The 141,311-nt window shown below is 45.4% G+C and overlaps 7 protein-coding genes across 16 annotated transcripts; 4 read left to right on the top strand and 3 right to left on the bottom strand.

The window, feature by feature from the left end:
• Positions 1–241: 241 nt before the first annotated feature.
• LOC128765589 (phospholipid-transporting ATPase IH-like) lies at positions 242–33,602 on the top strand. Of its 2 annotated transcripts, XM_053876366.1 has the most exons (31): positions 242–684; positions 10,796–10,918; positions 11,148–11,237; positions 12,700–12,780; positions 13,231–13,338; positions 14,877–15,005; positions 16,117–16,220; positions 16,303–16,353; positions 16,429–16,493; positions 16,591–16,672; positions 16,738–16,888; positions 16,960–17,157; positions 17,219–17,392; positions 17,468–17,634; positions 18,401–18,472; positions 19,130–19,203; positions 19,503–19,606; positions 19,948–20,129; positions 20,415–20,648; positions 20,779–20,956; positions 21,034–21,136; positions 22,551–22,696; positions 23,050–23,109; positions 24,409–24,536; positions 24,601–24,736; positions 25,120–25,143; positions 26,571–26,636; positions 26,759–26,862; positions 26,936–27,101; positions 28,123–28,237; positions 30,454–30,599. In XM_053876366.1, the coding sequence occupies exons 1-30, from the start codon at positions 646–648 to the stop codon at positions 28,198–28,200; spliced, it is 3,417 nt and encodes a 1,138-aa protein (XP_053732341.1). In that variant the 5' UTR covers positions 242–645; the 3' UTR covers positions 28,201–28,237; positions 30,454–30,599. The 2 variants fall into 2 exon arrangements, with proteins under 2 accessions (XP_053732341.1, XP_053732340.1); XM_053876365.1 differs by lacking the exon at positions 28,123–28,237 and having other exon boundaries at positions 30,454–33,602.
• A 2,867-nt stretch (positions 33,603–36,469) lies between these two features.
• mcf2lb (mcf.2 cell line derived transforming sequence-like b) lies at positions 36,470–60,176 on the top strand. 4 transcript variants are annotated; one of them, XM_053876361.1, is made up of 34 exons: positions 36,470–36,891; positions 46,282–46,365; positions 47,120–47,234; positions 49,985–50,075; positions 51,830–51,949; positions 52,037–52,153; positions 52,316–52,465; positions 52,533–52,657; positions 52,725–52,839; positions 52,912–53,031; positions 53,111–53,302; positions 53,368–53,559; positions 54,007–54,166; positions 54,425–54,483; positions 54,570–54,655; positions 54,758–54,824; positions 54,894–55,009; positions 55,110–55,179; positions 55,255–55,347; positions 55,420–55,512; positions 55,599–55,724; positions 55,898–56,119; positions 56,191–56,283; positions 56,367–56,445; positions 57,021–57,093; positions 57,159–57,262; positions 57,453–57,545; positions 57,675–57,734; positions 57,848–57,913; positions 58,008–58,085; positions 58,323–58,432; positions 59,327–59,439; positions 59,500–59,603; positions 59,694–60,176. In XM_053876361.1, the coding sequence occupies exons 1-34, from the start codon at positions 36,735–36,737 to the stop codon at positions 59,771–59,773; spliced, it is 3,723 nt and encodes a 1,240-aa protein (XP_053732336.1). In that variant the 5' UTR covers positions 36,470–36,734; the 3' UTR covers positions 59,774–60,176. The 4 variants fall into 4 exon arrangements, with proteins under 4 accessions (XP_053732336.1, XP_053732337.1, XP_053732338.1 ...); XM_053876362.1 differs by lacking the exon at positions 58,008–58,085 and having other exon boundaries at positions 36,472–36,891; XM_053876364.1 differs by lacking the exons at positions 36,470–36,891; positions 58,008–58,085 and adding an exon at positions 39,308–40,580.
• A 581-nt stretch (positions 60,177–60,757) lies between these two features.
• phf11 (PHD finger protein 11) lies at positions 60,758–71,056 on the top strand. Of its 3 annotated transcripts, none has more exons than XM_053877654.1 (23): positions 60,758–60,945; positions 61,268–61,345; positions 62,377–62,510; positions 63,036–63,070; positions 63,145–63,179; positions 63,894–63,961; positions 64,023–64,066; positions 64,138–64,190; positions 64,256–64,278; positions 64,342–64,394; positions 64,476–64,492; positions 64,567–64,583; positions 64,788–64,819; positions 64,888–64,946; positions 68,262–68,385; positions 68,456–68,499; positions 68,574–68,617; positions 69,008–69,036; positions 69,097–69,155; positions 69,218–69,317; positions 69,378–69,629; positions 69,706–69,777; positions 70,735–71,056. In XM_053877654.1, the coding sequence occupies exons 1-23, from the start codon at positions 60,844–60,846 to the stop codon at positions 70,809–70,811; spliced, it is 1,551 nt and encodes a 516-aa protein (XP_053733629.1). In that variant the 5' UTR covers positions 60,758–60,843; the 3' UTR covers positions 70,812–71,056. The 3 variants fall into 3 exon arrangements, with proteins under 3 accessions (XP_053733629.1, XP_053733627.1, XP_053733628.1); XM_053877652.1 differs by having other exon boundaries at positions 60,759–60,945; positions 61,241–61,345; positions 70,735–71,042; XM_053877653.1 differs by having other exon boundaries at positions 60,759–60,945; positions 61,241–61,345; positions 63,039–63,070; positions 70,735–71,040.
• Positions 71,057–71,599: 543 nt separating this feature from the next.
• On the bottom strand, positions 71,600–76,373 carry rcbtb1 (regulator of chromosome condensation (RCC1) and BTB (POZ) domain containing protein 1). 4 transcript variants are annotated; one of them, XM_053876811.1, is made up of 12 exons: positions 75,795–76,372; positions 74,548–74,726; positions 74,088–74,238; positions 73,866–74,032; positions 73,651–73,809; positions 73,478–73,585; positions 73,262–73,404; positions 73,012–73,202; positions 72,823–72,949; positions 72,597–72,748; positions 72,408–72,538; positions 71,602–72,332 (listed from the first exon to the last, which is right to left on the bottom strand). In XM_053876811.1, the coding sequence occupies exons 1-12, from the start codon at positions 75,823–75,825 to the stop codon at positions 72,192–72,194; spliced, it is 1,680 nt and encodes a 559-aa protein (XP_053732786.1). In that variant the 5' UTR covers positions 75,826–76,372; the 3' UTR covers positions 71,602–72,191. The 4 variants fall into 4 exon arrangements, with proteins under 4 accessions (XP_053732787.1, XP_053732785.1, XP_053732786.1 ...); XM_053876813.1 differs by having other exon boundaries at positions 71,603–72,332; positions 76,191–76,371; XM_053876812.1 differs by lacking the exon at positions 74,548–74,726 and having other exon boundaries at positions 71,600–72,332; positions 76,191–76,373.
• Positions 76,374–77,337: 964 nt separating this feature from the next.
• kpna3 (karyopherin alpha 3 (importin alpha 4)) lies at positions 77,338–94,896 on the bottom strand. Its single transcript, XM_053878131.1, has 17 exons — positions 94,762–94,896; positions 91,127–91,171; positions 87,419–87,508; positions 86,117–86,146; positions 85,987–86,039; positions 85,785–85,880; positions 83,834–83,919; positions 82,101–82,187; positions 81,858–82,027; positions 81,371–81,415; positions 81,168–81,299; positions 80,973–81,101; positions 80,803–80,907; positions 80,455–80,526; positions 79,342–79,504; positions 79,175–79,269; positions 77,338–79,114 (listed from the first exon to the last, which is right to left on the bottom strand). Exons 1-17 carry the CDS (start codon positions 94,828–94,830, stop codon positions 79,016–79,018), a joined length of 1,566 nt encoding a protein of 521 aa, XP_053734106.1. The 5' UTR covers positions 94,831–94,896; the 3' UTR covers positions 77,338–79,015.
• A 1,186-nt stretch (positions 94,897–96,082) lies between these two features.
• spryd7b (SPRY domain containing 7b) lies at positions 96,083–101,365 on the bottom strand. Its single transcript, XM_053878134.1, has 5 exons — positions 101,225–101,365; positions 100,219–100,335; positions 99,791–99,957; positions 98,263–98,365; positions 96,083–96,810 (listed from the first exon to the last, which is right to left on the bottom strand). Exons 1-5 carry the CDS (start codon positions 101,328–101,330, stop codon positions 96,713–96,715), a joined length of 591 nt encoding a protein of 196 aa, XP_053734109.1. The 5' UTR covers positions 101,331–101,365; the 3' UTR covers positions 96,083–96,712.
• Positions 101,366–102,623: 1,258 nt separating this feature from the next.
• On the top strand, positions 102,624–116,077 carry trim13 (tripartite motif containing 13). The gene is made up of 2 exons (XM_053878133.1): positions 102,624–102,767; positions 103,154–116,077. Exon 2 carries the CDS (start codon positions 103,161–103,163, stop codon positions 104,358–104,360), a length of 1,200 nt encoding a protein of 399 aa, XP_053734108.1. The 5' UTR covers positions 102,624–102,767; positions 103,154–103,160; the 3' UTR covers positions 104,361–116,077.
• Positions 116,078–141,311: the final 25,234 nt, after the last annotated feature.

Here is a 141,311-nt window from a genome sequence, read left to right on the forward strand (position 1 = left end):
AATAATAATGTAATAATAGGTTGGTGGCGCAGCTTCTTTCTGCATCAATATTTCAGCTGCTAATGTCAACATTTAAAGTTCTACATCAAAAGTGGATGTCACATAAGGGCGCACTGGCGTGAACCCCCAGACTTGAAAGCTATGAATATTTATTTCGCTGTGTTTATTTATTTATTTGCGTGGATGAGAGGGGGAGCTCAGCGCGCATGCGCAGCGTAGTCATCTGCTGGGTGCGCGCTGAGGCTTCATCGAGGGCCACTGCTGCTCCAACTGAGCGGGACTCGAGCCCACTTGTGTTTCAACCCTTTCCTGCTCCTCGCGGCGACTTGTGCAGCTAAAGGGACGCGCAGGTGCCGGCACGCACCGGCGGTGTTCCTGCTGGAGGTCTCTCCCGGGTCTTGTTTGGGCTAAAATGTAGCGGCGGCGCGGAGTGTTGTGGTGCTCGCTCGCTCGCTCGCATGGCGTGAAAATGAGCGCGGCCGGCTGACACAGACCCCCACACCGCGGCTCCTCGCTACTATCACCGGAGACACGGCGGCGGAGAGCGATGGACCCCGCCGGACACAGCCACGCCAGGTAGCGTCGAAGCCCAGCCGAAGGGAGCCCGAGTTGCAGCGGCGAAGCGCCGCCGGAGCTGACGGAAGGATGGACCTGAGCCAGATCCGGAACCTCATCAGCAGATATGTAAGAGCCCACGGTGCTTCTCGTTCATCTCACCCGCTTCATGTGTTTGTTGTGATGGTGGAAATGAATAGGGATGAACTTGGCTGACCTCGTTCACCTGTTTTGGTCCACCACAACATAACTGCATACTCAACATTGACAGAGCTGCCAGGAGAGCAGGGGACGTGGACCCCAGTCCCAGACCCATGACTCGAAGGGACTAGTACACATGACTCACCTGTATTCACATGGAGGAACTACTACTAAGTTGTTTTAGCCCAGATCTCCTGTCCTCCTGCTCTGCAGTGGTCAGTACCCTTGAGTGGAAAGAGCAGTCAGGTGCAGCCCAGGCTTCTGTCATACCTTCTCCACACCTCCCAGAGTTAGTCCTCCTGCTTTTACCCCTAAAGCGATTGTTGATTTGACTTTCCTGTGACTTAGAACAGAAGCGGCACAGTGCGGCCCAGGGGCCACATGCGGCCCGTTGCCTGTGTTTATTCGGCCCTCATGAGATCAGAGCTTAACTGAAGATCAGCTTTATTGTATTCATTGATCAGTTGAATCCTAAATATAACGCATAGATTTCCTTTTTCTTTTCCTCAATCTATGTGTCTGTTTTTCACCACTCTGCTAGTGATTGTTATATTGAAAACAGGGCGACAACTAACTAGTCTCAGACTTGCTTAACGATTAGTTGACTAGGCGCCATACGTTGTGTATAAAATGTTAAATATTGTCCACCCTTTTACAGTGTTGTATGTTGTTTTGAAACTTTTTGTTTCAGTTAGAATTGGTGTGAGAGGTATGTGCTCTCTGATCCGAAATTGTCCAATTTATTATGTCGCAATGGTCAACTAGTCGACTAATGAAGATGTCGGCGACTAATTTCATTGTCGACTATGTCGACTAGTTATTGAAGCCTTAAATGAAATGTTAAATTAAAAAAGGGTGTTTTAATTATAAAAATGAATGAAAGAAAATCTGTAGAGTGACTGAAAGAATACTTCCTTAATACTAAAATACCAAAATAATATCTAATTAAATATCAGATTTTACTCAGTAATGTAATGTGTGCACTTCTTTTCCAGATTATCTCCTTTTTTTTCTCAATTTTAAATAAATGAAAGACATTGTGTTCCTCTGTCTTCTGACTTGAGGGCCCTCCACAGGGGCCACGGTATACAATATGGAAAATTAATTATTTAGACGTTAAAGTGGTCCTGGTGGGTGTTTCATAGCTGCTGTAGCAACAATTCACTTTTCACCGTCTCAGTACTTTATGTTGTTTTCAATATAGGTAAAAGTTATACCACGAACATGTTTCAGTATCCAGGATCGTGATTGGCTCTGTGAATCTGACCACTGAACTATTTTGGCTCCGAGAATTCAGTCTTGGCAAAACGGTTGTTGCGGGGAGGGGAGACCTGACTTGGCCCTCAACCCTGGGCTTCTGAGGCGAAGCCTTGACTCTGAAGAGCTGGACTGTTACGATAGCAGTCGTTGCTTGTAGCCGACATTCATCATCAGTCATCACCATCCGTCCTCCGATACAGTTTGTCGGGTCGCATGAAGGTCGTCACAGACTTCCAACACAAAAGTGCTACCATCCTTGATGTCCACTGAGACAAGGCTTCCAAGTAAAAAAAGAAATCCAACATTAACCTTTTTGTTAAAGAACAACAGCAGCCACACGTGTTGCGTTTGTGGAGAGTCCAGATCTATATATTGCTGATGGCAAAATGACCGAGCGTCAGCATCATTGCTGGTTGACCTGACGTGAACTGCCGGTGCAGTTTGATTATCTGCCAGGTCTCATCCCAGCTGCCGGGCGCGTGTCCATATTAGTGGAAGTGTCCTCTTCAGTATCCAGGGACAAGAGTGTGACGGACAGGAAGACCCTGGAGTCTGACCTCGGGAGCGGGCTCAGGTGTGCTGGACCTAACTAGCTGTGTTGTCACGCTGCTTTGTGCTTTTTAACTAGAAGTTACGCGATCACCTTTGTCCAGAAACTGCACGTCTACGGTTCATTATTTCTGGTCGAGATGAAGTTATTCACTCTAGTTATTCACTCTATCTCTAGTTCAGAATCGGCTTTATTGCCAAGGTCAGTGAGGATCCCACCAACTAGGAAAGTGCTTTGGTACCATGTGCAATAATGAACAAACCAAACAAAAAAAATGATCATAATAATACATAAATAAACTGAAATATAATAAAAAATCAATCAATAGAAATAAACACTAATATTGTTGTGTTTGTCGCTAATAAGTGTGTTGCATTTGATAGAGCTCCACTGAACAAATGTTGAATTGCAGGTGTAGAACAATGAGTTAGTCTAACAGCTGTTAAACCCCTGCTGGCTGCAGGGAGAGAAGATGAAGCTAGACAACCCTTTCCTTTCAATAATGTGGTGCGAGGAGAGCTGGTGAGAGTCAAGAGAGAGTCAAGTCTTCTGCTTAGCTCTCCTTACTGAAGGTGCAGTGACCAACAAAAAGCAGAAACTCATTTTCTTCAGTATAGGTTGCTTATGGATATGGACCAAACGGAGCTGTACCAGTGTTGTTTGTTTTCCACTTTTTCTGTTGATGTGGAGAGGCTTGTCTACTGTTGGTTGAATGCTGAGGTGGAAGTGGTTCTCATTGTAGCGTTTTCACAGTGATGAAACCAGAAGCATCGTGGAAAGTTTGGACCACGGCTGTCACCGCTCCGTGTTCGATGTGGTGGTGACACGTCATCAACATCCCAGTCCGACAAAGTCAGGCTTCATCACCGTGAAAAATGGAAACGGTGCAGAGACCTTTATCGTTTCTTTGACCTGACAAGTGCAAGTCTGCCTCCTGGAAGGAGCTTGAACCATCAACCTGCTGAACAACGTGTAATAAGAGTCATCTAATCTCATTTCCATCCCGTGTCTTCAGCGATGACACCTAGTCAACATGCCTTGTGTTATCTTCATAATGCAGGTTGTGCTGGGTGACCTGACCTCAATGTTACCTGAAGGAAGTCTCTGCTCTGATGTGGACTGTCTGAGATGTCGCTGCACCTCTGTCCCCCGGCAGCTCATTTTGTCGGCTGATAATAATAGCCATGGCCTGATGCCTCAAACTGGTGGGAACTGTGACTCATGACGTTGATGTGAGGCGGCAGTTCCTTCATGTGGTCTCCTTAAAAATACAAATGCGCTCCTCTCTATTTGGCTGGTGAGCGTTGCCGTGCTCTTCGGTCTCATCAGCGTAAACAGGTCGGACGTTTCTGGCTCTGTTCAGAAAGGTTCCCAGCAGGTCCTGAGCGGCTTGTGAAAAGCTTTCTAGCAGCAACTCTTGCAGCCCCTTCAAGTCGCCTGGCTGGTGTTGAAAGGCAAAACAGCAGGAATACTATTTGTCACTTCAGCAATGGGGCTACAAATGTTAAAGACCGGTCTATTCCTGTCTGTTGTTCCTCTTGGAGAGGAGCCCGGGCCGAGACCCGGGAGGTGACAAAAACACACTGGATTTGTGTCAAACCCGGCTTCCGGAGACTTAATCAGAGAAAGCAGGCTGTGGTTGTAGCTCCAACATGAGCTCTGAGCTCACCTGCAAAGGTTCCCATCCAGTTGAACTGGGAGGAGATTACAATGCTGGGTTGCAAGAGAGAAGCCAGAGTGTGAGGCGAGACAAAAAAGTAGCGCAGCAGAATTAAAGACTTATGTAACAGTTGGATCATGGGATTAAAGCAAGCGAGGGGGCACAAGCAATAAAACCGCAGTCTTATTGTCGAGATTTTGCCTCGTCACATATTCATGTGCGGGTGGCTGGTATCAAAAATGAAAAAAGTTTTTTTCATTATTCTGAGAGGTTTTTCTAGTTTGTTTTTCAGTCTGGCCCTGGTGCTTTTGCTGTTCCTTCTCCCATCCCCAGTCGTCAGCGTGTGTTTCCTCCTGGCACTCTGGTTTCCTCCCCCTGTCCCAGAAATTCAGAGGTTAAATAATTGATCAGGGTGTCCCCTGCCTCTGGCCCTGTGTAGCTGGGAGAAGCCCCATGTCACCCCTAAAGCGAACCAGTGAGTGAACCTGTGTTTGCAAGTGTGGAATGACTTAAAAGTGGCTGTTCTAGTTGGAGCTGTTCAATATCATGTGATCGACTCTGCAGCTTATTCAGATGTGCTTTCTGTAAAGTATCCTAAAAGACTCTACTTCAAGCAGCTCAAATGTATTCACAGAGAAGAGCTTGAGAAGACCAGTGCACCAATCTGTGAAACATCACAGTCTCCTCTGACCATTAATTAACAAGGAGAACTAATGAAGGTCTTGGCATTGATCGTCATGTGAAGGAGGAGTTGTTATTTGTTGCTGGAAACTGTGTTGCCATGGCGATTAATGCCTAATAAGTAGCTGCAGAGTGGATGCTGAGCAGGTAGACTCCAGTTTCCGAAGATCAAGGTCCAGAGTTTCCTTTCATCAGCTCCCTGACAAACTTGACTGTGTCATTGGATTTTCTCATCCGGGCCTCTTTCGCCTGGAGTCTGATCTTCGCTTTCTTTCAAGATTGATGTCTTTAATGATGCAAGCTGGTGGATTAGTTCATGCCGCTTCCTCACCGTGCGACCTGACTTGCTTGTTGGAGCCTCAGTTGAGTTCACATGTTGGTCACACTTATGCTGTGGTGAGGTTTACGCACCGTTGTTTGTCGAGAGCAGAGCTAAAAAACCCCCCAGAAATTACTGTACAATGGAATCATTAAAACAAATTGATCTTCATGGTCACAAACGTTTGTGTTTCTTCAACATAGTTGGTTTTTAAGACTCGCTGCACGATGTTGTCTATGATCTTAATTTTCAACATTTACCAAAATTCTTAGTTGAAGTGTGCTTTATCAGTATTTAAGCAACAATATCAGTTTCCATAAAGTTCACATTGTAGGGATTTGGTTGGTGGGTTCGTAATGTCCGTTTAGACGATGTTAAACTGTGAGAATGAGAGAGTGCACTACAGTATTATTTGCATGAAAATTTGTTTATTGTTACGACGTCCATTCAATTAGACTTTTGGTTAAATGTCACCCTTTATAGGACTGAATCATAGGAATGAATCGCTCCCTTAATCAACAAAATAACTTGCAAAAAGAAAACGTATGAAACACGTCACAAATGCAGCAGCATGTCCTAGTATCTATGTATTCAGTATCGATACAGACAACTCAAAATATCACACTACCAAGTAGAGAGTGAGATATTTCAGCATAAACATTGGTACAAAATTGCCAAATCAAGTTTTGTGATATTTGACCCCTAATGTGAACCTTAGATTTTTTTCTGTATTTCAGCAATCTTGAAGTTTGATTATTATTTTTCTGATGCAGACCACAGACTTTATAGACACATTGGACAAAATTTGCATCAAAGTTTTGATCTCTTGCTCAAGGGTACTACTATAGTAAGTACTGTTAGTAACAATAAATTGTAGTTTTTAATGCTTTCAATGTAAGGACTCTGGTACTTCCTGTAGTTCCATTCTAGCGACACTCAATGATGGTCTTGACTTGCAGTATGTGATGTTCCGCTGTCCCCCGACTGGCTTACAAGAGCAGTCTATTAAGTAAGAGCTCAGTTGGTGAAATCCGAGCCGCCAGTTAATGAGGGATACACAGCATGAGGTGACAGTGGAGGCAGAATCAAACACCATTGTTTAATCAGGTCAGTCGATGGTGTGTGCACCATTGGAGGGTGCAACACCGAGACTCATCTGCAGGGAGTCACTTTCCCATGACTTTTTCCTGCACGTCATCCATTCTTTGCCGCTACAAAACTGAAGGAATGGTCACGGGGCTTTCTGTGTTATCGGGTCCCTCGGTCCGTTGTTCGTGATTGATGCTGATGTAAGAGCGGCCTGCCATGACATTGTGCGAGGCTTGTTAATAAAGACAAAGCTTCCATGTCCAGAGAGCAACCAGCCAGCCACTTTGTGTGATGGAGCGGCGGAGTGGAGAGGAAACGGTGGTTCGGTGGAGGAGGTGGTGGGGGGAGTTGGTGCGCATCATTGAGGATTAATGATCAGATAACTTGGTTTGAATCTATAAGAGCGTGCAAGTTTTTTGTCTTCATCCATCTCTGTGCGCTGAGCATGTCTGAGATGGAATAATCGCCTTCAAAATAGTTCGCCATTGTTCATGTAAACCAATTTCTGCTCCGACTGCTCTTTTCCTTTGAACAATTTCATACTCTGTGCTCTGTAATTTGATCGATGGTTGGAAGCAAAGCAATAGTCTTTCGTCTGGTGTTGTTTCCCTTCTTCCTCTGTACGTTCACCTTGAGCCTGTGTCTTAATGAAAATCTATACTGTGGTAGTGGGTCCAGGCGTACGGTTACTCACCACACTGCATGGGTTAAAATACAAGAGGCTATCAATCAGACAACTGTGGTGGTGTTTGCTGCAACCCTGCGTAAAGCACTTAATGGTTCCCTCAGTTGTATTTCGAAAAGTAATGTCTTTTTGCCACCTGCAGCAAGCTGTGCTGAGGGAAGAGTCGAAGGCAGACACTAGGGATCCTCCAATTGATCAGTCATCGATCAGTCATCGATCATGATCGGCCGATTTCAGTGTGGCCAAAGAATGCTGATCAATACCTGTAATTTCCGATCACAACAACTGATCACATGTGACAGCTGGCGCTCCGCTCCACCCTACTCGCTGCTCACTCTCCAGCAGCAGTCTGCAGTCAAGATTCTTTTAATATGTTATTTAAAGTTTGCATCCCGCAGCACGTACATGGAAAATATTGTGCAGGGAAGCGCATTAAAATTAAACATGCCATTTAAAGCACCAGCACTTGACGGAGCATGGAGTTTTCTGGGCTCATGAAAGTGAGGCTGCAGGTTCCTTAGCAGCAGGCTGTTAGCGCAGCTGACGCTTAGCAACGCTTAGCAACACCCCAGCCGGTCAGAGCGTGACATCCGGAACGCTACGCTGATTGCCCAAGAAATAATCATTAATTTCACAGAGCTAAATGAGGAGCCTTTTTCAGGTCCGTTTATGTGGACAATGCGGACACGGAAACGATTGGATTTTGTTGCTGTTTTGGAGACGGTGGCAACGTTTGTCAGCCGCCTGAATCTGAAACTTCAAAAAAAGTCCGGAGTGTCCTTTTGACAGAATAATTGCTGCATTCTGCAAGGTTTCTTTTCTATTCTTTGCCTTCTTGAAGAGGTGTATTATAACGTGTATGAATTAAAATGATTTAATGGTTCATGTTTTCGCATCATGTACACAGAAGGTCTCATTATTTTAATTACAAAATCATTATCAATCCATGTGATCTGTGGTTATCGGCACTCTGGCTGATCATTATCGGTGATCATCAGCAAAAACCCAGATCGGACCATCCCGAGCAGAAACCTTAAAATAACCAGACCTAGAGTGGGCTGCCTGAAGTGCTCTGGTTAGGCCCGCTAGTTTTAATGACCGAGGGCTGCGGGCTTCGTGACGCTCTATGTTCGATCTGATGTTCCTTAATATGATGTTTGAAGACCAGGAAGAGTGTACAACACCTCCCACTGAATATTGAGCCGAATCAACGTATCCAGCTCAAATGATGGTGAGGATTGATTAGCTGACAACCTGTTGCCAGGCTCTAATCCCTCTCACAGTCCGGCCAGGAGCAGATTTAATGATGGAATTGATCCACGCTGGATACTTCAATACAAAGCATGGAAAGCAGTAGTTCAGGTTCAGTGTCCTGTCCTGCTGAAGAGCAAAGTGTCCCCCTGAATCACCTATTTTTTGCCAATTTTCTGTCCATTATTCTGCGTCAGAATATTACAAAAATGAAGCTGCAATATTTGTTGCCTGGACGTGAGGGGTGGTCCTTGTGAACGACTCAGACTTTGAAGTGCAAGTTGATAATTATAAATGGGCCTCCGTCGACACTAGCAGCTCGGTCGCGGCACGTTTTAGCCCCCATGTATCTTTCTAGGTCATGCAGCCCCCTCCCTCGTGCTTCAGAGGAATCTCAAGTCAGCTGACACTGTTTGCTCTTTTCTATTTTTATTCTCCTTCAAAGTGCATGTTGATCTCTGCAGATAAGTTTAGATGGGAGGCTTGTCTCGCTGTAATTTCCATTACAAACTCATTGTGATTCTGGCTTAACTAGCAGATCAGCCTTTACGGCCGATTTTCCTGACTCATGCGAGAGTTTTACAGCATGCGGCGGCTCCTTGGTACAGCGATATTAAAAGTTCAGGTCAGTAGTGATGATGAGCTACATGACTGCCAAAATGCTGAGGGCACTGAAAAAGGTGAGGGGCAGTGTCCCCCAAAGTGCTTGCTCCAGAACTTTTCTCTTAATGGTCGATACTTCTCATTAAAGCTGTGTCAGGCCGGCCGCTGTGCCAAAGGGTGGCTCTCTTTTGGCTGGAAAAGACAATAAATGGTGTGTACTCTGTGTTTTCCTGCGAGACCTCCGGCCAGGATGCTTCTTTAACGCAGGGCGCTTTAGATGTACTTGAAACACCTGCAACACATAGTAGTTACGTTTGGCCATGTAAGGTGCATTGATCCATTTGGGATTTGAGCCAGAACGTGTCCTTGTTCACCACTTCCTTGAGGGGTCGTCTTCTTGTTCTGTTATCTCCAGTTTGATATGATCTGAACGATTGAAAACGTCCCTCCCAGATATCAGCTTTTAAGATGTGGTCCTTGACATTTTAAACCAGATGAGATGAAGAGCCACATTTGCCAACTGTGACTCTGTCCTTTAAGAAGTAGTGGAAAGTTAAATGGCAAGTCCACAAACATGCGTGAGTCAGTGATGAATCCACCTACGCACATCAACAAACATCCACTCATCCTTCAGTCATCCCGCTCATCTGCACGCTCTCTCGTTGGAAGAACTGACTAAAAGTCATGTGACGCACTGATGAAGTTGTCTGCGGGAGGGTGATCCAAAATTCTCCTTGGATGATGATGTTATTCCAGAGGTGACTTCTCATCTGGAACTGACTGGGCCATTTGTATAGTGATGGTGTCAGCAACGTATGTCTCAAACAGCTGCATCAAACCATGCCTCATTTTTCATCATTATCAATACAACTTTTGCTCGTAAAAAGACTTGTTTTCTGAGAGTCCTGGTGACCTCAGCATCTCAAGTTGTGGCCTTCATTTCTCACTTGACTGAGAAGCTTCTCAGTTCGATTGGGGTGTCTGGGTTAAGGTATCGAAGAGTAAAATTGAAGAACAGGACTTGAGATCATGAGCTTCTCACCAGCACGAGTGGCTAAAATTTCTCGGCCAGGGTGGGGACCTCAACAATTCTCCGGAGAGGAGCATCTTCACTGGGAGGAAACCTGGGGGCAGACCCAGGACATGCTGGAGAGACTGTCTTTCTCACTTGTCCTGGGAACACCTTGGTATTCCTTGGTAAGAGAGGTGTTTTCTGGGAAGTATTTGGACCTTGGACCTGACTGTGTTCTAGTGGAGACCACTTGAGATTGAGTCAAGACTTTGAGGGGGTGAGACCAATACTAAACTCAGTCCTGGACTCAAGAGCCCTAGTCTATTTGTCAAATTGACAATATTTATTTTTATTATTTATTTATTACTGTTAGTCAGAGCAACTCGCCTCCACCAGAATATATTTTTTCAAAGGGATTCACGGTGAAAAGATAATTGATCACCCTAATGTTTGAGCTCCTAAGGATTTTCCCCACTCCTCTGTGGCATAAATACGGTTATTATTAGGTTACTGTACATAAAGAGACCTCCAGAGCCCTGAGGTGGCAGTCTGTTTTTCAGAACAAAAAAAAGTGTCCTAATCCCTGTGGTGCTGACCGAAAATCCCGAGCCCATCTTGACCAAGGCCAGACCGAGTATTAACACATTCCTCCCCTGTACAACCTGGGAAATGTCTTGAGATCCACACCGACCTTGAGTTCTACATCACTGCTTGAAGATGTGTTAAACAATGGTGGATGAATTGAGAAAAAAGGAAGGAGAAATGAAGGATAACAAGGATAAATAATTAAGCAATAACCAGGAAATTTTCCCAATGTTATGACTATGCAAAACAACTGAGATTTTTTTTTTTTCACGTAGTTAAAACAGGAGTGGCGGTGAAGTGACACCGTATATAAAGCATACCTGCTTCCTATTTTTATCCCTCAGTGTGTGGGGGAGGACAACTGGGTGGACAGCCGGACGGTCTACATCGGGCATAAAGAACCCCCTCCGGGAGCTGAGGCCTACATCCCTCAGCGTTACCCTGACAACCGCATCGTCTCCTCAAAGGTACCGAGCTTCTGCTCGTGAGTCTCTGCCATGATATTGTTTATTATCGTCGGCGCGCTTTTGTTCTGGAGCCAGACGACCATGAAATCTCTGTCAGGGACATTTTACAGCACAACACATTGCATTGTTATTGAGCCGCGAGTCGCCATTTGTCCTGACAGAAAAATTGTTCAACTGTTCTGATGTGGCTTTTGTCCTCTAACTTGTGTGTGAAACCTCTCTCTGGCAGTACACCTTCTGGAACTTTGTGCCCAAGAATCTGTTTGAGCAGTTCAGAAGAATCGCCAACTTCTACTTCCTGGTCATATTTCTGGTCCAGGTTAGAGTTTCTCTTTGTATTGTTTGCTAAAATGCTGAAGTAACTTGAAACGACTTCCACTTCAAAGCTGAATTGTAGACTTTTTTGGCAACTGCCCATGAAAACCAAATCCATGAAAAGTCAAATGTTGATAAAAATGTTGATAAACTTGTGTGAATGTATTTCATTTTATTCAGGTACGGTTTTGCTCCAAACAATTTCATCTAAAGCTTATTTTATTTTAATATACACCTGATGAAGTTCTGTTGAGCCCAACTCCAAGAAAAGAAACATCTTGGCACGATTTCATCTCCAACATAAGATGTTACTAAAACGTTAAAGCTGGAATATACTCCATGCCCTGTCACCCAATTCAGGGGATAAGCAGAAGACAATGACTGAATAGATGTCATGTATGTATAAAGAGTATTTTGTTATTATCCTAAATCAATTATCCTAATAAGGTTGTGTGGCCAGTTGACAGATCTTGTGTGGATTGTACCACCACTCTGTGAAATACTACACCCTGTGGGGAGAAGAGAAGCAACAACGACTCTCTGAAAGACACACTTTAAGCCGCTACTTTATTCTCGCAGTCTGAACCCTGCAGCTTGTACAACAATGTGCCTAATATGTGGATATTTCCAGACTAAAGAGCCTCATACTGCCAAAATGTTGAGCCTCGTCTCAGCCAACCGATGATGTCACAAGCAATTTATTGACCTTGAAGCGCTCAAAATGCACTGTTTTCACCCGCGTTTCTGCAGACGAGAAGCAGCAGTTGAGACTGGCTGTGGTGTTGGAACTTTGGACACGTGAGTGAAAATGGCGCATTTTGAGCGCTTAAAATGTCAATAAAAGATGTGAGAAGTTCTTGATTCAAGTTCAGAACAATGCCCAGCTTGTTTCTTGAGTCAGTCATGCTAGACTAGACTCCATGCTCTAGTTTAAAAAAACTAGTTTAGATGCGATCCTCATGCGTTTTTAAGCTGGGTGCACCACTGACCTTTCTACAGCCCAGACAGCACCACTGCACCCGTGGCTTATGGACCATTGCGGCTTATCTATGAACAAGATCTATTTTCCTTCTTAAATGTAGTGAGTGTGGCTCATATTCTGGTGCACTCTATAGTCAGAAATTTACACTACCTAGTTTTTCCTGTAAACATTAAACCATAACAAATAATGCAGCTGCGCCTTTGACACATGAAAATATATTTTCATGTGTCAAAGTTAATATTTGAGATTTTGTCACATGTTTTCTTCCACGGTATTTGAAGAATTTCAAGTGTCTAGGTCTTACAATATTGTGGCCAGCAATGACCCACTCATTGTTGGCGCATAATGTCCAGATTAAAATCTAATATTCCCTTTCAAATTTACATTCACTGCTTCACTAAAGACAAAGTTTTGATGCTGCACTGCAGCTACTTTTCCCTCGCGCTAATGCTTCTGTTTCTCTTGGCCTCTATTAATGTCGCAGCTGATCATCGACACCCCCACCAGCCCGGTCACCAGCGGCCTGCCCCTCTTCTTTGTGATCACTGTCACTGCCATTAAACAGGTACAGCAAACACACACCCACACCACTGGAGATCTCTGGCCCACCAACTCTCAGCCACGCACTTTTCCGTCCTATCAGCGGCGGCGTTATCTGTACACACACATTCCTCTCCCAGCGAAAGGACACGCCATTGAATATGTCTGGTGATGTGAGAAATATGATAATGAATGGTCTCCTCTGTTAATTACTCCGCCGCTGGGAGTTGCATCCTCCACTGCATCCTGGTTTGTGTCGTGTGGGTGATAGATGGAGCTGTTGTGGCGAAAGAGAGCTGAATTTTACTGGGACATAAATCTCCAACATGACGTGTCGGCCAGAAATCCAGGAAACGGGTCGCCAAGCTCAGAGAGCGGCGTGCTAATGAATTACCGAGTGTGACTCTCACCGCTTCTATAAGATCTATACGGCCTCTCTGCAAATGCACTTTTTCTGTCCCTGCAACCCTCGCAGGGCTACGAGGACTGGCTCAGACACAAGGCTGACTGCTCCATAAACGAGTGCCCGGTGGACGTGGTGCAGCAGGGGAAGGTGGTGAGGACACAGAGTCACAAGCTCCGGGTAAGACTGTCCTCATTAGAGCAGAACAACACCTGAGGCCACAACTGTAATGCAGCACTTTGATCTACAAGCATCTCCCCTGCTCCTTTGTTCCCCCCCCCCCAACACACACACACACACACACTCCTGTTAATTACCCGCAAATGCTCGTGGATGGATGTGGAATCTTAAACCGTCCCTTAGAGACCGAGCAGGACGGATTTATTTCATCATTTGCAACGGCGCTGTCATCATCCCTCAAAGTTCACTTATGTCACCGTGATGTAACAGCAGATCAGGCAAGAGGCTGAGCCACTTTTGCAGACAAGCAACCTAAAATTCTGACTCGGAACAATGCCTGTGTTGCTGCTTTATTTCAGTCACTTTCCTGTGTTGCTAGTGTTTTTCTACATGAGAGCGAAGTGGAGTACCAATACACTTCTAATATTGATGCAGTTGATGACTCTAAATTGTCCTTATGTGCCCTCTGCTGGACGCCAGATCTGTCCCCTGCCTCTCACCCTAGGTAGCTGGGATATTCCCCAGTCCCAGTGACCCCATTAAGGGAAGAGAAAATATAATGATTTATGTTCACTAGCACGCTCGTCTTTATCTGGTAGTTGCTGAGAGGTTTCTTAAAATACAATATACTGTATTTTCTAGATATTTATTGCCACTCATTTAGAACAACCTTCCTTTTTATTTACTTTCCTTGCTCTTGCTTCTATTTTTGAAGATGTATTTTAAAAAAAAGTTGAATTCCTTGCTGCATTGTGATGAAGAAGAGACGTTTCTTGATGAATAACCTCATCATCAGAGGCGTGTTGGGGGTTCAACACTGGCAACACTGGGGTAGGGGGAGGGGCTTATTAGTGATGCAACCCTAATTCTGAGGCCCTGTTTATGAACACTGCTACTGCGAAACTCATGAGCAGGAGATCGTATTTGAACGGGTTAACTCCAGAGAGACGGCCGGTGTGTTTTTTTTTTTTCCAGTTTATTGACAATGTCCTGAATCAGCTTTTCTCTCATGGTAAATGTAAACAGGAGTCAGACTGCAAGATGTACATCTTACGTCTCCTATGGAAATGTATAGCTGCTGAGGTGCCTTCTGCTGGTATGAGTGAGCTTTCATTACACGGAAATAACGCCCTTCAGGAGAAATCCAAGCCGGGTTTCATCTGTCCTACTCTGCTCTTCCATTTTCCGGCCTTTATCTGCATTTAGCATTTTTGTTTCTCGCCGCTGTGGAGCAGGTCTAACGTGAGACTGGAGCGCAGAAATAATGGTGAATATATTAATCATGCAAAATCAGAGAGCGTGTGTCATGTGCATGGTCACCGTGGAGATGGGATTTATTAGAGCTTAAGCTGCTCCGCATAAGCATAATCCGTTATGCAACTTCTCAATCCTTTGGAAAAAAAAAAAGGGCGAGGGAGAGAGAGAGAGAAATCGGTAAAGGATGAGTAGATTACCCGCAGGTCTGTCTGTTCTCTTTTACTCTCTGTGTTTATTATTCATGTGAAAGCCATTAAGTGAGCGTGTGATGTGTGTGTCAGGTGGGGGACATCGTGGTCGTGAAGGAGGACGAGACTTTCCCCTGTGACCTCATCCTGCTCTCCTCCAGCCGCCAGGATGGGACCTGCTACGTCACCACCACCAGCTTGGATGGAGAGTCCAGCCACAAGGTGAAGGGGTTGTTGTGATTTAGAGCCACGTGGAGTTCTGGAAGCACGCAATAACAGCTCATGCTTATGGACCATCAAGCTTCAGGCTCGCTGCTTTGATGCTACCAGGAGACTTCATTGGCTCATCCTGGGCTGCACAGGGCGCTCTCTGGGGCCCACACGAAAACAAATCTCTTCCTATCCAACCTCTTACCCCTGGACTCACCAAAACCATGCAGCACACATGCCAGGCCTGTGAATGGTGTCATAAAGTGTGTCACATGCATAGAAAGTCTTGTTCTTAAAGTACAGAAAATACAAGCAAGGCGAAGAAAATGGAGGAACGGATGCACAAATCATGCATAGAAAACCGTCCGTTCCGGTCCAAGTACTATGACATCATTGCTTTCAACAGGTAGCGGTTTCAGTGCCAGAAAATGTTGACGAAAGTTACACCAACACATGCGCAGTTTGCTTTCGAGCCTTGGTTCCTATAACTTGAGTTATTGCGGTCCATTATGGGACCTATTGTATAGTGTAATGCAGGGGCCTAATGGGCACATCCCTGGTGTACCTGGTGGCAAAGCTTTTTATCTGTGGACCACTTATGATATTACATTATTAAAGTAGGCCATAGTTCACTCGTAATGCAGAACATTAAGTATTAATGAGCCATGGCATCTAGAATTTTCTATTTTAATATGAGACTGAAGCAGAGGATTTTTTTTCCAAGATGCTTTGTGAACATTAGAGGAGAGACTCTGTCTTCCGTGATGAGCAGATGTGCGGAGATGCTAACAAAGTAAAGGCACACACTGAAATGTTAAGGTGACACATCATCATTCTGGTGTCTCTGATGATTTTCATCGATGTCAGTCACATGACTGCATGCATGGCTGAAAGTGTAACCCCCCCTCCTTCCCACTGGGACCCCTCCGGTGAGCTCGCCATCACCGCCCCGCCCTCCGCAGACCCCTGTCAGGCCTCCGAGGCCGATCCTTCTGCAGCATTTAGTCAACTGCTGCTGGACGTCACACGGAGTTCAGACGAACCTTGTCTCATTAATGACCGAGGGTGACATTTGCTCCGTTGTCTTCCCCCTGCTTCCACCTCCCCCTCCTCTCTTCTTCAGACCTATTATGCTATACCAGATACCATGGCCTTTAGGATGGAGCAGGAGGTGGATTCCCTACATGCCACTATTGAATGTGAACAACCGCAGCCTGACCTCTACAAGTGAGTGCCGCAGACACTTGTTGACATTTATTAGCGCATAGCACAACTTCTCTGACCTACTTAAATCTCATTTGGACCTCAGATTTGTGGGACGCATCAACATTTACAAGGAGAGAGACGAGCCTGTGGCAAGGTGGGTCATCGTGCTCCTCTGTTGTTGTCGCTGAATTATCATCCGGAATATGAACAATGTGTCTCTGTCTTGCAGACCTCTTGGAGCAGAAAACTTGCTGCTGAGAGGAGCGACACTGAAGAACACACAACATATTTATGGTATTATCGCACATGTTCATAACTCACGTGGAATGCAGTTGATCATTTAAGCAGACTTCTTGTGTTTCAGACATTTAAATGAGTTTATTTGTTTCAGCTGTTGCAGTCTACACTGGCATGGAGACCAAGATGGCACTTAATTACCAGTCCAAGTCTCAGAAGCGTTCAGCTGTGGAAAAGTAGGATTCATTTTTTGTGTGTTTTTCGTTGTGCGTGGCTTACTAACCATCCTCTCCCCGTGCAGGTCGATGAATGCGTTTCTGATCGTGTACTTGTGCATCCTGATCAGCAAAGCCGTCATCAACACTGTTTTGAAATACGCGTGGCAGTGGTCCCCGGACAGAGACGAGCCCTGGTACAACAACAGGACGGAGAACGAGCGGCAGCGTCACTGGGTGAGCCCCGGAATCTTTAGTGCGGCTGGTGCGTCATGTGACCAGACTCAGGAAGTTGACCGTCTCCTCAGGTGATCCGAGCGTTCACGGACTTCCTGGCCTTCACCGTCTTGTTCAACTACATCATCCCTGTGTCCATGTACGTGACCGTGGAGATGCAGAAGTTCCTCGGCTCTTATTTCATCACCTGGGATGAGGAGATGTTTGATGAGGAGCTGGGAGAGGGAGCTCAGGTCAACACCTCTGACCTGAATGAGGAGTTGGGACAGGTACGCGCCAGTCATCTCGAGAGTTCTGCACACCTCAGGGTCCTCTCTTCCTCTCCCCCAGGTGGAGTACGTGTTCACTGATAAGACTGGAACACTCACTGAGAACAACATGGAGTTCATTGAATGCTGTGTCGATGGGAATGTTTACATCCCGCACGCCATCTGCAACGGCCAGATCCTCAGCGCCGCCTCCAGTATCGACATGATCGACTCCTCGCCTGGAGGATATCGAAGAGTGTGTGCTTTTAAAATCCTGTCCTACATTAAAAATCCTCCCATTATTAATCCTCACGTTGGTTTGTGTCTTCAGGAATACGAGGACCTGTTCTTCCGGGCGCTGTGTCTGTGTCACACTGTGCAGGTGAAGGAGGAGGAGACGGTGGACAGCATCAAGAGGGGCATCCACCAGGGGAGACCCACGTCCTTTTACATCTCATCCTCACCGGACGAGGTGGCGCTAGTGGAAGGGATGAAGAGGTAATGGCGACACAAAGGATAAGAAGGTTGACTGGTGTTTCAAATGTGGCTGCGGCGATCAATCCCCTTCAGCTCGTCCAGAGCGCATGTCGATCGCAAACTCGTAATTGATGTTACAGATAAGTCACGGAAGAGCCTCAGCCAAATCGTTCTTTGCGTCTAACCCCACATAAATCCAGCAGTTCCATGTGCTGCACATAACTTTTCAGAGCTTTTGTTTTATAAGCCTTTTTAGTTTCATATTTAACATTTAAATGAACATTTGGATGTTGCACTGCAAAGAAACCAATCTAACCCTAACCCTGAACACTTTTTTGACTTTTAGTTTGTCCTCCAATTATTTTTTTTAATTTACAACATTAAACCACACTTCCTTTATCTGTTTTTAATTAATATAGTTTTTCATTAAAACCAAGGTCAAATTGTGGTTGGTGCAGCCCTAGTTTCAAATATTATTTGCCTTAACCCCTTCTGTGAATACATTTTAATTTTTAATGTTTTAAGTGAACCTTGTGTGTTTTCATTTTTTTGTTGTTGAAAATTTCACCTGAGAAAATATGTTTGGCAATAGTTGACACTGGTCACCTCCAGTTACGTTTGCACACCCTGGATCAGAACTTATAGATAGATCCGACACTAAAACAGACAGGAACCACATCTGTTGGGACAACGGTAATCAGCAGCTGTTTCAGTCCAGCTGTCTTCACTTGCGTTTCTTTGCAGATCAGTGTTGTAATAATTGTCTTTCTCTGTCTCCCGTTTCCAGACTGGGTTACACGTACCTCAGGCTGAAAGACAACTACATGGAGATCCTCAACAAAGACGATGAGATCGAGAGGTTTGTCCGCTCCTGGCTGTGCATGAAAAGAAAATTGCAGTTATAACGAAAACATTACCATTCAACCAATTTCAATACCACGACTGCTGGTTTTGCCTTGCTGACGCTGCTCATGCGCCCAGCCTCACTAAATCAGAGCGGTCTGTCAATAGTGAGCTATTTTAGGAGGCAGGGGAGGTGAAGGAGAGGAAGCTGTATTCATCAGCTTCTGAAATGGAGCCGTCTAATCTCATGGAAAAAAAAACAACAACACAGGAGCTTGACCCAGTAGCAACATGCGACGTAAATATTGTAAAATGTGAAAAAAAACAATAGATAAGCTTTTTCATCTGACAAACAGATGAGAGCATAAAAACAGTGATTTGCAGGGGAATGGGAAGCTGCTTGTGGTACGTGGTTTCTGGTTTCAATGTTCTTGCTGCAGAAGTAACATGATCTTATGTAGCCTGCCCCCCTTCTGTTCAGTTTCAGTTGTGAACTACCAGACTTCAGTGGTGGTCGCTTTTGTCCACTTGTACTGGCTACTGCTTCCAGACAGGAATAAGAAAATTTTAGGAGATGTGGTGTAATACTGATGTGGAAGTCGTAGTTGTAGTAGTAGTGAGTGGAATGTGTATTTTAAAACTCTAACTAGAGCACTCACCACCTACTCTCCAGGTTTGAGCTGCTTCATGTACTGAACTTCGACTCTGTTCGGAGGAGAATGAGCGTCATTGTGAAGTCAAGCTCAGGTGAAACCACACACACACACACACACACACACACACACACACACACACACACACACACAAACCTGTTTGTATGTCTGTCTTTGTCTTATTGCCATAACCCTTTCCTCAGCCTCTCACCCTCAACCTAACCATCCAATACATAGGGCTAACCTTAACCGGGACTTTGAACCAAACTTATATTTATTAATTATAATGGCCCAGTTATGTTTACATTTTTACACTCAAATTGAGGCTTGGACTTGTGGGGGCAAAATGTAGTTTTCTTTCCTGCAGGTTCTTACTGTAGCTTCTCTTGACAGGAGACTACCTGCTCTTCTGTAAGGGGGCCGACTCCTCTATATTTCCCCTGGTGGTGTCAGGGAAGGTGGAGCAAGTGAAGGCTCGGGTGGAGCAGAACGCTGTAGTAAGTCTGCTTGCTTTAAATGGCAGTGAAAATTGTTCCTCTCCATCAGTTCCTGATGCTAGGACCCATATTGGATGCTTTCCATCTAAGATGTCAAATTTAACACAAAAAAACACAAGTGGATTAACTGTGTTTTCTGAAATGGTTTTATTTGGAAGCTATATTTAATTCAAGCAAGCTCCTCAGCACTTCATCTGTTGCTGTGCGCTATGGGACTCAGAGTGGATGGAGACAGTATGTAGTTGTGACGCAGGCTGTTTTTGACATCACAGGCCTGATGCGGCCCACCAGCCTGGTGTTTGTTTGTTTCTAAATGTTTCAAATGCTTTCATCTGCCTCAGGAGGGACTACGCACCCTTTGTGTCGCCTACAAAAGGCTTTCCCTGTCTGCATATGAGGAGGCGTGTCATCACCTGACTGAAGCCAAGCTGGCCCTGCAGGACAGGGAGCAGCGGCTGGCTCAGGCCTATGACATCATCGAGAGGGACTTGGTGCTCCTGGGCGCCACAGCTGTGGAGGACAGGTGATGATCTTTATATATATATAATAATAGCATTAGCATGCAAAGGTTTCATTCATTTCTGTGGTGGAGGAATCTTTATCAATCGACGAGCGAGCTGTCCGAGTGATTAATGACTTCTCCGACACATTGACGTTCCGGGTAGATAAACTGGTGATGGCGTGGGACAGTTGGTGTTGCTGCATTGATAAGCTATCAGCAGCCCGTAATTGATTGATCGGAGATTTTATGAATGTTTTAACCTACTCCCGTGGAGGTGGAAGCCGTCATTGATTTATTGACGCGCAGGCTCCAGGAGAAGGCGGCGGACACCATCGAGTCGCTGCACAAAGCCGGGATGAAAGTCTGGGTCCTGACGGGGGACAAGATGGAGACGGCGGCAGCCACGTGCTACGCCAGCAAGCTGTTCCGCCGCAGCACACAGATCCTGGAGCTGACCAAGAAACGCACAGAGGAGCAGAGTTTGCATGATGTTCTGTTTGAGCTGAACAGAACTGTCCTGAGACAACGCTCCATATCCGGGTATGTGCAACTGGACTGGACCAGAGTGGAACTGGTTTTCAGAAACGCGGAATTTAAGTCTAGAAAGCTACGGTTTTGTTCATGCCTTCAATTGGAATGAAACTGATCACACTTCCTGTGCCCCCGCCAGTCTGTCTGTAGACTGCCTGGACTTCGGCCTTATTATCGACGGAGCCACTCTCTCTGCGATACTAAAACCCAAGCAGGACGTTGCTGGCCACGGAAACTACAAAGAGATCTTCCTAGAAATCTGCCGCAACTGCAGCGCAGTGCTGTGCTGTCGAATGGCTCCGCTGCAGAAAGCTCAGGTAAGAACGTCGTCGCAGGTCTGTCGACCCTTCCGCAGGACTGTTACTGAAGAAAGCTGCTTTTTTTTTCTCTGCAGATTGTGAAGCTCATCAAAGCCTCGAAGGAGCATCCGATCACGCTAGCTGTGGGGGATGGTGCCAATGACGTCAGCATGATACTGGAGGCACATGTGGGGATAGGTGAGGTCTGGATGTAGAATGGGCCTGATTCAATGGTTTTGTGGGAGGCTTGGATGGAGGCAGCTTCTGGAAGCCATCGAAGAGAGGTGTGGGATGATTTTGGATGGTGAAGTAGAGGTGCTGATGTCTGATGGTGAAGCAGCGGGGAGGTGCACTAGTCCAGTGATGACAGCCTGGATAACTAGGGTTTCTGCCAGAATTCAAGAAGCGCTAGAGAAACATTGAAGCAGGGGGCAAAGTTTTGACATTTACCGAGTTGGTCACAATGAAAACGCTAGTTTTTAATCTTTTCTCTCCATCCTGCAGCCGCCCTCACGCGGTCCGTCTATTCGAATGTCCGACTGGAATGCGCAACTGCACTTCAGCGGGCAACGGACTTCAGTCATTTATGAGGTTTCTTATGGGATTTTTCTGTGAAAAACATGGCGAAAAACCACCATAATCGTCTCAACCTTCATGACGCGTTATTAGTTTGTTTTGGTGTTTCCTCTTTGTTTAAATATGTTTGATCAAGTGAGAAGAGATTTTTTTACGGCATGGCAGCTGTCATTTGTTCAGCGTCGGTGCGGCGCGATCGTTTACATGTAGTGAAAACCTTGCTTTTAATTGCCATCAGCACAAACTGAATAGGCTGCATTTCACTTCCAACTGAGCCAAAATGTAAATTCCAGTTATTATTAAAAAAGAATGAAATGTGGATTATTGTACCAGAGGTCAATATTGCAATATGGACATCCACCCACACATCTCTAATAAGTCATGGGTTAGTCCCCCGAAGGAGCAGCAGCGAAAATGCTGTAATCTGATTTGCCTCTCACACATGGTCAGGAACTCATCAGCGTTCTGAGTGGAGAGAATTGACACAACTGCGAAAACAGCTTTGCGTACAAACAGTGTTTCGAGCTCACTCGACTGTTGTGGTGGTAAAATCGATGCAGAGCTTTCATTACAACGCTGCACTGAACTTTAAAAATTCAAATTAAAGGAGTGCGTCCACTCATCAGGATCTCACGAAGAATGATGGGAATGCTTCTAGTGCTGCTATGAGATGTCATTGATCATCACCAACTTGTGTGACTGCAGTTTCATGTGTGGTGAATTTTCTGGCTTTCTGCCGTGTAAACGTAGCCTCTGTCTTGTGAGGGCTCAGTGCAGGAAAGTGCTCCAAAAGGTGTCAGCCATGTTGGGCGACATCACAGCCAGCGCTTCCTTTAAAGACTGAAACTATTTCTTACAGTAATGGGGTCAGAGTAGCCAGTTTACACACCAAGAGTTGCCAAAAATCGAGCGTTCACTTCAGTCTCTCCTCCCACATGGACTCTCTTAGTTATATAATGGAATTGATTACCTCAGCATTTCATACATTTCTCGCCTCTCTTTCTGACTTCTGAACAACCTCTGCACGTTTCCTTAGGCATTATGGGTAAAGAAGGCCGCCAGGCAGCGAGGAACAGCGACTACGCCATCCCGAAGTTTAAACATTTAAAGAAAATGCTGCTGGTTCACGGTCATTACTACTACATCCGGATCGCTGAGCTGGTTCAGTATTTCTTCTACAAGGTAAGGACGTCTCCTCACTGGCGCGGTTTAATCGCTTTATCGTGATTCTCACTGTAACACCGCGTTACAAAGGAGCAGGTTTCAGAGCTTCTCTCTGACAGATTAGCAGATTTGTGAATCCCCGGTGCAACATTCTCTCTGGGATTCATGGCAGCAGTGATGAGTGTGGGCGGCTTCCACGGCGAGGCAGCCAGCTGATTCATTTGTACATCCTGGCAGATTTTTACAGCCCACTCAGGCGGCTTATAGCGCAGTCGCCATATCCAGCCACAGCGCATCACAATGAAGCGTAGAACCGAGCATTTTTAGATCCTCACGTGTACCTGATGGCACCTTCTCTTGTTTCTCTCCAGAATGTGTGCTTCATCTTCCCTCAGTTCCTCTATCAGTTCTTCTGTGGCTTCTCTCAGCAGGTGAGTGACGTGGTGACGAAATGTGGCGCAGATTAGTGGAAACAAGGCAGGAGGTGGTTTGCTTATATCCCAGACGTGGAATTATTATGATCCTGTTATTTACATTTCCATTCGGAATGACTATCAGTGGACCAAACCGGAGCTTTAACTGAGGATGATTGCAGCAGGGCTCTGGCAGCGATTGCATCCACAATCGTCATCTTATGATATTAAGTCATAATTTGTTTTGTTTCTTTTTGTAATTTAGGATGCAATTTCTTCCTGTAATTTCCACCTTCTGGGAGGTTTCCGTGTTTGTATGTTTAATGATGACTGTTAAAAATTAGCTTCTATTATTAAAAGTGTCACAGAGTGCCGCTGCCACCTGCTGTCCCATTGAAGTCATTGCTATTGATATTTCAAATGCTAAAAATGGCACGTTGATGGATGAGTTACATTTTTTTAAATTGTAATATGGGTGTAGGGTTTCCGCTGAAAGACCCTCCAACCCCCAATTATCTCCCCACCCCCCCACCCAAAACAACTAATAAAATAATAATAATAATAAATAAAAACACAAAATCAAAAATCAGCATAGTAACAAGAAATCACATGAGGAATGTGCATGAGCAGCCTGGTGGAAGTCTGCACTTTCCTAGCGCTCTAAACTGAAGCACCAAACTACAGGCTCTATCAGACTTCTATCAGGCTCAGGCCTATGACATCATCACGAGGTACTTGATGCCCTTAGGTGCGACAGCTGTTCCAAAGATATTTCACCTTCAATCCAGACGTCTTCTTCACATTTTTCTGTGTCAGTTACACTGACCAGGTTCAGTTCCTCCTTTGATTCCTCTCACCATGATGAGCTGGAAGAACAGACATGAGCTTTGACCACTCACATGCTTAAGTGACCTGCTCATGACCAGTTTACTGACCTCTTACTTCAACTTATTAATGCGATGGGTACAGTCATGTTATGTCACCATTTTGACTCTTGGAAAGAGTGGACTTTGTTCCTCACTATTTCATGAGTAATGTCATCTTAGCAGTGAGTTGTTGGCGAGTTAATTAACAAAGCCCCGAGGACGTTCCTATCATCTGTACATTCTCCAGATGTTGCCATGAAGCAATCGTCGTGTGTACATTAATCACAGTTCGCTCCTTGGTCCTAATCACTCTGCAAATGAGAGTATTCATCTTAGTTATTTTGCTGCACTGTGACGAACTACTGCGGTGATTCTTGCCATAGCCTGTTCACATGGTGGCGCTCTGAAACGTGAGCTCATCGACTGTTGTGTGTGTGTCCTCCTCTGGCAGCCGCTCTACGACACAGCTTATTTGACGCTGTACAACATCAGCTTCACCTCGCTGCCCATCCTGCTCTACAGCCTGGTGGAGCAGCATGTTACCATGGAGACCCTCAAACGTGACCCCTCATTGTACAGGTAGTGTTTTAAGCATGCTGAACAGCCAGCACCTTTCTGAGCCTGTTTGCTCCGACGGCTCCAGGGACATTGCTAAAAACTCCCTGCTGCGCTGGCCCGTCTTCCTGTACTGGACCTGCCTGGGGGTGTTTGACGCCGTCATCTTCTTCTTCGGTGCCTACTTCCTGTTCGACAACACCACCTTCACCAGCAACGGCCAGGTGAGCGTCTGTGTGTATGTGTGTGTGCGTGCGTGTATGTGTCCGCTCACTTTGTCGTCACTGGAGGGACGTGAAGAGGATGATGAACACTATAACTTGTAAATGTTTTCAAGACGATCACTCATCTCCATTGAGCGACGCTAATGAGTAAAAGTTTGTGTCTCAGTCACGTCACTAGACTCATTCACATCGACGACACAGTATCTCTCTGTATGTTTATTTATATCATGTCAACTGTTTTGATTGCCTCTGGTCCTGTTTTTTCAGTTGAAGCATCACAAAATTCATTTGACCCTTTGTCCTGATTATTTTTCTCTTTTCTCTCCCCCCTCCCTCCTTCTTCTCTCCGCTTCCTCTCTCTTTATTTTGCTCTTTCTCCTCAGCTTATGACCACCAACACACAGATGGTAAGCCTGTCTCCCTCCCTGTCTGCTCTCGCTCTGTCTTTCACGCTCATTTTCCTTCCTGTCGTACCGTTTTTAAGATTTCAGTTCCTCCATCCTGTCTCACTGGTCCATACATGCGTAGCTTTATAGTGCTCCATCATTCCCCTTCTGAGTTGAATACTGACACGGTAGAAGCTCCAGATGCTTCCTTGTGTTTGGTGAACTAAAGTCTCGACATCCGTTTGATTTGGTTCTCTCTGTTGTGCTTCTGCATTTGTCCGTGTGTTTGTGTGTGCTGTCAGTGGCCTGTAGCGAGCCGGTTCAAAAAGATAATCCTCATTGTTTTGTCTCATTCTAATAACAAACAGGCATTTTAGCAACGATCCCAGCACAAGCTGTGGTTGTTACGTAAAGTCTGCCGTTTCCTTCTGTCTCTCTTCCATCTGTCCACCCTGATGTTTCTGGAAATGAAGAAGGGTTTTGAAATGTTGTATTGCATTCACTGGGAAAACTGCTGCTTCATCATGAGGTGCCTGGCTCGCTGTCATCAAAGAAGCGTGGCTGCTTTGTAGCAAGTCCAAACTTTGTTTTCACTTCCCACTTTGGTTGCAGGTTACTGAGACAGTGTACACATTAGAGAGGATGTTTTTCTTCCTTCCCCAAAGAGAAAGTGAGAGTCACTAGATCAATGTTATCTAGACAACTGTTCATTTGAGGCAGCATTTGTCACATCAAACCCTGTGATCTCATAGCAGCTGGTTAACCGATCAGACAGATTTTACAGTCACTATAGAGACAGGGATACCTCACAGACTTTCACAGTAAATAATTCTGCCCCGCCCCAACATCACTGTTATTTATCAACAGTGATGTTGATGGGCTGTGTATCGGCAGGCTGGATGACCAATACAATACATATCCCAATTCAGGAGAGGTGCTACGATACATTGCGATATATTGCGACTGTCCGATATAGAAATATATTGTCATAAGAACCATCATTTTAAGGGTAAAGTCAAATAATGCAGTACAATATTTACGCATGAAAAAAGTGTGTTGTTATGACGTCAGTCTCGTAAGATTTAAGTTCAGTTAAATTTCACACTCTAGCAGAAGAAATATCGATACAATATTGCGCAATCAAGTATGTCAAAATATTTTATCCATTCAATATTCTCAATATAAAACTCATTTTCAGGAATCTGAGAACTTGTTCTTCCAGTCCATGGCCAATTGTTTTTAGTTACTAGTTGTTTTTTTTAATACTTCAGGAGGCTTTGTTTTTGCCTGTAATTGTCATTGTAAAATTATTACTAAAAATATAATACAGGGTTGTCAAATTTTTTTTAAATGCATTTCCCATGAATGCAATACTCATTCATTTGCAATGATAATTCAATAATGTCTGTTATCATCTGACTTTAATATTTTTCTGTTTTTCACTCCAGATGTTTGGCAACTGGACATTTGGGACTCTTGTCTTCACTGTGTTGGTGTTCACCGTTACACTGAAGGTGTGTTCGAGGAAGTAGCTGCACTTGGTTGCCGCCATGTTGCCCACACGTCGCTGGAGTAAAAACCCTGAAGGCCTGAATCAATGCATGCCGTGATTGATCAGGACTTGTTTGTGTTGCAGCTTGCCTTGGACACACACTACTGGACGTGGATCAATCACTTTGTCATCTGGGGGTCTCTACTCTTCTACGTCATCTTCTCCCTCCTCTGGGGAGGCATCATCTGGTAAAATGAATGGCTTTGGTGATGTGGAGTGGAATTGAAGCCGTAGATTCTGACCACGTGCTCCTGCTGTCAGGCCTTTCCTCAACTACCAGCGGATGTACTACGTCTTCATGCAGATGCTGTCCAGCGGTCCGGCCTGGCTCAGCATCATCCTGCTCATCACGGTCAGTTTGCTCCCTGATGTCATCAAGAAGGTCCTCTGCAGAGCCGTGTGTCCGACAGCAACAGAACGTGCACAGGTACAGAGCACAAGAAGCTTCACTGCAAACCTTCCCTGATAACTTCCGTGTTTGTCCGTTAGCCACGAGGATAACTGACTAAACTCGCTCTTTGATTACAAGCATTAACTATTATTTGTTTGGTCAATAAAACATGCATTTTACATCTGTTATTGTTATGTTATTATAGAATATTTACTATTTCAGTATGCTAACTACATTGTTAGTTGCCCTGAAATTTAGATGAAATAAACTGAATAGTTATGACTCTCAATGTCAACCTTTTTATTTAGTGACGTTATTATTATTTTAGCTTTAATATGTATGATTCAGTTCCTGTTTCCCTCAATGAAGAACTATTAAATGGCAATATTAAAAAAAAAGCAATTATTCATCTCATGAAACAGTGATGTCACTAAATTGTTTACTATAATACTTAATTCACTAAAATTAATGTATTATATTCATGGTGAGTAGGGGAAAATAATTTGATCATGAAACAGTATGGAGACAAAAGTGTGAGTTAATTGTATTAAAAACAAGGATTGATATGAAGGCATGATGAGAATTATGACTGTCGGCCAGAGCCACCGAGGTTTATAATACCAGATAATCTACCAGAATTATCCGTATTAACTATGCATATATGCGTCTATATTTTTTCATGTGGAGCTAGAAACTCACCTCATCAAGTTTCATATTTAAGCTGGTGAAAAATGGCCTCTTGTGTGAAGAAGAAAATGAGGTTTTCAACTGCAGCGCTGTGATTAGTGACTTCCTGATCCCCGTGGTTGAGCCTCTCTCGGGAAGCCGACACCTTCAAACTGAATAGAAAGTCTAACCGATCTTTTTTCCTGCTGTGCTTCTTTTCTTTTCATCTCTAATGGACCTCTGTAATCAAACCCCTCACAACCCTCTCATTTGTCGTCTCTCGATGTCTCCCTGCCCTCTGACATCCCCCCTCCTCCTCCTCCTCCTCCTCCTCTTATCATCCCCGTGTCCACTCTTCACTGCACTGATCCCGTGTGACTGGTCACTGCAGTCCACTCGCCCGTGCCTTACTGTGGAGCCCTCCACCATCTTCATGCTTTCTCAGTCGTCCAGCAGAATGAGTTTCTGATTGGCCCAAACAGACGAGAGAGCAGCAAGAAGAGCAGGTGACTCTGACGCCCTTGTCTCTGTTCGTGAGGTGGCATGTCCTCATGAAAGCACCCGAGCGCCTTCACAAGTAAATGTTGTTGATGCACACGTTGGGATGGATTCTCCTGGTGCTAACATTCGTCCCGCCGGCATGGCTTCACCGTCCTGTTTGCATGATCCATGTAGCAATCGTGAAGTCGCTGTGGCTTTCATGATGAGTCTACATGCATCCTAGGCTCCTCATTTTCAAACATCAAGTGAGCAGATCGGCCGTGACGTCATCTGTAAACTACAATCTTAAACTGCCTGTGAAGTGGGAACAGGTCAAGCACGCGTGGTCTACTTAACGTCCCACTGAAGCTTACGTCCCTCTGTATCTTGAAATACGGATGGATAGAATTCAGATTACTTGCTCATTTTTAGCTGATGTTTACCACAAACTAGGTCTCCCTCAATGATGTCCTCCCACCACTAGTTGGCAGTCTTTCCTCTCTAGTGTCTAACATTCCCTAACAAGCAGAGATTTTATTTTGTGAAAGAAAAAAATGTTATTATTATCCTTGTTATCTTTATTCTTGTTCTTCGTATTATTATTATTATTATTATTATGTTGAAGTCAATATCTGACATGAAGATGCCATGCCCAGTTTTTCACATAAATGCAATAACATAAACCACGGGTAAGAAAATATAAAGATAGAAAATTGCCAAATGCCTGACCGCTGTCAGGGTGGAATGATGGCTGAGAAAATGGAATGTAGATGCAGAAATTGGAGGAAATATAACTCAGAATATACTTGTGACTTTCTAGTCTCCAGCTAGTTGTAACAAAGAGTGACACAGTTGACTTGTGATGTGAAAATGGTCGTTGTGACTGCTGTTTTCCCAAGTTGACTGGAGGCAGAGTAACTTTTCTGCAGCTACACAGACCTGAGAAATGTAAATGGCGGATGCAGTCTCTCCTCCAGGACAGACCCGCAGCACCCCACCAAAATTCAATCATCAAAAGGGGTGACCTGCACAGCAGTCATGGTGACTGATTTATTGTCATCATCTTTCCGACGGCCCCAATGTTTGCCGCGTCTTCTCTGATGAGCTGGATCCACACTGACACTCTAGCCCACGCAGCAGACCCCCGAGTGCCCCCCTGCATGTGGGCTTACGTTACCATGGTTACGACTCACATCGGTCAATCTCAGTGGGAAGTAGAACTGTTAATGTTGGTGCTCTGATGCCTCCTGCTGCTGCGCACTGCATGAGATCTGCTAGAACACACACACACACGCGCACGCTTCCTTCCGCCGAACCTCCGTGCTCAAGTCTTCAATTAAGTCTGGTGCTGCTTTCAGAGATCGCGTCTCACCACATGTGAGTTGGGAATTAACTTGATCCTGAAGGCAGCAACAGGAGAATATTTAATCCTCTTTATATGCTGGAGGTTGTGACTCCTTGAGTCGTTTCCCTGACTGTGATTTAGTAATGGACCACAGTGTGTGTGACAAAGAGGCGCTTCTATACTGACAAGTGTTGACATGGCCTTTGTGATATTAAATCATACCGAATCTATGTAATAAATAGAAGATATTGTTATACACAGACTTGTAAATCTAAAATAATCCGAAAGCTCTCACCTGCATGTGTAACAGTGGAGCCACCTGGTGTTTATCCAACGGCCCTAACACATTTTATGTATATTTAATTTTTTTTTATTCAGCGTCTGAAGAAAATCGAAAAACATAAATAAATAATATAAATAACATAAATAATAATTTTTTTTAAAAAAATTAAAAAAATGTTATTTTGAAAAGTTAATTTCTGCTTTTCCCGCTTGTCTATACCCCCAAATAAGATCAAATTGATAATAAATTTGCCTTCAAAATGCCCTTTTATCGACACATATTTAACTGAACTTCGGCTATTTAGAGCCGAATGATATATAAACACACCTGTGCATAATTACTCTAATAATGTGTATCATTGTCGTAATCATAATTACCAAGGTGGTGTACAGTGATGTGGCGACAAGTATTGAGACGGTCTGTGGTTAGGTGACAAACATAATGAGTCCTAAACGGATAAACAGTATATGCATATATACACAATTCTGAGACTCAAGAGCGGCGACGCCATCTGGTGTTAAGAAGCGATATTGCAAGTGATGAAGTAACGAGGTCTGTGATACACTGACACACCGAATCCATCTCATCTCGACGCCTTCACTGTCTCCCTGCAGGATCAGGAGAAGCTGGTTCGGGGCATCATGACCGAGATGACCCCCCTGTCCTCTCGGAGATCCTACAACGGCACCAGCGCCGACTCCTCCCACCTGCACCTGTCGGCGGTGGAAACGCTGTCGCTGCGCAGGTCCGAGCCACTTCCTCAAAAACTGCTGGCCCATTTGGCTGAAGGGGGAGGGGCCGACCTGCGCCCCCTCAGCCCCTATGTGCTGCGGCTGTCCGGGGCCGGGTTCGCCTACTACGCTCCGGGGCCGGAGACTTCGGTGTGAACAGGAACTGCGGTGTGTGTTTTGGACTTTTGCTCGAGGGTGAACCGGACGACCACACGCAGTTCACCTCATGCTTTTCCTGGACTCCTCTGAGCTGACAGCCCTTTAGTTTCTGTCCTCCTGACTTCACCTTTGTGTTTCGGTGGAGTCCTTGGCGAACAGGAGGGGCACCTGGGAACAGTTCGGCAGGTTCTTGCCTCTTTCTTGGTTCAGCGTGAGTGTGTCTCTGTCCAGAACACGGTCTAGCCGAGTTAAGGGGAGCTGCGGATGGTGCGTTCATGTGCGCCAGGATCTAAACTAACTGTAGCCTGAAACTCCAGCTCTGACTCTTCCCGGAAAGCACTTGAACGCACCATGAGTTTATCCCTTTAATGTGTGCGTGCGGATTGGTGGTGTGTGCGCCTGCATGTCTCTGCCTGTGCTCTTCGTCTGTCTGTCCCACACCTTTGCCTTACAGGTACCACACAGCAACCAAAGGTGTCCGAGCAGAAGTGGTGTATCACCAAGCCTTAGACTCACACCCCTCCCCTGAAAACCAGACCCAGGTCAGCGTTGAGAAGGAGGGACGGACCTCCGACCTGCCTTAATTCTAACAAGCCTGTTGGCAGCACTCCAACCTGTAGATGAGTCAGAGCCTGTTTTGGGGTTCAGCGTGTCCTTCGTCCGTCTTCGCTTCCCCCTCCCAGCGCAGTAGCATGTCCTGTTTGTTTGCATGTCAGTCTGTAGCCTCAGTCATCCTTCACTCCAGCTCTTTAGTACTGTGAGTCCAGAGCAGCAGCTGACCTCAGATCAGTGGTGGAGATCCCCAGGAAGCATGGATCAGTACTTATTTGCTTTATATTTCAAAGTTAGGTTCAACCGCATAAACAAGATAAGATATATACTTTATATTTTTAGGATAAAAAGATCCTACAGGACTACATGACAGATAAAGCCTGTTGTTGCTCATTATTTTCCATATATTTTTCTGTTAATTTCCTTTTTTATTTGCACTTCTCTCTTCATGAAGTTATTTGTCAAGGTTATGTGATTAATTCCTTTCTTTTTTTTTTTTTTTTTTTGGAGTTGAAAGACCCAACCTTTCATTATCATCCTATTTCACACTATGAAATGTTTTATTCAGAATATATTTTGATCATTTTTTGTTTTTATTATTTAGACCTTTTTTATTCAGCTGTGATTCCTCACGGAATCAGGAAGAGTGAGAGAAAAAGAAACATTTTTCCAACGGAGAAATACATTTCACTTCATTATATATTTTTTATATGTTTCACAATATTTTTGTCTTATAAAATAATAATTTTCTATTTAAAGAGCAACTCTCTCTGATGTCACCACAGAACTAGATTCACTATTTTTTTAGTTTTTCAAAATACAGTTCAACGCTAATTTCGCCTTAATATTTTAGTTTATTGATTAAACTACATCATTTACTCAATGGCGCTGTCCTAATTATGTATTTCATTTGGTTCATACTTAATAGAAAGCGCAGCCAGTAAATGATCCATGCATCGTGAAGCTTAGAGCTGATGTCTCTGCTGCTCTGCTCTGCTCTGTCTGCTCTGTGTTCTGCTGGATGAATGCTCAAATCTTTAGTCTGTGTTGCATTTATCAGAATATTTCGTCTTGTCCACGGCAGACACTGTTGATCTGAGGATGTCATTTGAAGCAGGATGTTGTCAGGAGGAGACTTGAATAGGCGACATCACAATCAAGCAATAGAATGTCCAAGTGATTTCTGTCCTCCAGCTGAAGATTGTAGCTCGTCTTTACTGCATCTTCTGAGAGTTTGTCCAAAGCATATCGGTCGCAGCGCATGGTAGGAGAAGTCTTGAATGTCAGATGTTTTGTATATTTGTACAGTTGAACTATACCACGGGCAGACGACGGCGTATTGGGGCCGTCTCAGATTCATCAGAGCGACTTTCGACAAATCTAAAATCGACTTCTCAGCAAAAACAAAAGGTGTCATTTTGAACTTTTCTGCTCTAGATTCTCACTTTTCAATGTTAAAAAAAAAAAAGTCTGTGTCATGAACTTTGACCCCCCGATGCGCCGTCGTGCCAAACCTTTCCTAATTTATTCACATGGATTTTGACTTTGGGGCTCAACCTTGTGACCTCCGATTCATCTGAAGAGACTCTGGTGCTTGTTATGCAGCGTCCCGCCTCACTGTGCTGTTGCCATTCTGCATCCAGACACTGAAAGTCACACTCAAATGAGGTTTTATTTTTCATGATGGCTATTTTTTCAGCGACAACAAATCCTCCACAGGCTCTATTTTCACTACAATTTCTGTTGATATCCATCTGTATTTTTGTGAATATTTCTTTTGATACTTTTGTATCCCAGAGAGAAGAATCTATTTTAACTCTTGTTAGAATGTGGGGTCAAAGTTTGTAACCAAAAGGAGAGACGGCGTATATCTATATCTGACATGACATAAAGAGGTCCTTAGAGATTTATAACAACACACACTGCACTTTGTTGGACGGCTCCGTTTACCCTGAAACAAGGTCTATTGTCTGATGTAGATGTTCACTCTTCCTCACAGTTATTTTTCTAAGATTGTAGTGGGTGAGACAAAAAGTGACCAAATAACATGGAACAATCTGTATCTGAAGAATCGCACCACCAGCCTTCCACTGCTGATCAGAATGTCAAACTGCTTTTCTACGTCCGCAGACGAGCTTGGCCAAGGCGTGAAGAGTCGACCTTCGGTGCAGCACTATTTGTACTACTAAACCAGTTTTGACGACTTTGTTTGGGTGAATATTTCAAGAGTTTCATTTGTTCTCTGCCAGCCTGTCTGTAGCAACCGAGGGTGGAAACACTGTATTGTTCATTCTGCTTGTAATAAAACGACTGAAAATATAGGAGTGATTTTTTTTTTTTTTTTATTCATCCCACAAAAAGAGCACCATCATCAGCAACAGGTGTCAGAAAAAACAACATTGATCGTAGGTTTGGATTGTGGGAACAAACCAGAGTCCTGAATTTGATCATGAATTGTTGGTTTACGTTTAAAAACAGAACAATGGGATTTATTGCAGACATCAAACATACCACCTTCACATATCTAAAGTTCACAACTTAAATATGGCTGATTTTCTCAATTTTTTTTATTGGCCTCTTAATGTTTGCCACCAGCTCAATTACCAGCTGATAAAATTAACCATGCCAGTCATAGTTAATGTTGAGGTGTTGGATTTATTGACCAACGATTCACAAAATGACTCAATGTTCTTCACACTTGTTCTTTATAAGAATGTGTATGGTGTAAGCGATTTTTAATGATAATTTTTCAATTGAAAATATATTTTAATCTCACTGCTATACTTTTTTTTCATAGAGTTAATTTTCCGTATTATCCGATGGTGCGTTTGGATAACAGAATGACAAAATGAACGCCGTCTGAAGCTTCAAATCCCCACTTTCCCAAGGGTGACGTGAACGCACCAACCGGTAGTTAGCTAGCTAGCACACGGAATAATTAGTGAGTCAAACGTCTGTTTTTATGATATAAAGAAAGTTTGCGTTGTTGCTGTTGTATTGCCGATACCTACAAAACAAGTTAAGTTGGTTATAGGTTGCATTTTTATTAGAATTGAAACGTGGCCGTCCCTGTTTGAAGAAAAGTCGAAGTCTTATTTTAGCCGAATGGTTCTGTGTCGTTTATATAATATCTGACGTTAAAAACTGAAAGGGTTATTTTAAAATTCCCCAGTGTCTTGCGGGGACAATCAATCGCTGGAGATTTTTTAAAGTATGTTTCAGAGAGATGGGAGGTTTGATCCAATTGTTTGAGTTCAGATGACGTCATTGCAGTGTTAATTCTTCATGTCAGTTCTGTTGTTTAAGGCACTTGCTGTTCCTCTCTCGACCACAAGATGTCGCCGTTGCCCCAACAATCCCCTAACCGTCTTCTTCTCCCCTCCCCCTCAGTGAGAACTGGGTTCACACAGGTTTGCAGCATCGCAGCATCATGTGTGTTGAAGCTGAGGCATCCATGTGCTGATGCTCGCTCCTCCTCATCTCACCCTGCATCCCTCCGTCGACAGCCTCTCGAACGGGTTCCATCCCCAGTCTCCCTCCGGCATCCATGTGATGTAGGCGGTGACCTCCCCGGTCCAGCTCCCCTCCATCACGGCACCACCTTCTTTCCGAAGCCTTGTTGAAGAAACCGCAGGCAAGCTGTCTCTTCTCCCGTCCAAAGTGTGTTTCGGCTGGGCAGCGGGTCTTCCACTGCCCCTCTGGAGGATGTTCCTGTGGATGAAGACGGAGGAGATGGCCCTGGGGGAGCTGATGGAGAGACTGAGGAGCGTCACTAGAAGCATAGGTGGGTGACCTCACATCCTGGTGGTTGACCTTGTTTACTGGGGACAGACTTGACTTAGATGCTCAGCAAATGAGCTGCGCTTCTAGTGGCTTTACCTTTCTTCCAGTATCATTTGAATTAATCTGAAATGGCCCCCGATTATAACATGTTTCAGATCTGTAGGACACAAACAGACATCCAACCATGGCTGAGACACACTGACCTATATATATAAAGAGTGTGTGAATCCGATGCTGAATAATTCTGTGCTTCGTTTCCTCCTAAATATTATCGGGGAAGTATGGAATAGTGGAGAGGACTGGGCTGTGGCATCACTTCATGAGGAGGCAGTGAGTGAGTGAGTGAGTGAGTGGGTGGTGTGTGGAGGGGCTCTGACTGAGGCCTGGCTCAGAAACGCAGCCCTAGCAGCAGATTTGGACATGACTCGCAGGGAAACACTAATGCGATCTGCTATTCTTTTCACCGTTCACTGGCTTTCAGAGTGTGTGAGAGAGCGAGGTTCGGCTGGCAGCTCTTGTCAGTGTGGAGAAGTGAGGGATGTGTTGAGAGGGCGGCAGATAAGAGTCTCATGGCACGAGATAGAGGAGTCAGAGATAGCAGGTCCTCCGCGAGCTTTGTTATGACCTCATCTTAAAATTTGGCCCAGCTTTGATCTTTCAATTGAACCCAAGATCGACCCCTGCAGTACCTTCGCAGCTCTGGGACGAGGATTAATCTGGTCTGATGATAAAAGATGTTTAGATAAAACAGAAATTGGACGGCAGGATTCGATCTTTGGGTTTGGAACTGCTCCATAATGCGACACCAGGATGTGAACGCTGAAAAGGAGCCTGCTAAATGTATTAAATACGTCAAAGGAGCAGTACATTTCAAATGTTCTTACCTTCTGATTCTGTGTGAGTTTCATGGATGATTTTAGATCATGGTAGGTGAAGAGGAGAGCGCAGACAGGGTGGAGAGGACTGTGATGTCAGAGCAGGAGTCAGAGTCAGAGATGAAGATCTGAGGTCATTGGCAGTGACTGGAATGGGCAAAGTTATGGAGGCCAGATGGTTCGGTGCTCCACCTCTGTAGCTACATGCTAACATGAGTTGGATCACTTGGAAGCCCAGGACAGCAGGCTAGAGTTGTCAATTTTCCGGTGAAAAATCCTCCAGACTTCATTTAAATGTTGACACCAGTGAGTGCACCTTTTCGTTGCCGCTGAAATTCCGATGTTTCGTGGGGTTTGTTTCCAGCGCCGGCTCCACGTGGGTGAGACAGAAAGAGGGAGAGAGAAGGCAGATTAGTCAAGACTGGGGGAATAAAATTAGCCGAAGCGGCAGAAGGGGATTTGTGCTCCACCGGCTGCCCTCTGCTTCCCTCCTCCCCGACCCACCGTTGCCACTCCAGTGTTTTTGTGCAGCGGAGAATCTCACCTTCAACTCGCTCTAACTGGAGGTTGTGCGGGTGGTGAGTCAGCACTTTTTCCTCAGTCCTGCACCAAGAGTCCCTCCGTGAATGTGGCTCTGCAGAGGGACTCTCAGGGTGAGACCAGGGTTGCTGGATGAGGAGGAGCAGCGAAGGATCTCCTCATGTCTCTGAGCCGTCCTCGGGAATCTGTTCCACGTGCCACCTGAGCGTGGATGATAGACTTCCTGTCGGTGTTTGAGACCTGACGCCTGCTCTCATGGCTCTGCATGAGATTCTGCGAGAAGGTGGCGAGGCGTCCTACCGGATGATAAACAGGCTAAGTCAGCTCATCCAAAACTTGGACTTATCTGGACTGGGCTCCACTTTTGCTTTCAGCCCGTCCAGCCGCAAGAATTCCTGGAGAGAATGGGATGGTGAGACCAACTGATGCAGCCTCATGTGTCTGTAGAGTTAGGAAAACAGGTTCAGTGTGTGGCTCTTATGTGGATTTAGAAGTCAGAGATATACAAATACGTGTGTATATATCACTAAAGTTTGGGTTTTTTTATGTCCAATCTTGAGATTTAAAACCTTTAGGGTTGATTTTTCCCACAATATTGTCCCTTAAATCATGTTTAAACATTCATTTTGTATGTGAATTAAATACAGCTCTTGAAGCTTACTTCAGTAGCATCGACCTCACTTCGCCCTTGATGACGTCTCCCACCAAAAAAAAACGTTTTTCTCTGTCGCAGTTTGTTTTGTGAAGATGGGTTTCCTCACTCCTTCACTTTGATTATATATAGAAAAGCCTGAGCTGGTTTGTTTTTCTCGCTGACTAACGCTTGCTTTTTGTCCGGCCGTCTTTCGTACAATACATTTCTTTAGCATGAAAATGCTTTTATATTGGAGTTGCTTGGCAGTGACTGCAAGTGCATGTGACCCCCTCCTGTGGGGTCCCCTTTTTATGTTGAGTCTGTGCTGCCTAAATAGTCACTTCACTTCCCGGCTGCTCAGATTTTGCAGCAGAAGCATGAGGGGAGGAAGAAGCAGCCGAGGAAAGGGACGACCGGATCGGTTTTAAGTTGCTCTGTCTGCAGTTTTCTACTTTCTTTTACATTTGGAAGTGGGACGTGTGACTCTTCTGTCTGTCATTGGCCTGCGGTACGATTCACCGTCACAACCTTTCGCACGCTTTCATCAGCTGCATCCTGGTGTAATTGCCGTCAGGGTCGGGTATTTATGGTGGGTCTATATTTGGAAACGCGCCTTCTCGCCTGCATGTATTCACGTATGTGATGCACGCAGCAGGCTCACGTTCAGTTTTGGAAGCCCTTCAAGAGAGCGCTCGTGCTGTTGTGAGATGTTGTGTGGATTTACCAGCTGCTGAGGAGACTATGTGGATGTGCAGGTAATGTTTTAGCATCGTCGACTCAGCTGAAAGATTGTCAGGTGTTTTGTTTACCATCTCAGTAACCCTCTCCTCCTCATGTCCTTCTTCATCTTGAACCTCTCTGGTGGTCTTCCTTTTCTTCATCTCCATCGTTCCTGGCCAAACAATGTCTCTCCTCTCCATCTCGCCTCCCTAACTTAGTCATGAACTTCTGGCCCCCTGAAAGACTCATTTCTGATCTTGTCTTTCCCAAAAACAAACTCAGTATCTTCATCTCTGACTCCCTCAACATCATGGCACCAGTGCAGATTTCTAATCTCAATTAATCGCACTAAAACTGAGTTAACTTGCGATTTAAGTGAAGTTGACCACACGTTGCTTCTGTTCTAAATGTAACTTGAAGGTAGCTGTTATCAGTGGCCAATAATGCTTACGATGTTCTGCTGTTAGCATGTTGCTGAGCCGATTCATTCAGATTAAAAATGTTATCTCTTCAAAGCCCTAATTTGAGGAAGATATTTTTGCATCTTGATCTCACCTACAGTCTTCCTCTCCCCCAGAATAAGAAGTTTCCACAGATTTTAACTCGAAAAGACTTTCATGAGACCTCAGGGCACGTCACAAACGGGACAAGGATCATGTGGTGTGATATCGTGGCTGATCTAGTGGGAGACGGTGCTCACTCTGACATTAGAGCTTCAACATCGATCAGTTCACCTGACATAGTTTGATTTGGATAATTGTGATGTTCATATCTGATGATGCAGAAGGTTTTAAATATGAATCCTGACATCAGACTGGGTGTTGATATTAGTCTCATGTGCTCTTAGGAGACCTGCTGGAGACTTGGCTCTATCTGTAGGTGGGATGTTGGGCCGGGGGAGTGACCCCTTTGGCTTGGCCTGCACTCTTCTCTAGATGTGGGTCTACAGTATCGCTCATGTGTGTAGTAGCTCAGGGTGAAAGGCCTTATTGAGTCACAATGATTGTTTTAAAACATTTCTTAACTTTTACAGTGTGCTTTCCGTTAATTTAAGAGTCTTGTAAATCAGTGGTCCCCGACCTTTTTATCACCGCAGACCGGTCTACGCTTGACCATTTGAACGTGGCCCGGGGCGTATGAAGTTGCCACTTTGATCCGTCAGATAAGGCGTCTGCATATTTGTGTGCTCGGCATGTGGGAATCACCGACCATGATAAATCCATACTTCAAGTACGACTCCTGCTATTGTCTGTTAAAAACTTTCTTCTTCATGGGAGTCGTGTTTCTTCACTGAGCCTTTTCCTCTTCGCAAAGAAACTTTCCAAAGACGTCTGTTTCTGACTCATTTTGCCACCTTGTGGGTTACATTTTGGCTCTCAACTGACTGAGGCTTAACCAGGAGAATCCGGTCATATTTCAAAATAAAAAATCATTCAAACTCAGATTACACATAAAACGAAAATAATTACTTATTTCTTGTGCAGCCCAGTAGTAATTGACCCACGGACTGGTACCGGTCCCCGGCCCGGGGGTTGGGGACCACTGTTGTAAATGACATGCACGATGTTTGGCACATCGCAGTATAATAATGGTTTAAAAACATGTTTCAGGTACCATCACTTGCCACCTTCCCAGCTCTGTAAGCTCATCTCAAAGTGAGTTCATCACCTTAACATTCCCGTCTAAGAGTTTACGACAGTGTTTCTATATGTTTAGTCTTTGGGCAAACACAGCCTATCACATCCCCAGCAATCATTGACTCTTGGCCGGTGACAGACATCCATCTCTGGGCTAGACTTGAATAGTGTCACTCTGTTGGGACTGAAATCTATCTGGAAGAATCTCAACTGAGAAACAGTGTTTGTCTTTGAGAAGTCTCATTAGAATTAAGTCTTTCATTGTGAGAATGGAGTCACTGAGAGACAAACAAGCAGCCTTGAATGGATGCTGTCTTTGAATGCTGAAATGTGGGTGCAGTCAGTGTTTAATGGGCCGGTCAGAATGGGGGCTTTGTACTTTTGGCCCACTTTGGAGGAGATAAGGACGTTAAAGATCCTTGCCTTGTTTGGAAAGCCAGGTGAAGCAAGAAATCACCGTGTTATTTTGTCATCATCTGAACTGCGGTCTCATGAATGTGTTGCACCTGCCGGCCAGGAATACATTTTTAAGGCTACAAAGGGAGAGGGGAGGGGGGTACAGTTGAGCTACAAGGAGGCTTTTGTCTAGTTGGTAACCTGAGGTGGCAGGAGGAAGTCCCCGCCATTACTGAGTGATATCCTGAAGGCTGAACTGACTGGACCTGGGAACAGGTGGAGTCAGGATGGATCTGTCTGCGTGGAGCTGGTGCTGCGCGGGAGGAGTGATCTGAAGCTCCAGGATGGGAGGAGAGGAGATGGCAAAGTCCAGTCTCGGTGACGTGGAGTTAGACTCTGGGTTTTGCACGGAAGCTGATTCAGAAGCAGCAGGACTCGACATCTGGTTCACCCTCGCCGGACACATCGGTTACCAGCCGGAGGAAAGCAGTGAGAGTGATGGAGAGAAACAATCTCAGCATGAGATGGGGATTGATTCGGAGCTGATGGAAAGTGCGGCCCAATATGTCAATGAAAGGAGGGAAGACACACAAACTGATGCAGGTTTTCATGTGAGCTTGAGGCCAGTGGCAGAGAGCGGAGCACATGTCAGGATTTCTCTGGGAGAAGTGGAACGATACTACAGATTTTCCCGCTGCTGCTGCTGGCTGTGTGGTACGTTCCAACCATTTACGATGTCATCAGACGTTTTTATGATTCATCTAATGGGTTTGGGGTTTCTACTACTTGCACTGTGTGTACTACTTTTCTCCGTACCGTGAGTGTCTCAGCAGCTTAGTAATAGAAAGCGTTTGTTTTTCTCAGTTGTTTGAAATACAATAGTCTCACAGTGACACTCTGAGGAGAGTTTCTCCTTCCCAAGACGGTCCTCCCACCTGAAACCAACACAAAACCAATACAGTTGACCTTGATGTGGACAACCATGATTTGTACAACAATACATTCTAGCTAATGCAGAACACAGCTGAACCAGGTTGGGATTCTGCATGCCAGAGTTTTTCAAACAGGGTGCCATGAGAGAGTGTCAGGTGTGCCGTGGGAAAATGGTCTAGTTTCACCTCATGTGTCCGGAGATAGAGGTGGGCGATATGATGACATTAAATCATGACAATGAGATGCGCTGATCTGTCCGTCAGTCAAAGCTGCGCTGCTGTGGTGCGTGACACTCCTCTTCTCACACACTTTAAAAGTTGGTGAAAAACTAAATGCAGAACAAAATAAATGCACTCCAAAATGTGTAGAGAGAAAGAATCATTGTTTTTATGAAGCAAGATTAGGCTTTGTCTGGAAACTCAAAACTACAATAAAATCGAAAAGTTATTTAAAGTCAGTAAATAAATAAATAAATCATAATATGCTTTGCCATATTGCTCACCCCTTTCCGGTCACATTTGAAACAAATACATTTTCTGCTATTTGTCTCTACAAATAGCCTGGCAAAATAACAACCGAGTGTCAGTAGCTTCAGTTTTCACAAATGAATAGGGATTTTCCATAGGAGCACACGTCTGCTTTGACCGAGGCTCCTTTGATGGTGTGCAGCGGGATTTTTTTCAATGGACCAAGGGTGCTTTCAGTGTTTACCTTGTCAGAACAGCCAAAATGAAGAACTATTTCTGAGTTAAATGACTTCCTTGACACGTAGTAGCATGTTGCTTTACATTTACCTTCACTATAAGGTGCTTGTTAAGACGTACAGTAACCCCATTCCCCCTATATTCTGTGCATGATCTAGTCATTGTGCACTATACGGCTGGTACAGTTGCCTCTCCTCAGACTGCACCTGTTCTCAGTGGAACTGCCAGTGGAAATCTCTCCATGTTACTATGAAACTACTTTTGTCTGCCCTCATGAACCGGACAGCGTGAAGCTTCTTTTCCAGTCCGCTGTAATCTGTGTCAGTAGTGGCAGCCTGTCCAGGTGTGTGACTGTGTGACCCACTAACGTTTGACTCGTCACCCACAAACGTGAGTAGACTAATCCTCTCGTTAAGCCTTCTAAAGAACATTAGCGCCTAAAGAAGCAGCAGGTGGTGGGTGTGTATGGAAGTTGTCTCCGGGTAGGAAGACCTGTGTTTTTAAGGGTGCTTTCTTCTGTGTTTCTGCTTGTTGTGTCCACAGTCCACCTCCTCTCCAGCGACTGGTGCATTATCTTCTGACTTCTTTTTAACTTCTGCTGTGATGTCAGTAAATGGAGGAATTGCCGTGGCATCCTGAGGAAACAAACACTTCTCTTTTTGTTATGTAACAGAGGTGTAGAATGAAGCCGTGCTCCAGATCCCGACAAAATGTTTCACCAGGAACTGAAACTGAGCTCTGACCTGGTGTAAAAGTAGAGGGGGGTTTTGTCTGTAAATCTAGATATCCCTGTGGAAACACAGTGGGTGTGGTTTGATGGTCAGCGTGAGAGCTGCTGGAGGCAAGGTGTGGCCGTCTGGCTGGGACAGCTGGGAGCTGGGTGTGATTGAGCCTCGCAGTTAGCAACTTCATTAGGTTACCGACGTTCGACTTGCAGCCATCGATCTGCTCTCGGCAGCGCTGCTCTTTGTCAACAGTTTCAGTGCGCACACCCTGGCTGGAGGAGACAGGGCTCGGGTGTCGTGTGTACATATCAGATGATGATTCCTTCCCAATCAATATTTGCCAACCACAGTTGTCACTTGTCGTACAGTTGGATGGATTGAGGCGGGCTCTTAAAGCTGTGGTGGCAACAGGGGCATCTGCCCCAAAACAAGCTGCTTTAACGGATGAGTGGCTCAAAAACACCACAGGTTTGTGCAACGCCCTGTATCAAGGCCAAACTGAAGCCCAGGGCAGCCGGCCTGTGAGAATACTGTTCTTCCTAAAGACAGTCTGCAGAGGCCTCTTAAAGTGCTGTGAATTTATACACAGAACTGTACAGGCTCTGATGACTTTGGAGACTCATGAGTTACAAGAGCTTATATTGTCCAAAACTTCAGCTCCGTCTTGGAGACGTCTCAAGACATGACGTCTTCACCTACAACAACATTCAGTTTTGCTCATGTGTGGGTTCCAGAATTGACTCTGTGTTTGTTTAAACTAATGAGAGGAGGGTTTGAGTCCCGGAGGGTGTGAGAGTGAAGGACTGCTGCGCTGAAGACGCAGACTGAGCAACTCATTCAGATCTCCGGGGATATTTGTGGTTGTTTCAAATGGACTGATGGTAGGTGGCACTCCAGCTTCATCTCACTTGTTTTCTGCTGACGCTGCTTTTGTGACTTGATCCATCGCCTCCTGTTTTATTTGATCAGAGGCTTTTATACTTGATGAAGTTTTGGTTTTATATGAAAAGCCTGTGTGCTCTCACTGCTCTCTGGAGAGATGGAGGGAGTAATAACTTCATGAGACGTCCGTTCGAGTGGTGAGCTACAGTCGATGTTGATCCACTGGAAGTTCACTGTATAAGCGTCTCATAATAACATTTCAGTTTGCTCTCGGTTTCCTCTAAATAAGTGAACTTTTTGAACCATAATTTTAAACTCATAGAAAATGTGGAAGGCAAAAGGGGAAGTGTGTTTGACTCAGTTATAAACCTGCAGCTCAGGGAACTCTCTAAATATATTTCGGTAAATATTTAAAATCAGCGACAGCTTTTAACGCAAGAAAATGAGCTACAAAATAAAGTGTGAATGATGAAGCTACAGGAAGTACTGTAATGAAGAATGATCATAACAATACTTCTTGTTGCAGCAACTGAAGCAACAGTATAAAAGCCCTGATGCCCCCCTGAAAAACTGTATCACAACATTAGCAAGCAGCGTCGTCATCCATCTTCGTAGTCGCTAACTGTGTCGGTTGACTGAGTTTCTGCTAATTATGATGAAGCCTGTTAGTAAGAACACCTTTGACAAAATGGTCTGCTAAACTTGTGTCTGGAAGGAAGTGAATCAGGATTTGCCCTAGTGTGCCGCCTGTTGGCGTCAGGATGAATTGGATGTGAAGACACTTTGCAGTGGAAATAGCATTGAGTGTAACTTGAGTGCTAAATGTTCTGTAATCGGTGAGGATCCATTGCATCACCAAGGTTATAGTTATACAATACAATACAAGACAAATATTCAGGAACTTTCTGATGGAAGTCATCAGATAATAATGATAATAATAATCACTCGGCAGCTAATGCTTCAGCAGAGGGTTGGTTTACATGAGGAAGGGAGGGACGTCCATCATAAGACCTGCCTTCTACGAGGAAAGTGAGTACATAGTGGGAAAGATACAAACGACTGTTGGTGTGTTCTTCCCGAGGAATAATTCCCGGGAAGTGAGATGAGTCACACGGCTGATTGCCTCGGGTCCGCTGAGCAAACAGAGTCAAGCAAGGCGAAAAGTCAACATGGTTCATAAAGTCATTTCGTCTGCTGTTGACTGAACCTTTAGACTCTTAAATAGTGTTTACCAGAGGCTGTGGGAAACGTCCTTCTTATCTGGAGCTGGGGACCTCTCAGGAGGGATTGAAGTGAGGGAAGAACCTGGTTGTGACAGCTGCTTTTCTGGATGAATCCACTGTTGTGGAATGAATCAAGACTTGTTTTCATGATGGTGCGTTCAGCTGCCCTTTCGTGACCGCGTGGAGTCCAGACACATGACATTGCTCCCTTTCGTGTTTACACAATGATAAATCCTGTAAAGTGAGATTAAAAATTAGAAAATCGGATTACTGATTTGAATGTGCTGATGAAGCTAATTTATTATTTTCCAGTCAACGCACTATTTCCCCTTTCTCACAAATTAAAAAACAAGATTAGTCTTTAAAAAGGACGATTAAAAAAACCTGCTGAACGACACGACTCCTTCATGAGATTTTCTCCGCTCCAATGATGGAGTTCTGCGGCTGGTGTCTTTGCTCTGGTTCTGTCTGTCGTGACCCTCAGTCGTGTGGAGTTTGGAATTGAAAACTGAGCCAGAAGAATTTGCTACAGAGAAGTTGCATCACTGATCTCTGAACTTGAAGCCCCAGAGGAGGAAACTATAACTGCGAGGTCGTATCAGATCATTGATCTCTTTGACCTGGAACCACAAACAACTCAGTGGAAGGGAAAAATGAATGCAGACTTTGTTTACATCCTAATCCTTACTCAGCGTTTCTCAGAAGTGAAAGAGTGGAGTGATAAAGTGGCTCGACTTCACTCATGCGTCATGGTTGTGTCAGTCAAATGATGTTCTGTGCTGATGTTTGACTTTCCACACCTTCTGACGGGGTTCAGAGTTCCTTTTCATTAGAAGCCGTGAAGTTTAAGAAACAGGAAGATGCCAACCTCATTGGGTTAATAAAGCAATGAAGGCGGCTTCATATGTTGAACTTGAAGGCCAACTTTATCAATAAAGGCGGTCCAAACTTGCCACTTATTCTAGTTTCTGATCCACTTCCTGTTTGAGTGCCTTTCTCCTGGCAATTATGTAACAAAGCTCATATGTTGAACACTATTTGTTCCTCCTCAATATTCTCAATCTTTGGTCCAGACAGTCTCTTGAGTTGTGACAGGCTGGTGGGATTTTTCCTGTTTTAATCCTGACTGTGGTCTAAACCGTTCCAGGGTCACGGAGGTCACACACGACTTGTTGCTCACGCTGCTGGTCCTTCACCTCCAAAACTGAAGTTTCCTCAAGTAAATCTGAGCCTCTGCAGTTGATGATAGTTCTGCTTGATGGCTCAGCTTCTGTCACACTATGATTTTAAATGTGTCCTCATGGACTTCTGCATTGTCATTGAGGAACACATATTTACCCAAATTTCCAGTTGTTTATAGGTTTGAATCTCTCAACTGATAAATTTCCCAGGTTATTTTAATCACAGTTACAGTGTTTTTCCTTTACTGGCGCTTGTTTTCATGTTTAAATTGCATTCACTTTATATAACTACGATGAGTTCTGCTGTGCAAGTGGTTGCTATTTTTTTTAACTTACTTTTCACACAGAGATATGATAACTAACTGCTATTATTTTTGCAGTGTAGCATCTGATTTTTAAAAAGGAAATAAATCTTTTTATAATATTATTGAGAAGTGTGAATGAAATCTTACATATCTGAGGGTGAGAATACAAACATCTGGCAGTGTCAAACGGAATAAAATATGATGTGAGATTAATAATTGATCTTGTCACTCTAAATAATTCACTGCAAATTAAATGTTTATTTCAACTGCCAAAATATTCATTTAGATTTACATGAGTCATATGAGCCAGTATTTTATTAATCTGAAGTGTGGAGTTGAACTGGTTTCCAAGGAGGGCTGATAAAGTTTCTCAGTACCTTCACTTTTATCATATAAATCATTTGTATATTATCGTTTTATCTTCATACTTGTTGACCAAGTGAAGGTTGTTATGTTTTGCAGATGACATCATGCAGCTGGACAGCAGCCCCCTCCGAGCTGCGGACATCACGCCGGAACTCAGGAAGCAGTTCGCCTTCTTATCAGGTCAGTTTCTGTGGATGTGTGTGTCCTGGTTGTACGATTCACAATCCTCGTGTGTGGCTTTCTTTCTCATTGTAACACACACCCTTATGTGGTCCTGGAACACGTCATGCACGCATGCTTCCGCCAGACTCCACTGAGCTGAGGGCTTGCAGCGCCTGCAGCAGAGTTGGGAACCATTTTGCTGAGAAAGATCTCCGCCAGCGTATGAACCATGACCATGCACTTGCTGTTGCTATGGCGATGGGAGAAGAAAAAGCAGGCAGCTAAATATTCCAGTCACATGCGCTGATGGAGCAGCTGTTGGAGGAAGAGTGTGAATGATGGCGTGTTTGACCTACTTTGTATCAAGTATGGGGCCGTAGTGGAGAGCGCCTCCATTAAACTGGGGTTACTAGTTCAGTCTGCAGGCGCTGGTCCTTCGGCTTCTGCCGCTGTGTCTCTTTTTATATTTCCCCCTCCCTCTTGAAATGATGCGCAAAATATCTCACCAAGATTTGATCCTCGTTGCTCAAGACTAAAATCAATAATCATTTTTAAGAATATCGCTCATCTACTCAACCGGGACAATAGCGCCATCTGGTGGCTAATACCTCTTATACATGCAAAAGCGTCATGAAAATGGTATTGGCCACAATTAACCAACGAAAACAGAGCCAGTTTAATTCATTACATACTTTTATTCTAATCCAATCTAATCTCTATTATAAAAAAAACCGAGTTAACTTGACATCTCTCGTTCTGTGCTGTTGGTCAGGTGGCAGAGGAGACAATGGCAGCCCCATCATTGTCTTCCCAGAGTTCCCCACATTTGGAGACATCACAGACCGGGAGTTCCACAACGTGCTCTCCTACCTGACCAGCGTTCCCAGGTAAGACCTGCCTTGTTTGGCAAGCAGAAGTTGGCTGCCAGAAGATGGCGCTAGAAGTCTATGGTTTTATTAAGTGCAAAAATGTGCCTCAAGTCGGATGTTTTCTTCATATTATTGACTCACTCCAGCCCTCCCCGTTCTGTTCTTACGCCGGCCCATCTCAGCTGCTCAGTTAAAATGTTTAAAGTTAGATACTTCAGCAAGATTATGGAGCTAAATAATGCAAACTGAAGACGAGCTGAATCGTGAGATGGAGACTCACCAGCACGCTCACAACTGCACCGACGTGTGCGAACTCACCTCAGTAGTCATGATGATTATTGCAGCGCTTTATACCTCATCTGCAGGAGCAAGTATTTAATCAGTATTTGGCTGTGAGTGGACTCACTGAAGGTGTCACCGCTAGCTGTATTGTTCATAGACTCTCATCCATATTTGTAACTTGATTTTTATTTATGAGATGCTCTCTTCTGTTTCACCAAAGATGTGGATTGATTATTTGAGTGTCTCAAGGTCAAAGTTCAGGGGTCAAGTTAGGGTGGGACACCCAGGGGTGCACTATAACATCAGGCTCAAGCTGTCATTAAATATAACAGATGGTGGGGTGGGGGTACCTGAGAGGACGGCAGGAAACACACGCAACAGATACTTCTATAACCTTTATACAGACTTCTTTAACATGTTTGCAACAAAGCTCAATGCTCTGCTGGATATTTAATCTGTTTTAATTTAGTAGAGGTCGTTCTTAAATCCAGACATTCAATTTCCTGCTCTGCACGGCTCGCAGACGTGTGCTTTATATGCATTCATGCAGCAAATCTGCCTCCAGTGCTGCAGCAGACGACCTCAGCAGAGAAGTCACCCTCTCACGCGACACTCACGCATGAGCCCACTCAATTTGTGTCAGTGGCTTGTGTGAAAGTTGGGTGATTTTGAGCACATCGGATTGTAAGTACTGAATATTAGATTATGGTTTGCATGCCCTACATCTCCAGTCTGGCAGCCACTGAAATTCTTCCAAGTACATCTATCCATCAGTCTTGGTTCAGACAACAGGCATTTATGAAGTAACCTGGACCTTTACAATAATAAACAAATAAAACAAGGACTTATTACTCCGCCAACTGTAGGCAGGAAAGATTTGGCTTATAATAACGTATTTCAATAAAACTTTAAGGGCTGTTTGGAAACAGACTATCTTACAGGTCATTTGATTTTGGTTGGATTCACAGACCTATAGTTTTTAAGGAGCACATCCGGTCTTGTGACCAGCTCCGATTAAAACGGGCACATACATTCGCAACATGCAGTCAAATCACTCACAATAGTTTCTAGACTGTAAGCCGTTACCTCTTTCTTGCGATCTGAACCCTGTGGCTTATACAACGACGTGGCTAATGTATGGATTTTTACAGGCTGAAAAGCTGCCTCCTCACATTGCACCGATGAATTCACAGGCAAATTTTTATTAACGCTCAAAATGCGCTGTTTTCACCTGCGTGTTGCAGTGTGCTATATAGTCGGGAATTTACGGTAAATTAATCAGCTTTAATGTTACAGTTGTGACAAAATGTCATGTTACGAGCGTTTTTTTTAAAGGTTTTGTTATGCCATCCTTTCTTCACGTCTCTCACGTGTCCGATCTGAATTTTGTCGTGCTACTGCCACCTGCTGTCTGTTATAGGTTGTTATAGTCAATATATTCAACATGAAATATAATGCTAAAATATGTGTTGGACAATGATTTTAGTTTGATAAATTCATTGTGGAAGCTATTGAGAGGTTTGGCATAGATCTGCACTCTCTGAGTGCTTTTGACTGTTCTTTCTTTGCACCGGTTTTGATATTGTCAGGAATATTACTGCCATGGAACAAAGCTACTGATGGACTCTTTGACTCTCGACCTGCTGTATGGGACATTGAACTATTTCGGTCAGCACAAAGCGCAGGTCTGTGGTAGCTGCTCCCCTCCCCCCCACATCTGGACGTCTCCACTGACTGGCTCGCAGAACTGTCCGTCTCCCCACTGCTTCCTTCTGATTGGCTTACCTGCCAGGGTTTCCTGGCAACCAATTGTGTGTTTGGGGAGAAGATGCTGGAGTCTGTGATGCTCAGAAACATTTCTTCTCTCCCTGCCGACTGGACTACACTTTTTTTCAGCTGAAGACTGTAGCCATAGCACAATGCAGGATTTGGACTGAGACACTTGAGGAGGACAATTATTTCATTTTATTTGGAATATTGACCACTGTCAGTGTCGCTGGGCTCCAGGTAGGCATGAATGGCTTCTCTTATGAGCTGCAGACTAGTACCAGTGTTAAGCACGTGCTGCCCCCCCTCCCCTCCTGGGACTATACAGAGGACAGGGGGGACTGGGGGTGATGGAACGATGGCCAAGAAATCTGGAAGTGCTCCACAATAACTGTCCGTGGAACGCACCAGCTGTCTGTGGAGATAAAGGAAATCAGCATAAAGACTTGGCTTACGAATGGTTTCACTCACCCTGCATGCTGCTTTGGTTTATTTCTGCTCGGAAGATATTTATAAATAAATAAAAAGGATAACATCTGTGTTAAAGTTCAGTTGATAAGATGCCAAAAGCTCCCTAAAGATCACGAAGCTGTGTTTGATTATTGATCTGCACTTTGTGTTTGTGTATGTCTCTGCTTCTGCAACATACACGGTTCCATGCCATGGGATGACTGGAGACTTTAGTCTATGATACTATTGTGTTTCTGTGTGTGTTGCAGTTTGTCGTCGACTGGCGTGGGCTTCATCCTCGTCATCGATCGCAGACAGGACCGATGGGCGGCAGTCAAAGGGACCCTGCTTCGCATTGCTGTATGTGTCTTGTGTTTCACTACATGTGACTTTCATTTGAAATGTCGGTTGGTTTCTTCTATATTGCCAAGCTGAGCCGCGTTAAACAAAATGAGCGGTGGGGGGGGTGGATATATGAGCTTACTAGGGGAGAAAATGAGAGATGAATATCACCACTGGGAGGCTCTAGAGGCACACTCGCTGGTTTCAAAATGCAGTCAAGCTTTATTAATCCCACAAGGGGGCTTTAGAGACTGGCAGCAAGCGAGCAGGGGGGTTGTTCTGTCATCCCCGTAATAATGTCCTGTCTGGAGTGAATCATGCTGCTGCTAAATAGATAAGCGAGGGTGATTAAAGCTGCCTGTGTTTGCCGGCGACAAGTTGGGGGGATAATTTATGCCAATCTAGAAAACACTTGAAAATAGGTCAGTGTGTTTCCACAAATGTGGTCAGTGTGTGGCGGGGTTGCTCTGGGATGAGTTGGTATTGGTTTTGGGGTGATGCTTTGGTTTTTCTCTGCCTGTGAAAGTGCACACGACTGTCTACAGTCGTAGTTAGTTATTGATTCAGTCCTGTTTCCCAGTGCAGCATGAACAGATATAAACACACAGCGAAACAGAGAACTTTATCCTCAACATTACGAAACATGCAGTGGCAGCTTATTATTAAATCCTGTCTATTATGTTTGAACAAAGCAATGATTTGGCTCCCGACAGCTATTGTTCCCATTGGAGGATGAGCGCTGATTTGATTTATTAATTCAATTATTTATATCCCATGTGACGTGTGTTGTCTGTCCACCGAGGGGGACGTTCAGGTCCTTAGCTAATTATAAAATATGCCATGTGAAGGACACTTGCAACGCATGTCTCTTTGTTGATCTACTCTTTGTTTTATGTATTTGCTTTTTTAACCATTTATATAACTAACAATTGGGAAAGATTTTAGAAACTGCTTCTGTGTGAGTTCTGCTAGACTGTGATGAGCTGGAGGGGAACCACACAGTTGCTGGTTTGTTGTATGTCTGCATGGCAGGGTTGTGTCTTAGCCCCAGTCATTGTCGAAGTTTATTGGTCTTTTGAACTCAAAAAACATATGAACAGATTTCAATGCATTTTTAGGACAGGTCGATAGAAGGTCTTCCTATTTGTTCTTCTCTACTGTTTGTGAGTTCCAGAACACTACCGCCACCTGCTGTGCCACTGAGCTCAGTGCGATCAAGTACATTTTACATCATTAAAGAAAATATAAAATTTCATATGAGATAAATCAGGGTCAAGTTTTTAAGGGAAGAAAGGTTTGGATTCGTAAAAAATGTTTTGATGCCGCTCCTGCTGAAGCTCGCTTCTCATGCCAGTGGCAAAAAAGCCTTGACCATGACCGAGCTGCTCTGCTGCGGGACACAGCGGAGCTCACTAACTCATGCATGGTGGCATCGTTTGTTTCTTTCGATGATGGGATAGATATGAATTAATGTGTTCATTACAGCAGTGTGTGACACATGTGGGTGACAGTCATGTTAATAATGTGACCTCTGGTCACGCTTCTCTGCTCTGGATTGAGTCTTGAATCAACCTGAACAAGGACATTCTCCTGATGCCAAAACAGAAGCAAAAGATTTGATTTTGTTCAAATAAATTAATGAAAATAGAGCTGTTTGAAAAGTTTTTTAATTTTAATTTTAATTTTGGGTGTTTTTCATAGTAATCAGGAGTCAGTGGGTGATGAAGACTAGTGAAGAGGGAAGAGAAAAATAGTCTTGCTCCTCTCCTCAGGGTGCTTTCCCAGGAAATCTCCAGCTGGTTCTGGTTCTGAGGCCCACCCAGCTCCTCCAGCGCACGCTCTCAGACATCCTGTTCAAGTTCAACAAGGATGAGTTCAAGATGAAGGTTCCGGTGGGTGAAGAAGTGTCCATGAAGGACCATCATGCTCTCTGCCTCTCCCTGGAAGTCATGAGGCTTTTCATTCCTCGGTCTGTGCAGGTGATCATGCTCAGCTCTGTTACGGAGCTGCACACGTACGTCGACCAGTCCCAGCTCACTCAAGACTTAGGGGGTACACAGGACTATTGCCATGAGAAGTGGATCTCTCATCGCACTGTAAGTAGACAACTATTTTCATGAAGTAAACGTGCAGGGACCGAAGGCCAGCCACTGCGGGCTGAAGAGGGGCTTTAGAAAACCAGAGGCCGGGGTCATTGTAGGATGGAATTATGTCATGATCATTTGGTGCGAGTCTCATGTTGATCTTCTGTGTTGAAGGCAATTGAAGGCTTCGCTCTGATGGTGAAGAGAACGGCTCAGGCCTTGCAGTCTTTCGGCACAGAACTGGCTGAAACCGAGCTCCCTAACGAAACACAGGCCACCAGCAGCCTGCTCAGCTCGCACTCCAGCAAGAAAGACTTGATGAAGGTAGGAGCACGGACAGACTGAGGTTCTGGTCCGAGCCTAACGTCACTCCGCTTCCTCTGTTGGGCAGGATGATCTGCGGCTGGCTTTGGGGCAAGGCAGTCGGCTGCTGGAAAACATCAACGAACCTGTCGTGAGAGACCCGGACCACAACATGAACCAGGACGAACTGGAGAACCTGGCAACCGTGCAGAGGTCCGAATCACTTGAAGTCCCTCCCTCCTGAGTCACTCTAGTGCTCATCTCTCTGCTCTCTCTCCAGACTGCTGTCTCAGTTGGACGAGACTGAGAGAGCGTTCGATGAGTTCTGGGTCAGACACCAGACCAAACTGGAACAGTGCCTGCAACTACGCCACTTTGAGCAGAACTACAAAGAGGTGGTGAAAGCATCCTGTGACCTGCGAGTCTGACAGCGGGCCGCAGAACTCATGTGAGTGCTTGTGCTGCAGGTGAGAGCGCTGCTGGATCAGCTGTCCGCTACACTGGAGAACCTCAGTGAAGTGGGAATCAGCCCAGGTCACGCCGACCATGTCCTGTCTGAGCTCAGCTCCTATGAGGAGAGAACGAGTGTGAGTGGAGCGACTCTTCACCGTGTTGTGATTCATCACACGTCATCTAAAGTGGACTGAGACGTGTCTTCTTTCACAGAACTTGCTGAGCAGATCTGCAGCTTTGGCCCAGGAGGGTGACGACCTGATCCACAGCTCTCACTACGCCGAGGACTCCATCAAGCCGAAGTGCAGTGAACTCAGAGCGGTCAGCGAGGATCTCAGCCTCAAAATGAAAGCCAAAAAGGATCACCTGCTCAAAGCCGTGGAGCTGCATCACTGTCTGGAGCGGGTGAGACGTCCGACTCTCAGGTCCTGGCGGCTGTTCCTTCTGACCTGCTCTTTTGTTGTGGGCAGGCGTCGAAGTGGTGCGACGACGGGATATACCTGCTGGCCTCGCAGCCGGTAGACAAGTGCCAATCACATGAAGGGGCGGAGCTTGCTCTGCAGGAGCTGGAGAGCTACCTGGACAGTGAAGGTCCGAATCGGTTGCCGGAACTCAGCATGATATGGGGAGACTATGATGCTGTGCTGAACCAGCAGTTCCGGGTGAGACAAGGAGTCATATCTGAGCGACACACTCCTGTTCATAAACATGTTTATTGGCCCTTGTTTTTAGTTTTGATGTGGCTGTAACTTGCTGCATCATCACATGACTGCCTTAAAAGGCATGGTTACGAGTTGAAACAGCCACTATCTATAAGACACTAAAAAATCGACTACATTTCATACTGCTAGCACAACAAACTCAAGGCCTGGGGGCCAAATCCGGCCCACCAAATCATTACCTGTGCCCCTCCAGTTACATCAAAGTCAGAGTCAAGACACAGCTTAAGTGCACCAGCGGGTAGTTCACCATTTTGGTGTTCAGCTCCATCTGTTTTCAGGCCAGCAGAGATTGTTAATTTCAATAATGAACATGGAACCTAAAAAAATGTTTTGGAAGTTGTATTCATGAATCAGCACACGAGTAAAAGGGGTCTTCGTGTTGGTCAGGATCAAGTGGAGAAGATGTTCCAGAAGCAGACGTCCATGATGGAGATGTTCGATAAGAGAAGGGTCAGTCTGAAGAAGCTGGCAGCCAAACAGACCAGGCCGGTGCAGCCTGTGGCTCCCAGACCCGAGGCCTATATCAAGTCTCCTCTCAGCTCACCTGGTCAGTTTCAGAACGCCTCCATAAAACTCAACATCAAGAGATTCACTCCAGCAGGAATGTTATTTATCACCAGATGTTTCTGTAAACTGCAGTATAACAGAGCTGACTCAGCTATAAAGAACATATTTTTTTTTCCATTTACACTCATCTTGAGTCAGCGAAACGTATTCATGAAAAGTATTCTTGAGAAAATGTCATTTATCTTAGCATCGTAATTCAGTGTCTCCTGTGTTATATTGTTTGCTGTCACTGCTGCAGCTCACAGAGGACACCTGGAGCGGGCCAAGTCTGAGGGCGACGCTGGGAACTGTGAGAAAGTAAGTGGATACTGTCATGATTTCGTCCCTGCTGTCTGCCATTTATTCCTTTCATCGTGATCAAACGTGTTTGCTGTGCCCCGCAGGGAAACGGCCAACTGCACAACGGAGACGGCAGCAGCAGACATGCGTCTCTGTCGGAAGAAGAGGAGAACCTGGCGGTGCTCAGGAGGTCAGTGGGGTCACAGCTCTTTCATCTGGGATTGTGTTTCGCAGCAGATGGGTCGTCTCCTGATGCTGATGTCCTCTGTGATGAATCTGTCTCCGTCTGCAGGCACGTAATGAACGAGCTGCTGGAGACGGAGCGGGCTTATGTGGAGGAGTTGCTGTGTGTTTTACAGGTGAGTTGTGCACCAGCGTAGAACTGTGTTTCCATTTTCAAGTTTCTTATTTTGCTGCCTGTCTCACAGGGCTACGCCTCTGAAATGGATAACCCGTCGATGACCCACCTCATCCCAGCGCCCTTACAGAACAAAAAGGAGGTGCTGTTTGGTAACATGCCTGAAATCTACCACTTCCACAAGAGGTGATTAGCGCCACCTAGTGGTTGATTATGATTGTGAAGAGAAGAGGATCTAGAATCAAGCTGGAACTGAAGTGACAGGTCTTGTGATCATGGTTTCCAGGACGTTCCTGACGGAGCTGGAGCAGTACACCGACTGTCCTGAGCTGGTGGGGAGGTGCTTCCTTGAGCGGGTGAGCGTCTTGTCCTCAGAGATTCTCCTCCTGAAAACCAATTGTCTCACCCTCTGTCTGTTCTCCCACCTTTAGATGACGGACCTGCAGATCTATGAGAAGTACTGTCACAACAAGCCGCGGTCTGAGAGTCTGTGGAGACAGTGCTCGGACTGCGCCTTCTTCCAGGTGAACTGACCCGGGACTCACCGTCATGTATGGAGGCCATGGTTTAAGAAAACTCGCTTGTGTTTCCTGCAGGAGTGCCAGAAGAAGTTGGAGCATAAACTGGGTTTGGATTCGTATCTGCTGAAACCTGTCCAGAGAATCACTAAATACCAGCTGCTGCTGAAGGTGTGAGGATCAAAGGAATATTGAAATAATAGTTTAATGCATTCTCCAGTAACATGGAGTAACACCAAGGTGTGTCTGTCTCTCAGGAGATGCTGAAGTACAGCAAAGGCTGTGATGGAGCTTCTGACCTGCAGGAGGCGCTGACAGCCATCTTGGGAATCCTTAAAGCTGTCAATGACTCCATGCACCTGATCGCCATCACAGGCTATGAGGTAAGGTCATGCTTCTGCCTGTAAAGATCTGTCATGAGACTAGAAGATGCTCATCTGAGTGACACTGAGCGCTGCACGCCTCACTCACGAGTGTAAAACACAGTGGTTATTCTTGTTTATTTCGTCCCGCTTCTTCGTGAGGACCACCATAACATGACTCATGTTTTCCTCAGGGAAACCTAAGCGATCTCGGGAAACTGCTGATGCAGGGTTCATTCAGCGTGTGGACTGAGCACAAGAAGGGTCACGCCAAAGTCAAGGACCTGGCCCGGTTCAAACCCATGCAGAGGCACCTGTTCCTCCACGAGAAGGCGCTGCTCTTCTGCAAGAGGCGTGAGGAGAACGGAGAAGGATACGAGAAGGCCCCCTCCTACAGCTTCAAGCAGTCCCTCAGCGTACGTATAGGGGTTCTCCCCCAAAGCTGATCTCAGCTCAAACTCAAAGCGCCGGGGTTCTGTCTGAGCAGATGTCGGCGGTGGGAATCACAGAAAATGCAAAGGGGGACAATAAGAAGTTTGAGATTTGGTCCAACTCCAGAGAAGAAGTCTATATTGTCCAGGTGATTAAACCCACTTAGATATGTTGGAAACTGCCTCTACACTGTCACCGTTACACTCTGTCTATGTTGTCTTCGTACCCCAGGCACCGACCGCCGACGTGAAAACCACGTGGGTGAACGAGATCCGGAAGGTTTTGACCACTCAGCTGCAAGCCTTCAGAGGTGATTCTTGATGCTCTCATGAACTCAGTTAAAGATTTATTTCGTTTTGTCTTGGATTTTCGACATTTGTGTGCTCTGAAGATTGGTATCATATGGCTGAAGCCCTGTTAGATGATTAAACCATCACACTGTACTATTCAAATCGCCACATGTGATTCAAAATGTGATTTGAATTCCAGCATAAAATCACATTCCTCTTGGTTTTAATCTGTTTTTGTTCACTGTTGTGCAGTTGACTGAACATCACCTACTAGCTTGTAGAGATTTAACACTCATTCTCTCAGTGAGAAAGAGAGAATGTCTTCTACAGCAACTCCTAAAAAAGAATTAAATGAACCAGTTTTTTCAGAATGAAACCTGTGCACATGCAGAACAATAAAGATCTGTTTTCATGGAATACTCTAGTCTATAATAATACAGTCGTTATGAGCTGCAGAAACAACTTCTATACAAATGTTAGGTCAGTCCATATTACACTTATCCAGTCAATATTTATCCTTAACCGCAAAAAGAAAACCTCATCAGAATCTAGGTTAAAGCGAGTATGATCGTTTCATGATGGAATTGTCTTTCAGAAGCGAGCCAGCAGAGGGCGCCAGATCAGGTTTTCCAGTTTCCTCCGGTGTCTGGTGGAACAGTCAGCCTGAGGTGAGTCCCCGGTTTCAATAGTTCCGGGCAGTTCTTTTAGATCACGTGACTTGTCGTCCCCGCAGCCCGTTCAAAACTGCACCCAAAAGCTTGAAAAGGAGCGAGGAGAAGAAGAGCGAGCCGTTCAGCCCCGACGCCAACTCGTCCTCCTCGAGTCCTGCAGGGAAAGGTGAGCAGGAAAAGAGTTGCACCTCCTGGTGTCCCCTGCTGTGTGCGCCGCCGGCGTGTCTGGCTCTCCCGGTTGATGCGGCTAGGCCTCAGCTTTCATCTGAACTGGAAACCTGTCTCGTTTTCACACCTTCTTTTCTCACCTCCCTTCTTTCCCTCGTCTGCCCCTCTGTGCTTCCACGCCGGGTCAGATGATGCTGCCACAAGTCCGACCTGTGACAGAAACGCTGCGGCTAAAAAGCGTTTTACTTTGCAAGGATTCAGTAACCTGAGAGCTCAGAAAGGTAACCGTGGGCTAGTCTAGCTTTCATCTCCATTTCCGTCGCAAAAACATCTGCAAGATCTCCACATTACTCTGTAACGCAAGACAAGAAGGTGGTTGTGGGTCACACGCTGCATGCTTGCTTCCACAGACGCTCCGTCTCCTGATGACAAAAGTTTTACTTTGCCCATCAGCATCCTTCTGTCAGCAGGTACCCAGTGTCCTCCGGTCCCAGACCCCAGAACTTTGCTCATATCATAGTTTTTTTTGCTTGCCTTGCATTGTTGAGTCTCCTCCTAAGGGTACTCTCGGTTCTTGTTTTAGGGTCTCCACCCAGCCCCGATCAGAGCACGAAGCGGCAGAGCGATCCCACTCCGTTCGGGTTCAAAGGTAAATGATGTGTGAGCTCTCCGCCCCGCTGGCTGGGCCGTGACCCCCATGAGCAGCCAGCCGGGTCTCTGACCTGTCGCCCCCTGTCCCTCAGATGCTGCCCCCCCACCCCTCCACCTGACCAGGGCCAGGTGGATGAGCACCTCTAGTCTTTTGCAGACAAAGCGCAGAGGTATAGACTGAAAAACGAAAGTCTTGTTTCCCACTCGGGCTCGGCGCCTGTCGCACTCTCCTCTGGGTTGAAACTCACTGTGGCGTCGCAGGCTCTTTAATCTGAGCATGCTCTTCCACACCGGTCTGCTTTCCTCCCCGCTCACTGTTTGGGTCTGTCACGGGTGTAGACTCTTCCCCCCCTCAAGCCTCCACCTCGAGGAAGCCAGAGTTGACTGACGGTCTTCTTCTCCACCAGGCTGGAACAAGACCTCCCTGTTGCTTGATGCTTCATTGGAGCAGGACGACGACTCAAGTGCGGAGGAGCCGCTGAACTCTGACCCTGAGGACGAAAACGTCAAGAAGCTGGTGAGTTTAAGGCCTTCAGCGCTGCACCTGGTTTTACGCTCATCTTTGACACAGAAGTTCTTCGTCCTCAACTGCATGAGCCTCTGGTGCACCACAGGGTTCTGTTTGAGGCCCTGTTTGATTTTCTGTCAGCATCCAGCAGCGCTAGGTTGCTACTGATTTAGTGACGTACACATGGATGCTAACTAGCTCACACCAAACATGACCGTCCCTGGTTCCCAGCCTCATAAGTGACTCCATCTCTTGAGTCCCTTCTGAGTCGGGTCTTCCATTGCACTTCTTCTTTCTCTCTCTGCATCCATATCAGAGAGGGAAACTCTCAGATTGGTTAATGTGTTGCGACTTGTTGCGACAGAAGCTGTGATTCAGTCGCCTCAAACATGCTGCACCTCCTGAAAATAGAATAAGCTCAGATCTGTGCTTGTATAGCGATACTTGAGGGGACCAATGCGTGGGGGCTTTTTGCTGGTCCCTGCGAGGTCAAGCCTCAATTTGAGGCTTAAAACTTCCAAATAATTCAGCCATTATAGCTGAATTTGAAAGTTTGGTTCAGAGTCCTGGTTTTCTGTGGTTAGGTTTGGGGGGTTGAGGCTGGGGAAAGCATGAAAGTCAATGAAATGTCCCCATGAAACATAAAAACATCAGATGCGTGCGTGTGTTTGTGTGCAGCAGCTGTGCTTTCATCATTTATATTGTGTTTGTGGTTGGGTGTTTGCTTAAGTTATGATCATATAAAAGAAAAATTGAACTGTGTTCTGACAAACTTCCAGCAGGGGGAGCACTTCCCGCGGTTCTGTTCCATCAGAATCTGCGGGGTTCCAGACCAACTCACACTCACGTCTTCCTTTATTCTTGTCTCTGTTTCCTCCCGTCTCTCTGGTCTTCCACCAACAGAGCGCTGGTAAATACACTGTCATGTCCGACTATGAGAACGGAACCAACCAGGACCTCTCCGTGAAGAGCGGGGAGGTCGTCCAGGTGGTCAGAGAGGGAGACGACGGGCAGTGGTGAGGAGCTGGAATCCACAGCGAGCGACGGATGAAGCGTTTAACGTTGCTTCTCCTCAGGTTTGTGCGCAACCTGAGTTCTGCCAAGGAGGGCTGGATGGCAGCGGCGAGTCTCGTCACCATCATCGAGAGGTCCAAATCCTGTCAGTCCCTCACCAGCTCAGGTAGTGTGAATCTGACCTCTGTTGACTGGTACTGAACGCTGCTGCCTGTCCAGCTGCAGATCCGCTGATGACTCTTGGTTTGTGTTGCAGAAGGGAGCGGCTCCGGGAATCTCAGCACTTCGTCCAGCTGCAGTGAGACCTACACCAACTTCTCCGACATCAAAGTGTGAACCCCAGTTGGCCAGCAGACGACGACACGCGTGTATTCGGTCCAGCGGGACTGAGATCAGCGGATACATCCGTCCTCCTTCTGCCTGTCGTCCACGCACGCTGCTGTACAGCCTGCCTTCTGCCCCTGTCGTCTCACCTCCTCAAGCACTTTTCCTGACTTCACTCTTCTCTTCATTCCCTCCGTCCGTCCCGGACCAGCTGCTCCCTCTGCTCTTACTGTTCGTGGATTATTACTGACCAGAGATTATCGAATAGCACTAATTTATTCCCAGTGGAGTTGAAGCTCTGAATGTAGATATTGTTTATTAATCTTCGTCGAATAATGTTAATACGGGAAAGGATATATTGTACATGAAGTATGGTGATGTTGATATTTGTGTCTATATTTTTTACATTAAAGAAAACAAGAATACCACGTTGTTATCTGCTGTTTTTTTCTACATAGACTGATGTGAGCAAAGGTGGCCACGGAGGAGCCCAAGTTTATTTTGTAAGACTTCATGATCATTTATTTTCTATTATCAATTGTTATTTTGATCTAGTTATTGAACGTTTTAAATAACTTGTGAATGTTTTCTTTTGGCAGTATTGACCCACAGGTCATACACGATAGTGTTTTGTTTTCATACAGAAGTATAAAAAGACTATAAAAGTAGAAGCGCTTCCCCACTGAGTAACACATTCATCTCCAGTAAATATACTTTATTACCATTTTCAATTATCGGGTGCTCTACTTTCTCTTATCGTAGTTTTAGTCGCTTGCGCATGACAGAACCTGATTCAAATATTTACATAAGCAACAGTAAAAACGATCGCTATTTACACGGAGATCATTAGCGCTGAGGAGGGGAAACGCCCGGCGAGGAAAACGAAAGTGATACGACCACAGCGCGTTGCCATGTTCCCGGCTCCAGTATCAGATTTAAAATGGAGTCTTTCGGCATATAAAGAGGGATATTGATGTAGAACCTGGCAACCGCTCGCAGTGCGAGTGTGGGCGGGAAGTCTCGTCGTAGATTCAACCGAACAATTCGGTCTTTGAAAGCTGTGGCAGTTTTAATCTGTGAGAATGTCTGCCATGTTTTGTCAACTTTGTGGAAGGTCCGAGGAAACGACAGCAACCGGCCCTTTGTTGACGGACAGCGACGTGTGCGCTCACCTGGAGTGTATGGTGAATATAGTTTTGCTCCTCGCGCCAGATGAATCAGCATCCGAGACGTCACAAGCTTCTCGTGGAATAGGATTTTCCCCTGAAAAAACGCTCTCATGCTGCTGGCTTTCCTGCTCCACTGCGTGTTGGAGAGTTTTGTTATGCTAAAAATGCACTACAGGGTTATGGAAATATAAAATAAGACCTGTATTTGAAGAGGAATTCAGTCTTTCGTCGTCTGTGACAGTGCAGGTTGTTGGTAGTGATAGCGGTGATGCGTTCAAAGTCGCCTTCTAACCGTTGAGTTCTGTTTCAGTTATACTCTTCCAACCTTTGGTGCCAGAACTCACCGGAACTGGATGATCTAAACGGGTTTGCTGTGGAAGATGTGAGGAAGGAGGTGCAAAGAGGAAAACATCTGGTGAGATGTTTGTCTGTAAATCAATGGAAATATTATTGGTCTTCACTACTTAAACTTTGCATTGTTTCTGGTTGCAACATGAGATTACAACATCACAGGAAGTGCAAAGAACAATGTCCTCATTATTCCATTCCATTATTCCCCACTCACTGACATTATTATTACTTTGGTTTAATGATGTGTTTGACGTTTATATACAGTGGTGCCTTGGTTTTTGAACATCCCGGAATTCGAACAAATCGGAGTTCGAACAAAAATTTTGATTTTTTTTGCTTCTGATTTCGAACAAAAATCCAGAACTCGAGCGCTGCTGAAAAAAGCCGGAAAAAAAATACTGTGTGCGGACCGATCAGCGGAGCCACGACGTGCTTTGTTATTGTGTATAACGCAGCCTCTGTATGCAGACGTGTCCCGTTAGCTCCATTTACTGACTGTTTTTTCTTCATATTGAGGTGTAAAACCTTTCCTGTCTCCACACTGGACCGTGGTAGAGTGTCACAGGGGAGGTGCTGGAGCGCTCACTCCAGGGTTTGATGTCCTGTTGTGGGCTGGAGCTGGGACAGGGATGAGGCCAGTCTGGGACAGAGCGTGACTTGGTTTATGACTTTGTCACAGCCAAACTGCACAGAAGCGCACATTCAGAGCTGGACACGCACCGGGCACCTCTTCACTTCTGGAGAGACCTCACTCACTCGGCAACCCCTCCCACATGCAGCGGCCACACACATAGAGGAACAGCCACCTGCAGCAGACACTCTACATTCACTCCTACAAGAGACTATTTTAAGGCTTGGAACGCATTAGTTCTTTTTCCATTCATTGTAATGGGAAAAATCGATTCGGATTTCAAACAAATCGCTTTTCGAACGGCTGTCTGGAACGGATTGTGGACACCACTGTATATGAAAATGACTGTTGCGTATGAACACAAGATGGCAGTGCGCACGCTCAGCATCTTTGTCTCCCAGTTTTTGCCTGAAAAAACAACAACAATGTGACGCAGGTAACACTGAGCCCCGTGTCACCTGCAGCTCTGTCACAAGTGCAAGAAACCTGGCGCCACGGTGGGGTGTGAGCTCAGGCGCTGCTGCAGGTCCTACCACTACCCGTGTGCGCTGGAGGATGGCGCCGAGCACACGCATGACGAAGAGATGGAGACGTACAAGTGAGTGCCCTCGGTCAGTGAACGCCACACGCATGATAGGAAGGTGGGGATGGCTTGGTGCTTCCTCCAGCTGAGACCCCAGATGCTTGGATTCCTGAGCTGCCGACACACCTGCAGCAGCTCCATCGAGCCGCTGTACCACAGACTCGTTGCATCTCCACACAACTGCAGCAGCAGGCGCTGGGGTCGTCTCTCACCTCCCTGACTCCCCAGTTTGCACCAAAAACTGGTCTTTGGTTTTGCTATGGTATGAATTTTTCATGCACCACTACACTGGTGATCAGCCCTGACAGCGTCTGCAACCTTTGCAGCTGTATTTCAGCCGGGACCCAGTTCACCGGGACCTACGGGTCCAAACCTCAATTTCAAGATGAAAACTTGAAAATAACTGGGTGATTATATGAGGTTTGGTCCGGAGTCCTGCTTTAGGTTAGCCATGTGTTTGGATGGAAGTTTAGGGTGAGAGGCTCCTCACAAATGTATCAAAAACATGTGTGTGTGTTTGATTGACCATCTCCTGTCCAGCAGTCTCTACTGTCCCAAACACAAGGGGAAGCCTGGTGAGTGGAGCTGCTGAGGTGCTTCTGAGTCTCTTCAGGCCTCTGATCCTCTCTGTCCAACTCTCTGTTCACAGACAAGGGGGACGCGTCCTTCTCAGACACGCCCAAGGTTCGCTTCCTTCATTACCTCTTCAGTCGCCTTAGTCGTGATGATGACCAGCCTCAGGAACTGCACTGAGTTTACATGTACTGAGCTGCACGGTGGGGCAGTGGTTAGCGCTGCAGCCCTGGCAGCTCCTTCTTTTGTTGTAGTTTTCATCGCGCTTCCTTCAAAGAGCATGTAAATCACTTGCGCAGGAGAGAACCAGATGCAAATATTGACATAAGCAGAGATGAAGATTAAAAATAAAACGTCCGAAGTGGAAGTGCCACGACAAAAGCGTGTTGGCATGTTATCAACTACCAACCAGAAGTCTTCAGCATATAAAGAGGGATATTGGTGTAGATCCTGGCAGTGGCTCACGAGTGCAGGCGGGAAGTGTGTTGACAGTTTTAATCTGCTGGAAAAGGCCTGACATCACAGTGGGCGCCTCCTGTCCACCCCGTGTGCACTCTCCTCCTCACCTCACGTCTTCTTCGATTCCAGAAATAACTGTTTTGAGTTAAAGGAAGTGAAACACCAAATGAGTTTGCCTATGCTCTCACTCTTAACTGGCATGTGAGGTCAGCTCTGCCAGCTCACCCAAATCAGAGGGTCAAATAGCTGACATTTGAAGTCATGAAAAGAAGGTCAGGACCTGGTGCCCACTCAGTATCCAGAGGATTCAAGCCCTGCACTTGTGTCCAGCCCTGTATTCTAACGCCTCCCTGTCGTCCTCTGAAGACCTACTGCTTCAAGTGTGAGGCTCTGAAGGGAAACCCCGCCATGGAAGGCGGGTCAGGCGCCCACATGTGAGTGCTGCTGATGTGTCCATGTCACAGATGGGTAGTTACTGACCGAGGACCGTTCCAGGGTCCCCTGCAGTGACCACACGCCGGCCGCTGAGCCCACCGCTGGTGAGTGAGGCCTCCTCCTCCTCCTCCTCAGACGATGAAGTGCCTGGCATGAATCTCTTCCTGTTCTCTAGACTCGGACTCTGACGACGGCCCGTCCAACACGGTCGTGTCTCAAGGAAGAAAGGTTCCATGATGATGCTGATGATGATGACATGTCTGTGTGATTCATGCTCTTCTCTTTCTCCACAGAGGAAGTTGACCTTCACCGAAGAGTAAGTCCAACGTGCTCTGGCGAACACGGCCCACATCGTAATGTTGAACCTCTTTGGCTGCAGATGGACAGAGGAGGAGCCCAGTGAAAGGAAGAGGAAGTCACGTTCAGACTCGGGTATCTTCTCCCTCAGCAAGTCCTCCAGCATCTCGTCCCACCTTCACCTCACTCTTCCTCTTCTCTCTGTGCTTCCTGCAGATGACAGTGAGGAGCTTGTGAGTCTCCACATCATCCTTTCGTTACAATCTCTCAGATGTTCTTGTGACTTTCTCCCTTGTGACTCTTCAAGGCTCTTCCACTCTCCAGGTAGGTTTCCTCTTCCTCCCCAGGCATGCAGGACAGTGGTGCGCCTCTGAGGTCCACTCTCATCTCTGTGGTCTGAAGCTGAGTTGCAGGGAAATACGAGACGCCTGCTTCCCTGCAACGAAGCTCTTGTGCGACCCTGGATGTTTTGATGCTAAACTTGTGTCGGGTTTTAACAAAATAACTGACTGTCATTCTGTTTTGAAGCGACGCGGCGGGCACGCCAAGGTCACCGTCGGGTCAGTGTCAGAGGATGGGGACGTTCACCCTGAAAGTGTGTTGTAAACTGCCTCACGTGTTTCCACAGGAGAAGTGCTGCAGTGTGATGCTGAAACTCAGTACGAGGGTGAAACCATCATTGACCCAGTGAGTCACACACGAGAGAATATTCTGATCACTCAGTCACCACCTTCAGTCTCTAAACATCGTCTCTTTCGCTGTCGCTCAGACATCTTCTCCACTTGTTTTTGCCCCAGTCTGCGCTCTCTTCCTCTGCTCCCTCCTCCTCTCCACATCTCCTTCTTCTCCACAAATCAACATATCATCGAGGCGTCAAACTGACAATTAAAGAATCACAAACACTCACAAGGGCAACCAGCCAAATCCAAAGCCTCTGCGTGTGTTTTGCATGGCCAATATCTCAGTGGTGTTGAGCTGCTAGCCACCTAGTATGTTGTGACTCTTGCTGATTTGGGATTGTTTTTCACTTCATGGACAAAGAGAGCGAACTACAGCTATTGTTTTCTTAATTCATGTTTTAAAAACGTGTCAAACGAGCGTCCCATCGCGTCATTTTGGTCCATTTGAAACCAACCCAATACACGCAAACACGCACGGATTTGTATCGGTGCGTGTGTCGCTTTAAGAAAACCACGTGACCGATACATCCTCGAGGTGAGCCAGACTGGGCGACGCGCAGTGCATTATGGTTAGAGTCTGGAATCGCTCCGACTGGCCCTAACGTCGGATTAAAAACGTTTTTTATTGTTCAGAATAATCGACTTGCTATTTGTAATCAGGAAAACTACAAGCCGCCTACAGACGCGCGTGAAACTCGTCCGTCGTCGAGTAGGTTGTACGTCATTTCCGCTTTGGAAAGCAACAAACGGGCGTCCGTTTTTTATCTCCTCCGCATCGCCTCTGCTCGTCTGCTGAATTTTGCTGCAACGTAACTGCGTTTTTACCGGCGAGGGACCGAGCCGTGTTCACTAGGCAGCGATTTTTGGAGTCGCTCGCGCGGCCCGGAGCAGGTCAGGTTCCTTGTTTTCTCCGTCACCGTCTCCCTCGAATCACAATGGACTGGAGGAAAAGGAAAAGTTCTCAAGTGTGGGATTATTTCGACCACATAGCGCCGTGCAGGGTAAATATTTTTGCTTTTATACTTCACTCTTTGGCTCAATTTCAGTCGCCTGCGTTCGTATTCCTGCCGTGTGTCGCTAACGGTTCCGTCCGGCGACTGTTCCTCTGCAGGTCAAATGTAGGATCTGCGCCACCGAGCTGTCCTACCTGAACCGGAGCACCTCGTCCCTGTACCGACACTTCAGGGCTCTGCACGACAGGGATCCCATCAACGCAGCGGTCTCCAAGTCCAGTATGGTTTTAAACGCTGCTGTTCGTCAAACAACCACACAGTCCATCCCAGTTGATCGTTGTTTTTCCTGTGACTGCCAGCCTCTAGGAAGCAGGCGATGGACCAGGCTGTGATCAACATGGTCAGCAAAGACTGGCCCCTGAGCATCGTGGAGGATGAGTGTTTCAGGGAGCTGCTCCACCTGCTGGAGCCCTCCTATGTGGTGCCCACCACCAAGGTATGAGCCGGGAGGAGCGCGAGTCCTTCCAGGCGCGTCACCGCTGCGCTGGTCCGTTGCAGGCTCTGAGGAACATGATGGGCCAAGTGGACGAGGAGGAGGATGAGATGAGCGAGAGCGACATCGCCAATGGCATCAGGGTCAGTAGAACAGGCGCTGGAATTTGTAACGTCCACTATGTGCGTCAGGTTTTAGCGACACAGAACAGTCCCTCCAGGATGTTGCAGACATTCTTATTGATGGTTGAGGCCTAAAATGCAGGACTTTGTGGCAGATGTGTTCTTTAAATACAGTGAAAGTTGCAATCTTTGGTGGTTCTGGATGATGGAGCTTGTATAAACTATGCCACTTTTTAGCCTTGTAGTTGAAGAACCTCCCTCCATTATGTAAATGCTAAACAAAAAAAACCATGGCACTATAAGTCCATCTTTTGTGTGATGATGTTCCGTGAGTAGTTTCCATTCTGTTCTGGAGCTCCTCACAAGGGCGGAGCCTGACTGAGGGTTGGATGGGCGCAGCCTGAGAGGTAAAGGTCCACTAATGCAGCCAATGAAAACAGTAGCTGCTGATATGTTCCACAGAATGTAGAGGGTCAGAAACAGCCTGGAGAGAGAGGGATCTGGTTGTCAGCCATGTTTGTTTACGTCAGTGTTCAGGTGACGCTGCACTAGTCAGTTCCCCTTTTTACTTCCCTCTATGCTACATTTCTGTTATGGGAATTTGGACGTTTAGGAATGGATTCAGACTTCATTTCTGAATGCCAATATTTGTGGGCAAATGTGAGTGTTTGTTGTCGCACATGACGTCATCCCAACAAGGAGGGAGGAGTTATGATGACGCACATGACGCGTAGAGGGGTGGGAGAGTGGAGACTGGAGTGATAGGTGGAATTGGTGGGGATAGGACAGCGCCTCGGACAACTCGCGGGAATTGGTTGGAATTGCGTTAATAGTACCGCAACGTCGCCATGTCCTGGAGGGACTGACAGGAGCAGGAAGCCTCTGAACTGGTCGTAACAGCTACAGTGTGTCATCACAGATGCAGCTCCGAACATGATGAAGGTGAGCTGAGGGAGGAGTCTCCAGGGACCATGATGTTTGTGGATGATATTGTTGTGAGAGAAGAGGAAGCAAGGTCAGTGGAAGCCAGGCAGACAGATTCAGTGATCGCACATGTTTAGGGACTGAGAAGATGAAGGTCCAGAGGCTGTTGGTGGAGGAAGGACACGGTCAGAAATGAGACAGAAATGGAGGACAGATGGTTGGTGGACAGGAGAGGAAGTTCCAGTGAGGGTCAAGGAGGACTTGCTCCAGGGACCCCTGATGAGGAAAGCAGTGAAACCAATGCGATGCATTTATGACAATGTAACAGAACCACATTAGAGTGGGCGAGAGGTAACCACCAGACTTCAGCGGGGACCACGGTGAGGTGAGTGCAGGTCTGCAGCAGGTGGCCTCTCCTCTCTCCCCTGGACTGGACTGTGACAGACCTGTGTTGTGTCCCCAGGTGACGCCGGAGAGAAGAGCGGCTCCCGTCTTAACTCTGTGTAGCTCGCGCTCAGATGTCAGATGTGTGAAATAAAAACCTCGCCACATCTGCCTGCCGTGCTGACTTCTTTCATCCTGAGGTGGCGCCAGCGCGCTCTACCGTGCGAGCGGGTCTTTGGTGTAAAGACGATGGAAGAGAGCCGCGCCGCTGTCTTCAAAGACCTGCGTCCGTCTTTAGTGTTCCTCTACAAATAAACACGTTAGCTACTGGGCGTCAGGACGCACGCACGCACACACGCACGCACGCACGCACGTGGGCGGAGCGACAGCTGCACGCGATCTCTGGTCAATAGAGTTGTGATGTGTCTGGTTTGGCTCTCCCGCAGCATGTGAAGGTGGAGAGTCTGCTGGCTCCGCTGGAGTTTTCCCCGCCCACTTCCCCCGTCCCGTTTCTCAAAGAGGAGCCTTTGGATGAAGAAGAGGAGGCCATGATGGAGGCCAGGAGCAGCGGTGAGTCCTCACGAGTCCATGAGATGCTCCTCAGGTGGCCCCCACCCGACTGACGTGCGCTCCTCCACAGAGAAGCGAGAGAAGGCCGTGCCTGCGGAGGAGAGCAGGAACCCTGTGAGTCCAGCCTTGGTGCACTTGTGTCTTCTGTCTGGGCTCCATGCTAACGTCTGTCTCCGTCTGTGGCCCAGCGTGTCCGGCTCCACCAGCAGTTCCTGGCGACCTACAGGAGGAAGTGAGTGTCGCTTTCATTTATTTTGGGGTTTCTAACGCCAAAGCTGGCACCTCTGACCTGGAGGTTTGTTGAAGAGGAGACCTCCCTGCTTTAGTGTCCACCACCTGTTACTCCCAGAACCCTTTGCTTCCTCCGCGCCCCCCTCTGGGACGCTCCTGCGTGCCAGCGTTTTAACTAGCTAGCTCTGTCACCTGTCACTAGAAAAGTTTTGTTTGAGTGCGAACTGCTGCAGTGAATGATGAGACATGTGGGATATGAGCAAATCACCGGCCCCTTGCGGCCCCCCAGCCCCAGGTTTGACACCCTGGTAGGGCGTGGTGTTTGACTTGAGGGGAACGTGGGTGGTGCTCTTCACTGTCCGCGGTGTCTGAAGGTTCCTCTGTCCTGCAGAGACAAAGGCCAGGCAGCGTCCGGCACAGGTGAGTGGTGTCCAGGCTCGGCGTTAGCAGCGGCGTGCTAACACTAGCTTGCTTCTGAAGCCAAACAGCAGGGCGATGGGTACGCGGAGCCGCCGGAGGCCGAGTCCATCATCCCCTCGGTAAGACCTCCCGTTCACTGCCGCCCCCCCCCCGGCCACCCTCATGACCCGGCTCTCTGCAGGACGTGGACTCGGACAGCCTCCTCGCTCCGGTGAGGACCAGGGACGGGCTCCAGGGCCGCTCGGCCAGTCAGGTGGGCTCCATGGAGACGGAGAACGGAGGTAAGAACTGTTGGCGCCGGACGTCCCCACCGCCCGCTCACCACTGCCTGCTGGTGTCAGTGTCCAGAGCCCAGTCCAGGCTGACCGACCCGGTGGACATGCCCGAGTACTACCGCTACGCCGGCGCCGGCCTCTTCTCCTCCCCCGTCTCGCCCACGCCGCTGGACAGCAACGGTGCCGCCATCATGGACGCCAGCAGCTTCTGGAAGAGCTGCAACACCGCCGGCTGCACGGAGGACTTCTTCACCGATCTGGTGTCGGAGATGAGCCGACTGTCCCAGAGGATCCAGTCGGACCAGGCCAGCCAGGAGGGTGAGGGCGGCCGCCGTGCCGCGCAGCGCCGCTGAGCCACGGCCACTTGACTCACGCCTCTCCTCCGTGTCTGCAGACTACGACGTGGCCATGAAGGTGATGGAGGCGTCTGGCAGACTCGCGCTGCTGGTGGACAAGAAGCAGAAAGGTGTCACTCCTCCGTCGGCTCCCTCCTCCTTTGTCTCTCTGTCTTTCACTCGTCTTTTCACCAACGCTCTCTCCTTATTTTCTTCCCTCTCTCTTTGCCTTTCTTTTAAAATTACTTACTTACTCCTTTTTATAGCGCTGCCTCTTCCTTCTTTCTCTCTGTCTTCAGTACTTCCCTCTTTCTCTCCTCACTCTATCCTCAGCTCTTTCCTCTCTTGAACCCTCTCTCCCTCCTTCAAGGTCTCGCTCAGTCTGACTCACATGGCTTCATGTCTTTCCATCGCTCACTTTGTGAGATCGTTTTATTAAAATCAAGCCTTTTAAAAGTCATTTGTGTTTATGTAAATACATTTTTTCTGAATGTATTTTTCAGACATTTTTATTTTCCTCAAATTCTTCTGTTTTTATTATAAATATGTTCAGTGTATATATATATATATATATATATATATATATATATATATATATATTTTATTTATTTTTTTTTTCTTCATATAAGTATTTTTTTCCACTATTTTGAGAGTGTTACATTTTAAAATAGTTTTATTTATTATTTCAAATGTTTTCAATGTTTTTTTTTAAATCGTCATACATTGTAATAAGTATTTTTTTTTAAGTACGTTTTTGTTTTTGTATTTTTAAATTGATTCTTAACTCATTCATGTATTTTTAAGTATTAAATATTTTGGACTGATTTATATTGTTAGTTTTTAATTGACATGCGTCTTTTTTCTTCCTAATTTATAGTTTCTTTTAGTTTCAAATCTTATCTACTTCTGGATGAAAGTTTGATCAGGTGCCTGCTACAGTTATGATCCAACGTCATGTTTTCCACGTCCTATGTTGGTACTTCCATTCCATTGTGTCAAAAGTCTTGTGAATGAAGCTGTGACTCTGGAGGTCGACTGAGAACAGAATGTCAGGAAGTGGAAAGTGATGTCTCTCTTCTGGCTTCCAGAGCTGGAGGAGAAGCAGGTGGCGCTGCAGCGAGCTCAGGCGGCCATGAAGACGCTGGCGTCGGCGGTCAGGAGATGACCAGCGCGGCGTTTTTAACCCGGGCGACCACCATTAATTTATGTCTCCAAACCGTCACAGGACTTTTACTTTGGCTGTTTTTAATGGTTCACGAAGCCTCAGCTTCTCTTGTGTTTTAAAGGAAACTGGCTGAAGAAGACAAAGACTTGTTAAATGGTGTTTTAATAAAGGTGACGATAGCGACCAGACCGGAGTGGCGCGTCGTTCTTACAGTAGTCAGTACAGTACAGTCTTGCACTCACCAACATGGTTCAGTGACGGGCAACAGATGAGCCGCTGACACTCTTTATATACAAGTATTTCACTATTTTGAATTTTACTTTTTAAAATTGTGTTATTTCAAATAGCTTTTTAAAACATGAAGCACATGTATTAAAAATTTTTAAAATAATTTGTATTTTTGTTTATGTAATTTTTTCTTCTTCATCAAATGTATTTATGTATGATGTAATGTATTATTTAAAAACAAAAATATATATATATAGTTTAATTTATTTCAAAAAACGTATTTAAATATAAAGTACATTAATTAAAATTAAGCCTTGGGTTAAGCTTATTAATTTTAATAAATGTTTTTGTCAATACTTAAATTACTATTTTTTTAAACATTATTTTACCTTCAAATTCTTGTTTTTTATTTTGGTTTTCAGAAATGTATTTTCTCCAAATTCTTGTTGTTCTGACCTATAAAATTAAGATTTTTTTTCTTTCACTATTTTGAAAATGTTATTAACATTGTTTTGTAATTTCAAACTTTTTTAAGACAGCCTTTTACAATTAAACGTCAATTTTTTTTCTGTAATGATTATTTATTTATTCATTTTATTTTCCCCAAATTCTATAGCGACCAGATCCGATCTCGCCACCATGGTTTCATGATGCACCAACAGTCAACAGACGAGCCGTTGACACTTTGAGGAAACATTTTAATCGTTAAAAAAAAAAAAAAGTATTTACAGAGAACCCAGTTCTGCACAGTAACAAATGACAAAACAGCAGCAGAGCCTCTCGTGGGACGATCGAGAAGAATGAAGAGTCGCTGGTGGAAGCAAAGAGGCTTGTAACAGATGAGATCCAGGGGAAGTAACTCGTCCACTCCGCAGCTAAACTGGCCACAAAACCAGGGACAACTTCCACACTTGGTTTAGAGAATTCAGCAGCGTCTCCTCCGACACCTCAGCAACAGGAGCCAATAAGACCTGGCGGTGCGTTCAATGCCCCTCGTAACTGTGACCTTCACAGTCCAGACTTCAGCCCAGAGGTCGTGATGAGAAGGTGGCGGTTGTGGAATGACGTCAACGCGCTCTGATCTCAGAGGTCTTGGGTTTGACGCTGGCGCTCACTGATCTGGGAGGAAAGCGGAGCAAGCTCCCGCAGACCTCAGTTCCTGAAGGCGCCGCAGCGACTGGCCCGCGAGATGAAGTCCTTGAGCAGGTTCCCGTCCACCTGCCAGAAGGCCGTGGTCTGCGTCACCTCGGTCAGGTGGTTGACGCAGAACTTGAAGCAGAACTCCTCCAGGTCCTGCGAGGCGAGAGACGGTCACGTGACAGAGGAAATGGTTTGGATGCGGGTTAGGTGAGGGTTAGGGAGGCTGACCTCGGCATCGTAGCGCACGGCGGCCGACAGCAGGACGAAGGCGTTGCTGACCGTGATCCCTCTCTTGATGATGTGCTGGCACAGACGCTTCAGTCGGTTCTCGCAGTACGACGTGGCCAAGTCCAGCAGGCCTGGAAGAAGCAGAGCGTCAGGAGGCGGCGTGTGCCGCGAGGCGGCGTCACGCCCCACCGATGGCGTCCTCGGGAGGGAGCTCCACGCTGTCAGTGTAGAGGAAGTGCAGGAAGGAGCGGTAGACCGGGTAGGAGAACTGCTGGATCTGGATCACCTCCTTCATGTCTTCGTTCCAGTGGGCCTGGAACATGGTCCGGAAGTGTTCACACCTGCGACGGCGGAAGCAGCGGCACTGAGCAAAGACGCGCAGCTGCAGCGGCGGCAGTGGTGAGCGCGCACTGACCGGATTTTCAGGATGGACTTGTGGACGTGGATGAACTTCCCCTCGATGCAGAACTTGAGGTCGGACGTCTCCGGGTTGTCGAACTCCTTCCTCAGCGCCTGGGCCACAGTCAGGAAGTCGTCGGGATCTGGGGACACGGCGACAGCCGTCACCCCGGCTCACCGCGGCGCCACCATTCCTGCTGCTCACCGACGGAGATCGGCCGCCACATGACGGCCGGCGTGGCGAAGCAGGCGAAGACGTCGTCGGTGTACTGGAAGTGCGTGAGGTGCGGCAGCAGCAGCGACTGGCCCCGGCACTGGCCCCACATGAAGACCTGCCCGCTGTAGCTCCGGGCCGCCGACGTGTGCGCCGAGTGGCAGGCGGCGATCTCGATGATCCTGCGGGGCGCGGGGAGAGCGGTGAGGTGCTGAGGACAGGCGGTGGCGTCGGCGCTCACCTCTCCTTCTCGGCCATGATCTGCACCGGGCTCAGCTGGTTGCTCTTGTTGCCGGTGCCCAGCTGGCCGTAGGTGTTGGCGCCCCAGGCGTACAGCAGCCCCTCGTCCGTCAGAGCCATGGCGTGGGCGTAGCCACAGACCACCTGCAGGGGGAGACACTGAGTGCCTGTTGTTCTGGCTCCAGAAGCAGAAGACGAAAGCTCGAGGAGCGGGCACCTGCTGGACACACACGCCCTGCAGGTCCACCAGGCGGCAGGGGGTCAGCTGGTTGCCGTTGTTGCCGAGTCCCAGTTGCCCGTTCCCGTTGTAGCCCCAGCCGTAGACCTGCGGGTGGGCGGGGCACACGGGTGAGCGAGTGTGGAGCCGGCGGTCCGAGCACCGGGCCTCACCTCTCCGTTGTCCAGCACGGCCAGAGAGGAGGTCTGGCCGCACACGATGCTGACCGCCGCCTTGTTCTGGAGGCGGAAGGCCACTCGCCGCGGCGACGGCTGGTTGGCGGTGGAGCCGCAGCCCACCTGCCCGCAGTTGTTGTAGCCCCAGGCGTAAACCTGCGCAGGAGCCGTTGCTTTACGCTCAACCCTGACCGGAGCCCAGGGCTGCTCACCTCTCCTGTGTCCGTCAGAGCCATGGAGTGGTGCGAGCCGCAGGCCACCGCCGCCACCTTCTTGCCAACCAGGTTGGTGGAGACCAGCACGGGGGCCACGCCCTGGTTGGTGGTTCCGTTCCCCAGCTGGCTGTAGCCGTTGTGCCCCCAGGCGAAGAGCTCCCCCTCTGGGACACGAGACAAGTCAGTTCCCGGCTGGGGAGGCGAGCGGCGCCGGGCTACCTTCAGTGGCCAGCAGGACGTGGGGCCCGCTGCCGTAGCTCAGGCTCACCACCTTCTTCCCGGTCAGGAAGTCCAGCTTCTTGGGCACCATGGTGCTCTGGATGTCTCCGGTGCCCAGACAGTTGCTGCAGTTCAGGCCAAAGACAAACACCTGGAGACAAACACGGGACACGTGAGGACACACGCAGCCCAGACACCACAGCAAGCGGCGTGCTATCCACGACTCGGAGTCACGCGAGTCACACGCAAGTAAACACCAGATAACAAGATCCAGGTCACGGACAGATGCTGCACTTGTTTGTGGAGGTCGGTGCTACAGACACAAAGCCGCTCACCAGACTCGTGCGAGGCCAGAGAAGAGCGGCTGGGTGAAGCATGTTGGGCGTGAGGAGGACCGGAGGAGCCGAGCGCTCCAGCCTGGAGGACCCGGGCTCCTCACCTCCCTCAGTCAAAGCCTCACCTCGTCGTCGCTGGTGACGTAAATGGCCTCGTTGGCCGAGTTGCCGAACACGCATGCTTGACGTATGGACGCCAGCTCCTGCAGGCTCATCAGACTGAAGAGGGGCCACTTGCTGAGGTCCACCATGATGGGCTGGCGAGGCGGGTGCCAGGTGTCTCCAGGGGCCGGGACAGATGCAGCTTGGCGTTCGGGGGGGAGGAAACCAGAGAAGGTGAACACAGAGTTCGGACATGGCTTCGTACCGACCGCGCGTGTGAGGACAGCGGCGGCGGCACGAGGCTAGACACACTTCACCAGCAGCGCCACCTGGTGCTTCTGCCTGGAACTGAGTGACGGGGGCAGCAGTGAGACACTGAGCTGCTGCCAGCCACGATCACAGCAGGTGCCTTCACAGGTTCAACATGCATGTGTGTGTGTATATATACATATATAATCCATTACATTCATATTCCCTTGACAATTCTTAATGTTAAAATTAGAATTTAGCAATTCCAACAGTTAGTCTGAGTTTGTAATAAGCACATTTGCAATGACAACAAGGGCAGTATAAACTTTGTTTACAATATTCTGATCTTGTCTTTTTGTCATTTTTGGACAGATATAATCTCAGTTTACCTCTTCAGACCTGAGCTTTCCTTGAGTTCTACTTTTGGGATTTGCAATGCAGACGTCTAATCCAATCACCTAGGAGGAATAACCACTGGACGCTGTCTTTTCTTTACAGTACGTATTGTATGTATCTCTGCATTCATTCATCTAAATTCATCAAAATCTCTACATCGTAAACAGCCTTTGTTTTATTTTTGTGGCACAGTACCAAAGCACTTTCCTAGTTGATGGGATCCTCACTATAATAATAATAATAATAATAACAATAAAACGGATTGTGAACTTTCTTCCCCGGAGTTGTTGTTGTTGTTGTTGTCGTCGCAGGAGCCTAGTGTCTCTGAACACGCTTGTGTTGCGCCTTTTTCCTCACTGAAATGCCTGTTATGTTGCGGCTTAAGAGCATCGTTACGGGACCATTTAAAAAACAAAATACCATGGCGCCGAGAGGCAAAGCTGTTACCTCCACATCTGTGGACGGGGGGAGCTACAACACTGAAAAATCCTGTCCCTGGTTATTCCGTTTAGAATAAACAGACGTGAACAACATGGAATACCAGTGAAGAAAACAGACATTTAACAGAAACACTGAAGATAAAAAGAGTTACATGTGAATGGATGCAGGAAAGAAACAAACTTACTGGTCTGAAATGATGATAAATACTGGCGCATATCTTTAAAAACCACAGTGAGAAACGATTATATACATGTGAATAATGACGGGATTCAAGTTAACGCCTTACGTCACTAGTCTCTGTGACGTCATAACGAGCGTATGTCTCACTGTTTCAGAATGTTGTGTTAGGAGGGAGAAAGCCGGCTGAGTCAGTGCACTACTCAGGTCCAATAACAACAACAGTAGCAACACGGTCCAAACGGCTCCAGAAACAAACCAAGCGAGCAACACTGAGCTTTCCGGAACGAACTTCATTGAGCAGTGAGCTAGCTAGCTAGCTAACTAGCGCGACAGGAAGTGGCCGTGTTCTTTAACCTCTGTCGCCGTAAGACGGAGAACCGGTCGGCTGGAGTGAACCTACCTGTTGAGCAGGTGTTTGACTGCAGGGGGGAGGTCGCACAGGCGGGGTGACCATGGTACAGAGGCGCCTTCGAGATCCTGGTTTGTTGTGACAGAGGAGCGACACACGGCCGCGGTAATCCACGCTACATTTGCGCATGTGCGGCCGGAGATGGAGCTCCACCGCGCATGCGGGAGTCAGTAGTCTTGTTTTGAAGCGGAGTTGGAAATCGATTTGGTTTCGTTGAAGACATACAATTTAAAACAAAGTGGCCGAGCACTCCCGCTTCTTCTGGAGTAAGCAAGCACTTCAAAGCTTTGTTTCCTATAACTATGAAGTCAACCGACCAGTCTTATTTATTTTTTCACTCACTTCTTTGCGCTTTTTAAACCATACATTTTCAGTCATTCGCGTCGTGTTTGGATGAAGAGGGTTGTAGAGTTCAGAGTTCAACTTTTAAGGCTCAGATCTTAGGACTCATTTTAACCCGACCCCTCTGCAGGTGAGCCTCGGGAGTCTGGGCGTCATCCTGACCCCTCGACCCCGTGTCCGTCACACAGACCACGTCCACCCTCTTCACTGGTTGTTGCTGACCGTCCAAAGATTCTGTCTCAGCCACAAGAACTACCATTAACTGGTTCACGGGGAGAGGTTTGGGACTGCAGATGACTGAGCAGGGAAGCTGTGATCCGAGGCAGAAGACACGTTTGTCAACTGAGGTGCTTCACAAAACCAGGAGGCTTCAGTGGAGGCTTCCGTTCCGTCACCTAGTTTGCAGGAGGAAGAACACAAGGTGCGAATCAAACACTTGCAGGCAGAGGATCCAACGGCTAAACAGCAAGTTTATTTGGGTTAGGATCAGAAACACAGACTATGTTCTGAGGGTGAGAAGAGGAGGAGAAGAAATGAAACGCCCCCCCCTCCCCGGGTTGAAGTATGGCGATGAAGTCTGAGGGGGAAAGGAGTAAGAAATGCTGTTACAATGTTCAGTGGGCGAGTCTGGAGGGCAGCGCTTTCTCTGTACAGCAGAGTTGACTGGGCCAATCTCGTGGCGACGGAACAAACAGGGAGGCGTCTCTTCGCCACAGTCCAGTGCTCTCCAGTAGCTCCACAGTCTTTCCAACAAAAAAACCTAGTTTCGGTTGAAATGAAAAACCAAAAGGCACAATGATTTCCAACTCGTTTTAATATGCACAGGAGTTGAAAGCATCAATGAGCCACCTTAAAGAGAAAAGGTCAATCTAAAATTTATAAAAAGATATAAACAATCAGAGGCCAAAACGCTGTCTGTTGCTTTTTACTCTATTATTTCCTTTAAAACAACTTTCTTTTTTTTAATCAGCAAGTAAAAATCTTGCAACAAACACAAGCTTGTATCCACGTCGGCTACAAGGCAACAAAATTGTAAATCTTTAAAGTGGCTCGGTCTAGTCTGCTCGTCCATGACTGTACACCCTCTCTACATTTGCTTTGTTCAGTGATAAACAATCCCAACACAAGCCCACCCAACATTTTTAAAAAAGAAAACAGGGTACACCCCCTTTTTTTTCTGACCCCCCTCTCAGTAGTTAGCAGCCAACTAGAGGATCGTCCAGTCCTCCTGACAAGGGTTGGGGTCACGTGTGACCGAGCCCATCACCACCACGGACTACGATTAAAAAAAAAAAAACCAAAACGCCAGTTCCAATTCTTCAGGATGTCGTCATAACACATATGCAAGTCAAAAAGAAATATTGCTTTCAACTGAGAAAACAAAAGAACGTCCGTCCGTCCGCCCCCATCATCGTCGACAGCATGTCAGCTGCAGCAGCTTTGTACAGGCTTTTAAGTAAAGAGACAGCGAGGAGGTTTTACACGTCACAATCGAACGATGACCGCTTCATTTAAAGCAGTGGAACGGTTCAGACCTTCACTCTCTCCAAGTCTTTGAGTGAAGGTCCGGGTCTGGAGGCAGATTCTGAATTTGCCTCGCAGACACGTGTGCATAAGACTGAAGAAGAAAAAAAAACAACAACTGTAAAATATGGTCTCTAAAAAAGGAACACTTAAAATTTTGCATTAATATTCACTGGTGGACGTCCTGAACTGAAGGGGTGAGGCGGGGTGAACGGCCGCCGTGACGACGGTAGGTTGTCGTCTTAAAAAATGTTTTCTCGCTCTGCTGGATCATTAGGTTGCATGTTTGAAAAAAAAAAAAAAGTCATCTTCACATTTGTGTTTTTAAAAGAAACATTCAATAATCCAAAAAAAAAAAAAAAGGTGACGTCATTCAGTCACAAATCCCGTCAGTCAAGTTCGCTCTGAGTCCTCGTGTGCCGCCCGCTCAGCCCGGACACGGCTCTGTGGTTCAGCATGGCTTTGCTCTGGGACCAAACCTTTAGATCGGTGAGAGAAGGGGCGTCGGGGTGCAACTCTATGTGACTAGGTGTGTTCTTGTGCGTGCGATAAACACCGGAACAATCTAAGGGAGGGGAAAGCACAAAAGAAACCACGAAAAACAAACAGCAGTATTTCTTCCCCATTTGGTGATATGATGGCTTTGAACTGAAGTATGCACACAATCGCTAAGATCAAAGTGTGTGTGTGTGTGTGTGTGTATGTGTGAGTGTGTGTGGGTGCGTTTCTGGTGTTCTGGTTATCCGTGTGAAGATTTGGCAACTGAATCTGAGGAGTCCGATGTGAGATTTGCTGGATTGAAGAAACTCCGCCGCGGTGCGGAGGCGGTTCCATGTTGAAGCGGAGCAAATCCTTCCGTACCAGGTTGCCGGGTTGGAGAGGTGGATGAAGGTCTGTGGTGTTTCCGGAGCACCTGTGCAGCTGGTTTCCTCCGAACACTCTGCCTCTCTTCAGAAGTTGAACTCCTTGGTTTGCATGTTGGACGCTGGGTCGAAGCTGAAGGTTCCTCCTTGAGTGGTTTCGGGGATCAGCGTGGGGTCTTCGTCGATCTGAGAAGAGGTCAGAGGTCAGAGTCGGGAGCGCGCAGGACGTCGGCGCAGGCTACTCACGTCGTCTCCTGAAAAGTACTGATCAATAATCTCAAAGGCTAGTTTGTAGATGTCCTCGTTCTCGTGCTGTTGTAGATTCTCAATCTTCTCCAAACCTGGAAGAAGCAGCCGGAAGGTTAGCGCGGGCGAGCGGTCTTCAGCCACGCAGACGTGGACCACACACACACCTCCACACTCCTCGATGATCTCAGCGATGTTACTGGCTTCATCTCCCGCCATGATGAGAATATTCTTCAGTCCGTCCAGAACCACCTGCACCACCTGCGAGTCTTTCACCGACAGCAGGTTGCAGAACGGAGGGATGACGTTCTGGTCCACCAGGAACTCCACCTGCACGCACACGCGCCGACATTGGCAACAGTCACCGACTGCAGTTAAAACCAGGCCGGCTTGGTTTGGAATTGTGGCGAGCAATTTTGTAGAGTTTTTATGACTGACTTTTTTTGTGACTTCTTCCATCTTGTTCCCACATCGAAGGGAAAAAAAAAACCAATTACCACACCAAACTTCAACTAATAAAAACTAAACCGAAACGATCCAACATGAACACTAAAAACTAAATGAATTTGAATGAATTCTAAACTAAATAACAAGGAAAACTAATGAAAAATCCAAAACCATGTCACACACACCAAGTCAAGTAAACGACCCGTCAGCTCCATATAATATATAATCAGATCTGTTCCAGCAGATGGCGCCATGAGGGAACACCAACAGGCACCAGAGCTGTGTCGACACACTGAAAACGATTCCCTTTGTGGAAAACCATTTTTGTGTGAGTGAAAGGGTAAAAACAGCCTCGCTACATGTAAACAAGGCTGGGATCATGTGAGGCAACACTGCCCACTCGTCTTCTGCCCTAAATGACGTTCAGACTCGCTGTCAAACTCTTCGCCTGTTGTTGATCATGACGAAGCTCGTGCGTCCTGCTTTCAGACTCCAGCTCTAAAGGGCTCAGGACTCGTACTGAGAAGACTGACTCGTGTGCAGGTGAACCTGGTCTGTGAAGAGCCCACTTCTCTTGGAACTTCCACAAACCCTTTGAAAAGTCAAATCTTGTTGCCACCGTCACTAATAAAGTTAAAATAATGTCTCATCCCACAAAGGAAAAAAATAATTGGATTAAGCTCAGTAAGATTTGTAAAAAATGTGAGAGAATACACATCATGTTGTCGCCACATCAATGATTCCAACAGCTCTTGAGCCAGTCAAAAGGAGCCATTAAGGCTGTGCTTCATGAATGAGCGGCTCAGGCTTCACTCAGTGGAGCCAGGTCTCACCTGGTCTTTCCTTCCACTGATGGTGAGATTGCTGATGGCCCACGCCGCCTCCTTCTGAGTGCCAAAGTCCCCCTGCAGAGACACCAGCTGTCACCGAGAGCTTGCACCAAAGCCACTGAAGCGCGGCCCGAGAAGAATCACAGACGCCGGTTCCCTCAGTGTTTCAATGTGAAGCACATGGAGGTTCTGGAGGCAGCGAGCTCATAAACTGGAGGTCTCCTCTGGGCTTCACAGTGAAATACAGAGGCGACTAAATGGCTTAGTGAGGAACAGTGCATCCATCTAGAGATGCGAGCGTCAACAAGCGTGAATGACTGCACTGGTTCAAAGTGTTCTTCACGTCCAAACCTTGGCCAGCTGCTGGATTATCATGGGGATCAGTCCGGCATCGATCACCGCCTGGACCTGCTGCTGGTTTCCAGCTGTGATGTTGGACAGGAACCAGACGGCTTCCTGCACAGCCACAGAACAATCCCGTCACTTGTACACGCAGATGGGAGTGAAAACAAAGCCTTTACCTTATTAATCTTTTCCTTGGGATGTGTGAGCAAGTTGGGGAAATGCGAAAGGACGTCGCAGTTGAGGACGACCTGCGTCTGCTCGTCTGTGCCCGTCACGATGTTTCCCACCGCCCGGAGAGCTGCCGTCTGCGCGGGTCGACAGGACCAGTGACTGTTCCGCTCGCTTGACTCGGTGAGCGTCGATCAACTGACCTGAACTTTGACCTCTTGGTGGCTGAGGAGAGGCACGAGAAAAGGGACGACGCCGGAATCGATGACCATCTGGATCTGCTCGTTGCCACCGTCCGTCAGGTAGGACAGAGCCCACACCGTGTCCACCAGAATCTAACCAGCACACGCTCACATTACAACAGGCTGCTGCGCCGACCAGACCCGACCCGACCCTTGCTACTCACGTTTATGTCAGTGTGATATATAAGGATGCAGAGGGCAGGCAGAATCTGAGGGACAAGACAAGACCAGATGTCAGTGAGCTGGAACACAGCAACTTGGCTTTGAGCTACTGCGACTACTGACCCTGCAGAACACTGACTTTATGATATCTAGATGAGCAAGTGACACTGCAGATACAATTCCAACTGACAGTTTGCAATATATGTGTGCAGTGAAGGGTCGATGAGGTTTCATGAGACAGTGCCTTCATTTTCAGTGGCCACCAGATGGGACTGTCTGCTGTCGAATGCTGTCATTTATTGATCATTTCTAAACCAAGAGCGCCATCTAGTGGCCCCTGAAAATGAGGACACTGTTGCACGATACCTCATCTACCCATCACTGTCTGCGAGAAAATAAGTCCATGGAAACAACTGCAAACATTTTTAAAAAGCATCTGGGATGGTTAGGAATTCAGTGAGAAGTGTGGAGAGAGTGTCAGACACACACCTCTTGCACCGTCTCCATTGGAGGAGGTGGGTCCTTATTGCGGCACAGATTAACTATCACCCAGGTGACATTACGCAAAAAGGTGATGGGGATTGACGGGTTGATAAACGACAGCAAAGGCTTGACCACACCCAGGGAGATGACATAATCCCTGCACTGTGGACCGTCACCTGCAACACAGAGAAGAGTTTCAACCGTTATTGGCTGGAACAGATCCAGCAAAGGTGATGACGCAACACTCACCTATAATGTTTCCTAGAGCCCATACAGCCTGTTCACAGACGTTCTGATGGGTGGAGCGTAGAAGTTCGAGGAACAGCGGCACCGCATCTGCAACAGCCGGAGTATCAATGAGAAACACACAAACATGGGACGTTCAGTGAGGCACAAATCAAAAGACAGAGATCCCTGATAAACGAAGACGTCTTTAAATAGCCTTTACAGTTTTGGTTGCAGGTTCAGTGACATTTTCTTTGTGATCTCGGATAATCCTGATAAACACATGGTGAAAGTAGGTCATAACACACAGATGTGGGTGCTGAAAGTGACGTGTAAAAAACACTCACATGTTTACACTCAGAGATGTTCAGAGTCGCACATGAATCTATTATAAAGACGCCCATAAATGTTTAAAGCTCTTATCCCAGCACCTCGATTGGCTTTAGATTAACCACACATATTGCCACAACTCCCGATTGTTCAGGTTCAGATGAAAATAAAAAAGGTATTTCATAAGTTGAACATATTTTAGAAATACAGAAGAAGACATTCCATTTCCTCTCATTTAGAATGAATATTTGGGGAATCAAAGAGGTTTGTTGTTCATGGATGAGGAAAACTGTGCACAGATCTTGTTACATGAGCTACACAGTTTCTGAGTAGCTTTACAGTAATTTTTAATACTAAACTGTCGGTCGAGCATTTCACATTTATTTACTAACTTTTCTGAGCTTTTATTTTGGAAAAACCTTCCTTCAACAGGAACCACGGCACTCAACGGGACTCAAACTCATAAACTTTAAAAACAAATAAGCTTTTCTGTATTGACAGCTGTTTGGTGGAAACATGAATGTGCCTTTCCAGTGTTTGTTTTGTTGAAAGTACTGTGCCTGACAATGACAGTTAATGATTCATATTTTAAGCACAATTATAGTTCAGTGTTGTCGTCGTCTCGGTTGATATTTCTGTCCAAGAGCGATTAAATTTTTGATTTTTATTCTGCAAAAACAGTATGTGAGCAGGAATAAAATTGCTTCTTTAGAGGTGAAGTTCTTAAACAACTCTCAAGCACTTACACCACAGTAATACACCTTACATCTCAATACAACAGAGCAGAAAGTCGAGCTCACACAAAAGAAAAATCTTAATGGACAAATGAACAAAGAATTTGATAGGATTGAAAATAAATAGGGACAAAAAATAAAGCATTGTATAGCTTATTTATTTTTTATCTCAAACTACTTGACTGAGCTGTTAAAGAGGACACCGTCTTCTCGGGTAGTTGATCTGACCTAGTTCTAACACTTTTAAAATGAGAATATGGCAGTAGATTCTGCAGACACTTGAGGGGCGGCATGAAAAACAAGCTCGATCCCATCATCTCGGCACCATGCGCGGCGTCAGCTGCTGAGCCGTGAACGGCCCTCAGATCTGGACCTGCTGGACTGGATCCTGCTTGTGAAGCTCACAAACACTACTTGGCAGAGCCGTGGACCATTTCAGCATCTGAGGCTCCGATGGAAAGTGGCGAGTGGAAAATGAGGTGACCATGAACAACGGCGCTTTTCTGCTATATATGGGTCACATTTTCTTTTTTACCCCGTAACATAGGTGAAACAGACCAGTGTTGTGCTTTGAAATTCCAAACTTAGAAAAGGGGGAAAGATTAGAACAGAGAAGGGGAAAGACAATGCAGCTCATTGAGAGGTGAAAACAAATCTGCAGGAGTGGGCCGGCTGAGTTCGGGTCACACTTACTAGATTTAACCACCGCCTGAGTCTGTGCTGACGTTCCCGAGGCGATGTTGGTCAGAGCCCAGGCTGCTTCAAACTGGAGAGAAGGGCTGCAAGACAAAGCCAAACACACATCAAGATCAGGCGGAGGGGGGGCGGGGTTCACGACAAAAGTAACTATTGCCAAGATGTCAGCTTAATTGACTCAAGTCACATACACCGAGAGGACAGGAATGAAAATTTAAGTTTAATTCCAGGTGCAGATGCTTGTTACGCTTCACGGGGCTCAAGCACAGCATTGGCAAGATTCATCTGGTATTCCATTGACCACTCTGACCGCAGCTGAAATGCAATACTACACTATTGAAAAAGACGAGACAGACCCACATTTCAGAACAGGGTTTCCCGAAACATGTCTTTTTGGCACAGAAAAAAAGATGTATTCAATGATCTTGTGGTATTTTGATTCAGCCTCATAGCTGCTCACACTGTCAGCACTTAGTGCTGGTCACGACAAAGCTAAGAACATCTCACTGAAGTTACTCTCTCGATCTCACACAGCTACAATTCAACCCTGAAACAAAATAGAGAGAACACAGTCTGAGACATGGCGACACAACACTCTTCTACAGTGCCCAAGCTTGACCATCGGTGCCTCCTCCCTCTCAGTTTGCAACAAAACACAGAGACGCAGCACTTGCTACAGGACAGACATGTGAACTACATCGTTTTGACTTCTCCTAAGAGGTGACCGCCCTCGGGTCACACTCCTCCCCCACTTCTCTGGGCTTCTCAGCGAGAAACACTGAGTAATGACACATTAATGCGCAACGGGTACGGGCCAAACAGAGCAGTACCACCAGAAACCATGGGCCCAGTGTTGCTCTTACTACCAGTTTCATAGCTCCAATGAGACACGAAGAAGACAATGTCTGAAATGCTCCGTCCTCCAGTCGTGATACATTCCACGGCCTCACCACCTTCTACAACGCTGCCTCCCAATCCTATTCTGTGCAAGAGGTATGTGACCAATACTTCTTCCACAGTTTGTTTTGGAGTTTGTTGCCGTCATCAACTTTTGACTGTGGGCTGCTCCCCCTGGTGGATATATTGGTGAAAAGCAATAACAACGCAAAGATCACATGGAAGCTTGTGATCAGTGACTTGGTGGTAATTGGAGGGGTGCAATTTATTTTTGTACATAAAGGGAGCATAACTGGGCCTAAAATGTTCCGACGTCTGTTTTTCCATCAGCGATTGCACACAATACATTTGTGACTTTCATTCAGTCTCTGTTCTGACATAGATGTGCCACACTATGGGTCTTCCTCACTCCAAAGTTAGACCCACTAAAGAGCTCTCGCACACTCATAGAACTGGAGTTGCATCCACAAATTAAGAACACACTCGTGACAGACTCACACCGAGTCTAAAGCCAGGAGATGATCCATGAATAAACACACAAGTTGTTATTCATGGAGTCAGTCGGTTAAAATATAACGTTAAATATGTATAGATTAAATGGTTCAGTAAAACTGCAGCACAGTCACAAACATGGGAAACAAATACTGAGCCAAAGTTAAATCAATTGAACAACAACAGTGCTCCATGGAATACAAACTAAATCACCATTTATGAATCAAAATAGTCAACAAGTCTATAACACAAAATCCCAAACGGCTGCTGTTGTTGTCCATTTGCTTTGCCATGATGGATTTCTCAGACTGCATCATCCATCTAGCCAAACTATTTTGTCTCGGTGAACACAAGGTCCTGGGAATCTGCAGCTCTGAGGAGGAGGAGGAATGCTGTTATATTTGGCTTGGCCCGGGACCCCCCTCTGCATGTTCACACACACACCACTGACATGGATATGGCATAACACACACACACACACCTTGTGCGGCAGCCACGACGTGATGACATAACATTTAGAACGAATCGCACTCGGCAGGCAAAAGGCGCACACACTTACTTGTCATCTCTTTCTAGGCATTTCACTAAAATAGGCAGGATCCCAGACTTTATCAAGTCGTCGATGGGCGGGTTTCTGTCGCTGGAGAGCAGTTTTCTGAGGGCAGGACACACAAGAGCGTCCGAGTTTATGTGAATATGTTTCACAGCGTGAATACATTGGAACTCCAGGCCTGAGGTTGTGGTGCGGACATGTGACTCACCTGGCTGCCTGCACGGCACTTAGCTGAATAACTGCATTATCACTGGTCGCATTCTGAGAAGGAAAAAAAGAGCTTTTGAAGAGCTTTAAAAGCAGATGGATCAGATGAAATTTTATGGAATATAATTTACCTGTAATATGCAATCAAGTGTAATATTGTGCTGCAGAAAGAAAGAAATGAAAATGAGTGACTGCAAATTAGCTACAAACTTTGATATAACAATTCAAATCCCGAGTGATTCTGAGCGTCTCCCTTCAGCAGAAGCTTTAGCTCCTCAGAGCAGCCATGCATCTCCCCACGCTGACATGATAGTAGCCCACACTGGCTCAGTGTTGCCACTAAAATCCAGTGGGTTCAATTCAACATTTCCAAAATGTCTACATGAGTGATGCACAGACCCGAGCCCCGCCTTCTCCAAGAGTCTCAGAGATGCACCAGTTCATGGACAGACTCAACAAAAGAGACCTTTATTCCTCTGACTCCCGACTCTTAATTGGCCACACGACACACCCACCCCACCATTCACTGGGTCACCGCAACAAAGGAAACTCTCCTCGATCAGTCTGTTCCACACCTCATCCCCCGCTTGCAGCACTCATCGTGCCAAGGTGGTTCCAGTCTGGTACATCCAGAGACGGGAAGGACGCGAAGGCCTGATCCAAAGGCAGCTTTTACAGCCCTCATTACAGAGCTTTCTAAAGAGAGACGCTGCTGTCAGGTCAGGCTATGAGCTCGGATTTTGCCTTGGTTACATTGTTTCTCACAGCTGGGGAGAAAAAGAAAAAAAAAAGACTATAGGAGGACCAGATCTTGGCCACAGTAGGGAGGACTTAGTCGGCATTTTTATTTTGTTTGTCTTTTACATTCAGCAAAGTTACTGTGGAAAACAGAGGAAGAATATAGGGCGTCCTGCCGCTAAAAGTAGGGCGTCCCACTTTCAGTACAAGCCGTCCCCCACGACACCCGGTTAGCTCGAAGCATGTGTCAGATGGCTACTTTTATCTGTTCCTTTGTCAATGCTTTGTAACTCCCTGCCGGGCCACAGATGTAGATAAGAACGTTACGTACAACTCAGCACACTTCTTTGAGATCTGTGTGGTCACAGGTCAGTCCCGGGCGGATCCAACCCCACTCAATATATAAACATTAGTCACCAGCCGCCGTCATTAAACCGTCCATTCATTCATGGTAGCCAGACAACATGGGAAGATCTATCCATCATCCCTGGACTGAAAACGCTTTCCTTGAACCATTTCAGGCAGAGGATTCAGACTATTTGACATTCTAATAGACAGCAACTAAACCACCTTAACTGGTTTCTAATGGTGGGCACCAGGCCAGAATGGCTTTCACTCTCCGTCTTTACAAACAGTCTGGAGCTGGAGCACATCATGAAACAGACAGCCACACACACTCGCTAACACACACTTACTCCTTTGAAGTCTAAGTCGACATCAGAGTCCTCCAGACTCTCCTCCTGCGGGACGTTTCTCTTCTTCAGTAGATGTTCGTCTCGTTTGTTCTGAGAGGAAAAAGAGGAAAAGTTAATGCATTCATGAATTCTTCATGGCCAGGCCTATATGCTTCTATTTATAGTCTAGGCGACTGAACTTTATCTTCACTAACAACCTGAAGAGTAGCGAGGGGGTCACTCCTCTGCACAGACCGAGAGAACATTCCAGAATTAAGAAGACGGATATGATCTCCACGGCAGTGGATGTTAATATTCTCTCAGGTTCAGAAACCATCCCCCCCCAAAAAAAAAGTGTTAGAAAAGCCAAACTTTGAAAAAGTTTAAATAAGAGGAACTCCTGATCTTCCCACTGATGAAGAGAAAAAAAATCTTTAAGAAAAAAGACTTTATAGTCTTAGATACATTACATCAACGTCCAGTTATTCTGCGGCATATTTGTTGACTTAGACAGTCAGTTACTAGGTTTTTCATCTATATGAACACGAATCAAATTTACCATAACTCACAAATAAGGATGCACCGAAATGAAAGTCTGTGGCCAAAACGGAATCTAATTTTAAGTGCTTGGCCCAATACAGATTATCCAGTGTTAAGTTAAGTGTTAGTGGAGAATATTTCTACATACATGTTTGTCAAAGAAAGCTGTTTAGATGACATTTTTTATGATTCAGACTTTGCTTTTCAAATTAGAATAATACATTAAAACACAGTTTCCCATTACATAATGGGCTGACAGTGTCAACAGGAGGCTCCAGATAGTTTGTTTGAACAGTCATTGCAAACTGCAATTCATTTCTCACATTAAAAGAACTGAGAACTGTGACGACAGTGACGGTCAGAACCGGCGCTTAACACTTGAGACCATGGACAACAAAGAAATGACCAAAGAAAAAAGGTGTGAGACAAGGGTCGGAGTGGGAAAGCAAAGCTCATTTCTACTTGAGTCGAAGCGCTCCTGTTGGGTCACCAGCCGCCAGGGCAGCGAGCCGCAGAGTTGGTCCTGTCACCGCTGAAATGAAGGATTGGGTGGCCAGATTACAACAACAGTGCCTCCAAGAAAGGCGGAGTGGGTTGCCAGAATTTCGTCAGAGCTTTCACACAGCTCATTTAAACTCATCGGCGCGTTTGAGAAATGCACTCTGACATTGTGTTGTCGATTTAAAGTGAACCGTCCAGGCTGATTGTGTCACACGGCACTATTCACTTCAGTGACTCTTCACCACCAAAGCAGTTTTTTTATGCACAATCCTTGCGAATAATGTTGAAGATTCTGTGCATCGCGACTTACTTTTATGAACAATTCCAATTCAAAACTTGATGAACACTTGCAGTGCATGATGGGATTCATTCAGTGTCAGAGATGAAAAAAAAAACTGTTTGCTGCATCAGGTAAAATTGAAAGTTAAGTTTCTAAACATTCTCACAGTAAGTCGAGCGCTGTCAGGGAAACTCATCTGCTGCAGCTTCTCAGTGCTGCCTTCATGTTTCCTGATTCATGGTAGAGCGACTGGAATGCATAACTCCTCATGTGTTTAAAGAGAGGCCAATTACATAACTAAACGGTAGGAAGACATGTACGCAGTCGAGCTTTTTGGGGAGCAGTGGAGGCTGCAGAGAGAAACCGTTCGGTTGCTGAGTCACAGCTGCGAAACATAGCGACACACTATTGATCCAAAATGAACTAAATGAATAAAGAACTTGCACAGGAGAAGCAAAGACAATCCTGATTCTCTGCTTATATCCTGCTCTTTGCTTAAGGAACTTGCTCTCTTCAATAAAAAAAAAAAAAAAAAAGCTTCTTCCACCTGGATAAAGACAGACAAATATTAAAAACTTTGGCGCAACTCATTGTCAAGTTTGATCAGGAATTGGTCACCGGGACCATTCCGCCCTTGAACACACACACACACAGACACAGACACGGAGCATGTATGAGGACGAGCAGCAAGCTCATCATCATTCAGCAGGATGTGAGCGAGGAGGAGATTCCCGTGCCCTACATTCCAGAGCATCATGCTGCTGTGCGTCACCGATGACTAATCAGCCAGTGCAGCATTTTCTTCCTGCCCTCATTCGACTGAGATGGAATGTGCTAGTCTTGAGACCCCACGTCCCTCCACAGCAGGCTGGGTTTAAGGCTTAACAGCACAGACGGCGCCCTCAAGACGCCTCGCTTGTTTACCAGGAGAAAACCATCGAGCGTGTTTGTCGTGCGGAGGATTCATTTCCCTGCCTAATTCACCTCATCTTCTGCTGCCCTCCGTTCGCCTTGTACATAAATCCAGACTTATAATTCCTCGATGATGCAGGTGCTTCATGAGTGAGTTTCATTAGAGAGAGGAAAGAAATGATGGTGGTGGGGAACAGTTTTCTCCGAAACTAAGGGGGGGCTTGCAAACATGGCGTGCTAGAGACACAGAAGAGAAGAAGCCATAAAAGTGGGAGGTCATTTAGTCGGGCAATAATAAAGATATTCTCACTAAATAAATCCATGTGGATCTGGAACACCCCATGATTCATACTCCTGTTTCCTGCTCTAAAAATGTTCTCAGGGTGAAACTGCCCCGATGATGACAGAGGTCGAGCGACAGCATTATCAGGCGGTAGTTTGAGTTACAGACACCAGAATGAAGAAATCACCACTCATTTCAGCCAAAGAGCTGATGTAAAACGTGTTGAAGCCACAGCATCAAAAACCACACACAGCGTTCGTGAAGACCTGGGGCCGCAAAGCGTGCGGGGTGGGAAGGGAAAAGCGGTGTTGCCAGCTCTGGGTCTCAATTTCTGCTGAGACATTCCAAAGCTAGGGTCAGAATTTGGCACAAACAACTGCTCAGCCCTGCCGTGTATCAACAAGCAGTAGTGAGGGGACACAAGCTGAAGACTGGAACCTGTTTCAACCCCGCTGCCGACCAGAGTGTGGGTACGGCACCACGTCACCAAGTGTCCCCCTGATCATGACCAGCAGTTCTCTACCAGGTCATGAAGCAAGAGGAAGAAACTTGAGCAACAGTGTAACGCCACCACGTCAATAAGGACAAAAACCTCAGGGTAATGTTTCAACCGCCTCCGTCAAACCTTCTAAGAAACAAGGCGCTTCCAACGGCAGAGCAACTGAGCACCAGCTAACTGGCGCCAGCAAGTGAATCCCAAAGAAGAAGGAGATAACATGAACAGACGGGGACGTGTTATTGCTGAATAGAACAAGTCATTTTGTGACTTGCGGGACAAACTTCATTACATAACGGAACCTCAACACAGTACTGTCAACTTGATTTCACTCTGGTGTCTTTATGGACGGTGTTATCCTCCTCGGCAGCTGACATCTGCAACCTTTTCTTACAAGTCGCACTTCTCCGGGGCAAAATTAGGGAAGCTCTGACAACATCAACTGCCACCACAAGCTTTCAAAATATCGGGGTTGATACAAGCCCAGTGCACTGCTGCCTACAACTCCAGGCACAACACACTGACTCCAAAATCGGGTTGCATTTGGTTCAGATTACTTTCAACAAGTGACCCAACATTAGTCTTTCCACAAGCTCTAGGAAGTGGAAGTGACTCGGCCAACAAGGTCTCAGACAGAGGATGCACAACTTTTCAGTAAAGCAGAGGGTCTTCAACAAAGGTCACCGAAAGTGTGTCGGGGAACAGATTTGATCTTACCTTTCTTAACTCGATTGTGACTTCATTCCGATGTCTCCTCATAGTCTGCAAGAAAAACAATGAAGGATTAGGTGATACCACTTTCTTTTTGTGAACTCATGGCGACAGACATTCATTATGCAACTTGTGTTCATCTTAATGAAGGCTTCCTGCAGGTGTCAGACGCGATGACGTTTCAGATCAGTATCAGTATCCTCGTGATTTTGAATAGGAAGTCGTCATCTCAACTCTGAGAGCAAACCAATTGTCCCTTGACACAAACAGGGCTGAGCCAGCGTTGGTGATGAGATCCCAACACAAACATTTATGTGTCAAACATTAAAAATGTACTCAAGCCGGACCAGAACGCACAGGTTCTGTAGGTTGCTGCTGGGTTTATAATGTTATGTTGGGTATCCAACGGGCCTCCAGTTTGGAGATGGCCTCAGACCTTGTGACAGTTAACAGAGGGTCAAGTTGCTTTCCTAAATAGCCACTTAGGTAATATGGTGGGGGTCAGAATTCAGGAGGCTGCAGAAGGGGTCTCCCCAAACTAAAGAAGAAAAAAAAAGGTAGGGATGCACTGATAACAGTTTTTTCCAAAACAAGTTGTGTACGAGTACTTTCATGCAAGCACTCATTGATACCAAGGTTATGATAGTTTAGATTAGTTTTCCTTTTTTATTTAGTTTAGAAATTTTGTTTCAGTTTCAGAAAATGCTTAATTTCAGTTCTGTTTTTTATTAGTGTTAGTTATTTGCTTTTTAATCATCGCATTGCATTGGAGCAAGATTGAAGTTTGAGTTTTTATTACTATTTTTGTGGCCTATTTCAAAGATCTTTAAGAGGTTGATGTTGTGCATGGGGGTGTTTTTTCTTTATCAATCTTTTATTTAATCGTTTTTGAGGGACAAGAAATGAGAGCTTCTGTTACATATAAACTGGCGCAGCGCCACGGCTTCAGAAAAATGATCTGAAGATGAAATCTCATGTGAACGTATTAAAACCAAGTGGAAACATTGAAACACACAACGCATCACGGAGGTGGACATGAACGTGACGGTATTCTGCGTGTTTTTCATGTAAAAACACTGAAAGAAACCTCATGAGTGAGGTGTGTTGCTTGCGGAACTCAAGTTGTGCCTTCCGTCCGGACACATGAAGAGACGGATGACACGACTTCGACTTATGTCCAACTCAGTAAATGTCAAAACTTTTCCCCCCTGCTACGATGCTTCTTGGTTGGCTGCATTCTGTTTTCTTTTTTCCCCACATCAGACAGAAAAAAGAAAAGACCCCCAAAACAGACTTGTATTTAGAATGAATCTTGATGGAAGAAGTTGCGTCTCGGGGTCAGCTCGCCTGCAGGCCGTCATATTTGCGCAGGCGTGTGTGAAGTATGTGATGACACTCCTCGTCTCACACTCCACTTCAAACAATCACACAGCAATTACGCACCTCGCTTCTTCAGACTTCGTCGAACACCACAAATGAACCACTGGATCGAGAACAGAGCGCAACATGTGACAGTCATCTTCATCCAGGGAAGTAACACAAGTGACTCCAATCAATGACTTTCAAAAGTCACCAGCCCCTGGAAGGTCTCCAGTCTTCCAGGCGGCTGCGAGTCAGTGACAACAAACAACCTCTGCCCATTATAAATGACACCATCGTCATCACAAACAGGAAGTCCTGCCAGTGGCTGACACTTCCTGTCGAGATAATGCGGCAACATGCGTTCCATTGTTTGCACGCTACTCAGTTGGCAACACGAAATGCTGCTGTAATATTATAATACCATGAAATTATGATAACCACAATGAGTCAGACGTTCACCTGCCTGCTGTCACTGCTCCGTCTTACATGTCTGTTGGTCAGACATTTCCCAGAACGTAGGGAGAGGGTGACCTCAAAAGGTCGAGGTGACATGACGGAGGCCGGATGGGAGAAATGTTTTGAGTGATGAGGCAGTGCACTTCTTTGCATTCCAGTGCGCAGCATGATCCAACCGAGTCAAAACGGAACAGGTTACTTTTCCAAGTCATGGTCTGACTCATGCTGCTGGAGAAGCACAGTCAAACAGAAGCCGTTCAGATCGCTGTGGATGTGGAGGATGCCTGAAATAGCTTCGAGAATTCGCTTGGCAAACTGGGTCCGTCATAGTAGCCACGTGCTGCTCACCCGCAGTCCAGAGTCAAAACAATCGCCAAGCCCAGGCCAGCTTCAAGCCGGCGGCAACCTCTTCATGGCAAATGTTCTAATGACTCGCCAAGTCATGTTCTTGTCCTATGTTCACATGACTTCCCAAACCTAAATGCTTACTCTGTCATGTCGCTTTATCTGCCATAGTTCTGTTCCTTGATCAGTCCCAGCAACAACATCACCTTATAATGTAATTCAGTCAAGACTGGAGTCCAAATCCTCAAAAACATTTCATCTCTTAAAGTTTATTCAGCCACTGTTGGTGAGCAAACTACTAAACTTTGGTTCTGATCCAGTCCAACCACTAAAGAAGGGCGTCATAATAGCCGTAATAACACCATCACCAGCAAACACTATGTCCGATCACGACAACTGGTCATTGCAAGACCTGTTTGTCGTGTCAATAATAGATCTGAAATCTCCTACATCCACATTCCTGTTTGACATTACACTTTTGCATCCAGAAAATAAAACAAAATATTAAGGATGTTAAGGGAAGGATGAGCACTACCTCATGGTGTATACTGTAATGGAAAACAATGGCAACTTTTAAGTCATGACGAATTCAAAAGCGTAGGGATTCAATTATGAACAGTAAGGCAACTATATCACAATGATGGCAATTGCACTGGAGACCTTGGTCCAAGAGGTGACTGGAAACGACCAATATACACAATCAAAACAAACGTCCACTGGGTTGGATGGCTCTCCATTAACTTGGGATGGTGTTTATTAGAGGAACGCACTGTTTATTGCTTCAATATATTTAAAAAAAAAAAGGAAGTCACTGGAGGCAGCTCAGAAGCCAGGAAAGTGAGGGCAAAAGCAAGATGACTCAGAAACGACTACTAAATCTGAAAGTCATCTCAGAAACATCCTTAACCTTGGCTGGCTCGGTACCTTTACTAGTCACGTATAGATCATCGTATACTCCTCTTGAGGAGCAGCATCCAGGACGCAGGGACATGTGGTTCCCTCACCACCACCTGAGCTAGCTCTCACCTGGCTACATCCATCAGCTAGCCCACTGCCAGCCAGCCAGTGTTCGAACGGACCTGCCCGACTGCGTTCAGCTTCAACCCAGCCATAAAGGCTGCGGTCACTGTCTCGATAAGCACAGCGCAAACACAGGATTATAGCCGGGGCCCAGCCCCACCGACGACCGGCGTCGTATGACAGCTAACACGAGAAGCCCTGAAATGCCAATAACAGGGAGGAAGCGCCGGTCAAACCGCGCCGCCTGAGGATATATCCCGGGCGTGAGTGTGGAAGTGATGCTCATGGTGGTGGGGGCTCAGTTAGGAGGTGAATTCCAAGGTAGTTCGGGAGGGAATGGCGAACTCTGTCCTGTAGCTTAGCCCGCTAGCCGCCGCCGCCGCCACCGGGGCCGGGCGCGAGGCCCCGAACACACCGACTCCCAAACACCACATTCACGTCCTCGTGTGTGGACTCACCTCGACATCGCGACCCTTGTTTTTAAAGCTCTTAATGCGGTGGTTTTCCAAGCCGGCGTTGTCTGCCATGGCTGTAACGGGATTGCGCTGTGACTCCGGCTGAAGAGACGAGCGGCTCCGCTGCTGCTGCTGCTGCTGCTGCTGCTGGCGCTGGAGGGGGCGGAGTCCAGGCAGAGCTCCTCTCCTGCATGGGCTGTCCTGCTTTTACACGGCGTCCCCACGCAGTCCTGCTCCCACCAGCCTTCACTTCTGCTACGCATCATACAAGCCCCACGCTTGCCCAGGACAGGACGTGGATTGCCCCGCCATCGGTAGAAACCAAGCCATATTGCATCTGCACCATCCTTTTTCCACTCTACCTTCGCAGCAAATTTGAATTCCAGGGTTCCAATTTTGCTCTCAGCCATGAAACAAACGAGAGAATGACTTAAAACTGGTCATGCTGGCACCTTTAAAAGACATTTAAACGTAAGAAAATGGAATAATTACGTTCATAACTGGCAAAGAAATAACGTGATAAAGTGAAAGAGAGAAACATGAATGCATTAAATAATAGTGTTAAATTATACAATGAATTATGTGGCTTCCAATGATGCAAACGACTGCTGGTAATTGAATGTAAAACTGGGAGGATAACACAGACATTACAGGGATAAAAAGAATTGAAAATGTACAGTACAGAAATGCACTTTACAAGTGACATGTCAGCAAGACAGAAGGACTAAGACGATGCATCTTAAATATCTTGCTCTATTAGCAGTTTTCTTCACTTATTTCAAGGTGATTTTCTTTCTTGTTTTTGCAGATTTTCCCAGTCTATTTTCTAAACTCCTCATGACACACATATTTTACAGGGGTGTTTACGAGTTTTGATTTCTCTGATTCCCAGAAGTCCCAGCTACCAGAAGCTTGAGTCATCTGCACTCCAGACAAACCCTGAATATCTACTTAAACAGCCCAAAATAAGCCGTAATTTGAGTAGGGTAGGACTGCACCAAGATGAAGCCCCTCCCAAAGCCTGTAGCTTAAAGTCTGACCTCCAAATCAGTAAATCAGCAGGTCATTTATGAGCAGTGTTCACAAACACGAGGCGCTGAATAAATACAAGCCACATAAACTCTTAGCCCTCCATAAACTTTGTATAAACCTTTAGCCCAGACCCGCTAAACTATCCAAGGAATCTCGCCCAGCAGGAATTTGTTTTGCCCCTTTTCGTGTTGTACGCTACACAAGAGCAGGATAAATGTAGGGCAATTCAGGGCGAACCGTTCCAGGAGGCAGAGGATGCTGGAGTCATACAACCAGGTTTTGAATGACAAAACCGAAGGTGGTGGTGCATTCAAACGCAGAGAGTTTAATCAACAGTATTTGGGTTTCAATACATAAGTAGTGCAAACAAAGACAAGCGTCTGAAACATTCAGAGTTTCACTTCGGCAGCAGATTTCAAAACGACACGAGAGATTGAGCGAGGACAATCGATGATGTGATATTAGTAACGACACGCGGTTCAAGATATAAATGTTGGAAAGTCTTCAATGAATAGAGCTAACTATGAAATCAGCATACTGGCCCCGGAACTGGGACTGAATCTATGATCAGAAGGGTCTCAACAAAACATCCTGATGAATGTTTACTGAGGTGTATTTTACTCACAAAGGCAACATTGTTGAATTGAAGAATGAGTGGAGATGTCGGCCATCTTGTATGCTCCTACATTTGAAGTAAATAAATAGGTATAAATAGAACATTTTTAAGAGCGATCATGTGCATGAACAGGTCCGTCAAGATGGCTTCTGATCCTGAATCATATAATCCTGCCACGTAAAGTGATATGCAAAGTCAGGAAAGAACGTTGTCAGTATAGACGTCGATTGGAAAGAGACGACAAGAGGAAATCAAAAACACTTTTTGTCAGTGAACAACAACTCTAGTGTGGTAGCAGAGGAGATTTCAGAAGATCTGCTGCTCGAAGAGGATCTTCTCGTATCCCGGCGGAGGTGTGTGGTAGAAGTCGCTGAACTGGCAGTCGATAATGGCGCTGTCGTCCACTGGGAAGGCAAGAGAACGATGAAGCACCTGTGGTGTCCAGACACACCAGTCTCTTCCTGTCCTCCACTCACCATCACACTGCATAACAACCTCAGGAAAGGCTGAGCAGGCCTCAGCGCCAGTACAGAACAGCCCAAAAAACACCCACATTGATCAGCTGCGACAGACTGACTGGTCCATGACACTTCTCACAGACAGTATATTAATAGCCTTGAGCAGCAACAGAGTCATGCTGTTGTCTTGGCGGACAGAAGAGAGTCCTCAGAGACGGTGATGAATCCCTCAGTGAATATGACCAATCACCATGTTTCATAACTCAAAGACGCATTGCTATTCTTTATCCCTGCACTGAAATCTGGACATCTACTGCAGTTGTGACCTCGAAGAGCTCAAAAGGAATAGATAGCTGATCTGTGTGCTTGTGTTCTTACTAGTCGTGGGACGTTAACAAGTTAATTATGATTAATTTATTTCTACAAAAATGTGTTAAAATATTTAATTTAATTTAACAGTTTAGTCTCCAGACAACAGGGAACCTTTGTTAGTGCAGGAATTCCTGCTCCACTGATCCCACTGATGCCCAAGACACGTGGCAGCTAGGATGAGAACAACAACAACAAACATGGAGGAATCCTCCCTGAACAAAAGCAAACAGATGCTTTTGTTTTCGCTACTCAATGTCCAGGGTTTCCACTACTCTGAATGTATTTGAAATTCTTATAAAATTGAAATTCTTCTACAAATATATTCAAGACATTAAAAGCGCTTGAGTTGAAATAAGGTGATATAAAAACTGGAATATAGCCACCATCGTGATTTATTGTGCTATTGTCAAACTGATGCAAAATAATAATATAATATAATAATAATAATTTTCTTGTTTAAATGTAAGTATGGCTCCATCATTTGATTCAATAATATACCAAATGCATTCCAATTGAAAAATGTGGCTCCTTCTAGATTAATTTTTTAAATCAAAACCCACCCCCTGGTTCTTACATTTTCTTGAGGTACCGTCATTTTTATCAAGGTGGGCCTTTTAAAAACATACTGTAGCAGGTATGAATGCTGCATTAATTATAGTGACTGATAGAAACACGGTAGCCTGCTGCACCCTAAATAAAACCAGTCGCTGGCCAAACTGTTTAACAGTAATATGACCTGAGTCTATATTACTGCTCAAGTCGCTCAGTTTCCATGGAGATATCCGATAGTTTCCAACACGCTGGTTGAGATCTCACTGAAACAAGTGGGCCTCATAGAAGAGGCAGGTGAAGGTGTCTAAATGTGGTTAGAAGCCTCAGTGGGTTCATGGTGTGCTTTACTACTGCTCTCTTGTGGAGTGTTTAGGTCACTGCTTTAATAATCGGCTCCAGTCGAGATGAAATACTTCACTATTTTGTACTGCAGTAAGACAAGTCAGGTTCGTCTTCGGTCTGATTTGAACTTACCATAAACAACAGGATATACTGTGCCTCGGATCCCTGAGGCAGGACAGTGCATGTTCTTCCCGTTCAGATATAAATTCAGCTCCACGTGGTCGTAAGTGACACCCTGAGGACGACAAACAACAAGTCAATCATGGCATTATTTACTGCAACAAAGCTCCGCTCCATTGTTTGTGCATGAATGTGTGTGACCTGTGCTCTGGGGAGGACACCTAAGCACACACACACAGATTTGACCGACAAGATAACAAGCTCACCCCAAACAAACACGGGGTCATCTTACAATCTCACAGGGAGAAACAAGATGCTGCAGGGTTCTTCAAGACTCGCGCTGTTGATTCATTCAGGTTGATTCATTCTCATACATAAATCACATGGGACGGCTGAACCTGAAGAGGCCAGTGAGAGTCACCAAGCCAACTTAAGTTAATCATTTACAGTCTACGCCTTGAATTGGGTCTGGAAACTTCACCCAAAAAACTGCGGCGTTTGCTTGTTGAAAGCATGTTCTCAGATAATCAGATATTTCTTGTGGTTTCTGGCATGGTTGCATACCAGTGTGTTCAGGCAGAGCTGGTGGAACCACTACAGGACAGAAATCAAAAATATGTCACTCATGATTAGAAAGAAAGGCTGGCTCCACGCAGAGAACACTTCTAAAGCAGAGAAGTGATCTTTAACTGGAGAATTTGGTCGTATTGCATGCAAGGATTTTGTTGCAGTCATGTGCATTAAAATAATAACAGCGATGTTTGTTCACTGGCAAGGGACATGAAAGTTTAAGACAGCAGTCAGGACATTGTTTCCTTTGCCATTTACAAGTATTTATAGTATTTACGCCACAAATTCAAAAAATTCTGGCGGAAACCCAGCACTGTGTAGATGCAACAATTTGTACAAATCCTGAAATGAGAAAAACATTCTTGTAAGATGTTCCTTAGACATATTTGTCATAACTCCAGTTCCACAAAAATACAGTTGTTCTGCAAACATGCCCGGAGGCCGTCTTTTGAACAAGCGTTGGGAGCAGGAAAACAAATATAAATCATGGCTAAACAAGAGGAACTGAACTTCTGTTGTTAGTCACGTTGGTAATTCACAGGCCAGGTGGTTAAGATAGAACAGATAGACTCAAGGCACTGAGGGACACGACTTAAATGAGTCAGGTCCAGGACCTTTGGGAAAAAACAGGTGACTCCATTACAGTCACAAATCCTGAGCAGGGGGCAGTGTGGGTTCCTCGGTGGGCTGAATGTTCGGATATTTGCTCAGGTTCAGTGGCATGCAGAAGTTTTCCTCAAAACAAAAATCATTTCCTTGTAGCTGTCTGATGTCTTCAAATCTCTCTTGAGAGAGACGGGGATTAAGGACGGACATCAATACTGGTCATCAGTTGCATTAAGATTCAACCACACGCAGGAATGATGTTTGAAATAAAGATGTGGCCTGATCCAACAATAATGTGGTTGAATCCTACTTCTGATTGAATATATTTATATATACACACCAAAGTCATACAGAACGGACTCACCACTACATCCCCCTCCTGAGGAAGATTGTTCGCAGGTAGTCGATTCTTCTCTTCATTATTGTAAGTCACAGACCCATCATGCCTCAGGACAAGGCTGTTGGTGTCTCTGCCCAAAGGCACTTGGTTAAGATTCACCTTCTGCGTAGCCACACCCACTCCCCACACACCTACAACAAACAGCCGCAGAGTTAGTCAGCTGTAAGGAAAACAATGTACCCAGCTGAAGCAAATGACCACACTGAAAACCCAGTCTTCTGCAACAACAGACAAAGGAAATCACATCCATGATGGCATTCACTGTAACACCATGACCTTTAAAAGTAGGACCTGGTGGTGATGGTTAATGTGCAGATGGTGAGTGTACTGATGATATTTAAACAAAAAGCAAAATAAGGCAGACAAGAGCATTGTGCAGTTTGAAAGCGTACCAGTGGACTGGACCTTGAACTCAAAGTAGCTTTTGTTCTGCTGCAGAGGAGCGTTGGCCAGACAAGCGCCGGTGCCACATATCCTTCTACCACTCTTCACTATGACTACGTCTGTACCTGCAAAACAGAATCAAACATCAGCTCCGTAGTTTCATTTAAAGCACGAGAGATAACAGCAGAAAACATACTGTTAATGTGGCTGTCGATCACTATATGAAACGTTTGTTAAAAAGCAATATTAGAAACTTCTGCACCATTTGTTTTTCCAACAGACTACACCGAAAGACAAAAGGACAAGCACTACACTGTTTACTCAACCGCTACAATGAGGGGTGACACACACTGATATATATGCACACGACAAAATTTGAAGACAAAAGGAATATTTCCACAGTTTTCCGATGCATCACAAATAAATCATACGAGTTCAGATTGACTCTTGGACGAGACCAGAGCCATCCAACGTCTTTGCTGGGTGGGTGTTTCATATATGGACACTGATTTACAGTCTTGTTGCTTAATAATAAACTGAATTAACGGTAAATGGACGTGGGGACTAAAGGTAAGATGACAACAGGTGAGACTAGAGACGATGACGAAGTGTAACAGACTACGGGCGTGACGATTCAATAGTAGTGTTTAAGCCCGAGGATTTGCTCCGGCAACCCTTGATGGGAAACGCCTTAAGAACAATAACATACCCTCTGGTTCCTCACATTTCCTAAAGAAATAAATCATGTTTCATATCAGATTTAACCCACATCAAATGTGAAACTATGACGACCACGACATGTGTCATCAACGCATGACACACGTGACTATTTGATATGCTTATCATGTTACATTAAAACGGTCGACTGCAGAAATCTCGGCAAAAAATTTGCATTCCAAGTCAGCGCTAACAAACTGATAGCATTTAGCAACTGACAGCACCAGCGGCAGTCACGACACGGCCACACACCGAAACTAATTAATGATACGTCTGTATCAAAGAGAACATGTTTACCCATGTTGTGAGTGTCTAATTGCACAGTTGGCATTTCTTTGAGCTGAACATGGCCTGATCCGCCATCTCCGCAGCAGTTCAGACAACACGTAAACATCGCCGCCATTCTCGCTAGACTCGGACACTTCCGGTAACCAACGAGAGCCGGTGACGGAAAGCTGACGTCGGCGCCAACAGCGACCCCGTGCGGCGAAGCGCGGAACTGCATAAGCTCTTGCAACCACAGTGTATCCAATCACAGCAGCAAAGATCGGCAGTTGCTCCTGATGGCATGGAAACAAGGGAAGAAAACCAAGGTCAACATTTTATACACGTGACTAACTGATTATTGGATATCGATGTTACATAACGACAATTACGGAAAAGTCAGGTCTGGCCTTTTAGCCATATTTGAAGGGACTTGTCTGCCTTGTTTTCAATCCACGTCTCACTTTAATAATCGGCTGTTTGATTCCATAAATACTTGAACAATTGTGAAGACGCTCTGTTTTGTTTTGACTCACCTATAGGGTTAGTTTGTGTCAGGCTTCGATTGTGTTTGAGAGGAAGCGTTGCTCATCCGACACTTGTACATTTTCTATCTCTCATCCCTGATACAGAAGGGACAATTCAGAGTCCCACTATGTTTATGGGCTGTGGGAGGAAACCAGAGCCAAATGTGAAGGCCCATTCGAGCAAGTAAATAAAAGTTCACTAAGGAAAACATTGATAAAACATCAAACGGCTGGGCTAAAATTCTCATTCACTCGGAATGATTTGTTTATAAATCCTTCTTTGCGTATGAGAAAAGAGTGTGAACAGGAAGAGCTGGTGTGATGAGAGTGGGCGTATTACACGTCGAGCCAAGAAGCTACCGAAAACTACAACAGCATGGAACAAGATTTTCTGGAAAATTAAGTCATTTTAATGGCATATATTCATAACACTGTAGATCAGTGATAAATACAGAAAACTTGAAGGATCAGGTTCAGGAATATAAAGGTAGTGCCATGAGCTTGTTGTCACTTATTTGACACTTCAATAGTGACATAAGTCATTGTTAATCTCTAAATCACAAGGGGTCAATATGTCGCAACCTGCCAAGAGGATTTTTGGAATAAATCAGCTGTTGTTGCTGGGCAGGTGCGCCATTCCGAACCCAGCATTAACATATGCCCAGTGACAGATACGTGAGGCAAAGTAGGGCAGTTAGAGAATCTGCAAAGTGGAACTCAAATCTGGTTGACAGTTTTTCCACGCTGTAATGTTTTGCATAGCAACAGCCCCTCCCCCATCTGCTGGCAAGGGACCGTCTACAAGTTACCGCGCTGAGCAGAAACGTAAACGTCAGATTAAAGTGATAAGTACGGACTCAACAGCCAACTAAAGGGTTAAATTTTCGCCACCCGGACGGTGGGATCCGTCATGGGAATAATCCATCCCAAAATACACCGACTTGTTTAAAATCTATTTTTAATCCGGCACTGAAACAGTCACTTTGACACCCGGAAAGGGCGAAGTCTGCACAGCAACAAGCGCCATGATCGCGACGCTCCTGCGGCTGGTGAGTGACTCTTCTGCTCAAGTCGTCGCGTGTTTCTATGCGCTGGCAAAAAACGCTTCCGAGTCGATCCTTTCGTGTCGAGCTGTCAGCTGTTCCGACGATGACAGCGAACTCGCACGAGCCATTCGAGTCGACGGCGGTCATTTAGGGACCCCGCTCTGCCCCACTTCCTGCTTCGTGTCGGACTATATCGACTTTATTGTCAAGAAAACAGGCGCCTATTGCAAGTTTAGCTGCTCGGATGGACCTGTTTACTTCGCTGTCGTGATGGAAATAGGCGCCCATCTGGAACCTCTGTATCCTTTGCTTTGATGCTGCGTGATGTGTCGGCGCGCGTGTCTGTGTGATCTCAGCTGCTTCAGATAACAAAGGTCGTGTGTTTTCAGATCGATCATGGAGCAGCTGGAGGAAGAGCTGACTTGTCCGATCTGCTGCGGGCTCTTCGAGGACCCCAGGGTCTTGCTTTGCTCGCACAGCTTCTGTCGGAAGTGTTTGGAGGGGCTCCTCGAGGGGACCCGCGCGCCGTCTTACAGAGCCCCGCTCAAATGTCCCACCTGCCGCAAGGAAACCCCGCAAAACGGCGCCTGCAGCCTGCAGGTCAACTACTCCCTGCGCGGGATCGTGGAGAAGTACGGTAAAATCCGAGTCTTGCCCAAAGTGCGTCTGTGCGAGGCGCACCCGGAGCAGCCGCTCAACATCTTCTGCCTCACGGATGTCAAGCTCATCTGCGGCTTTTGCGCCACCACGCCGGATCACAAGGGACACGCGTTTTGCTCGATGGAGGAGGCGGTGGACCGAGAGAAGGTGGCGCTGCAGGACATGATCCGCGGGTTCGAGTGCTGGCAGGGTGAAGACATCCAGTCCCGCCTGGAGACGCTGCAAGCCGGCAAGAAGCGCGCGCTGCAGTCGGTCAACTCGGAGGCGGAGAGGGTGGCGGAGTACTTCGACAAACTCATCGGGTCCCTGGAGGGCAAAAAGAGCGAGATCCTGGGGGACTTTGAGACCATGAAGCTGGTGGTGATGCAGACGTACGACCCGGAGATCAGCGGGCTGAGCGCCGCGCTGCAGGAGCAGATGCGCGCCGCCAGCGTCGCGGAGTCCGGCGACGACCCGCTGTGTTTCCTGCAGAGGATGCAGGAGCTCAGGCACAAACTGAAAGCGACCCCGCTCAAGCCCCGCGACCCCACCGAGCTCACCCCTCTGCTGCGCAATTTCGACCTCAGGAAGTGGGACTCGCTGAGGCTGGACGAAGTGGACAAGATGGCAATCCCTCCCGAGAGGAAGCGCTCCGCAGGGGGCAGAGTCCGCGTCTTCTGCGCCACGGTTCTCTTCAGTTTGGCCATATTCTTTATGTTCCAGGCGCATCTCAACACTAGTGCAATAGGCGACCTCTACTCACAACTTCCACGCGCGGACGCGCTGCGGCGAGCGGCGGCCGACGTGTGCGCCCGGCTGGGAGTGAACCTGCGGCACCTGACCGACCTCTGCTCCCCACTGCCCGGGGCTTTCCTGAAATATCTGGGGGATTCACTGGACATGGCTGTCGACTTCATTGGCAGGTGTAGATTTGAATTCAACAAATTCCACTCTTAACTCCAGGAACAAGCACTATTCGGAAACTGAAGCAGTTTCTCCTCAACCGCGAGCGCTGACGAGTAAAACCTCTTAAAACTACACGCGTTTTTAGTTGTTTTCTCCAAACCAACTTTGACATTTTGCTGATTTTTATTACAAAGTATTTTCTTTTATACCTGACGATCTCAAATAAAATCCACTTTTTTTGTTTGAGACTAACGTGTGCGCCGTTATTCACACGCTTACCTTTAAGGGACAAACATGCGAAAAAAGATTCCAGCTCCTCACAGCAGCGTGATGCGGCAACCCAGTTTCCAGGCGGTTATGTAACAAGTCCTGATCACAGACGACGAGAATCCACACCACAAACGTGTGAGATTTTAGGGTAAACTATTTTAAACGACCGCTTCAAACGTACACAGTATAATGTACACATGGATCGTTTTTGCGTCAAACGTGTGTCTCAGCACCATTTTGTAGATATTGAATTTACAGACGCCGAAAGCATTTTGTGAGATACACGTCAAGTGTATTAATGTGCATGAATATGTCATATAAAAACAGAGATTAGTGGTCAAAGGTAGCCGCGACATAAAGACGCATGGGAATTTCAGATTATTTTTAGCCGTCTGTTGCCAGGCAAAATCTATCTTGGGAATAAAAATAAGACGCGTCATTAAAATTTTATTGGTCGCAGCACATACATTTAAAGAGTGAAATGGTAGTTTACAGTTTTACTGTAAATGGCTTCACACAGTTTTGTAAATGGCTTCGTAGCGGGAAAGGTCGGTGGAAGCAGATACGGTCATTGCCAAAAATAATCAGGTCCCGACGCAGATTCCACAATTAATCAAAATTATGCTTTGTGTCAATCTTGAAAAATAAAAGATGTTTAACTGCTTGAGAATATTATCTTTAAGGAAAAGTGTATCGTCTTAGCGGAAAGTGAACAGTCTTGCGGGGATTTATTTTATTGGTTAAAAATGGTAAGAGTGTTATGATCAGTCGGAATATAAAATAAACATAAATATAAAACTTTTTTTTTCCAATTCATATTTTCTGGGATGTAAACTACACTTGTTCGAATGCGCACTGAATGTAACACCGAAGCAATTTTTAAAACAACAATAGACAACTGAGGCATTGTTCTTTTTTTTTTTTTTTAGAAATTAAAGTGACCTATATTTTCTCAATTTAGCATTTAAAAATATTTCTTTAGGCCCGCGAGGCCAAGCAGCTTTTAAATTTGAAGCGAAATCAAATGACCCAATTCTGAACCAAGGATAAAAAGGTATTTTTCAAAAATAATTTAAAGTATAGGATTTTTTATATCATATGTAAAAACGGTTATTTGTAATTTAGGAAGCATTTTGAGGCTGAAAATGCGTTTCAGCGTGCAGGAGAATTGCGGGAGTTGCGTCAAACCAGAGGCCGGAACTTTCTGAGGCCTAAAATGCGAATAAGGAATGAATGTTCCAGAAGAATCTCCGCAGAGGTTTTACGTTGAAAACGGAAAAAACTGTCGTTAAATCGACTGTGCGATGCAGAGAAGCGCCGTTATATCATAGAAAGCGAATCACTAAAGTGTTACCGTAACGAACTTGCGGATGAAGCGATTTATCCGAGAGACGATGAACAAAAACTGCGCTTAGATTATCAAATCTATGTACACAGAAGCCTTTAAGTGCCAAAACAGCAACTAGTTTTTAAATAGGCCAATGCGGAGGCGAACCCAGCCGCTGCTTGTCCTGGAACGCATTGACCCTCAATGTAAAATCTGACTGTTGCGTCACCTCAATGCGAACAAAACGCCCATACATTAACGAGAGAAAAAACACGCGATACAGGAGGATGTCAGAGTTTATTTGCAGAGAGAGCGTGATAAACAAAACTGCTGTCATTTCATAACACGTCAACATAGAAACCCGTTTGGACAATACAGTGGTCAGCGAAAATACTCCCATATTTACTGGTATATTGAGTCTCTCCCCGTTACAACACCAAAAACTGAAGGTGGTGCAGTTCCGCAGTGGCAAGTACCTACCAAAGGCCGATCCAGGTCCCCTCCCAAATCATCAGGCAGATTAAACTGGGGAAACAAAGTAATTCATCAAACCAGACCACCTTAACTCATTGACTCACGGTCCGGTTCTGATGCTGCCACTTTGGCATTGGACGGACGTTTGAATGAATATTCATGAATGTATCTGAAAACTAGCAGAACATCTGGTCAAATCTCAGATGCAATGTCTTCCAAATTCACCTATGAGTTTTCCCTAGTGACTCAAAAGACAAGACACATTTACAATGTAGTGAAGAGCCAACCCGCTGCTCAGTTTAGGAGAAAGGACTGGACCTTTAAACCCAGTCGTGTGCAGGGATATATACGATTAAGACGTCTGAGTGCACAAAGAAAGCCATCACCAACTACAGTTGACATTGTCCTGCTAATAGCTGAAGTATTTCCTTTTGTTTATTGCTAAATAATTTGGGGGAAGTGAATTGTAAAGTAAAGACATGAGTCATAGGTACTGTTAGCTTCTCAGATGTTTCTCATGGCATTCAGTTCCACACACAGGTGCATTACGGTGAAGCGAAGAATTGGACCTGAATTTATTTGACTGTTAAACTTCCTGCTCTCCGCAACACACCTGAAATGAATTCTTGAGCTGAAATTGAAGCAGTCAGATGTTGCTGTACTGGAGAGCCACAGCATCACAACATGGGACGAGGCGGTGGCTTTAAGGGGGCCACACACATAAGGATTTACAAAAGCTTGGAAGTTTTTTAATCTGTCAGAGGCGTGAACATAAAAGGTCTGCTGTTGTGTGCTATGCTATTAGTGTGTGTGTGTGTGTGTGTGTGTGTGTGTGTGTGTGTGTGTGTGTGTGTGTGTGGTGTGCACCAAGAGTCCCATCGCTGCGCATCACACACAGTAAAATTCTGCCTCATCGACGAACGAAAACCACGTCCTACTAGCCAGAAATAATGCAAGATCACAGGCGATGGAACAAGGTGGAACCATGAGAACAAGAGAAAAGGCAGCTCACAACATGCAAGTGCATGCATGGTGGCCTTATGCTTTTTTTTCCTCTAAACTTACTTCTAGTGACTTAAAAACTATCTTTTTAGTGACATCAATCCAGTAAATCTCAAAACATCCTCTTTCGCTTCCTTGTTCTGTCGGTTCGCTTCTTGATCGGCTGCATTTCATGTATCCAAGTCAGAAAACAAACATGGTCAACGTGTATGACTGTCGCCGTCGACTTTGAGAGCCGATTATTGGGACAAAGACACTCCAAACATGAAGATTCTCTTCTCTGATAATCTTGTGAGAGCTACGATAATTGGGGGGTTATCATCCATGGTCGGGACGGAGCAAAATCGGGACAAAAACACCCCGATTATCGTTATGTGTGTGGCGCCCTTTAGTCTGAAAGGTTTTCAGTGTCCTGTATGTGGCAAACAAGGGGTTGGGGAGCTTAATAATGAGGAGTTTGCAAACCGAGTTAGACACTTAAAAAAACGTGAAAAGAAAAATTCAAATCTATACGCTAAACTTTACTTCCACAATTGAGGAAATATTGCGGCAACCGTGACAGAAAAGGAAGCGAACGCACACCCGTCGTCATGATTGTGGTCACTCTGCTACAGCAGCACGATCAATACTGGAGGCTTCAGCTAGTCCTTACTCCAATATTTACGTGCTGCTACAGTGAAGTGACCAGAGACGGAGTTGAGACGCGTGGCAAGGGTTTTGTCGACAGGGCGGTGGGATCGGGCGTCGCGGCGGCAGCACAGTACGGCCTGCATCTCAGTGTACCCACAAACCATTCCGTGCTGCTACAGCGCCACCAGAGCTCTCGTCGCTCCACGCGCTTGTTGGCCAAGTCACCCATCTGAAACACACAGGTGACAATTGGTTAACTGTGTTCCACTGTAAGAGACAGGTGGTTCATGAGCTCAAGATGCCGACTCTCCGAAAGAGAAACTCCTCGCAGCAGATCATTGTTCTGACAACGGCACAATGAGACGCGCCAGCTGAGACTCGTCAGCCTGAAGATTATGCAAGTGCCGTTTGATGAGTCAGACTCTGCAGGTCAATCTAGTTCATCAAAACGGAACCCTGCAGCGTTAAGTTTAAAAAGTAGATGCATAGAACTGAAGTAGCTAAGCGACTAAACTGCTGTCACCTTTGACAGTGTTGTTCAGGGGTAAAAACTCTCTGCAGGAGCAGCAAAGAATATTTAAATTATGATCAAATCATTTCTTACTTCAAGCATGGCAAATACAGGAGGACTTATTCACAGAGCTCTGGGCATTCGACACCTGATAAGTTACTGAAAGAAAAGCATTAAATTGGCGCCTAAATCAGCATGGACATGGGTGTTTGGTAGGAGACGGCATTTGGTGCTTATCTTTATTTCAAAGACGATCTGGGAACACACAAGCGAACCATATCAAGGCCTGCGAGCAACAGTTGAAAACCTGCTTCTTGGTTACACTGTTGGAGGAATAGACCCCTCAATTCCCCTAAAACACAAATTTCATTGACTCGGCAAGCGTTTCATCTGACCTGAACTGAAACACTTCTCTGAATTATATAGCTCCCAATTGCCTCCAGTATCTTTCCCTAATTAACCAATGCGACACTAACTTCTTTGTGTTACTTCTCAGTTCCTCACATGACAGAGAAATTAAGGAGACTGTATGTTGTAAAATGGGGTTTCTTCTGGAAGTGAAATTGCTCGAGCAGACGAAACACATGGCAATAGACATGATCACTGTTACTCGACAGGATAATTGACACTTGCTGTAAAACCTAAGACACCTCAAATGTCTGGGTGGCGTCACTTGAATCAGTTCAGGCTACCTCGATACGCGATCGCCTGGTCCAGTCATCACATTTAATACGAATAAAAAAAAAAAAACAATAGTAATTTTGGAGAACAAAAGCAACAACACCAGATCATGACATATAGCCACGGACAAATATACAGCACACAGCAGCAAAAAGGACACAGTAATTCTGCCATCTCTCACATCCAATTTTCTAATCCAGCAAGTCAGTTAGAGCCACTCTCTTAGATTCAATGTGTGTCAAAGTGTGAACACCGCAAGTTATCACTTCTTGGCTAGTTTTCTATATTATCTGACCTGGGATGCAGCAAAGCAGTTGCATTGAGGGAGCCTAAGTTGCTTATGTACAAACCCATGTTATCCCCCCGATGCGGTGCAATTATATTGAAGCATTCCTCATGACAATAGACACAAAAAAATACTTGCATCGTTTGCCCACCGCGTATCTAACATAAAACTTCACAGACAATCTGACCAGAACAGCCCTATGTATAGAGGTACTCACCACAACACTTGGTTTCAAAGAGGATGAGTGAATGCACCAGTAAATAAGTAAAAGGAGCAGAAACCCTTCACACTGTATTCCCTCCCCCTCCTACATCCTTCATCGTAGTTTATTTCAAAACAGCACGTCACACCCTCCTCCTCTTATCTAGTCCTGCACGAGTCAAATGTGCCTGTAAGAGGAGGACTCCCTTATCCTGCCGCTGCTGGTGTTACACACGAGTTCAGGGACACTCTTACGGGGTCAAATCTTAGTAAGCAAAACAGCGGGGAAGGTGGGTCTCACCGACAACACTCGAGTGTGCTGGAATGTGCATCAAAAGATGGATAGAAAATGGTCCACAACAATCCTTCAGTTACAAAAATAGACATCGACAGTTCTCAGAAAACAAAGAGTCAATGGCCATAAAGTAGCACGCAACCTTGCACCGTAATTAACATATAACACGAATCAAATCAGAACAAGGGAGCAACTAAATAGCACTCATTTATATTGAACAACAATTTCATCCTACAGAATTGCTTTATTATGTGTCAACATACCCATGTCATTTTAATCCTTGAAAGGCGAGTGGATTCAGCATTTCAGGGTCTTCTACAATAGCAGTCATTGCAGACTGTGTTTGCAGAAGACTGTTTCAACGTGACAACACAAGTGCTGCAGCAAGAGATCAACCGTGAAACCCTACATTATAACACTATTTCAACTGTTTCACGGATCTTTGAATAATGTCAGCTTGCCAGAGTTTCTTCTGTACGTTTTCGGATTAACAGTCGACCAAATTGCAGTCATAAGAGCGCAAGTGCAAATATTTAGCACACAAGATGCGGCTCACAAATCTAAAATAGCAGTGAACACCACGAAACCATTTACAGAAAAAAAATGTTGCACAGACTGAAATAAATTTGATTAAAATTTTCAACTGGACAAAAGGAGGAACAAAGGAACAGGTAAGTGATGTAATAATTACCATCATCAGATGATCGTCTCTGCCACATGTACGACAAGTGCTGAATCAGTGAATAACCTTCCCCCATGTCTGTTGCTCTTGTTAAAGGAAGCATGTCCGGACATGTCAGCTTTGATGCGCAGCCTTTTTAACCCTCTCCAACGACATTTGCCACCCATTCAACGACCTCAAAGAGTCACCTGACCTGCAGGTCTAAGGTCAAGTAACCTTCCAGACTCCAGCGGGCACGACGACATGAGCACGACAAGTCATCGCCTCCACCAGATCAAGTGGTCTGGCCTCAACGGGTCCGTGTCAGCCTGCCGATTGTCAACACACAAACCCAAATTAGATGGACAACACAAATGCACTTCTGTGAGAAGCAATATACCAAGGAAAAAAACAACAACAAACAATCCAGCTTATAACGGAGTCATGCACTGAAACCTAAAGAAGAATAAAGTTTAATATCCAAGTAAAATTGAAAATAAACTGCTGATTCGAAAGACTATTTAAATGTCTGTTGGGAGACACATAATAGGTCACAATAACACAAACGTGTGTGACGTCAAAGGAAACTTCAGAGGAAGCTCTTCAGTAACTTAATTTTCTTTTACATCTCGTAACCTCAGGTCTGAATGTTCCTCATTGTAAGTGATCTTCAGGGAGTGCTGAACTAAAATTAGCTTCACTGGTCATAAAGATAAACAATTACGAGCATCTGGGTCTCAAACGGGATAAGCTGAAAAGAAAGGAATGAAATTATTGTGCAAATAATTCCAAATATTTTATGTTAGCTGACAGGTCACAGCGCAATTTGAGTTGTTCTCAGAGATGAGGAAGCTGATGGTGTAAAGCAGTCACAAATAATGAGTTTCTGCTTAGCTCTCTTGAGCAAGACCCTGGAGTGTGAACGTGTCGGGGACATCAGTCATGAACCAAAATCCCAGAGTAAAATATATATATAGCACTAAGAACACGATGACAGACACAATAGCTTGATGTGTGCAGAGAAGTTCCACAAGTGAGCAATTGCACAGACAATTTAAGTCATCCAAAATGACTAATGCGTAGCTTCAATAATTCAAGCTGGAGTATTAACATCAAATCAACAGCTGTATTTGTTTTACTAACAAAATAATGTGCATGAGACAAGTTGTGTTTCATGATGACAATGAGTGTAACTCCACACTGCCAAATGCGTTCTGCAAAATTAATTCACCATATATATTTCACACATCAGAAAAAATAACTAATCTAAAATCCTAATTCAAAACTTTGTGTTAAAAACATTTTAGCAGGATAATAACAGAATTGTTAGATAATATATTTTGGAAACGCCTATAGTAAAATAAACAGGAAATAACTACTCTTAATAATTATCACCAAATTTTGAATAGTGTGAGATAGACGTGTGACACATTAATAATCTGGTTGTGAACAACTGCATCACTATATCAACCACAACACCCCCGGACGCCGAAGTTAATGTTCGACAGAAAATTCAAGTTTAGTCATAATTTGGGTTATCTCATACTTCCTCCTACGGCCTCGGAAAACACAGCAGCGATAAACAGGATGCAGACAAAGCAGCTCACTGTGATGCAACTTTAGACGCCCAAACTAGTGGACGTCATTTACATTCGACCACCAGCACACAGAACGAACAACACGTGAAACATCGGCACAAATCTTTCAGATGTCAGGGTGATATTAAAAGGACCTAAAAGAGCTGCTATGGCAAGAATTGGGGTCAAAATGTGTAGTGCAGATATGTAAAAGAGGAAGCAGCGTGACACACCCAGGGACTAATGCACATATTACACAAGCTTTTACGATGAAATGGCTGGGGGTGTTTTATTATTGGTGTTATTGTGATTCCTATATTCTGGACATTCATATCATACATTTTAATTTATATATAAAGATAAAATCAAGCAGCAGAACTACATTAGAAATGTATACATGTGTAATGTAATACAAATCCCTCAATAGAATTTGACTGACTGAAGACAGACCTCATCCTTTGAAAAGACAAAGCATTAAGGAGATATATTTGTATAGACTGCGATGTATCATGTTGCTTAAAAGTATTAAGGACCTGTCTAAAACAATCACCAAAGTTCTAAAGTTCTTAAACAATTACACATGCAGGAGTCACTGCCTCAAAGATGAAGCTGCATTTCAGATGAAAAATTGAAGGCGTTAAACCTGATAATTATTTACCCACTCGCCAAGCAACAAGATAAACGTCTGGCGACATGTCACTGTTTGGCTCGAGCAACACTAAGTCACAATATATGCTCATTACTATTTTTTTTAATTCTAGACAAAACAATAAGGGGGGAAAGTCACAGAAACAGTGGAATGGCCTGCAGCAGTGGATGAAAATACGATCGCACAAATATGTGTTGTAAGGAAGGGATGACAGTGTTACACAACCAGCCTATTTAGTGAACATAAATGTAATTATGACAATTTCTAGAAGATTTTTTAATAAACAAAATTACAAGCTTATCTTCAGGATCAATAAGTGTGTGTATATTATTAATATTATTGTTTATTTTTTTTCGCTGAAAGGTCAGGCTAATTTTAAGGAGGGAAAACACACTCAGTAATACACAAAATAAACATTAAACCATGAGAGGGTTTCACAGGTCAGTGGTCACACCAGGCGACCGCTCACTAGTGTTCCTCCACACTGGCCATAACAAAACGCAGCACTGTAACAAGTTTAGACATAAGCTGAAGACATCCCTCAACTCCAAGTGCTGACCTCACATTTTGGCCACGCAACTTAAGCTCAGTCCAGCGAGCCACCACAAGTGTAAGAAAATATCTCTAGTTACTGTAAATAAGCCTCCACAGGATGATCCGGAAAAAAGTGCCGACTGAATTCAAAGATCATTACAATATAGGGAAAGACAAGTTTAAATAAATTAATAAAGCGCACTGGAGCAGAGATACAAAAATGCACTAAACCGCTTTAATCATCAAAAAATATAATTATGGAGCTGAAGCGGTGACCTCTCACCAAGAGCTGGCCGGAACTCCCTGCTCACGTTTATGAATGTGAAACTGTACCAGAGGTGAATTACATGCGAGGAGAAATTAGGATTAAATGACAACCTACGACAGCTCAGTTATAAATATTAATGTATTACTCATACTGTGGATGCAGTGTTTAATATTGTTAGTCATTAGTTTCACATTCGTGCGCAACAACTGTACTACAGTCATCTGTAGATCAAAGATCAATTTATTGAAAATGTCTTTGTGCTCTAGTTAAAATTTCAATTTTAACTTTTGTCTTAAACAATTCTTTCTGAACACAAGTGTCAAATTAAAGCCTTCAGAAACATAATCACGATGTAAGCAATACAGTTATGAACTGTTGGAGAGAGGTTTTTTTTTAAATGTGTGTGTTTCCAGCATCTCTATAAATCAGTTATTGTTTTTTAAGGAAGCGCCTCTCACACAAATGCATGTGGTGTAGTTATATAAAGCATTAAAATATACAGCAATTATCACTCAGAAACACAGCTGAAAATGCATAAACGCAAAACAAGGAACTGGAATTAGCTCCGTCACACACTAACTGAAGCTAGCGTTATTAAAAGTGAACTGGATTCAGATCGGATTTATTAGGTTTTATTATTAGAACATAATAAATAAATAAATAAATAAATATAAAATCTCAGTTATGCAGTACTTTGAGAACTTTTTCCCCACTAAAGTGTTGACTACAGCACAGTTGAAGTAATAAATCTCAATGTGCTGCAGTTATTTTCCCTCCTTTGACTGAAATAGCAATCACCAGAACGAGTGTAATCATATTTACTTGGTTTATTTCTTCATGTCAACAAGCACCGTAAAGAATACCCCACTACACCTCCGCAGCAGTTTGTCTTTCATGTCTGAGAGAATCCTTCTGTACCAGCAGAAGATGAAAGAGACCTCAAACTGAAATCAGACAAACTTCTGGAAACCTTGTGTAAACCTGTTCCCATCACAGCTAGTTCCAACATTTTAGTTGTGCTGAGCAGTGCAAAAAAAAAGCAAAGTGAAAGGGAGAGAGAACTCCCTCTTTCACTCTGCAACACATGTGAGCACATATACGAGGAGCAAGGCACAGAGGCACCGTTTCACCAGGAAACGGGGGTGGGAGCCCATTTTGCCAGAGGGGTCTATGAGACAGAGTGATGAGTCACACAATGTCATGTTAACAGTCAGGAGCAGGACAACTTCGCTTTGTGAACAGTCAAGTAAAACAGAAAATTAGTCAAGTGTTAATCTGTAGTACAACTATGTAGCAAAACATACCAGCCAACTACTACAGTCATTGAACAAGCATACACTTTGTCCCAAACCGAAAACGAAAATCCTTCTGACCCACATGACGTTGTGTTTTAATTACTCCACAAGTGTAGAACATGATTCACAGCCAAGTCGTGTCACAAAACACTTCAGGTAATAGACACACTGTACACAGTTATTTCCCAAAACAACGTGCTTTCCTACTTTTAATTGACCTTTAGAAAGAGTTGATGTTGTGGGTGTAAGTAAAATTAGCTGGTAGATTTTGGCATTTCAAAAATAAAACAAAAACAAAAATTTGGATTGAATGGCCTACGCAGTCATAGCCACTTCTCAACTTGGAGGTGTGCAGCATCATTATCTCAGGTCTCAGTCGTTGTACATATTTCATCTGGTGCCCAACTCCACTTCATTTATGGTGTCACTTTTGGTGGTATCTTTATTAGGACCTTTGGACACCTACAAAAATAGCTCCTCTTTTCCACCTGCGACATTATTTCTGCTTAGATTTTGTAATCGCGTAGAATTATAACTTTCACCTTCATTTTCCGTCATAACTGATGATAGCATTTCTAAAAAAGATCCTTTTAATGAAGCTGTGCTTAAATCCCAGTGAGTGAAAGGAGATTGTGCGAAACATTACGGTGTTCGGTCGGGAATAGCTCCAAACAGCCGCTGTCAAAATTACACGGTAATTAGCATTAATTTTTTTTCCCTGGGAAAATCCTTCTTGAACACTTTCACGTCACTGTGAGTGAAGTTTACCCCAAACCTGAACCGCAACAGTGGTCAACATTTCTTTCTGATCCAGACACACACAAGGTGTGTTTATTTATTGAATTTCCTACAGAATAATTTGTAAATGCATGATCTAATAAAAGATTGTCTTCCACTCTCTGGTTTGTTTTTCAGGTGCTTGTTGGTGAAGCCATTGTTTTTACATTAATGTTTTCAGAAGTCGCGTGGTAGCTCAAATAACACAGTCACTTGTTCACCCGGCCTAGATTTAGTTTAAAATCTTTGAATTGAAAAAATAACAATGTACAATTTAATAATAAAAAAGTGGAGCTTTTTGCACTAATAAAGTTGTACTGCAACATAATGAATAGGCTAAAAAGATGTGCTGTGAATGGTCTACAATCACAGGATTCAGTTTTTGAAACATCTGTTTAATAAACTTTTGAAAATGAAATGATTAACAAGATTTTTCAGATTAAAAAATCACACAAAGGGAGGCCCATAAACGGCAAAATAAAAGCAAATTAAACATCACGTTGTGTTCTAATATGGGCGCTTTGTGAGTCACTTTGTGGTTGTGAACCTTGCATGGTGGGAAGGGTTATATTCATACTGCTGCAATTGTAATACTGAAAATGAGGAACTGTTGTCATTTGGATTGCATTTCATGAAACTAGAGTTCACTAGCCCTGTCGGAGTAGACAAATACCGTTCGCCGCAGTTTACTTTTTTTAACATACATACAACTGTTCAGTCGGTGAGAAATTTGTTTTTAGGAACATATACATGAGCACGTACACACAGCATTAGCAAGCAATGTTTTCTTTTGTTTTGTACAATAATGAATTCATATTAAAATAAATAATAATTTACAGTAATCGAGTGGTGTATGTAAACGAATTTAAGGCGCTGCAAGACAGGAAGGCTTTGTATTATGTAACACATTAAACCGATCTCTCCTCTGAGGGACGTGGAGGGGGCGGGTTTACAGACGCACAATTAAAATGAGCCTAATTTCCTTCTTTAATTCCGAGAAAAGGGCCATGACATATGTCATGCAAAAGCTTGACTAGAACAAATTAAGACGCGATCGAACGTGTTTTGAACGTAACAAAAAATGATGACGTTTCAACAATTCAACCAAACGTGTCTCAAAATAAACTTACAATTGTAGTAAAACTCATGGTTGAAGAGGATTTTATTTATTTATTTTTTTAATAAAAGGCTGCAAAACGCTCACGAGAAAATGATTCAGTGAGGCCAATTATCTAGGGCCGATATTGGACAAAAGTCAAGCTGTAACGACCACATTACCACCGACTAACAACTGGGTAAAATAAACCCATCATCACTACCTGTCAGCTCCAGCGGCGCTATCATGTCAAAATTAGCGGGCGTTGCCGTCAAAACAACACCAGAAAGCAACTGTGAATGACGCTGAATGAAAGTGATCTGCGTTGAGAAAGCACATTTCAGTCACCGCTCGTATCCAGGTCGCCTTATTTTCCCTCCCAAGTCAGTGTGCATTTGTTGACACTATCGACTGTCTCTCTTCCTCCCTCCCTCTCCGACACTGGCAGCGTCTGATCCCGCTTAAAACGAGGCGAAAAAAACAATCCGTTATTGCCAAAAAATACCGAGATACCCTTCTAATTATGCCACAATTTTAAGTAATTCCACACTTCACCCGTTTTCCGCGACCATTGCGACCATTTTCTCTCCAAAAAACAGCCAAATCTCGGTGCGCTTTTTTCTCCGTTACGGCGCAGCGAAGTCCGGAATCCCTCTCCGGCTGTTAGCAGGCTACGCTAGCAGGCTAGCTGCTACCTGTCTCGTCCGCTCCGCTCTACTCGCATCCACGGAACATTTTTAAGACGAAACTTGAATTGCCCCTGCACGGCAAAAAATGTTAAAATATTCCATCAAACGTTTTACCTGTGTTTCAAGCGGAACCAGGCGAGTTTCCGGCGAGGAAGCGGAGTTTCGAGCGCTTGTTTTTCTCTCCGTGTCAGCAGCATCCTCGCTCCGCAGCTCACTCGAAAATGGCGCCGAAAGATTCACTCCTCATTCAAATTCGATAGCCCCGCCCATTCCTCCTATTTGCTGAGAGGGCAGAGGAGCCTGCGACGCTGATTGGACGACAAGGATGCACTCTGTGGTGACGTCACAGCCCAACAGCGATCGACCGAGAGAGAGATTAACCCTTTCAGGACTGCGCATGCGAAGTACATTCTGCAGGAATTGCATTTTATACTCAAACAGAAGCCCACTATTTACATAAAAAACCGAACTTTACTTGTATTACCAATGGACAATGAGTGTAGGACCAACATCAGCTGTAATTCACCTATATATTTGACTTTTTAAGGTTCGTGATCATGATTATCATGAATAAATAATAAAATTAATAATAATGCACTAACTCAAGCAGTCTATATTCCATATAAAAGGCCGCCTGGTGGTTGATAGAGAAAATAAACAGAAAAAAAATAAAGTCTTGAACACACATTCCTCCCGAACTCTCCAAACTTTGCCACAAACTTCTCCTCTGACATACCAATTTCTTATACTTATTATTTATTAACACCATTGGCCATTAACAACACTCCTGTGAGAAACCACCTTAAGATGGAATCTTCACATCAATTTCAAAATGAACCAGTTCAACAGACGCTGGAGTGATGCGATGTACTGTATTGCTACTCGAGTATAAACAAAATTGCCAAACATTATCGTTGACTTTAATGTAAAATACACATGTTGTGTTCTTCTACTGCAGCCGTGACAACCTTGATCACACAGAGTGATGGTCATATTCAAAGCATGCTGTCACCACTGACCTTAGACGCACCAAGTTTCTCCCAATAATCATAAGAACTCTAAAACGAAACATGATTCTTTACCAAGACTTAAACAGGCTCCGCTTTGTGCTCATAAATACACTATCTGTAACACAGTGTGAGATCAATTTATGTGAAGGCTACATAAGTAAAATTAATAAGTGTATTGCTGATGATGAAGTACTGCAGAAACGCTGCGGTGATGGACTCATTTTGTAATAATAATATTGTATAATCAAACAGTCCTTTTAAAGAATGTTGAAAGCAACATAATCATGATGAATAACCACGGCTTGGCCCTAAATTTTTAATATGTGGACACAAACAATTTCAGCCAAAGCAAACGTCGCCTTTTTTTCTTCCGCCCTTTCAATCAGCCACTCAGCGATGTCATGATATCACACTGCGCGGTACTATGAGTTCAAGAATCCTCACTGTTGCCTCCATCTTTTCACCACCTCCATTGTCTATTTCCGTCCAGGCAATCTCTCACTGACTCAAGACTTTTGCTTCGATAATTTCCAGTATTACAGCTGAAGATGTCTTTCATGACTAAGGGAGTCTGTGTGTGTGTGTGAGATGTCTCGATTTATATTTGCTTTTACAGTACCACTTGAGGATTCCTGATGGGACAAGACCGCTCAGCTCTCAGCCACCGGCGCTATCGAGTGTAAAAACTCCTGAGAGTTCAGGAACAGAGCGTCCATCAATAGCTTCACACCTTTGGTGACGCCGTCACATCAGGACTCAGCACGATTCCTGACAGCTGGAGGCAACACATACTGTCTAGTAAGTCTAGTTAACGATCAGGACCGTCCTAAAAACAACACATCACATGAAAGGCAACATCTATAGATCACGTTTCCAAACCTGAGAGATGCCAAACCAACTTAGCTGACCCCATTTTGGGCAGCAAACATAGCAGCTATGACATATAAATCTAGTGTACAAGTGACATCTGCAAGCTAAAACATCACAATCCTTCAGTCAGCAAATGTACAAAACTGTAAAACAACAGTGATGACTTGTAAAATACAGTATACACATTTGAGCTAAGAAGCAGAAACATGCAAACCCTTAAATGGAGGTTGCAGTTGTCAGATCCACTTGAGATGTTCACACATAACATCTGAATAGTGGCAGATATAGTATGAAACACAAGGTGATAACACATTATAGAAAAAAATACAAGACAAGCAACCACTGAAACACACTTGCATACAGACCAAATATAGTGACTCAAGCAGGAGTGTTACACTTGCATCACACCTCTGAGTACTATCAATCAAATGGTCACAGGATATCATGACTTCATAAGGATAAAATATATCACATCACGTATACTGGGCCCAGCTGCCTGAATAAAAGTGAAAACAAACACGTTAGCGATGGCAGCATTATGGAGGCCGACAGGAAGCACAAACAATGTCAATTCTGGATGGTACGGGAGGTCATTACTTCCTCAGAGGAACAAGGTGCACTGGTTGCCTGCTGACATGAAGAAACTGGAGTCAGACAGGAGCCATCACATCTTCCGATATCTAAGCCATTAATTTGTCACTGTGAATAAAGTATTCACCACAACCGATTCAACTCTAATATCATCTGATTTAGGACCTTCCACTAGAGGTCTCTCCTCCTCCTGTGTGCAGCCCAGCTTTTCCACCTGTGACTGGAGTGTTTTTAAGTTTTTCATGCCGCTTTTTCCTGCCTTCTCATGTGACTATAGAGCGCTATTTGTGCTGTGGGCACGGCTCTGCGTCTCCTTTTGTTCCTCCCTTCACCTGAGCTCATACTGCCTTTTAATGTCTCTCACTATTGTACGCCGAGGAACAGCTTCTCATTCTGTGATGAAACTTAAAGCAAGCCCTTTTCGGCAATGACTGTATTTACTTCCCAAAATACCCTGTCAGCTTTACGGGAGGAAAAAAAAAAAGTCTCGTACAAAAACAAACAAGTGGCTGCGCAGACGTGTGCCCATTGTGTACTAGCACTGTGTGGACAATGGGAGAGGGAGGAAAAAAATTGTTTACAGATTAACTGGTTTGGACAGGAAGCCAGAAAGGAGGAGCTATGTGTTGATAACAGGCATGTGGAGCTGCATGGATGAGCCAGCAAAAAATGAGCAGTGTGACCAGCAGGGAGACCATGATGCAGGACTCTCACCTGTAACGCTCAGCCATCACCCAGAAGTGTGTTCTGTAGGGTAAACCACGCTGCATCTGCTGGAACAACTGACGTGCAGCATCATGGTGCGGATGCATGAAAGAGATACATAGTGTAGGTGATGTTTTAGGTAGCAAAACGAAGATTTGTGCAGGATAATATTCAGAAATTCATCTGTGTTGATGACCAAATTATTAGTGGCCACATCATGGTTGACTTTAATGGACATGAATTACATTAATATTTTAATTCTGGTCGGTCTTATTTTGTTTTTGGATGACATTTTGTCTGTAGATAAGCCACAAATCTCAGCATCTGATCAAGGGCCTGAAGCCTGAGCGCCGTATTTATACACATATTTATTTACAGGATGTCTCTAGTCGTATGCAAAAATACTACTTTTGTCTCTGGTGTTTCCCCACGATGGGCCGTCCAAACTGGGTTCATCAAACGGCGCCACTGAGGGGGGCACATGCTCTCACTTTCACCTGCAAATGGTGACCCCATATCAAGCTCCAGACTTGGGGGTCCCTTGACAGCACATCCTCATCTCCTCTCCAATATACATGTACACGCGTGGCAGCATGGGTCTGTGTGAGTTCTCCTTGTGTATGAAAAATGCTACATAAATAAAGTCTAATTCAATGAATGTGTTCATCTATAGCTTATGCTTGCGCATCATCTTGCAGAGAGACAGAACTGGAGTAAAAGACGATGCGCCCACGTACAAAGATTGAGTAGTCTGCGGCCTATTACCGTCTGAGCTATGAGTGGTCTTAATGTTATGGCTCACGGGGTATGAGAAAAAAAAAACTGCCACTAACACAACAACTCTCTTCTTCGAGAGCTCCTCAAGGTTTAGAGCATCTTCCTCAGGCTCTTCTGTTTAGAGCCTCACCCTGACTCTAACACAAGGATGTGAGCTGAACAATGTGTGCTGACTTTCAAGCTTGAAACACTTGAAAACAAAAAAAAAATCATTGATATAATGTTACATTTACCAGCCAGAAAAACCCTTACTGTAACAGGTTCCTGAAACGTGAACAAATAAGTTCAGGGCAATTGGAATCAGAGCATGTAGCTAGTCACAGCAGCATCTTAGGGTCATCGGGGTCAAAGTATAAATGAGCTAAAGTCTATTGGAATGTGTTAGCGTCGCCTCCTCATGATGTTTTCTAACATATAAGTGCGATTTCTAAGCGGGTGAAAAGTTGCTGATGGGCCTGAATTACGAGCGTCACACCGCGAACCGCCTGAGCCCGGGGTGAATACTACATACTCCCCACAGCATTGTGTCACCATCACATGAGCACACACTGCCTTCCATTAAGGCAGGAGCTCCTTTGGACTCACGAAAACACAAGTCACATGTTACTATACAAATGAATCACGCAGCTGAGACTAAGTTGTTTATCAACAGCTGCTTTTTCTGCAGGGCACAATCGAAACTGTGATAATGTCGGCGTTCATTAGGAGGTAAAGCCACGCTCCTCCCTGTCTTCTGCTGGACGGACTGAGGGGTATGTGTCATGAGTTTTTTTTTTTTTCTGCAGCAAATCAGCCACAGTGGGGCAGTTTCATTTTAGCTTAATTTGATTTAACTGGCTTGCACGCATGGTTCGGTGGCGACTCTCCTTCGCGCTGGAGCAGGAGACGTTCACACCATCGGCAAACATGCGACACAGACGGAGACAAATCCCAAAGTAAAGCTAGAGGCCACACTATTCCACGACACGACCAGGTTTTGCTATTTATATCTCAATCTGTCATCAGATTACACTGAGGTGTAACAGGAGGGTCATAAAGGAAGGGGTCTATCAACATATTTTGTTTTCAAACTATAGTGTTTTTAAACTTTGGTTGTTTGATTTATAATTCAGAGTAACCCAGAGACGTCGTTGAAATCGTGGGAACTTTAAACTTAGACTACATAGTCAGAATAGAGAAGATTGGCATAAAAACACTTGAAGACAACTGCCATCATGTGGGATCCTGAACTAGTTTTTCCTTTTACATTTATTAGCCGTACATTAATATTCTTAGTTTACTATTTGTATAAATAGTAATAAACACAAATTTCTGTTTATCCACTTGGATTATTTTTTTTAAATATCAAAATATCGTATATTTAAAACAAATGTTCTGTTCAGATCTAATTTAGCGTATGCTTTCCCTCCCAAAGTGACTGACAAAAACTTGGATTTTAAATAACTTCAACATCAATAATAGATCCTTACCTCACACTACTGAAAGAAGGACTGCATGACTTTAAGTTTTAAAAGTTTAAAGAGAAGCTCAGATGATGAGAGACTTGAGGCTTACTATATTAACAAGGCCCGCTCCCTTGTTGTGGTCTTTAGGGAGCTGTCCTCCACCGAAAATCTCCATTGACGTCTCCTCAGATCCCCTCCTCCTCCCGTCACCAGACATCTGTAGCAGCTGCACCCTTGTGCTGCTGTCAGCGGGGCTCAATGAGTGTGTTCAGGCTCTATAGTGGAGGTGGGGTTGGCTGGAAGGTTAATGTGGGGCGTGTTATGACACCTCCCCTTTGGAGGGCCCTGGCCCTACACACTTGTGGGACATCACATTTATCAATGGCTAATAGTCACTAGCAGGTCACCCTGAAAACACAACAGCGACCTCTGACCCCTTCTTAGCGCGGCATACGCAGTCTTTGATTCGATTGTCCCGCCAGAAGTCATGGTGGAATATTAACCCCGGCGGCCCTCGCAGACAGTCCATGCTCTTTCTCACCACCATGACTAATCAAATGTCAGGACGGGTGTAGACGGTGTCACATGCGTGACGACAACACAATCTTGATTCAGCGGCAAACAGCATGCACACAAGCTACAACAACAAGAAAGTGACCGTGAACATGAAAAAAGCGGGAAACAATCTTGCTAACGTGTATCTTTTTGTGGGGTTTCTACGCTCTTCCTGTGATAGTGTGGGTGTCCTCTGGGTACTCAAGTTTCCTCCCACAGTTCAAATGCACACAAAGCTTAATCCGGGACACAGAAATATTCTATAGCTATGGGGAATGTTCGGGAGTAAATCAGAGCAAGCACAGATATCCTGTCGATATGCTTATCAATTTATAATCCATATTAAATAACAAGATCACAACTAAAATGGGTTTATGAGAAACAAGATGTCAGCCTTAAGTTTTTATGTTGCTGTACAGCAATGACACAATTGTCTAGAAGCTGAATTAGCACAGCATTTTCATTCTACCAGCTATGTTTCCAGGGGGCGCTGCAGAGTGTGTACGATGGACGCCATGTTGTGGAGGAGCTCCTGAGAGTATTCATTTTTATTTAGACCAATTCTTTATCTATACCACAAAACTACAAAAACTGGACTTAATACTTTAGGTAATATTTGCCGTCACACAAATTGAAATTTAAGTGAATATGGCGACATCTCCGCTGAAAAGCCTGGAACCTGAGTCATCTCAAAGTCTGTCATCTGATAATACTGTGGAATACTGTGCAACATTCAACAACATTGTCTAGAAGCTGAATTAGAATACCATTAACATTCAACTATCAGCTATGATTCCTGAAATGTGGTGGGAAAGCTTTTAGTTTAAATCTGATAATTAATTCTTTTAGTATTTAGCTTCATTTTAAGCAGCTAATTGTTGTTTATTAAAACAAATTTCGTGAATCGGCTGTGAATCTCGAGTTTATAGGGAAGTGTTCAACTTTCATTCACAGTAAGCTGCACCACTTGGCGTTCATTTTTAAAATTCTCTCCAGGACTATTATAAGCTGAGTAAAAAACAGAATAAAGCGGAAAGTCATTGGTGGTGTAAACTATTTTGGCTGCTGTACAAACAAATGATTCATCTCTGGTCCCATTAGAGGATATAAACATTTACATTTCTTACCCCAAACAGTGCTAAATCCGTTTTGCAACAAGCATTTGATAAGAAAACATTGAGTGAAATACATGACTGAATAAACCAGCAACTGTTGTTGAACATACTGCCAGTAAATCTGCCTCAGCAGTTTCTGCTAACGCTGAGTAATCTACAAACACACTCGCGTCGTCTCTAAACGCACCATTTTTCACTGAAAACAACTTTCTCCAGACTAAATAGAGTCATGGGCCAAAACCATTGGAACAATAAAACCAATAACCTTCATGGCTCCTCTTACAACATCGAGTCAGGGGCACGCCCTGCGAGATGCCTCAGCCAATCGGACGGTTTTCCGAAACCAATGTCATCATCGTGTCTGTGGCCGTTCTGTAATTGCACACATAAACAGATTGTGTAGTAAACATCAGTGTAGTAAACATTTCAGAGTCATGACTAGATTGACCGCATCGCTCAGTATTTGTCTCCTCGCTGAGGCAGACTGTTGACAGGGATTATAGCTATGGCTAAATACGAGCGGGATCTAATCCTGGACCAGCAGTTACTATGCAAAAGTCGGGAAGAATAAGTTTAAGAGGCTCATGATGACCCTGACTTTCCATCATAGATATCCAGGTTTTCACCTAGAAAGACCTTGTTATTGCCTTCAAATAACTAAATAACAAACATCAAATGACACACTAGTGGCGATAGTGTCAGCTGAGCAGAACTACAATACTTTATGCAGTGAAAATGACATTTATTGTGCACATGACAGCACCCATGTGACTGCAGCGGATTGAACTAAAGAAAAGGTTCACTATTATATAGTTTGTGTAATTCATAGATTTAATTGAATTTGACGAAATTCAATTCATGTCGGCCTAAAAAAACATATGGATCTGAACTCGTATTTGATGCGATGCTACCTTGACTTTCTAGGGACAAAACCGGAGGAGCACTCAGAGAGTGCAGAGCTCTGCCAAACAAGAACTGGTAGCTTCACCAGTACCACATTCCCTAAAATGATATTTTAAAAGACTCTTTTCGAGATCTTTTCGAGCTATTTTGCTAAGAGACAGCGGGAAACTTTGAGGTAGTGGAAGATCGCACAAAGAAATTAAAATCTATTAAACAGGAGAATAAGAGGAAACGTTATTTAAAGATGTAAGATGAGTATTGTCAGTGCACATGCTGTCGAGTCACACTGAAAAGTTTGCGGCAGATTTAAAAAAAATTCTGTTGAAAGTTGCGATCATTGATGGTTCTGGAACGACATGATAAAAATAAGGACCATTTTAAATGAGCTTGTAAAAACCTAGGGTCAGTTTTTGGCCTAAACACAGTTCCAGGCGTGTAGTGAGCACTCGTTGTTTAGTTCCAGAGCTCCTCACAAGGGCGGAGCCTGACTGAGGTTTGGGTGGGCGGAGCCTGAGAGGTAAAGGCCCATTAATGCAGCCAATGAAAACAGTAGCTGCTGATATGTTCCACAGGATGTAGAGGGTCAGCCATGTTTTTTTTTGTGTCCGCCCGTATAGTGTTCGGGTGACGCTGCACTAGTGAGTTCCGCTTTTAGTTCTGTCTATTCCACACTTCATGGGAATTTGGACATTTAGGAATGGATTCAGAATCTTTCACGTCCAAATCGCAACCCTTGGTTGCAATATTTGTGAGCAAATGTGAGCGTTTGGCGTCGCGCATGACGTCATCTCAACACGGAGGGAGGGAATATGATGACGCACATAGAGGGGTGAGCAAACGGAGACTCAAGTGATTGGTGGAATTGGCGGGACAGACGAGGTGGCATTCATAGTTGAGATCGCATTAAGGGACGTGACAGAAATCACATCAATAATTGTCCGTACTATGTTCACCCTGAGCACACCTCACTGTTTGCTGTGCATTGCTCACAGGAAAATCCCAATCGTGTCACACCTGCTCTTAAAAATAAAGCTTGTAAGTAGCAACAAGATTTCATTGCAGCTCACGAAGCAATGTTCAGTTCTGAATACGATAAATCGGCGGTGGTGGTGGAACGCGTGTATGCCGCACCTTAAATTCAGGCGTTACTATGAAAAAGAGACGACCAAAAACAGCTCACCACTGGTACGAGTTACAGTCTATGAAGAAAACATGAGATGAAATTCCAAACGAATTATCGACATTTCATTTTTATATCAATCAGCTGCAACATTGCTTAGGAGTCGCTACTGCAAATAATTTTGCTTCTCAGTCTGCAGTGGTCAGTACCTAACAAAAGTGGTGTGACTGAATGAATTTGGTAAACTGGTCAAGTTTATCCTGTTCCTGGTTAGTAGGGAAAGAGAAGGGCCACTCCAACTCAAGGTATAACTGAGTTCTGCTGGTAAAAAAAAAAAAGGCAGGTGGTCACGCGCACGGCAACAAGGCAGGAGGTGGACAGTCTGGCTCTCTGGTGCAGCCAGAACCATCTGAGTCTGACTGCACGTCGAGCGTGGTCCCTTCTCCAACCAGAACAAGTCACTCTGTGTTGTCTATACTTCTCTACGACCCACTAGAGAATGGAACCTGCCGCAGAAGCTGCCGGTGCAATTCTGCCCATCCGTCATCCGGTCTGTTCTCTGCACGCACCTGCGACCGTCCAGGTCGACTCCAAGCAGAGACTGCAACGGAGTGTCAGGGCTGCAGGGAGGATGATCTCACCGACCTGCCCACCACTCAGGACCCCTCTCACCAGCCCCTTCTCCCTCCTTTTGTCACACAGTTTCTGCCCCAAACATCAACAAAGCTTGTCATTTTATGTTGTGAGAGCAAACAACATGAGGGACAACTTACTTTGCACTCAAATACTTTACAATTCATCCATGAATTAATAGTGCAAATGAAAAAAAATTGAGATTGCAAGATGCATATTGACGATGAAAAGCATATTTAATGAGAAATAAATCATAAAAACAGTGTTGAGGCGGAGGAAAGTCTGCGCTACTCTCTTCATTGTCTTGAGTCAGGGCTGTAGAGTGAGAGTCCCACCGGAAGTCCCTCCCTCCACGAGCCACTTCTCTACCTGGATGATGTAACCACTTTCCAAATATAGCGTGTTGCCGATGGTTCAGTCTGCGCCTCATTGGTCGGTAGAGCTGTCCGTCCCCTGACGTCACCGCAGTGTTATTATTGTAAACAGCCCGCCTCGCTCGCCACCGACGCTCCGAGCCGACTTCGCTCCATCCGAGCCCTTTGTTCGCGCAGCGAGAGCACCGAGGCGACAAGGACGCGCCGATCTGAGATCCGAACCGTGACTCAAAGTTGGACACAATGAAGCAGCGTCGCTATTGTTGAAATAAATCCTCCTTTTTTGGTCCCTTTCTTTGCCGGGATATTCAAGCAGCCGGCTCCAGCGCGCCCGCCGCACAAACAACAACAAGACGTGTCCGTGAAAAACACCGTCTCTGTCCGCGCCACTCACGGCTCCTTCAACCGGACCCGACCCGACTCGGACGGAGCGGACGTTTTAGCGCGCTGTTCGGGGAGTGACAGCGCCGACAATGGGTTTGCCAAAGGAGCATCGTGGGAACTTGGGGGGGAAAAACACACAACCTGCGCGAGAATACGGCGCAAAAATAAAAGTTCTGACGCGACACTTTGGCGTGACAACACGCTCCACACCTGTTCTGGCTGACACCGAGACGAAGTTGTCATAACTCCACAGAGTGTTTTGGTGTACTCACGCAGGATGAAGAGCCGCGTCTCGCTGGAGGGTTCGACCCGCATCCCCCCTCCCCCGCCTCTCCGGTACCGGTGATCGCCTCGCCCGGACCATCGACCTCCATCCCAAGTTGATGACAACCCAGCTTCAGCAAAGCTTCTAGGAAGTTGTTTCTTTTGTTCCAGTGTTTTTGGTTGCGTCAATGTTGCGAAAAAGAGAGGGGGGGAGGGAGGGAGGGAGGCGGAGCGGTGGACACACACTCACACACAAGCGAGAGAGAGAGGGAGAGAGAGAGAGCGAGCGCGCGCACCACAGCCAACTCTGATGCCCACGGAGAAAAACAACCTTCATCCAGATCCGCGATAAAGACTTCCTTATCTTCTCTCACGTGTTCACCTCTTCGCTTCCACCTTGTCGGTGCGCTGGTTCCATTCCCGCTGAAGTCCCGCGCGCGCGTCAACAGAGCAGAATCTTTCGCTTTAAAACAATAAAACCAACACGTTTCATTCATTTCGCGCGGATGACTTCAAAATAAAAGCTTGATTTACGGTGCGTTTAAGGACGACGAAGCCTATTTTTTGTTCCTAAAACGCGTTTTCCTACCCGACGATTTTCGTATTTTAGAATGATTTCCCACGCATTTGTGGAGTGACTTTCCTTGTGACATGTTTTGGGTTATTCTGCTGGATTTGAAGCTGTTGGTAAATACCAGCGCGGTGCGTAAAAAGTTGCGGAGACGTTCGCTCCAGGACGAGCCGAGACGAGCTTACATGCAGAAATAGGATCATGTTTGTTCATCGGATGAGAAGGTGAGCTGCCGTTACAGCAGTGTTGCGTCAGGAGGTTGTTGGCGTCAGTGAACTCACCACCACGACGGGATTCTATACGTCCCGCCCGGTTATTTCTGGACATTTCCTTTCTCTTTAACCTGAAATACATGCTGTTTTCACGCACGAAGCGCTCCGCGCACAAGTGCAAAACTGTAAACTTTAACTGCGATTTAATATCACATCGCACTCGCCATGGCAGTATTTCACATTTCACAAGATACAACCACAGGTGTATTAAGAAAAGAGATGAAAATACTTTCCTAAAACCACATTATTTTCCAAAATAAATATAAGGTTTGCACAGAATAGGTTGTAGGACTTATTCATGGGCAACACTTCAAATTGTTGCAAGAAAAGAAAGACAAATATTAAAATGCAATTCTCTTCTTATCACTTGGATTCATGTCTCTACATCTTAAGTCAGGGCTGAGGAAACAAATCAAGTTATTTATCTGTGCAATGAAACATGTTCAACGATTAAATATGATAGAATGACAAAATCAATAATACGGGATGCTATGCCTGTCGATTTTGCATCATTCGCATGCCATTTCTTGTCATAACTTTCACTTGAAATGATCATTTAATCCGCATGTTCCCCTCTGACTGATTTAAAAAGAGAACATTCGATTAAGATGCGCTTTAGGTACTAAACTAAAAGGTATAAATACTTTCATTTCACACTGAGTGATCTTCCAGTTGAGCTTAATTCGCACGTTACTGTGACAAAGTAGTAGAGTTCGCATTGTGTTTTTGGCGTCTTGCGTATTAAAAGCCCGCTGATCAATGTCTGATCAACAATATCAGAAAAAAATCTAATGTAGAAGGATGGCGCACGCGCCAAAACAAACTTCTGCATTCACTAAAACTATAAAAAAAAAGTTGCGAACTGACAACATCTCGGACAGAATCGTGGCAATTCCACCTGCTGCCAAAAAGTAAGCCGACATCAGATATACGCGGCTCGCTGCACATGCGCACATGCGCTCAATTTCTAAGCGGATTATTTTACGGTTTTCTGACTTGATCGGAAACTTTTCGTCTATATGGCAAGATCACGAACACGCGCGTGATTAGTTAACAACCTTAGATAGTTATTAACGATGTTCAATACGTTTGACCATCGTTTGCACATGATTTATAACGGAAAGTTATGGTCAAAATATGGCAAACAATCGCGTTTTCTGATCGAAAGGTTTTGTGAAAACGGCATGTTGTGTTGGTCAAAATAAATGGTTTCTGTTAACAATGAGACTACTTGACTCCCCCATTGGTGAAGCCAGGTCGCAACCGCGATACGTTCCTCCTCACTAGTGAAGAGACAGTTCAAAGACTTCCTATGTTTGTTTGATACTTGGAGTCTGTAGGCAGCAGCCGAGATTCAGATGGAGTAGGAGGCTTGGTGAAAGTCAGAAGCAAGGGTGAGATGTTGCAAAGAAGGTCGAGTCAGCTCTGATGTTACGACTGAAGACGCTTATGATGAACGTGTAAAGTTAGGTGCAAAAATGTGTTGCTGCCGAAAGGAAACTCCTAAGTTGAAAACGAAGATGTAGTCGTTTGAGAGCTGATTTAAGTTGGGATTTGTCGATAAAAGTTGTATTTAAAGTAACTTTTTTGTTTTAAACATCTACCCCTGAAATGTTGATGTTGGAGGAGGAAGTGCGTCCCCTAAAGTGGCCCCTGAGAGTATACCTGCAACATGTTTTATGTCATGTAAAACACATATATCTTGTCTCATAACAACATTTATTCAATTTTTATGAGACTAAATTTAACACTACTACTACTTCTTCTCCTACTATAACTACAACAATGACTACAGATAATAATAAAATAATAATAATAGTAATTTGGAAACAAATAAGAAAAACAATTCTCAAAACACATAGTCACAGCCAACATCTAAAATGATCCGTAAAACCTTTAATTCAAATATGAGACAGATATTTACCATACATATATATATATATATATATATATATATATATATATAAAACATAAAAAAACATTTGTACATAAGTGCTCTCCAGACTTTTATCTTTCATATTTATAAATATTGATGGTGGAGTTATTTTACTGTAATGAGAAACAGTGTGTGGGAGATTGTTGACCCGATGTGACTCATTATATATAGTAATTGCATTTACATTATCATATGTGAAAATGGCAGCTGTTTTTGATCAATAGAGGGGGGTAGGGGACAGGGTCAAGTGCAGGAACGAGGCTTAGGTCATGCAGGTCCTAACAGAAAGCTGTGAGAACATGTGGTCAGTGTTACGACGGCCGAGCCTCCACCACTGATCTGACGCTCGCATGAATGTAACACACAAGCGTCCGCAGTGAAAAGCTACATTTCACAAGACGGCACTGCGCACTTGCTGCTGAGTCATGTATAATAATATTTCTCCGCCACAGTGGTGGACTTTCCGACAAGTGAATGCACCTTGAAATCCTCATGTTGTGGACCCAATCGTCCGCCGCCGTCGTCCCTGTAGGTCGCCTCACAAGTCCACTCTGGTCATTCTGAGGGACGAGACACCGGAGAGGAAGTGAGTGTTGCTGCTCTTCTATACGTCCGGTCCGTCAGCAGGCCCCGAGTGAAGCCCGAGAGTGAGGCCTGTCGCTGCCAGAGCACCCATGTGTTTAGAGGAGAAGTAGGTCAGCAGAGACCGCTGGTTGGTGATTTGGAACCATGCAACTCTCTCACACACACAGAAAAGAAAAGAAAAGGAGAGAAGAAAACAGGAGAAAGAAAATCCTCGCCTTCATTTGAGAGATAATTAGAGAGTGTCTGACCTATTTGTCCCCTTAAATAAACTGTTGGCTGTGTAGTTGTGAGTGGGTTGAGAGCACAGTGAGACCATTGCTGGGCCGCTCCAATTATACTTTTTAGAGGCAAGCAGCCGCTTTGACTTCAAAGCGCTGGTGTTTGTCGTGGAGGAGAGAGCGGTTGCTCTTTGTCAATAACATAAATGAAGGTAGACGTCCAGCTTCAGAGGAGCGTTTTGTGTGTCGTGTTGGTAAACACACACTCACAAGCGTCTTCTGGTATTTGTCGGCTCCACGTGGTGGCACAACTTCCTGATCTGGTCGTGGGTCAGAGACGTGGTGGGCAGCTGACATCCCAGAACCACCTCACCTGAGTGGACGAGGTCTCCCGGGAAAATTCCACACCAGAGAGACCAGCTTTACCTGCCTGAATGATAGGTCTTCTGCTGGACACTAGCGATGTGCAAGTTGGACTCACCTGTCCAGGTAAAACAAAAAGAAAAAGGCTCATTTTCTGACTCAAGAACTTGTTTCGAAAGGATGCACAAACTGAGCGGGCAGATCCGATCTGGCCCGCGAGCCTTGCGTTTGACACCAGCCTCTTCATCACCTCAGCTGGGTTTCAACTGGCAAACAATGGTCTCAATAATGTCAGTGACCTTCACTCCTTGTCCCAGCTGGCCAGGGTCAAAGCCTGACAAACACACCAAGTAATATTTACCACATATGCTTGGACTTTGGGAGCCAGCTGGAGCTACTAGACTTACTACTACTACTACTTTTCACTCACTGGTATTACAAACCCACTACATATACCACATGTCCCATAACGCACTGCAACTGCAACAGTCTGTTTCTTATCATTTGGACCTGAATTACAGAGTTTGAACACAGAAGGCCGTGGGCTTCAGTTTGAGTCTAGTGTGTAAGACAGTACATCCATTTTTTGCTATGTACTCTATATGAGAAAGAAGCCAACGAGTGTTTCAGCAGTGTCTGAGGGGGTGGACCACGATGATCGGGAGGGGCTTGCGCAACATGCTAGTTGAGTTCCAGTCGATCCATTTGTAGCTGCACAGATCCATACACGTTACATAATTGACATGTTATCCTATAGGCGCTGCACGGTTATGTAAAGCGCATCATGTAACCCGAGTCGCTGCGTCCCATGTTCACAGGATGCTGCGCCGAACGCCACATCAACAGGTAACTGACAGAGGGGAGGCTGGAACAGCAACAGATGTGTGCGACAGGGAGCGACACAACGGCGGTGATTCACACTCAATGTGGTGTTTTTCTCCTTGTTGAGTTGGGTTCAGGCATGCTTGTGGTCAGCGAGCGCGATAAGAGCGAGGAGGGAAAACACACACAAGTGAGCAAACTGCGCCTTACTCATGAGCAGCAAGGCCTATGACTAAGATCCAAGGAGAGTAGGAGGGAGGCGATGCTGCCGTCCATACTGCAGAGAAGGAGAGCAAGGAAAAGGAAGCCACTAACTTCCCTCACCTCCGTGTGTTCTGTGATTGTCATTAAAGTCATATTTGCAAAGGACTGGCTGTGTGTGAAAGGGGAGAGTCATACATTATGTACAGTACGGGCTTAAACGCTTGTCTGTGGTGGTGAATTATTAACCGGAGAGGATCGTTCGGACTGTATACTCAGAAGCACCGGGGCTACACGCAAACATTTAGTCGCTGAAAAGGGAAGTGGAACGCGTATTCGCCGTTTCAACCTTAAAGTCAATTCGAGGGCCATTTTGACTTTGATATTTGTGAGGACACTTTTTAAGCACAGGTAAATGCAATTTCAACGGTGTGTTTGTGTCCTTGTATGGTTACACTAGTGGAGACAAATTCTTGGAAAGACACCTACTTGTGAGGACATTCTTCTACATTTTTAAGCCTCAATCTGAGGATGAAGACTTCAGTATACCTGGTTCAGAGTCCTGGTTAAGTTTAGCCTTGTGTTTTGGATGGTTAGGTTTAGGGTGAGAGGCTGGGTAAAGGGTCATGTCAATGAGAAATCTCCAAAATTTCTAACAAGCATAGAAATAGGAGAATGTGTGTTACCTACCTATCTACACTTATGAGGACTCTATGCCTTTGTGGGGACCATTCTGCCGGACCCTGCAAATCCAAGCCTCGATTTGAGGGTTAAAACCTCAAATATAACTGGGTCATTCTAATTGGGTTCCAGTTTGGTTCAGAGTCCCGGTTCAGTTTAGCCTTTTTTTTTTGGATGGTTAGGTTGAGGAGGAGAGGCTGGGGAAAGGGTTATGGTCCTTACAAAGATAGAGATTCAAACATGTGTCAGCTAATGTCACACAGTAAACATGCCTGATGTCATAGTTAACAGTTATATAGGGATACAAAATCAAGTTGCTCTTTAGTCTGAAAAAAAATGCTGTAATTGAGTGCATTTATGGCGTTTACATGAAGGTGTAAAACTACAGAGAGGAACAGGATTTCTGAATCTTTCAGAGACTCACAGCAGAGCAGGACTTTGCACAGATCCCTGAATCAAACCTCAGATCTGAGCGTGTGAGGGAGGTGACACTTTCAGCGGCTCTGGAAACCAATTCTAGTTCAGGCTGAGCCGCGCGGCTGTCAGCGACTCAGGAATCCCTTAATCTCTCCTCTATACCTTGTTTGATGGCATGTGACCTCAGTTCTGCTCTCATCCCTGCTGCGCTCTGTTCCGCCCCGCGCGCCTTTTTATTCATACGGTTGAGTCAGTTTGCCACAGAAAGATGAGAGTGATAAGAGAAGGTGAATCATCATCTATCTATCAGGAATCCGCCTAAAAAGGGAGCGCTGGGGCGTAAAGATATTTTAAAGCTGAGTGGATGATATGGAAAGATTCTAACCCGGGGAGCCGCACGTGAATGACGCTGGCTAAGAACAGACAGGCAAACAAGTCAATTTCCTTCTCTTGACCCATTTACCATTGTTGCGACGGTGGACTAACAGCGTGATGGAACGTGATTTCCAGGATATGGAAAGGTGAGGACCTCACATTAGTGCTGTGGTGCTCTTGCTTTTAAAAACAGCGTTTTAAATTTCTTGCTCTTGCCTCGATAAAAAGTCAAAATATTATGAATTCCTTTATCATTTTAAAGTATAGCGTATTTTACGTGATCTGTCAAAATTAGACCTCTGGATTTTGAGCCAATCGGAGACGTTCCCAGAGAGGGGGCGTGGCTTTGAGGCGTCTTGCACATTCCCGCCACCTTTACTACTGTAACCAGCCACAAACCACGAAACAGAGGGAAGGTATTTCAGTGTTGCTACATCAGTTTATTGGGCAAAGCAGCTAAAAACTACAACATCGCAGAGGTGAGCAGCCAAATTGTCAATATATAATATGTCAGAATCTAAGGAGCAGCTGCTGATCTGTTAGCTGATGCTAATGATGAGCGAGCTGCTAACCATAGCTGCAGACAGATGTGATAGTAGAGCACTGCTTTACCTGAGAGAGAGAGAAAGAAATAGCAAAAGCAAACCTGAGCTTTGACGTGCCACATGCCACACAAGACCGATATTCCTCTGTTTATTTCAGCCGGAAAGCTCAAATAGGTAGCGCAAAATCGCTTGATATACGGGGGCCTCAAGTGGACAAAAAGTCAATCTCACTAAAGCGGGATACATGAGAAGCGATAAATATTTATGTAAAAAAAGAGTTATATTTCACTTAAGACATGTAATAAGCCTGTTTTGCAGACACGTCTATAGTAACCCAATGTAAAGTAAAACCCATTTTAATCATGGCCGCCCCTCCCACTTCTCAAAACAAGCTGACGCCCATGGCTACAGACCAAGACCAAGTTTTAGCTTCTTGAGTTTAGGTTCTTGAGTATTTTATCTTGTTATAAAATGAAAAAACTTGTTATGGTACGTCATCACAAACGATAGGAGATTTTATAGCAGGTGAGTTGGTCGAACAAACAGCAAGAAATGACGGAATTTTTGTTCCGTTTGCCCTCAGCAATGGATTTTCGCTCCAGAAAAGTCTTGGTTTTGACTCCATCTCAGGTTCGGTGGTCTTGAATACAACGCGACTTTTGAGCTAAGAAGCGACAGAATGAGATTTTAAATCCACAGTGATCCACCACAATATATTTGGGCCTCACCAAAGATACCGAAGCTTGGTAAGGCTGCAGACGGGAACCCTCTCAAAAGTGCTATCACCTTGCCTGAAGATGATAAAGGCACGGCTGAAACATTAGTGTCAGTGCATTGTCCAGTGAGACAGGTCTATAGGTGTGTGGTTTCAGATGTCACACATGCTGGGAGCACAGTGTGGAGCACAGCACAACCATGTGGACAACAATGGAAACATGCCGAGGCACAGGTGTTCGCCAAAAGCCCCCAAAATGCCGAGTGAGTTTCTCAGTCTTTGTGTGGGTGCTGTGTTCCCGGCGCTCCAGCAGGCATGTGTGAGAGCACGGCGAGCCTTGATGTGTGTGTTTGTGGGAGATGACTGCTATCGATTGACATGCACTCTGGCTGCACTCATGCATGCTTCCCTCAGGACTGTTCCACCTGCAAATGGACGTTTAAGTATTTCTAAACGAGACGTGCGGCTCGACAGGGAGGACAGGAGGCAGTCGTTTGGAAAACAAAGACCACTATCACCAACTCTCATCGTCACCCTGCCTTTTTTTTATTAATCAAAGTCTTCCTCTTTTTTATCGCCTCCTCACTTCCACTCTCTTTTTCTCACTGGAGGATGCGAACTCATCAGGTCCCATGGCTCCCCTCCATGGGATGATGTCATTTTAGATGACATCACCATGCAGCGTGTGTGCATGTGTGCGTGAGTGTGTGTGTGTGTGTGTGTGCACTCACATAATTAACACACACCCTCCCCCCTGCTCTTTATACAGAGGGAAGGTGCTGTTTGACACACACTCTCTGCGAGGCGCAGGAGCGAGACGGACGCGCCGGGGCACAAGACAAAAACACAAAAGAAACCCAGTCTTTACAACAGTCCGCTGTGGTGCGAGCACATAAACAGAGGAGTGGAGGTGTGGCGAAGTCTGGGCGAGGGGCTGGACTCTGAGTGGCAAGTTAGTTTAATTACACAACACTGGTGCGACCATAAACCCACAAAGCCTAGACATACACTGTCATTAAGATTAAAGCCAGGACATGGATGAGTGCCACGGACTGTCTCGCTTCTCTTTTGTCTATTGTCAACACGCGTCTATTTGAGACTTCCCAGTCTGGACGGGGGGGACGCTGAAGAGGACATTTAGAGAGATATTTTTGCTGTTAGTTTGAGTAAATAGGAGGAAATAACAAGCGGCGTTTCACATCGGCAATGTGTGGAATATTTTTGGGCAACAAGAAGCGACAAAGAAAGTGATGTTCGGCCATGATGGCGTTGGATGAGTTCCTGCTTGTCACACAACTAGAAGCGTGCAGTTGAATCCAAGAACATTGGAGATGACTCAGCGAACTGAGAAGAAAGGACCAGCGATAGAAGACCTGGTATGATCAAGAGAAGGGGTGCGTTCTCTTGCCGTTCATGAGCACGTCATCATTGAATCAGTAGGTCCTGGTGATGGAAGTATGCTGGCTATTGAGAAGCCTCATCCAGAAGTGGACTTTCAGTTCACTGAGACAGGAAGACATGTAACATCCTCCAAGTCCATCAATCCATGGATCTGTTCAGCTCCATATTGTGCCCCACACTAGGTTGCCTGAACCTCACTCCCCCCCAGATCACCCGACTACTGCGGACCACACAAGGGGCCAAATCTTTCATCCCCCGTTTTGGGACAAGTTTTAAAAGGAGTTATCACCAGACTGGCTCCAAATCCGGTTGGGGTGTGTTCGGTAAGCATCTTGCTTCCACTCACACCAGATCTGCTCGGTGTGGGATGAAACTCGCTCGGTCGCATGAGATTTGCAGCACCGCAAGATCGTAGACACAAGCAAGGAGAACAATGTCCCCCGAAACGGTCACTTGACTCCTGTTTGAACTCCAACTTGAACCACACCACATGGGAATCCCATTTTAGTGTTGTGTGTTGCAGTTCTGGATAAGCAGAAAACATGTCAGAGTCAGAGTGCGTACTGTTATTGACTTGCATTACTCTCTGCGCAGCACAGGGGGCGGGGTGTCTCTCCACCAGGTGGAATGGTCGAGAGTTCTGTACATCCTTAATGGTCCACCTTAATGGTGCACCTTAAAAGGCGGAATATTTGTAGACTCACGGTGGGCAGGCGCTGACATTGCAGCTCATGCTTCACTGCATGACAAAAACAATTCCTAATTCCCTCTATGCTCAGGAAGTCTCAGCGTAGGGGGTCAAAATCTCAGCGTATGGGCTTGACACTGCTACAGCACTGGGAACTTGCACATTTAAAACTTCAGTTGCACACATTTAAGCTCCTTGTGGGCCACATTGCACGTCATGGCGAGTCAGAGCTGGCCCCCGGGCCTTGAGTTTGACATGTATGCTCAGATGTTTCACCCAGAAGAGACCGCTAAACAAAGCTACGCCAACCTTTCTCCAGCGATCCCAGAGAAGCATGTGATTTCCAACCCCCAAGCAACTGAGCACCAAGACCTCTGACTTTGAGGCTACTTAACACTTGGCTGCAAAGCATTCCAGCCAACATGCTGGCTGCATTTAGAGTTTCTCCCCATCAGAAACAGCTCCAACTTATTAAGTATCAGTCCCTGACAATGGTCCAAAAGTCTCTCTCTGAGTCGATGCTGCGGATGACGTCGCCTGGCTCTGACTGACAGTGGTCATTCTTGGATAGATTTTAAGGGGTTACACTCAGAGAATGGTTCATGTCCTGATGATCAGGAAGCGCAACTGTAAACTGCACTTCATTCATGTTTTTCAAAAGGTAACCGCCTCACTGTCGATCAAGTGTCGCTGAAATTAAATCCCAGTAATGACAAGATAATAGCAACCACCAGCGTCTGTTCAGGTCGTCGCTAATTTGGCACAAAGATTTTTCTCACTCACGTTCATGCGAGTCTCGGCGCAGCGGAGGCATTTCCACAGCGAAGCGCCGCTTTATTGAGCAGCGCTGGCACGCTCGGAGTCGATGATGTCATCCTGGTGAATGGCCCGGCAATATGGGGATCAGCAGGTTTCTGAAACCAGAGCCAGTGGGGAAAGACATCGTGTGCGGTAGTAGGTGTCGGAGTAGCTCTGGTGGAAAGGTGGAGTGATTCAGTCCCTGGCTCGCAGGGAGTTCTGTCTTGTCTGAATCTGAAACACACAGTTCTGTCTCTTGTTACTTCATTTATCGCCTGACTTTCAGGGGAATTAACATGTCGTCGTGACTCGTGTCTCCTTTCCACGACAGTTGAAGAAGACACTGAAGCAGCTTGGCTCTGTGTGTGTTTGTGTGTTGAGGGAGGTCTAGGTCTTTGGTCATAGAGTTCATCCATATGTCTCCTGAACACGAGCCAGGACTCCTGCCACCTGCACCTGTTCGACCTAGAAAGCAGGAGGCTGGACGCAGAGAAGCTTCAGCCTGTCCACAAACAACGTCTCATGTCGGATTTAAAGGGCAAGAGGGGCACTGATGAATATTCACTGCTGCATAGACACAACATGAGTCCATCAGAAGACAAAGAAAGAGAGGTGGACCAAGAGTGTTGGAGATGAAGAGGAGGGTGGATGAGGACCTGTGTGTGTGGAGCCCAGAGGTTAGCGAGACCAAGACTAAAGTGAAAACAGAACAAACCACTTTGTTCCACTGAAGCATTTCAGATCTTGATTTATTTGAATAAAATGAAGCCGTTTGATTCGCGGTAGGAAATAAATGTTTGTCTGTCTGGACATGGTCTTGACTACAGTGTGACTCGAGGATGATGATGATTTCTCTTGTTGTTTGACTTGTGGCGTAATGTTACTGCCAGTGTGGTGGTGGTCTTTGCTGATGAACACCAAAGAAGGCTCTCAACAAGACTTCTGGGACAAGAGATCAATGATGGACGCATATTCAGACTAGAAAGAAGGTCCTCATTCATTATCCGTGTATTTTATTCACATGCCACCATGGCTCTTTAGAACATAAGCTGTTATTGGCCATTTACGCTCAACGTCACATCCAGATCGTAACCTTCCGCCTGTGCTCTGTGGTCTTTTCCTCTGTTTTTCTGCACGTTTCCACAAAGCTTACGGAGACAGATCAAACGGAGCAGTACCACTAGTGTTGCTGTTACTAGCTGATATAAAGATGACAATAACAATGGCGGAAAGCCTCCATCCTCCAGTTGCGATATATTTAACAGCCTCACCGACCACCATCGCAGCCTCTGTTTCCTCTTTTGTGTAAGAGGTACATTATCAATACTTCTTCCATAGTCGCCATGTTGGTTTTGTTTTTTTTTGTTTTCATGAACTTTTGACCCAAGGAAGCATGTGATCAGTGACGGTAACATTGTTTTTCTATGTAAAGGGGACATTGTCAAGTGGACCTTTCCTGCTGCAGGGGTGGAAAAGAGAGGCTGCGCTAAAGATGCACAGATAATACAGTATTGTACCTTATGAGGCTATAGACCTCACTCATGGTGCCAACAAGTAAGCGTAATCCCATGATCTTATGAGGTGCCACATATACCAAGTGACATGATACAAGCTCGAAGCCTTGAGGAAGGCTATACTCTTGCCCAAACCCGAGACTCAAAAGTTGACTTGAGAATTGTCGATATTTGACGGCTCAGGAGAGAGAATGTGTTGGACTCTTGTTGGGGGATGAGGAGCTCAGTCATACAGGACAGACGCAAAGTAGAACACTCCCTGGGACACTGTGCCTAACTGGGAGGAGGCCCTGGTGCCAGATCTGCAGAACCAGAAGTTTAGGTCTCTTTATTCTGGCTGCTGCCCCCCCGACCTGACCTTGAATAGGACAGTAAAATGTTTTTCATATATTCATATTTATTAAATAAAACTTAATTTGAACCAAAACACATTTTTCTTAAACCTTAAAGTTGTGTTCTAAAGAAAGGAAAATGAGGTTGTGGAGACCGAAACTCCCCCTCCACCCCACGAGGTCCAAATGTTGCCCTAACATTTAGGGCTTGTTTTGGGTCATTTCATGCGATGGGATCTCCTGGGAGGAATTAGCATGTGCAAAAGTCCAGAGTTTTAAAAGCTCAGTGTTTCCAATTTGCCACCACATGCTTCAAATTAGCCACGTATTTAGGAAGGTCAGGGAGTGGGCACGGAGCCGGCTGGGGAGCCTGGGTGTGGATTTGACTGAAGGAGAGACAGGCAGGGGCAGGTTTCATTGCCATCCACTGCTGGAGTCATTTCACCGCAGAGTTGGAGCTAAATCTAGCGCACGGCAGCAGGACGCATCCAACTAATTTAACATGTGAGTGTTTAAAAACGTTATTATATACACAGAGCGGGCAGACTCACACACTGGCTGAGTGCTGTCGGGAAAGTTGATCAAGGAAATTTTCCACA

This window comes from Synchiropus splendidus, chromosome 10 (assembly GCF_027744825.2).
Source record: "Synchiropus splendidus isolate RoL2022-P1 chromosome 10, RoL_Sspl_1.0, whole genome shotgun sequence".
In the NCBI taxonomy this organism is placed as follows: domain Eukaryota; kingdom Metazoa; phylum Chordata; class Actinopteri; order Syngnathiformes; family Callionymidae; genus Synchiropus; species Synchiropus splendidus.

Coding starts and splice junctions, on each gene's coding strand:
- LOC128765589 (XM_053876365.1), top strand. CDS start 646: ATGGACCTGAGCCAGATCCGGAACCTCATCAGCAGATAT. Junction 16,494..16,590: donor GAACACACAACATATTTATG/GTATTATCGCAC, acceptor TATTTGTTTCAG/CTGTTGCAGTCTACACTGGC. Junction 18,473..19,129: donor AAAGACGATGAGATCGAGAG/GTTTGTCCGCTC, acceptor CCTACTCTCCAG/GTTTGAGCTGCTTCATGTAC.
- mcf2lb (XM_053876364.1), top strand. CDS start 40,211: ATGGGAGGAGAGGAGATGGCAAAGTCCAGTCTCGGTGACGTGGAGTTA. Junction 52,466..52,532: donor GCAAGAAAGACTTGATGAAG/GTAGGAGCACGG, acceptor TCTGTTGGGCAG/GATGATCTGCGGCTGGCTTT. Junction 56,120..56,190: donor GCTTCAAGCAGTCCCTCAGC/GTACGTATAGGG, acceptor CTGTCTGAGCAG/ATGTCGGCGGTGGGAATCAC.
- phf11 (XM_053877652.1), top strand. CDS start 60,844: ATGTCTGCCATGTTTTGTCAACTTTGTGGAAGGTCCGAGGAAACGACA. Junction 63,180..63,893: donor CCTTCTCAGACACGCCCAAG/GTTCGCTTCCTT, acceptor CGTCCTCTGAAG/ACCTACTGCTTCAAGTGTGA. Junction 64,191..64,255: donor TCGTGTCTCAAGGAAGAAAG/GTTCCATGATGA, acceptor CTTTCTCCACAG/AGGAAGTTGACCTTCACCGA.
- rcbtb1 (XM_053876810.1), bottom strand. CDS start 74,779: ATGTCCGAACTCTGTGTTCACCTTCTCTGGTTTCCTCCCCCCCGAACG. Junction 73,810..73,865: donor CTCTGACGGACACAGGAGAG/GTGAGCAGCCCT, acceptor GCTCCTGCGCAG/GTTTACGCCTGGGGCTACAA. Junction 73,405..73,477: donor AGGGCGTGTGTGTCCAGCAG/GTGCCCGCTCCT, acceptor CTCCCCCTGCAG/GTGGTCTGTGGCTACGCCCA.
- kpna3 (XM_053878131.1), bottom strand. CDS start 94,830: ATGGCAGACAACGCCGGCTTGGAAAACCACCGCATTAAGAGCTTTAAA. Junction 91,172..94,761: donor ACAAGGGTCGCGATGTCGAG/GTGAGTCCACAC, acceptor TTTTTCTTGCAG/ACTATGAGGAGACATCGGAA. Junction 82,028..82,100: donor GGCTCTAGGAAACATTATAG/GTGAGTGTTGCG, acceptor TCTGTGTTGCAG/GTGACGGTCCACAGTGCAGG.
- spryd7b (XM_053878134.1), bottom strand. CDS start 101,330: ATGGCGGCGATGTTTACGTGTTGTCTGAACTGCTGCGGAGATGGCGGA. Junction 99,958..100,218: donor GTTCAAGGTCCAGTCCACTG/GTACGCTTTCAA, acceptor TGTTTGTTGTAG/GTGTGTGGGGAGTGGGTGTG. Junction 96,811..98,262: donor AGTATATCCTGTTGTTTATG/GTAAGTTCAAAT, acceptor TTGCCTTCCCAG/TGGACGACAGCGCCATTATC.
- trim13 (XM_053878133.1), top strand. CDS start 103,161: ATGGAGCAGCTGGAGGAAGAGCTGACTTGTCCGATCTGCTGCGGGCTC.